Source organism: Desmodus rotundus, chromosome 11 (genome assembly GCF_022682495.2).
Source record: "Desmodus rotundus isolate HL8 chromosome 11, HLdesRot8A.1, whole genome shotgun sequence".
NCBI classification, from domain to species: Eukaryota; Metazoa; Chordata; class Mammalia; order Chiroptera; family Phyllostomidae; genus Desmodus; species Desmodus rotundus.
Window position 1 is genome coordinate 39,044,870 of NC_071397.1, and position 144,179 is coordinate 39,189,048.

Genomic DNA, 144,179 nt, shown 5'->3' on the forward strand with positions numbered 1-144,179 from the left:
AAAGGGTAGGAACTCCTTTTTTCTGCTGCATAGTATTCCATCTTAGAAATGTACCATAGTTTTTTGATCCACTTATTTACTGATGGGCACTTAGGTTACTTCTAGCACTTGGATATTGTAAATTGTGCTGCTATGAACATTGGGGTACATAGGTTCTTTTGAATTGGTGTTTCAGGGTTCTTAGGGTATAATCCCAGCAGTGGAACTGCCGGGTCAAAGGGCAATTCCATTTTTAGTTTTCTGAGGAAATTCCACATTGTCTTCTACAGTGGCTGCACCAGTCTGCATTCCCACCAACAGTGCACTAGTTGAGGATGGGTGGGGCATTGGGGTGGATGGGGGAAAATGGAGACAACTGTACTTGAAGAACAATAAAAAAAAAAAGAACTTGAAAAAAAGTAAAATGTATTTACCACTTATTATTAAAGAAAATTATTTTTCAAGTTTGATTCATTAAAAAGGAGGTAAATACAATGTTAAAAAAATAACTCTACCCAGATTATCATGACTAACATAGCTTCCCTTTTCTTTCACCTCAAAATAACCGTCCTCAGTACTCTGGTGTTTTTTAACTTAGGCATAGATCAGAATCACCTGGAGGGCTTGTTTAAAAAAACAGAGTGTGGGGCCCACTCTCCCATTTCCAGATTCAGTAGAACTGCAGCAGAGCCATTCATTTTCATTTCTCAAGTTCTGAGTGATATTGGTGTTGCTAGTTACCTAGAAGCCAAACAGAACCACTCACCTATGACATCTCCAATGTCTTTCCTGAAGTTTGGAAGAAAAGGAACTTCCCTCCTTACCAAGTTTTACTTTGTACTCTTGACTCCATCTTCAGCCCCCTTCTGCAATTATTCCCTCTATTCCCAGCATCTCTAGTCTCTATTGGCACTGACCTCTCATTATCTGCTTTCTTGATGTGTAGCCCTTCACTTTTTCAAACACAAAAGAAGTGCCCCATCTAACAATCCTTTTTCTGTCTCATGCCATCTCATCTCCGTGTTTAATACCAAATTTGTATGTAAAATATCCTTGCACCTCTACATTCCACTACCTTTTCTCCATTAGTCAGATCATCTCTGAATCAGGTCCCAGCAGAAGACAGTACTCTTAACTTGGGTAAATCATTAATGGACTCTTTCTAAAAGTGTGGGCAGGACTTAGGAAAACTGTAACGGATATTACAGCAACCTAGGCTAGAAACAATGGGAGTGTCTTTGCCATTCCTAGACGTGAGTGGGTGAGGTAAAACATTTACCAGAACCTGGAGAGAGTGCTGCATGGAGAGCAAGCTACCTCAGAGGAGCTGTAGCCTTCCTGTGAGTAGAGAGCAGCCCATAACACCACCATAGAGGGATAGGAATTGAAAAAGAAAAAAAAAGCTGCTTTCTTTTTCCTCCTGTCAATATGCCAGTGTGAGGCTAGTGCTCCAAACCAGGTAAAGTAACAAGAAGCCACAGAGAAAATAAGCTGGTTGATTTTACACCCTGAAGTTCAAACTCACAAGACATAGTAGTGGGGAGAACAGAGAATGGATCGGAGGTGCACAAAGAAGACAGCCAGCACAGTCCTACCTCTTTTGTTCTTCAGCATCTATTCTTGTCCTTTATTCAGGTAACAAATAGATGTCCTCAATATAGGAATCTGTATATAAAGTCCTATGAGCTGCTATTTCTTAAGAAGCTGATGTCAATACATTCATATTTTTCTAACACATGGAACATTCTGCAGGATAGACCATAGTTAGGTGATAAAACACATCTCAATAAACTTTAAAGGATTAAAGCAATATAAAATAAGTTCTCTAAATTTAACAAAATTAAATTAGAAATCAACATAAGAATTCGGGGCTAAATTCCCAAATATTTTGAAATTAAACAATATACTTTTAAGTAATCCATGTTTCAAAGAAGAAATCTAAAAGAAATTAGAAAATATTTTGAACTGAATGAAAATGAAAACAGAACAGGTAGAAACTTATGGAATACGGCCAAAGCAGTGCTTAATGGTAAACTTAAAGCTTTAAACACCTATAAGTGGATAAAAGAAAGATCTTAAATAAAAAACCTAAGCTAAAACATCTAGAAAAAGAACAGTAAATTAAAGCTAAAGAAGCAGGACAAAAAGGGAATAAAGATAAAGGTTGAAACCAATGAAAAAGAGAATAGGAAAAACAATAGGGAAAAATCAAAGGTAACACCAAAGTTGATTCTGTGAATAGCTCAGCAAAGTTGGTAAGAGCGAGGGGAGAGAAAACAAAGATCACCAAAATAAAGAATGAAAAGGGGACCTCACTACCAACCTTACAGAAATTAAAATGATTAGAAAATACTATGAACAACTTTATGCCAATAAATTAGACAACTTAAATGAAATGGAAAAATTCCTAGAGACAGAAATTATTAAAACTGACTCAAGAATATAAAAAAAATTGTATCAGAACACAGAAAACTCACTAGACCTGTAACATGTAAAGAAACAGAAATTGAGTAATTAAAAATCTTTCCATAAAGAAAAATCCATACAGGTGTCAGGTGGGTACTAGATCAGAGTGGTCACTTCATAAGTTATATAAATGTCTCTTCACTGTGTTGTACATTTGAAATTAATATAATATTGAATGTCAGCTGCAATTGAAAAATAAAAAAAAACCCATACCCAGATGACTTCTCTAGCAAATATTTAAATAACAAATAGTATCAATCACTTATAAACACTTCCAGAAAGCACAGATGGGACTATTTATCAACTCATTCTATGAGACCATTATTATGCTGATTTCAAAGTCAGAAAAAGAAAGCAGACCAATATCCCTCATGAATTATAGCAGAAATCCTCAATGAAATATTAGTAAATCAAATTGAGCACCTCTTTTTGCAATGCTATTAATGGTCCATTTATTGACCTACTGATAAATCACTGAGCTTAATTTTTTTTCTTGTGTTATGGTTCAAGATTTTAAGATTTAAATACACACATACAAGAATTAAAAGAAAGCTTAGTTCACACCTTCAAAATATAAGTAATTCAGTGACTAATAGAAAAATAAAAATAATGGCAGAACTTGACAAGGACTCTAAAAGGTATAGTGTTAAGAGGAAATAACAATCAATCTATGTATGCTGTTTTTATTTATTTATTTTTGAGGGGACATGAGAAAAACAAAAGAAAAACTTTACAAAGGAATTAGAATTTGGGTTGCCTTAATCATGAATAGGAAAAATTTCAATAAGTGATGAGAAAAAAAAAAGTAGGTATTTGCATGAGGAATGCTTGAAGCCTATTTGGGAGAAAGAGGTCATCAGGTCTAACTTGACCAGTACATGTACAGATGAAAAAAAAATCAGCTGAAGATATATGAACTTGAAAGTGTAGAGAAGTAATTTAGGTTTCAGAGCAGGGAAAAGCCAAGCCATATGCTTTGGGGCTATTAGTTTTGGGAAGTAATGAGCTTAATGGACTGGACCAGGGAGATGGGGAAAAGGGTAGCAGAAGTTCAGGGACTAACGCAATGGTTCTCAACCAAGTCAACCTTTCATGAGTTGGTGAGATCAAAGCTGTTTTCATAACATGTTATTTGCCTTTTTCCATCTGTTTTTCAAGTTTTCATATGCGTGTGATATCAAGAGAGTGAGTGCAGAGGCAGATACAAGAATCTGGGAGTCCTCTATTAAACCAGACAGTAAAGACCTAAACCTGAAGTAATTTTTACATATGAAAATATAAAATGGTCCCATTCTTCTTGCTGTTTTGTAAAATATATTTTCATTAAAATGTTATAATTTATGTTAGCATGCAATGGTTTATGATTTTTATGAGTTAAATATTTAAAGTTTTTCTGAGTACATTAAATATGGATAGATGTAATCCATATAAAGAAAAGTTCTTTGGGGTCCTCAATAACTTTAATCAGTATAAAGGGGTACTGAGACCAAAACATTTGAGAACTTCTGAAAATAATGAAGGACATAAAACACAGTAATAGTAATAAGAATGAAATGGAAAAGATTAAGTTAAAATATATTGCAGACAAAGAATATATACACACACACATACACAAAATGGGGAAAGAGACAAAGAATCCAAAAGTTCAGCCGGAATGATTTAGGAAATTAACAGAATAAGAGATAAGAAAATAAAAAAAGATCAGAGTTTGGGGATGGCAAGAATCAGTTTTGACACAAATGAAATGCTAGCCCAGTAGACACATATGTGAAAATGAAATACATAAGGGCTGTGACAGAGTTTGACGGTCATGTGGGCAGGAAAAGGACCAGGTTGTTTGGATATCCTGAATCACCTGTCCCCAGTTCCTGGTGGAAGATTGTTGTAGATTCTTCTGAAAACATCTCTATACTGCCAATTCTGGAAGCTTCTGGGTTACATTTATTTTATTAAGAGCTTTTAAAAATATATATTTTCTCAGTCTTAGCTCAATTTCTGTAAGTAATTCAATTTCTAAGAGGCATTCTGGTGTAGTTGTAGGGGAACCAGACAAAAGATAGAAGACCTCACCCTCATTAGTCACTTTCTCCAATTTATAAAACAAAATGGAATATGCAAAAATAATCTGCACAGCTTCTTCAGATCTAAAATTTTACAAAACAGCCATCAACCCCCTTATCATGAACAAACACACCCCAGCCTCCAAGAGTTACAGAACCAACCCGAATATTATCCAGCTACACCTTTCTCAACTAACTGTATCTGTTGTTGTAACAGATACAGCATTATCTGTTACAACAACAGATAATGTAAAGCAGAATTATCTTTACATTTATTTTAAAAGCCACCTCTTTAGAACTTTAAGAGAAGTCCTAAATCTTGAATTTTGTCAACAAATTTGAATTTACCTCACTGATAGACTTGGTTTTGCAAATTTTAAGCATATTCTGATCTGACACCAATTCCCTATGCCCAATTCCCCACCTATCATCCCAGGCTAAAGAATTCTATAATTGTTTTGCTTAATCTTAAAAACCTATCTCCTCCATCCTACGGACCCTCTAAGTTGCCCACTGCTAGGTTTTCTTCAATTCTATGAAGTCTCTGGTAGAGTCACAGGATTAAAGGTGAACTAATAACCACATGTCACAGAGGCAAACCACATGTCAGAGGAAACCACCACCACTTTCCTGGGCTCTTTAGTGGCAATGTATCAGGTTGCTATCTATCTTCATGGAATTGCTAATGAATTACAGTTTCTAGCAGTGCTTATCTTTCATTTTACTAGCAAAATAACTCTTTTGAAAGGAAATTTAATATAATACCTCACTATATAAAATAGGCCATAAAATGCAACTATGGATTAAGGCTTGTTAAGGCCTGAGGCCCCACAGATTCGGTCAGCCCTTGTCCCTCCTTCCTATCTCATCCAACAAAGGCCCTTTAGGGTGGCTCCCAAGCAGCATGAAGTATCCCATGAAAGTCATCATCAGTTCATTGCATCTCTAAGTATTCGATATGTCAATATACATGTAAGAATCAAGGCTTCAAATAAATTACTCAGAAGGCTCCCTTACTGCAACACCAATAAAACAAAATTCATTTCTTCTCAATTTACTCAAACAAATAATACAAAACTTCTCACAGGTGCATTTTAGGACAACTGCCCTCTTTTAAGTGGTCAAGGAATAGATACAGCATTCACTTAAACACTGACTACAGTATCTGATATCAGGAGGAATAATTAGTAATTCCTCCTATAATAGATGTCCATACAGTACAAGATATTAAACACACAGCAGTGATCAAAATTTTTTATTGCACATTTGCTTACAAGTTTGCTTCTTTCAGGTAGCGCTAAACCTCGAGCACTGAGTTAGTTTCAGCCATATTTCCATCATCTGAATTTCCTGTATGTTCCCCCAGGCTAATGTCCTAGAAACTCTAACATTGACCATCTCAATTTGTCTAGGTACTGGAGCACAGATGTGACATTTAAAAAAATTTAACTAGTCAAAAATAAACCAAACAGCATACTGTAAAGAAAACAAATAATGTTTATGTCTACTCATATAATCAATCCAGTCTCAGAGAATTTCTGATTACATAATATTGTTAAGGTAACTATAGACCAACCTTCTTCTAAATTATTTTGTTCTTGTAATGTATAATTAAGCATTTGTTTCAGAAAATTTCAACACTTTAGAAAATGGACTCTGTCACAATTAGGCTTTTATAAGGTCTCCTCTCCCCACCAAGGAACAACCCACATTGACTCCGAATCTTACAAAGGAACTGTCACCCTGGACTGAGATGTTCAGAAGTGTTCACGTTCCCTTTGCACTGTACTCCACAGTTTAATGCAAAGTAGATAACATACTAGCCAAGCTGAAATAATATAGCATTTGGGCAGTTCACGCTTTAAACAGACCAGAACATTCATAGCTTGATAAAAAAAAGACACAAAAATGAAACAGAACTACTGTAGTAAACACAAAACTTTGGCCATTAATGGATCAAAGATAATGGCTAATACTACTACTCTAAGCTCATCAATGTTACATCAAAAAGAAGTGACAACAGATATTTGGCAAAAATCTTCTAAATTATTTATCCCAAATTTTCAAATGGAAGGTTTTTTATGTACCACTCAAGTTTTATGCTTTGATCGCTACCATTTTCTTTTCAGACCTACTCAGAAGAAATGATTTCATTTAAACTTAATCTAGTTTTTCCTCTCACACACTTTTACATAAAATTACTAAAATCACAATTCTAAGTAATTTCTATTTAATCATACAAATATTATATGCTGAAACTGCAGTACAGAAATTAGATTTTTCTTCTATGTAGAATGGCGTTACTAAACTTTAAGAACTCTTTTCCACAGCTTTTCTTTGTACCAATCTTGACTTATGAAAAACGCATCTCAATTCCACAGCAAACTAGCATCCATGCTTATTCCACGTAGGTACTGCCAGTGGTCCCTGAGGTGTCCTTTCAACAATGACAAACTCATCAGGGTTGCCAAATGCCTCATAGAAAACCAGTAACTCTTGTATTGCATGCTCCTCAATCTGAAAAGAGGGAAGGAAAAAACGGGAAGACTTGCTTTACTCTTTTAATTATCAGCTAAGCAGGATTATAATACCTTTCCAATATCCTTCTGTGGCACTACTACTTTCTATGTATACAGCATAGTGGAATTAATTTAGGTATCCTACCCTTGGCAAGAAGGCTTGAGGCCTGAGCTAGGAATAATCAGATACCCACCTTTCCTTGAATTTTAATCTTGAGCAGAAGAAAAAGAAAACCTGAAAATAGTAGTTGGAATCCATTCTTTCCAATACCTTCATTCTGTGAGATTAACTTCTATCACTGTACAGGTCTTCAAACTCTTGCTTGTACGGTTTCTAGGGCAACAATGGGTCTTTGTTTCCAAGCCTGGCTTTCTGGTCTTTCAGCTTAAGTCTGTGGAATCGTTTCTTTTTTTTTTTAACTAACAACTTTTTTTTTTAGATTTGAAATTCATTCATTCATTCATTCATTCATTTCGAGATAGGGAAGGGAGGGAGGACGTGAGGGAAATGTGTAAGAGATACATCAATCAGCCGCAACCCAGGCATGTGCCGCGACCAGGAATCAAACCAGCAACCCTTTGGTTTGCAGGCCAACACTCAATCCATTGAGCCACACCTGCCAGGGCAGTCTGTAGAATCTTAATAAATAGATTCTACAAGCTGAATAGTTTCTACAAACTATCCTCAAATAATTTTTTTCCTTAAGTAAGCCAGAACTGGTGTGTGTTGTTTTAAGAACTCTTAATAATGCTCACTGAACTTCTGGGGAATGTGTAATATGCTAGATAATGCCAAGTTCTCTACAGGTCACTTTTAAAACAGTTCAGAGAATCACCAGTGCTAAAAATACTAGCTTTATCACAATTTATTAGTTCTAAATTAGTTATCCTGAATCCATCAATACTTAAATTGTTGAATTTCAGTTTACTTATATATTTTAATCTGATAAATATATGCACCTACACGAAGCAAACATAGTTTTCTTACGACGTAAGGATAAAAATAGTATAGGTCTTCCCAAAATTAAACCCGCATAGGCACGGTCTTTACCTGAATCAAAGCCAAGGGTTTTTCTCGACTCCTGATAAGTGCTGCTTCCTGCTGTAGTTCCTCTTCTACAATGGATGCGAAAGTGACTGGGGCTACCCCAGGGGGAGCACCCAATGAAGAAGATAACCAGGGACTGAGAGAATAATAACACAATCAGTTTTCATTCATCTTCCCAAATTTTTCACCCAATTATCTCCTCTTAAATGCTCTTTAACAGTGTTACATTTTTTCCGTGACCTACAACATAAGGGACTTGAAAGCTTTTGCATCCCATTTACAGAATAATAAAGTGAGAAACGGAAAAAAAGAACTAACATTGTACTTGTATCAGTGATGTAGAGAAAATTTTAGAAAACATCTAAAAAGTGAGATGGGGTAGATGCAATATTGATGTTATACTGCATCTATACAAAGGTCACAAACTTTGGAGCAGAGAGTATTCAGATAAAACATTCTATTCAGTATCATACTATTCCCGATTTCTTAATATTCTCTTTCAGTGCTAAGCAATAGCCTACCTCTGGAGGCCCCAAAGCTAATCAATTAACCTTACTTGTGGCTGTCTAGAAGCGGTACATCTGCAATGTGGTTGCTTTCAGGTCCTGGGGTACCATGAGTAGAGCATCTGCAAAACAATGCCAAACTGAAGATTAAAGCTCATAGAAACATTAGTAAAACTGCTTATTGTAGAAATACAGAGGAAGAATTGTAATTCCCTGACTCAGGGACAAATTTATGTATGCAGTCAGACTTACCTTTAAAATTATAAACAAAGAAAAAATCTATAGGTACTTAAACAATTTTGTGTATAAACTACCATAAGGGAAGACCTTGCAAGAAATGGCCTATTTTTAAAAGTAATATTCGTATAGCCATTTCTTGTAATCAGACATACATTAAGAAATACAAACAACTTTGTGAAGATGAAAAGAATGAGCTAGTGAGCTGTTGGGATAAACATGAGATGATGAGAATCTAGATTAAGATGGCTGTAAAATAAATGGAAAAATCTACATTCTGAGAGAATGGATAACTACATTAGACAGAGACTGAATGCAAACTCCCTTAAGTTCCTTGAAAGGACCTAAAATCAGTCTAAGGCTGAAGATTACAGGCTTAATTTAGAACAAACATATAATGACTTAAGTGGTGCTCAAAAATCATCCTGGTGTCCAGAGATCAGCTAATGTGTTTTTGAAACTTTCTAAGAAATGAAAAATAAATAAATAAATAAATGTAGAACCAATTATTATTTAATTGTTAAGTAGCAGCTACAAGCTCTGTCTTAGAAAATGGTATGTCACTGGCTAACAGAATTTGATATTAAGACTAAAGTATCTTATATAGGCCTTGTTAAATCAAAGTTAAGCAATCAGAGCTTAAGTATAACAACTTACTTATGAAATATTTTGTAATTTATAAAGTACTTTCATATATATTAAGCTTTATAATAAACCCATAGGATAGGCATTACTGTACTTATGAAATATTTTGTAATTTATAAAGTACTTTCATATATATTAAGCTTTATAATAAACCTATAGGATAGGCATTACTGTATTTCCTATATGAGGAAACTGAGGCTCACAAAGGTTCACAGAGGCCTTTTATAACCATTAGACTGAAACTCCAATCTGTTTCATAAAATTAGAATCGCAGCAGAAAAATATCATCTTTCTAATAATGATTTTTCCATGGATAATCTCATTAACTACAAATTTACCAAAACAACTTAAAGTTTGTCAAAATTTCATCTTAGAATGAAGTAAAATTATTAACTAAAAGAGTTATGATTAAGCAAATATAAAAAACATTCTAAGCTTTTAGATAATAAATATAGCCCTATTAAGCTTACAGTATGTACAACACAGAAACAGGTATCCCAATAGACAATTTGTATAAAATTCAGCCTTCTAAAAAATAAAACATAAATACTCCAGAAAAATCTTCTTTCAAATACTTCTGTTCAAACTGAAGAGCAATAATTTTGCTGAATTTAGACTTTAAGAAAACAACCAAATTACTTTTTGTTCATATAGCTGAGTTTTTTAAAAGAATTTTATACTGACTTAACTACAAAGATCTTTATATAAGATTAGAGCTGATATAACAATTTTTGTCTCCCAAGTAGTTTTTCTTACTAATTAGAAACACAAGATCACATTGTGTGCTCAAAATTACTTAAGGAGGTATTTAGTGAAAGGAAAATGAAAGAAAACATTTTAAAATGAAACACCCCCCACACACACAAGTAACAATAAATAAAGAGAAACTGCATAAATCCCTCTTTTCTACATTTTAACATTCCCAAATAACACTTCAATTCTTGGATTTCCCTAGCCTTGGGGAAAAAATTACCTTTTCTACAATGAAAACACAAATGTATGACTGACGGAATTTCCTGCGATGAGCTCCCTCATCTCTGCGCCACCCCTCCATTCCCTAAAGGACCTAAGTATTCCTTCCCCTCTTCTTGCTTTAATTTCCACTATTTCCTCTGTTTATACTGTCCTTTCTCCTCTCTTCTTTTAAAAATCCCATCCTATTTTCAAAAACTTGTGGCAATAAAATATATCAATAGTTTTTTCTAGTATTATTTATATTGCTATAAAGATAATGATCAGATATTTGGGACTGAATACAAAAAATGTTTATGAACTACACTCAAACCCTTCTTGTTCAATGAAGTTTCCCCTTACAATTCTAGCCCAGCCACTTTTTCCTTGTCTGAACCACTCATCTGGCACTTAATCAGATGTTGCTCTGTGACTTCTTTAACACTGTTAAATTGTACAGTAATTTCTTTATTTTCTTTTGACTGTTCAAGAAATTTTTACTTTAGAAGGTATCTATACTACATGTCTACAGCTAATTTTATTTTTTTTACATATACCTACCACATTCACATTGACAAAGAAATAGAAATGACTATTGTAACTAAAATGATAAAAATTGAGAGAATGAGCTGGAACCAGGGCATGAATTAGGTGAGACTGAACTGTAATTCCATTCTCATTCTGTCATATAACTTCCATGGGTGCATACCGAGACTTAGCAACTACATTTCAAACACATTTAAGGATGGGCCTGTGTATCACACTTTTGCATACACTCAAGAGGCCAGCAGAATGTTGTACATATACCAGCTGTCCCATAATTTAATTAATTAGTTAAGATTTTACTGCATCTGTTATGGTTTATTATTTCCTTTTAAAACTTAGTTATGATTACATATTTTCTATGGTGAAATTAAAAAAAAACTCAAGCTGTTTTCTTTCTCAGGGATCAGATGATAACACAGAGCTATTTAAAACATCAACTTCTACTTATCAAACACCCATCATATGGATGGCCTGATACTTTCATAAACTCCTTTAACTAAAATTTCCAAAGTAGTATAATAGCATATACCACTTTCCACAATTACGAGCCCTGATGTTACAGCACACTCTAGTGATCAACTATGAAACCACAGATTCTCAGTATTTTAAGTGTTCTATAGCAAAAATATTTATCCAAAGAAATTGTATACTTTTAATATTTAAAATACTAAAAAATTACAAAAATGAACTTAATACTTCATACTTTAAAATTTACACATCTAAGAAATACAATATAACTTACTACATTAGAAACAACTGTTACTTGAGACAGAGCTACAATTTTATTTCATTTACTTATTCCATCAGTCACCAAATGCTCACTGAGCACCTACCACATGCACAGAAACATGCTAAGCACTGGTGATGAGCAAAGGGAGCAATCTTCCTTGCTCCCACGGAACTATGTAGTTGAATATACAGACATGAAAATGCCTGTAGCAGAAAACATCAAAAAGAGAATCCCACTAATAAAAAGTATAACTATGAAAAGTGTGAAGAGTGAAAAGTGCATGGAGAACATATATAACAGGAAACTAGCCCCAAAAAGGAAGCCAGACATCTTCAAAGAATATGACTGAATAGAGGCTGAAAGAAGAGTCAGAGTCAATTAGTCAAAGGGTAGGTAGGTGGAAAGAAGTAAATGGCACTTGAGAAACCAAGAGAAGGCCAAGATGGCTATAGTACAGAGATCGTTAAAAGATGAAGCTGAAGAGGATGGCAGAGGCCTTGAAGACCATGTAAGAATGCTAGCTTTTATCCTAAGAGCAGTAAAATCGACATGTTAAAGAGAACACACTGGCTCAGTATTTTGAAGGAAAGGAAGGCTAGGGCAAGACCAGCCAGGAGTCTTACTCAAGTGACCAGGGGAACGATCACAATAGTCTGAACAAGGATGACAGCAGTGGAGGTAAAGTTCAGTGTATGGATTTGAGAAATATTGAAGAGATAAGAGCACCACATCTTGATGACAGACTGGACACTGGTGAGAAAGATGGATATTTAAAGACTTGAAAATGCCATTTAGTGAGGAAGAAAAATTGGGAAGAATGGGCTGTTTAATGTTTCATCTGTATAGTTGTTTGATTTTGGTTTTATGAGGGAGGTATGAGGAAAACATTAAGTCTAGATTTTGACATAAAGTGTAAGGTATTTCTGAACATCCAAATAGGATAGGATATCAAGAAGGTAGTTGGATAACGAAGTCTGAAGCCCAGATGATAGCTGTGGGCAGGCGATATAAATAAGGAGCCCGTAGTGTGTAGCTGGTAACTGAACAGAGAAGCTTATGAAATGGAGTAGGAAGAAAAAAAGTGAAATGAGATGACCTGTAATTGTACTTCAAGTACAATGAGTTCATATAAAAAGCGTCAGCAATATGGAGGACACTGAAAAACTTAGCCTGTTTCAGTGTAGCAATGGGACTGGAAGCCAGAATGTATTATGAAGTGAGCAGGAGCTGACAGCTCTTTGAGGAATCTGGCTGTGAAGGGAGAAGATTGGTAATGATATGACAACTGCCAGACCAGAGTGTGGGCGTTGAGTAAGGGACTGATGATCTTACCCAGACCACATGACTTGAGCATATTGAATACCAGATGGGAAGAATCTACTTAAAAGGAAAAGGTGAATATTTACAAGAAAAGAGAGGGATAATTCATAGTTTAAGGCTTCTGAAGTATAAAGGAGTTAAGACACAAGCAAAGGTAAAAATACTAGCCTTGGATTGGAAGGATAACTCTTCTGCAAAACAAAAAAGGATAAGATGAATACAGATAGAAGCAAATAGTGCCTCACGGTAGGAAAATAAAGAATTTACTTTTCTCTTTATATAAAAACATGGTCTGCAGGACATCACTTGTCATATAACTTACAAAACCAATGATATTCTTATGTTTTTCTTATTTCAAAAAAAGACTACATACCACATTGTTTTTAAAAATATAATAGATGTAGCCCTGGCTGGTGTGGCCCAGTGGGTTGAGTGTCAGCCTGCGAACCAAAAGGTCGCTGGTTTGATTCCCTGTCAGGGCACATGCCTGGGTTGCAGGCCAGGTCCCTAGCTGGGGGACACGCGAGAGGCAACCAATTGATGTTTCCCTCCCTGTCATTCTCCCTCCCTTCCCCTCTCTCTAGAAATAAATAAATAAAAATCTTTAAAAATAAAATAAAAATATAATAGATGTAGGGTTATTACAGAGGACAATAAAAAAATTTTAATTTTTGTCTAATTAAAAAGTTTGTCATAGACAAACTTAATGAGAGATGTGTACATGACTATTTTTTTTTCAATTACAGTTTACATTCTGTATTAGTATCAGATGTACAGCAAAGTGGTTAGAAAATCATGTTTACTGAGTAGCCCCCCCAAGTACTTCAAGTACACACCTGACCCAGTACATAATTATGATATTAACTATATTCCCTATGCTGTAATTTACATCTCTGTGACTATTCTGTGACTACCAATATGTACTTATTAAACCCTTCACCTTTCTCATCCAGCCCCCCAAACCCCTCCTCTCTGTTAACTGTCAGTCTGCTCTCTGTAATCTGAGTCTATTTTGTTTATTTTGTTCTTTAGGTTCCACATATAAGTGAAATAATATGGTATTTGTCTTTCTCTGACTTATTTCACTTAGCCTAATACCCTCTAGGTGAGATTATCACTCCTTTTATAACTAAGTAGTATTCCACTGTGCACATGTACCACTGTTTTTTATCCACTCATCTATTGATCGACACTTGGGTCACTTTCATAGCTTGACTACTATAAATAACGCTTCAATGAACATAGAGGTGCATAGGTTCTTTTCAGTTAATGTTTGGGGTTTCTTCAGACATGTACCCAGAAGTAGAACTGATGTATCATGAAGCAATTCCATTTATTTTTTGAAGAACCTCCACACTGTTTTCCACATTGGCTGCACCATCTGCTTCCCACCAACAGTGGACTAGGCTTCCCTTTACTCCACATACTTGCAAACATTTACTCTTGGTTGAATTATTGATGATGGCTATTCTGAGAGGTGTGAGGGTGTACCTCATTGTGCCTTTGATTTTCGTTTCTCTGATTAATGATGTTGAGCATCTTTTCATCTGTCTACTGACCATCTGTATGTCTTCTTTGCAGACGTGTCTATTCAGTCTTTGCCCACTTTTTAACTGGGTTATTTTTCTGGTGTTAAGTTAGCTGAGTTCTTTATACATTTTGGGTATTAACCTCTTATCAGATGTTTCATCGGTGAATATCTTCTCCCATTCATTATGCTCTTTTCATTTTGTTAATGGTTTCCCTTGCTGGGCAAAAATTTTTATTCTGATAGAGTCCCATTTATTTTTCCTTTTGTTTCCCTTGCCTAAGAAGATATGTCAGAAAAAAATATTGCTAAAAGAAATGTCAGATTTTTAATGCTTATATTTTCTTCTAGGAGCTTTATGGTTTCAGGTTTACATCTTTAATCCATTTTCAGTTTATTCTTGTATATGGTTTAAGAAGGTGATTTCGTTTCATTTTTGTGCATGTATCTGTCCTATTCTATGTTTATTGAATAGACTGTCTTTTACCCCATTGCATGTTCTTGCTCCCTTTATCATAAATTAATTGACTATATATGCAGGGGTTTATTTCTGGGCTCTCTTTTCAGTTCCACTGATCTATGTGTCTGTTTTTATGCCAGTGCCTTGCTTTTTTGATTACTACAGCATTGTATAGTTTGGTATCAGGTAGTGTGATACCTCCCACTTTGCTGTTCTTTTTCAAATTTCTTTCAGTGTCTTTTGTGTTTCCATACAAATTTTTTGGATTATTTGTTCTTGTTTTATGAGATGAGCCATTGGTATTTCAATAGGAATTGTGCCGACTCTATAGATTGCTTTGGATAGCATGGACACTTTAATGACATTAATTCTTCCTATCCATGAGCAAAATCTGTACTTCCATTCATTAGTATCTTCTTTGATTCCTTTCTTCAGTGTCTTATACTTTTCTGAGTACAGGTTTATTTTACAACATTTGTTTATAATTATGTATGTAATAGATACAAAACACATGCATGTGTATATGTACAAGTGGCACTCAAATGTAGCTAGACTTAAACATTTTTACTGCCAAAGCTTAACAACATTTAAGAGATTACATGTATAAATTTAAAATATAAAACCTCTTTTGAAAACATACTGGACTTTAAAAACCAGTCTCAAAAAACTGGAAACCCCCAAGGGTCCCCCATCAGTTGTGTATAAGCAGATTGTTTTATATCCATAAATAAAACACTACTCAGCAATAAAATGAAATGAACTAATGATACACATAATAACTTGAATAAATCTCAAAATATATGCTGAATAAAGAAGATTTGTTAAGAAGTACACAATGAAGGAATCCATCGATACAGAACTCTGGAACACACAGACAGTCTATGCTCACAGAAACAGGTTAGTAACTGCACGGGCAGCAGAATGGGAAAGGGAGGAAGGGATTACCGAGGGGGGACAGGGAAACTTCTGGAAATGAGTTATGTTCATTGTCTTGAATGTGGTTGATGATAATGGTTTAATGGGTATATGCACATGCCAAAAGTTCAAATTATATATTTTAAATATATAGTTTATTATAAGCCAATTATATCAAAATAAAGCTTCAAAAATACACATTAATTCTGAATGTAAAAGAATGTATAAAAATCTGCCTCACTGCCCTGGCTGCATGGCTCAGCTGGTTGGAGCGTCATCTTGTACTCCAAAAGGTTGTGGGTTTGATTCCCAGTCAGGGCATATACCTAGGTCGCAGGTTCCAATCCCATTTGGGGCACATATGGGAGGCAACTGATCAATGTTTCACATCACTCCTTCTCTCCCCCTATAATCCCCCCGCCGAAAAATCAATAAACACCTTCAGGAGAGGATTAATAAAAATCTGCCTCATAAGTATATAAAGATTATTTCAGAACATAACACCACCACAGAACATTTTAAGGTAGAAAATGCATGGGTTTATTTTATTACCTTATAACTTTTGGAGGCTGGGAAGTTTCAATTCCTTTAAAACAAACTTTTTTGACGTGATCTCCTGAACTATGCCCAGTAATAGATTTTTTTCCTTCTACTAAGAAATCCCAGAATGACTTGGATGAAAATGAATATAGAGAAGATGACCTGTAAAAGACAACAGAGATCACATTAAAAAATTCCTTTTTAAAAAAAGAAGTCATTACTGGAAGTCATAGGGTATACGGAAAAGAATGTAGATAAAAAATTTTACATTACGTAATTACAGCTTTCAGTACAATGTTGGATTTTTGCTGTTAACTGTGAAGAGCTAATTATGTGATAAAGCAATAAATGCAAGTTAACATAGATATTGAATGATAGCAATGACATTAGTAACAGCTACTACAACTATGTCTCAGGTAAAAAAAACTATGCTTAATAAATTAAATAATTAAGTTCAGCAGATGAACTATTACTTCTGAATAATGCTGGTAATTTTATTTCTTGATTTGAGTTCTGGTTGCCCAAGATTTTCAGCTTGTGAAACTTCATCAACCTACACACTTTTAACTACATTTCTAAGTGCATACATGTTTCAACAAAAAAAAACTCATTTAAAATTTAAATCTGATTTTACATGGATAGATTAGAGGAAATAAAACTTAAGTTAATCTAAATAATAGAAAACATAAAATCAATTACACACAACATAGATGTAATACATTGAATATTAGTTAAGATTGGAATTAATTTCAGAACAATATCCACCAAAAAACAGGAAAAACATTAAAAATTACCTATACAGATTATTTTAGCTTCCAAAGATTTCATGCTTAAATTTATATGGTATCACAATCTTTTTATTCGGCAATCAATGTTTTACTTTAAAATCAAGAATGTAAAAAGGGCCCTGACTGGAGTGGCTCAGTGAGTTGGGCATCGTCTCACAAAGTGAAAGGCTGCCGGTTCTATTCCTGGTCAGGGCACATGCCTGGGTTGGGGACTGGGTCCCTGGTTGGGAATGTGCAAAGGGTAACCAGTTGATCGCACATCGATGCTTCCCTCCCTCTCTTTCAATCTCCCTTCCCCTCTTTCTAAAAATAAATAAAATCTTAAAAGAAGAAGAATATAAAACAGATCTGTAGGGTAGTAGTCAGGATTAGGCACACATACTCTGTCGATAAACTGAATTCAAATCTTGGCTCTGTCATACATTAGCTTCAACCTTGGGAAGTTACCTAACCTCTGTGCTTCAGTTTCCTCACCAATAACATGGAGACAGTAATATCATCTCCTTCATCTTAACAGTTATGAGAATCAAATGTTAATTTATGCATTTAAAACAGTACCTGATTCAGAGAAATGCTATGTAAGTCTGTCAGTATCCACAATTTTCACATTTAACAAAACTAACTTATTTTGATTTATGAGAAAAAGAAAATAAGAACACAGAAGTTCTGACATGAAGCAATAAAATCAGTTAATAGGCTTAGCATGCCTTTCCTTCCTAAGGTGCGACTAATTTGGAAAAAATAATTCAAAAAGAAACTTTTATTATTTCATACACTGTACAAACTACACTGTACCCTTAGCATCATTTTCAGAATCTGTAACATTAGTCAAAATTACGAACAATAATAATGTAAACTATTTCCTAGTCTAATTTTAATTTTTTCCATTTTATTTACTTGGAAACAAAATGGCATGTTAATAAGTGAATACAAATGCTAACTGGATACTTCCCCCAAAAGTTAAAATTCATAGTTTGAAGATACCATAAAATCCACACCTAGATTAAGTTCATAAACTCTAGGGTAGGGCAAAAGGAGGCTTACAGTTGAACATATGGAAAATAATACAATAATTAATAAATAACAACATAAGAATAAACTTTGTCTTTGACACACTCACATCTGTAAACCTATTTTTGCCCCACCTATATTTAGGGTACCCCATAAAAAAGAAAGGTCTTCTAAATTTCCATATCCTGTTTAATAACATATTTGTACCTGCTTCTGGCCAAACCATACTTGCAAAAACATTTGTATATGTATCATATCATTTAATCCTTATAATAACAATCTTGACAGAGTATTTTCATCACCACAAAAAATGTACAACCAAAGTTCATGGATCTTAACAACATAAAATCACCAGCGATAAGGAAGAACTGGGATCCAAACCCAACTCTTAAGATCACAAAACTCATAATTTGCCTTCTATTCTACCACTGCCTTGCATAAGAAATCAGAACAACACTCCTTATAAAATGCCAAAGATAACAAAGATGGGAGGAAAATAATGATGATTCACACTTTGTTTTTTTAACATATGAGTCAAGCATACATCCATTCATAACAAGATTAGCTAAAAATTTTTACCAAATTTCTATTTACTCAGTAAAGATTAAATGAACACAAACTGCTTCACATAAAGATTTTTCTTAAAAACTGTCACCAAAAACTTAATATATATTAAGGAAATCAGTGATTTATTTTAAAAAATCATGTGACCCTATTATAAAATTATTATTTAAGTAAATAATAATAACATTTATATATTTGTTAATACAGTATTAGTGGTGCTAAATGTATTCCATGTATCAAATCCTATGATATATGTACTGTGAAATACTCACAATACCCTTGTGAAATAAGTACTATTTTTAGCACTATTTATGGACAAGAAAATACAGACAGAAAAAGGTTAAATAACTAATCTAAGTTCACAATGCTACCAAGTAAGATTTCCATGATTTAAATTCAGAACCCCAGCTTAATCACTATACTCTACTGCTGTGTCCACATTTAAGTCATTTACCCTAAGTAAAATCTTAGCTCATTATGAGAGAAATTTTCTTTGTAGATTTGTATCAGACACATGACCTACTAGTATTCACGTTAAAAATATTTCTCAAAAGAAACTTACCTGACTTTGAATTTATCACAAAATTGCCCCCAAACACATATATACAACAGAACATTAAAAAATTATATTCATATACAAAATAACCACTCCCCATTTCCTTACTAGTTCCTTTCTCCTCCAAAAAGCCCACATACCTGAAGATTTCTATGGCAAACAAGGGAACTATGGTGTAAAGTATAATGTGTCATTAGTCATTTGGGGAACAAGCTGACAAATACTCATGCCAGAAAAAATCCCCCAACTGTCTCCTCTTAAGTAATTCATGACTCTAAACACAGAAACTTCACAATGACATGTATAAAGAGCACAAGTTATCAGATTCACCCTACTAGTAATTTGGGAACTTCTAGATGTAGTGATCTATATCCTAAAAGTTATTTTTTTTTAAAGTTACTTATAACATCACCTTAAGTATATACAGCTAACAGTACTTACAGAAGATCAAACTCACATGTTCATTAATCATGCCCAATAGTTACCTATAAAATGTCTTACACAGATTTCTTTAAATGAGTTCTGTTATTCTTTCCACTGATCATGCCATAATTTGAAAGTGTGTCTGATTTCCTGTGATTTTACTTTTGTAACTCATAGGCTAAAGCTATTTTCCATCTTAGCAGCCAGACAGACTTCACAGAGAAGTACTTGTAGATATTTGTAGCACACAACAAATTAATCAAGATTTGTTTCTCAGCTAAAGCACCCGGAAAATTTTACTTTAATGAATAAAATTCCTAGCTCTAAAAAGTTAAATAATTGAAATTAGTCTATAACTTATAGGCTAGCTCTAAAATGGAATTTGGAAGAATTTACATTTATAAATCAAGCCAGACCACAAAGACTGTGCATTCTTCCACTGAGGTTTTATTTCTCCAAGTAAAACACTGGATAATGAAAAGTGGCCAACTCCTATATACACTTGGTATTTTCACATTAGATATAAAACTCAATTGGCTAGAACTTCATTCTAATGCAAGAACCAGTTGTCTTTAATACTTATTGTCACACCTAACTGCAAACAGCAGGATTTATGACTATAAATTGGGAGAGTCATATGGACTCGGTGAATGAATGTGTGAACAAACTAGTGAAAATCCTTATTACAACCAGCAGCAGACTTAAGAGAGCTAATTTGTATTGATAATTTGCTAATTAATTGCACATTAACCTTAATGTTAAAATAAACATAGTATAAAAACATCTAAGGAAATAAAATTGCATTAGATAATTCATCAGGATGATAATGTTCCTTTCAGAAGTATTTTTTAAAGCTTAACAGTAAATCACTACAGTAATGAATACATTCTGTAAATAGAATCTATAAACCAGATTATTTTTTCAAAGCAGAGTAGTTTAAAGTCTACCAACTTTGTTTAGATCAACATTTACAAGAAATGTGGTCAGAAAAACAAATCTGTTCCATTTTTTAACTTCTTCAAGCATATACTACATGTATTTATACCCTATGTATATCTGATTAAAAATCAAGTGATATACTAAACTTGTAGCACTCTAAGAGTTCAAGAAAATTAACCTAATAATGATTATTTACATTTATACTAAATATAAATCAAAATCCAAGAATACTAACCAACTATTTTATGTAAATGTTCTTAAAATTTCTAACCAATCTTTTCTAATCTGTGCTATTAACTTAGGATAAAATTTCCATAACCAAATAATAAATTATACATATATCATTTTATATATGCTTATTTTATTATGTTTATTAATACAAACATACTGACATATATCGTACATACATATTTTGTTACCTTAGCCCACTTTTTAATAAGTACAAATAAAAGCAGTACGTAAATTCAAAGAAAAAGCAGTACATAAATTCAAAGAAAAAGCAGTACATAAATACAAGAGCCCTAACTGGTGTAGCTCAGTGGATTGAGTGCCAGCCAGCCTGTGAACCGAAGGGTCATTGGTTCAAGTCAGGGCACATGCCTGGGTTGTGGCCAGGTCCCCAGTGGGGTTGAGTGAGAAGCAACCACACACTGATGTTCATCTCCCTCTCTTTCTCCCTCCCTTCAGTTATCTAAAAATAAAATCTTAAAAAAAAGAATTTATGAGAAATGAGCTTTAAAGGATCCTTCAGATATCAAAACTACAGTTGCAAGAAATCATAGAAAGGGCATAAATGATTAATTTTATAGCAATGCAGATACATCTTTGATAACTCAGAACAAAATTATAACTGGTCCATTAAGATCAATATTCTTGGCATCCCAAAACACATTTCCTTTGTTATAAAATCCATTATTCATTTGTTTGTATTTAACTTTTCCAATCACATTTCCATAAAATAAATGTATAATAAACATCTCTTACATTTCTTAGTCACCAAATTATTTTTCAGTGAAAAATACTGTTGATTACACTTGGACAAATTCTTTGGCATCTATTTCCCCATGTTTTTAGAATTCTCTTTAACAGAATTCTTTTGAAATTTAGATAGTCTCTTCAGTGTGGAAGTCTGACCTCATGTTATCAAATCACTGGGGAAAAATTGTTCCTAAATTTGAAAATCAAAGTCTGAAGTTTCAGATAAAGGCTGCATTAATCCTTTCCCCTGAAATCCCCTATTAGGTGAAAAAGGGGTCATCAGAAATACATAAACCCCCAAAGCAAAAAGAATAAAGCATTAAGCCAATGGCAGACTAAAACTAGTAATATACTTTGGGAAGATGGAAAAGAACTAGAGTGAAGTGAAACGGTGGTACAGTGTAAAGCCCAGAACCCTGAAAAGGCTCAACATTGGGCCTGTCCTATGTATAATATCCTAAAATGGGCATGAGGATATAAATATACAGAATAGTTTAAAGTTTACTTATGGAGTGATAGAGAATGTCATATATTCTCTCTAGCTCCACGTGGTCAGAAAACTGCACCTCTTTTATCTTGGTAGAAGGAAAATTTGATTGAAAATCACTAGTACTACAGGTAGGAAGGACTGCATCTAAACACTGGAGATAAAATGTATATTGAACGGTGAGAACCCAACCTCCTTACCCTGATCAGCTAACACAACGCAGGCAAACAAATATAAAAAAGTAAAAGGCTCTCCTGTAGAGAAACTGACTGACTCAAGAGAAAAGACATGGAGATACTGACATTTAGGGGTCCTCTAAGAAGACTGCCAAGTCATCCCACATTTTACAACTACCAGTCAACTTGTTTCACACAGGAACACAGAACTTCCAATCAGAACTTAAATCAATGAGTATTTTTAACTTGTATTAATCTAATCACAGAGGTTTTAAAATGATTATAGTCAGTTAATTTTATTTTTTAAATTTTTTCATCAAAGAATAATTGGTATACAATAGTTATATTAGTTTCAGGTATGCAATATAGTGACCTGACATTTTTATACCTTATATTGTTATCACCCCACTAATTCCAGTAATCATCTGTCACCACATGAACTTATCACAATACTAGTGACTACATTCCCCTTCACATTTTTCACCCAACTCCTCACCACTTCCCTTTTAGTGACCATTCCTTTGATTTGTTTGAGTCTGTTTTTATTTTTTTATACTCCATAAATGAAACTGCCTATCCTTCATTGCCTGGCTTACTTCACTTAGCATAATATCCTCTAGGTCTATCTGCATCACAAATAGCAAGACTTCATTATTTACTATTGTGTAATATTCTATTGTGCGTGTATACATACACACACACATCACATCTTCTTTATGCACTCATCTGTATCAGTGGACACCTAGGTTGCTTCCATATCTTGTTAATAAAATTATATAGGTTACAGGTGTGCAATTCTATTGAGTTGGCAAAAAAATCCATTACATTTTTTCTGTATGATGGCTATAATTATGCCTAGTTGTGTTTAACTTCATTCAGAACAATTTTGTTAGATTGTACTGTGACAGCTGTCATATCGGTGTGCATTTAAAAAAAAACTCATCAAAATTGGTGAATTTTTGTGCAGCCATTTTAATATTGAAGATGGAAGAAAACAAGCAACATTTGTGGTGTATTATGCTTTATTATTTCAAAAAAAGTAAAAACGCAATTAAAGTGCAAAAAAAAAAAAAAGATTTGTTCAGTGTGTGGAGAAGGTGCTATAACTGATCAAACGTGTCAAAAGTGGTCTGTCAAGTTTCTTGGTCTTATTGACATTTTGGCCAAATGATTCTTTGCTGTGAGGCTGGCTGTCTTATGCATTGGCAGATGTTTAGCAGCACTCCTGGCCTCTACCCATTAGAAGCCAATAGCAGAAGATAGCCAACATACCCCTAATACCAAATCAAAAGTTGTTGACGAAAATGAAAAAAATGTGTCTTTTATTTTACAGAAAAAATGTAACAGACTTTTTGGCCAACCCAATATAATACTTGGGGTGGTGAACACAATACAATATACAGATGTCCAGATCCTCACATTCTTCCTGATTCAGTTTTGGAAAATTCTATGTTTCTAGAAATTCATACATTTCATCCAGATTGTCCTATTTGTTGGCATATAGCTGTTCATATTTTCTTATAATGCTTTTTATTTCTTTGGCATCAGTTAGTTGTTTCATTATTGAGTTGTATGCATTTGTTATACATTTTGGAACTCAACCCCTTATTACATATATCATCTGAATATATTCCCCCATTAAGTAGGTTGTCCTTTTGTTTCCTTGATGGTTTCCTTCTCTGTGCAGCTTTTTAGTTTAATGAAGTTCCATTTGTTTTTGCTTTTGTTTTCCTTGCTTGAAAAGACATTATCAAAAATGATTTTACTTACATTGATGTCCACAGTTTATTGCCTGTGTTTTCTGGTCTTTAAGCCATTTTGAATTTATTTTTGTTAATAATGAGAATGGTCCATTTTCCCCAACACCACTTGTTGCAGATACTGTCATTACTCCATTATATATTTTTACCTCCTTTGTCATATATGTAGTTGGCCATACAAGAAAAGTTTTTTTCTGGGTTCTCAATTCAGTTCCACTGATCTGTGGCTGTTTCATGTCCATACCATACTGTTTTGATTATTATAGCTTTGTAGTGTGGTTTGAATTCACAGAGCATTATATTTTCAATCTTGTTCTTCTTTCTCAAGAATGCTTTGGCTTTTCATGGTCTTATATCCATATAAATATTCAATTTTATATTTAATTTATTTCTACTCTGATCTTCCTTTATTATTTCCTTCTCCTTGTTTTGGGTTTTATTGTTCTTCTCTTTCTAGATTCTTTAGGTGTAAATTTAGGTTATTTGAGAATTTTCCTGCATAGCTGTAAACTTTACTCTTATAACTGCTTTTGGTGCATCTCATAAATTTTATAAAGTATTTTTCATTTTAATTTGTCTCAAGGTAATTTCTGATTTCTACTTTGATCCACTGGTGGTTTAGAAGGCTGATATTTAACCTCCACATACTTGTGTTTTTCTTCTCAATTTTTTTCTTGTAGTTGATTTCTAGTTCAGGCTACTGCGGTCAGAAAATATGCTTGATATAATTTCAATCTTCTTGAAATCATTGAGGCTTGTTTTCTGGCCTTGTCTATACTCGTAAAAAGTGTTCCATGTGTACTTGAAAAAAACATGTAATCTACAGGGTTTTTTTTTTAAATGAAATGCTCTATTAATGTCTATCAAGTCAAACTTGTCTAATGTAGCATTTAAGTCCATTATTTTTTATTAATTTTCTGTCTGAATGATCCACTGGGCTAAATGGACTATTAAAGTCCCCAACTAATATACTATTACAGTTAATTTCTGTCTTAATGTCCATTAATATTTGCTTTATATACTTAGGTGCTCCTATGTTGGATGTGTACATATTTACAACTGTTACATCCTTGTCTTGGATTGACCCCTTGAAAATGACATGTCTATTTTGTCTAAGTGTTGCTACTCCAGCTTTCATTTCTACTTGCATGGACTATCACTTTCTGTCCCTTCACTTTCTGTGTGTGTGTCTCTTTCAATCTCAAGTAGATCTCACGTAAGCAGCTTATCACTGGGTCATGTCTTTTTATCCATCCTGCTACTGTATGTCCTTCAATTGGAGCAATTAGTCCCTTCACAGTTAGAGTAATTATTGATAGGTATGTGCTTATTGCTATTTTAGTTGTTCTTCACTGTTCCTCTCTTCTCTTGATTGCTTTCGATTTGTTGGCTTTTCTGATGTTCTGATTGGATTCCATTCTTTGTTTTGTATGCATATTTTCTGAACATTTTTGATTTATGGTTATCGTGACGTTCATATATATATATATATATATCCACCAATATCTACTTTAAGCTAATAGGCATTTAACTTTAATCACATTCTAAAAAGGGGATTGATATATTTTATGCCCTCTCTGCTTTTTTGTTTCTGATGCCATAGTTTTGTGTGTGTGTGTGTTTGTATCCCCTAATAATTTATTGTAGTTATAGTTAATTTTGCTAATTATCTTTAACACTCCTATTAGCTTTTTTAAGTGGTTGACTCACTATGATCACTGTACATTTACTAAGCCAGCTGTAGTCAGGACAGGCACATAATGTGCAGCAGTGCCCCCACTACCTCCACACTTTCTCTGTAGGGCAGTCCTGTGTGTGGGTCCTGCAGCATCTTACTAGCTCCATACTCTCTCCAGGAGCAGCAGCCCCACGTGGGCACAGAGCAGTGCCCCACTATCTCTGCACTTCCTCTACTCAGGGTAGTCCTGCAGGTGGGTACTACAGCATTTTGTTAGCTGGGCCCTCTCTTGAGGCTGGTGTCTTGTGTGCACAGCCCACTAGATACATGGAAAAGCAAGTGCTGTACCTGCTGGATCATTCTGTGGTTAAAGGGGACTCTTGTATTCAAGTTATAGAGCCCCCGTGTTTCTGCTAGATCTACCTCCAGGAAGGGTGGCTATGAATGCACCCCAGTGCCCTATAGGTCAGTTGGCCAGAGATCCTAGATGGAACTCCCAACTGCTATCCAATTCAGGGGAAATATAAACAGCACTCACTGATTCCTCTGATCTTGGGTTGATCCTTCACCTCCTGGAGACCTCCTGTGGTTCCCAGTCTTTTCTAGGCAGACTCTCTCTCTTGCTTGTTTGTGCAGAAGCTATTCAATTGGCTCGTAATTGTCTTTTAGGAGGAAATGCTCTAAATACAGGTGTACATTTGATGTGTTCTTGAGGAGGGGGTGAGCCCAGCCTCTATGAATGCTACTACCATCTTGGGCCCGCCTCTCTAACCATATACTTATTTTTTTTTTTGCTGAGTGGCCTTTTTTAAAAGTATATATTATCAATTATGCTATTACAGTTGTCCCGTTTTTTCTCCCCTTTACCTCCCTAGTCTGGTACCCCCATTCCCTCCAGTATCGCCCTGTACTTAGTTCATGTCCATGGGTCATACATGTAAGTTCTTTGGCTTCTTCATTTCCTATATTATTCTTAACCTCACCCTGTCTATTTTGTACCTACCAATTATGTTTCTTATTCCCTGTACCTTTCCTCCCATTCTCCCCCATCCCACTCCCCACTGATAACCCTCCATGTGATTTCCATTTCTGTTACTGTTCTAGTTTGCTTGTTTTTTTTTTGTTTGTTTGTTTGTTTTTAGGTTCAGTTGTTGATAGTTTGAGTTTGTTGTCATTTTACTGTTCATAGTTTTGAACTTTACCTCATCTGGGAAGCGCTTTAACTGCCCTTCCATTCTAAATGATAGTTTTGCTGGATAGAGTAATCTTGGATGTGAGTCCTTGCTTTTCATCACTTTGAATACCTGTTTCCAGCCCCTTCTTGCTTGCATGGTTTCTTTTCAGAAATCAGCTCATAGTCTTAAGGGAACCCCTAACCAGACACAAGAGGGAAGGTTTGGGGCAGGGAGCTGTTGTCTTTCATTATAAGCCTTGGAGCACTACCATACAATCAAATTTTAAACTATATTTGTGTTTTAATATGATTTAAAATTTTTAATTAGGGCTGAAATTCTGCCTCAAGAAATTCAACATTTCCATTAGTTGGATTCCCTACTTTGAGCGATCACTGTTTGTTCCTCTTTTAGTCACTTTTTGTTTTTAAATAAGAAAACTGATTGACGGCATGACTAAAACTATATCACTAAGCCCAAAGCTTTCTCATGTGCTTAGTTAATTCTCTCATATGACCATAAATTTAGTATCTTGAGAGCTCTTTTTTTTATCTTTTCCATACTTTTGATTAGGGAAAACACAACTCAATGTTTTAACAGCTACTCCATAAATCCTAAGAAGCAGTGACCAAATCAGTCTTATACACTGCCTTATCACCAAAAACAGGAACAGTGCCTTGCACGTAGAAGGTACAAAACTAATACAAATAAATTAAAACATTCTACTAAACCAATTCTCTAAAGTCTTACATACTCTTTTCTTTTTTACTTGGGCTTTCCCAAACTTGTTTCTGTTTCTGTGATCATGCTTTAGATCTACTAGTAGCTAAAGACACTGATTTAGTCTCATTGGTGGCACTCACAATAAAATGAATTGTCATTCTCTCAAAACAATTTACACTTTACTTGGGAAAAATATTTCCTCTGACAAATAGAAAAATGTGGCATTGGAAGCTGTGAAGGGATTCCCCCAATCCTACAGTAGTCTCCAAGACTCTATTCAATGCTTGTGAGAAATAAGGTTCTACTGATCTCCTTCTTGCCCTCTGCACCACCCAGGTAGTTTTGCTCTAGCACTGATTGCCAATTATTATATCAGTTACAAAGAAAAGGAAGAATTAGAGAGGAACAGAAAGTACAACATATTTTGCACATCTCAAAATTGCTACCTGACTTTTTGGAAGATTATTCCTATTAATGCTGCCATTATGGGTAAATTCTAATGGAGAAAATGTATATAATACACCATTATATAAATAGCTCTGCTTTAAGAAGAAACAATGACAATCTTCGATTATAAGAATGTAAAGATATCCATGATGCACACAGAAGGACAAAGAAATTAAGATAGTAAAAAAGTTTGCTTTTAACACATTTTTCCATAATATACAGGCGTTCATTGGCAAAAGTAGGCTTATAGTTAGTTATTCGTATGAAAAAAGGTATGCAGATTATGATTATTACAACAGTCCTTTATTAACTCAAAAGAATGTCACAGTGGCACAATGCACTTAGGTGCAATCCCATAAGGGCTCAAATAGTACAGTAATTAATAAATAAATAATAATGTATGAATAAACTGTGTTTCATGTACTTACAACTTTTAACCTACTTTTGCCCACCCCTGTATACTTATTATAGAAAATGAAAAAAGAATGCTCTTTAAAATGCTTTCTCAATAAACACTAATTAAAATACCAAAAAGAATATATCTATTTATGAAAAACTTGAAAACCATGATGTACTTGTCAAAACAAACAAAAAGAAACTTATGTTTATTTCCCAAGGAACAGTTTTTAACTAAAAACAAAGAGGAAAATGAAATATTTGAAAAGATGGGAAAATAAGATCCAAAAGCCAAGAACTACTTTAAAAGCTAATAAGGCACAGATCTATGCTTATTTTATTAAAATCAGACCATACCATGCATGTGCTGGTTTTGAGGATTTTGGAAGAACAGTTAAACCTGTTTCCATGTTGTTCATTCCTGAATTATTTTCCTTGGTAGTCATTGCAATCATTTTTCGTTGCTTCTGAGAAAGTTTAACTCCAGGAGAAATCATTTTGCTAGAAATTAAGTTAAATTAAACCAATTAGTTTCACTACCTCTGAGAAAGTTTAATTCCATAAGAAATCATTTTATTAGAAATTAAATTAAACCAATTAACATTAATTTCTGCTTAATGAAGGTTACAGGTAATTTTCTGTTTGATATGGTCTTACTATTGTTGAATCAAAATGGCCACAAAGTTTCAACAGTGATAATATCAGTTTATACTATCAGTGATCAAGTGAGTCTTCTACTTATTAATACACTTGCACCAGAACTAGTCCACAATGATCATTTTAAAGGCAAGTTTCTGGCATTAAATACTGTATTCCACAAGAGCTGGACTATCAACCTAACTAAGTCTTTAGCTCATTATTAGAAAATATGTTATGCAGGCTGAACTATCTAGGAAAGAACTTATAATTAACTTGAACATAAAATGCAGAAAAATAATAAGAAAGGTCCAGTAGGTATTTCCAATTCTTTAGGGCAGAACTACAACACAACATGGTCTCTCCTTTTTTATCATTTTTTAAACTAACCCCAAATTTGTCTTTGGTGTTGTTCCACATTTTTGTCTATTTTCTTCAATTTGCATGATGGTTCTGAGATCCATGACAGGAGGGCTGACAGGACTAAAAGACATAAAAGTTACTTTACAATGCATTCATTTATCCATAAAGCCCTACCTCGAAACTTCACTGAAACTGTAAATTACATTTAAGATTTATAATGAGAGGACAATTTAGGTCTGTTTCATCAGCTGTGGCCAACTTCAAAAAGGATATTTTGAATGAGAGCTAATTTTATATATATACATACGTAAATTACTACTAAAATGCATCCAAAGTCATAATGGTTAAGTAATATAATCGAAACTCTTGAAGAAAAATACAAGCCAAGAAACAGAAAGACTCATGACTTATCTAACTCAGGTAGATGGACTCAAAGTTCCATCTAAATTCTTATCCTTCAGGATCAATGGAACTTAAAAATTATATTCTTTCCTTTTATTTTTAACAAACAAAATTCTTACTGCTGTCTACTGTTAAGAAAAAAACATTTAATGGAAAACTTGGGGATGCTCAACAATATTTAGAGACCCACCATAATGAGAGAGTTACCCCATAATGAGAAAAAAATTCTACAATCTTTAGAAATAGCCAATCTGTTTTTCTGACTTTACCCCAAGGTATTATTAAAATATGTTTTTAAAATAGTCTAACAGTAGTGATTAGAAAATGCTACTAGGTGTTCTCACAAATATATTATTTAGGCAAAAAAATTTGAGACTAAATTTCAAACTACCTTTAGACCATGAAGGAACATACACTGGGACAAAATAAATCTTCATTCCAACTGTGCAAAATACAGTATGTTTCAAAACAATGACACAAATCATCCAAATAATATAACTGTAAGTCAATTAAAAGTTTTAGAATATTATAAAGCACAGTAGGTATATAAAGATGAAACACAAGCTCAATAAACACTGAAAAAAATACTTCATTTTAATTATATCTATCTATTCCTTCAGTTTTAAAAACTGACTTCTAAATAAAAGATAAAATACAGTTTAAGTTAAAAGCACAGCATAACATTAAATATCCTTTGAAAATTAACTGTGAATAACAATACATTTTATGCCATCTTAAATACCCCTTTAATGTGCTAAAAAAAAAAGATACAGTAAGCCTAAAAATGACAAAATGGTCTTCCTGGGTGATATTTTTAACTAATATATACTATCCCCCCCCCCCAAAAATAGCTGATATAAAGTCATTATATTTGTGTGACAGTATTTACTAGTATTCACTGATGGCAATACAAAGGCAATTAAATTTTGTCTGGCAGTAATAAAGAGCTTACTTTAGCCACTTAGTAATTTGTATGCTTCTAGGTAACTTTCTGTGTATCATCTTATAAATCTGTATTAAAATTTTTAAATGTGCTTCATTAAAAATATCGACTAAAAATGAATAATATTTTTTCAGACTAACAGGTATGGCACAAAATGAATATCCTACCTGAAAGAGCCAGCAACCCAACTACAGGAGTTTGAATTATCAATTCTGTTACTCGGAATGGGCTGTGCAGCAGAAATTTTAAGTATTGGTGATTTTTCCCATGGTTTTAAATCTTCTCTGAAATATGTAGGAGGTGTACCATTAACATATGGTTTTGTTTTCCCCTGAGGGTAAAAAAAATAACATTTAACAAGTGAACAAAAGAGGAAGCACCTAGAGCAGCTAACACAAGTTGGTACTGAAATGTTAAAGAGTAAAACCGTATGACAACAATCATCTAGCATTTCCAATTCAGTTCTATAGTTTAGTGCCTTAGCCAGTTCTCAAACTGGTTCAGCGACTGTAACTCAATTATTTTGAGCTTTGGAAATAATTTTTAGGGAAATAAGTGTGCATATTAAATCCCTATGTGCATGAGTACTAAACAAAAATGTAAATAAATACAAGTTGTTCCAGTAACATATGAAGCAGTAACTTCAAAATGAAAGACAAAGATTTTAATATCAGGCAAAATGAAAGTTTAGTAAAAATGTATAATTCCCTCTGAATGTAATTGAAATACTCTGATAAAATTAAACTCACATAATATTGGCACTTCAAAATAGACCCTAAAACTATTGCTACTATTCAAGGTGAAGGAAGTTGTTAAAATGGTTATTTCCCCTGCCATATAAGATTCTTCTATTCTTGCCAGATATTCACAGCTTCAACCTTCCTTTAAACCTCAACTGTATTCCAGACCAGTCCTAGTGTTAATATGAATTACCCCCACAATTTCTACCTTACATTAAAAAAAACATTTATTTATTTTATTATTATTTTTATCCTCACCCGAGGACATTTTTTGTTCCATAGGGAGAAAGGAAAGGAGAGAACATCAACGTCAGAGAGAAACATTAATTGGTTGCCTCCCACAGGCACCCAGATCTACGGGAGGGACTGAACCTGCACACTAGGTATGTGCCCTGACTGAAAAGTCAGCCCACAACCTTACAGTTACAGGAGGATGCTTCAACCAACTGAGCCACATGGGCCGGGGGGAAAAATAATAAATAAATAAATAAATAAATAAATAAATAAATAAATAAATAAATAAATCAAATCCTTGAGGCCTAAAGGATTCTAAGAAAGGGTAAATCTCTCACTGTCTTAGAAATTTCTGGTTCTGATGTTCTGAGTATGTATAGAGGTTAGAAAACAAATGACTTTGTATTTAGTAAGTTAAACATTTTCCTTTCCTGTAGATTCACAATTGTGGAATAAAACAAGAGATGTCTTTAAAAATGGCCTCCCACAGTTGAACAGACTAGAAATTCTGAATCTTAATGGGAACTGTGCTAGATTAGAACTCCATTCCAGATTATATTGCTTCAATTAACACCATGGAGAAAAAGAGACTGCAGAATTTGAAATTAAGCTTACATCCAAAATAATTTTCCTTTGACAATATTTAGCTGGTGTTAACTGATACTACAAAAAATAATTTAACTATAAATATATTCTTCAATGTATCTATACAGTGTTCCTATATTTTACATAAATATGAATTTTAGTTGTAGAAAGATTAGAAATAAAACACCATAGAGTGCTCTAAACTGCCATTAAAATCTTTAAAACTAACTTCCGGTCACGATGAAGGTATAGGTAGACATGCTTGGTCTCCTTGCACAACTACAGAATTACAACCAGATCTCAAACACAAGTAACACCCAGAACTGTCAGAAATTTGAGCTCTGTGGAAGTCTGACAACCAATGATTTAAAGAAGCGCATTCATTCAGAAGGGTAGAAGGAGCAGAGTCACAGAGAGGGGGTGGAGAGGTGGTGTGGCATGAAGAAGTGGTGGTGGTAGTGGCGGCAGAAAAGATGGACCCACATTCACATATGGTGGATAAAAATCAGGAGGGATACCTTGCTAGTGAGTGATCCAGCCCCAAACCAGACTGCATAGCACAGGGTTCCAGCACTGGGAAAATAAACCCCCATTACTTCTTGCTGTAAAAACCAGTAGGGGTTGGGGCAGTGGAAGAAACTGCTGAATTTTTGCCTCTTAAAGGGCCCACACAGGCTTAGAATGTATGCAAACCCTACTGCAGCAGCTGGAGGGGAGCCAATTGCATATGGTAGGTGGGTGAGGCAACTGGAAGCAGGGTGTGAGGCAGGCCTCCAGAGGCAAGGCAGCAGCACTGTCCCATCTCAGAGTCCCACCCCCGGACCCCAACAAAGAGCCACAAAATGGTGAAGCAGATTGTCCCGCCCTGGTAATTACCCCAAAATCAGCTCCACACAATTTAGAGGTACCTTTTCTACATAGGCCATGCTACCAAACTAGAGAGTCAAAGCAGCTCTACCTAACACAGAATCAAACACAGGGAGGCTGCCAAATTGAGAAGGCAAAGAAATATGGCCCAAATGAAAGAACAGAACAAAACTCCAGAAAAAGAACTAAGTAAAATGGAGATAGCCAGCCTATCGGATGTAGAGTTCAAAACACTGGTGATCAGGATGTTCAGAGAACTCACTGAGTATGGCCACAAAATAAAGGAAGAAATGAAAGATGCACTAAGTGAAATAAAAATATATAGGGAACCAACAGTGAATGGAAAGAAACCAGAACTCAAATCAACAATTTGGAACAAAATAAATAAATATTCAACCAGAACAGAATGAAGAAACAAGAATTCAAAAAAATGAGGAGAGGCTTAGGAACCTCTGGGACCACTTTAAATGTATCAACATCCAAATCATAGGGGTGCCAGAAGCAGAAGAGGAAGAGCAAGAAATTGAAAACTTATCTGAAAAAATAATGAAAGAAAATCCTTAATTATCCTTCCTTAATTTGGAGAAGGAAATAGACATACAAGTCCAGGAAGCACAGAGAGTCCCAAACAAGTTGGGTTCAAAGAGGTCCACACCAAGACACATCATAATTAAAATGCCAAAGATTAAAGACAGAGAATCTTAAAAGCAGCAAGAGTAAAGGAGACAGTTACCTACAAAGGAGTTCCCGAAAGACTATCAGCTGATTTCTCAAAAGGAATTTTGGAGGCAAGAAGGGACTGATAAGAAGTATTCAAAGTGATGAAAAGCAAGGACAAGATTATTGTATCACTTAGAATGGAAGGGCAGATAAAGTGCTTCCCAGACAAGGTAAAGCTAAAGGAATTCATCATCACCAAGCCATTATTACATGAAATGCTAAAGGGACTTATTTAAGAAAAAGATCAGAACTATGAACATTAAAATGACAACAAACTCACAGCTATCAACAACTGAACCTTAAAAACAAAAACAAACTAAGCAAACAACCAGAACAGGAACAGAATCACAGAAACGGAAATCACATGGAGGGTTATCAGCTGGGAAGGGGAAAATAGGGGAAAAGGTGCATGGATTAAGAAACATAATTAGTAAGTACAAAACAGGGGGATATTAAGAATAGTATAGGAAATGGAGAAACCAAAGAACTTATATGCATGACCCGTGGACATGAACTAAGGGTTGAGGGAGATTGCTGGAAGGAAGGGCATACTGGGCAGAGGGGGACAAATGGAGAAAAGTTGGGACAACTGTAATAGCATAACCAATAAAATATACTAAAAAATAAAAATCTTTAAAACTAGAACATACATATTTTTAAAAACTAACTACATATATTATGTCAATTATATTTTACTATAAACCAGCGAGGATAGTGTTTTAAAGTAAAAATAACAAAATGAAAGATAAACTGTCTATAACCCTAAATTCTGAAGTTAAGAACAGAGTACATTAAAAGATGAGTAGAAACAAACCTCAATCTTATCTGAATGAAACCCTGTTGTGAAATCAGGGGATGGTAAATCTCTAGGACTACCCACTCCTGCATAGCTTCCTTCAGAGTCTGATGTCAGCAGTTCCAGAAGAGATTCCACTGAATTGGTCTTACCAGACTTTAATAATCCTAAAACGTAAATTTAAAACATATATAGTTAAATATATGTACATTAAACATATATGTATCACATTCAATATACCAAATAAAGCCAAAGGCTTCCATTTATCCAGACTTAGTATTTAAATTATAGCCACTATACCAAAATTTTAATAATTCAACCTAAATGAAGAAATCAGTTGAAATGAAAACTGAAATGGAGATTTAAAATCTAGACTTAAAACAAGTTTCAATTATGTACCAATTATACAATGATCCCAAGAAGACAGTTCTTTGGGATCTGTTTTAAAAAGCAATTCGGAAATTCTTTTCCACATAAAAATAAAGAAGACAAAATAAACTGTAGACCCTTACCCTTTCCCTTTCACATCCGTCTCTCTGTACAGAGGTCTCTGCACCCACACAGAGGGGGATTGTGTGGTGCCCATTCTGTGTGGGAGGAGCACTGAAGCCTTTCTACCTCACATCTAGTGGATTGGCTCAGTAGCACAGGCTTTGCTGAAGCCAACTGTGTTCTACATATGGTTTCCTTCTCCCCCCAAAAAAAACTGTGGATTAAGAACTATTTTTATTAGCTCATCACCTAAAGCAACAGAGTAGTTATGAAATGAAAACACCATTTCTTCTCTTAAGAAGGCTAAACACTTGTCTCCCTGCCACACCTGGTATCCAGATTCATTAGCAGATCAGAATTATTTCAAATAAAAACAGAATAAAAAGTAAATGTGTTTATTTTCACATATTGCAAATTTAGTTCAAACTAAATGAAGTAGCAAAATAAACACATTATATAGACTGTAACTAAAAATTGCACAGTTGATTTAAAAACAAATAAGAGATACCATCTCTCATATATTCAAATAAGTGTTATTCTTTTTAAAGTAAATCACCTTGACAAGATATATGCCTCTTTTGTGGTAATCATCACTAAAATGGAGTTTGGAAATAACATTCAAACTTTTTCCACCATAATATTTTAAGTATTTTTAAGAAAGGCAAACTTTTATCTAAGAGAGCATATTTAACACTGAAATGCTACCAAAAGTCAATCAGAAATAAATCTAATAAAGAGGATGATTAAAGTAGCCAACCATTATTTGGGGTAAAAAAAGTATTTTTCACAGAATGTCTTTCGTCTAATTTTAAAGATAAACTCAAATAAGTGTTAAACCTTCACAAACTATCTTGATGAAATTTGCCTCATACTCAAATTTTCTTCCAGAATACATCTCTTTGGCCCCCAATTAAATTTGACCTTTCAATCATTACCTGATTTGGCCACATAGAGTGGTACAGCAGGAATAATATAAAAATGGGATCAGAATATAAATCTATTTCTGTTGGTCACTACCTCAAATCACGTAAGTTTTCTAAGGCCATTTCCTTAACTTTAAAAAAAGGGATATAAATTAGTTCATTACTAATGTCTCTTCCAGCTCTGAAAATGCTACCACTAACACATATGCTAACAATAACATTATTTAAAACAAACCAAGTATCTACTTTTCCATAAGTTTTTTAAGGTGACTGGAAAATCAAGTCCCAAAACTGTCTGTCTATACATTCTTTCATCCTTCCATCAATTCACCCATGCCTCCTAAGGATTAGAGGTAATTCATACAACACAGAGAGCACAAAATCACAAACTTAAAAAGTTTTTAAAGTCCTAAAACAGGAATCAGGAGAGGAATTTGGTAATTGGGAAACCATTCTTCAGTGCTTATCTTTTTTATATCTTCTGTTATCTAAAATAACTGTTCTTACATTATTTATTCCTTTGAGCTTTATCAAGCATGTCAAGTAGCTCATTTGTAGTGTTTTATTAAACATAAAAGATATTATTCCTTTGCCCTGAATTGCAGCTATTTATTCCCCACAGGAACACAAAACAATGTGCAGTTGTATTTTTCAAAGTTACTTGTACAAGGTTGACTGAAAATATGCTGATAGAAATTTTATCAGGTTATATCTTACTGCTATAGACACACCTATCGTTTCTGAAAGCCATACTGTAATGTCATTATTTAATAGTCAGTTCATATTTTTATCTAAAGAAATCAAATTTAGGCAGTTTAATCTGAATCTAATCAATGAGTCTAGAATGTGGGACACTGTAATTCCCCTGGCCTGATCTTTCCAAGACAAAATGACAGGAGGGGTGCTAATCTTAGTTAAAAGATACTAACATGAAAAAGGTGAAGGGATTAAGAAGTACAAATTAGCAGTCACAGAATACTCATGGGGATGTAAAGTACAGCATAGGGAATAGAGTAGCCAAAGAACATACGTGTATCACCCATGGCCATGGACAATGGTGTGGGGATATCCTGAGTGGGGTGAGACTGGGTGGAAGGGACAGGAGAATAAATTGGGACAACTGTAATAGTATAAACAATAAAATATAATTTTAAAAAGATAGTAAAGAGATTTTAATAAGAAACTGCAAAATCAACCTTGATAAGATACTAGATTTTTTAAAAAGCTAAAACAAAAAATGTTATAAAACATTTTTAGACAATTAGGGAAACCTGGATATAAACCGTATTATTAGATAATAATAATGAATTAATGTAATTGCATCAGATGTGATGATGGTATTGTGGTAGTGTAGCACATCCTTATTCTCAGGACATTCACATAAAAGTTTATGGGGAAATGTCACATCTACAATTTACTTCCAAGTGAATAAATCAGTTTTTTTAAAGTGTGCGTGCAGAGTGTTTGGAGGATGAGGGAGGAGAGCATGCAACAGAAAAGACAGCAAGAAAAAGCAAATGTGGTCAAGAGGTAACCAACAATGTGGATGAAGTCTAAGGGTATAAGGTGTTCATGGTATTTTTCTCCCATCTTTTCAGCAAGTTAAATATTTTCAAAATAAAAACAAGGAAAAAATTGTAGAAAAATTATAGAACCTGTACTTTGCAACAGGCTAACATAATGCCTACATAGAAAATATGTTGTTTCTACTGTGGATTCTATACTTCCTCATGCACATGAATAGCATCTCACTTGACATCTCCCTCAGAGCACTGATATATATGAACTGAATCCACATGATAACATTCTCTCTGTCATATTTTGCCTTCCTCCACTAGCTTCGCATGCCACTTGACAGAGTGGTCTCTCTAAAAACATCAATCTTATCCAGTCACATCTGTTTAAAAACCCATCCAAAGCTAACAACAGCCTTCAGAATAAAATCCAAATACCTCAGTTTGACATGCAATACCCTCCAAAATATGGCCCTCTTTAACCTATCTCCTATCTGCACACACCCTATACAGCCGGGCAATGTTGAACTATATGCAAAAGAAACGTGCAGTTCTTTTTATTGCCTGTAGGCTAGGGAACATATTATCCCCTTCTCTGAGCAGGTCTATCTGCCTCCCTTTTTTTTTGGCTAACTTCTCTTCATTCTTCAAGATCCAGCTCAGGTATCACTTTCCTCTAAGAGATACTTCCTATCAAGCTTCTCAGATTAGTCTGCATGTTCCACAGCAAACTTCAGAGTACTTATTACAAGGACTATCATTTTCTGTAGCCCCCAACACAATTTTCTATTTCACCAGCACCAGAGATAGCATATAATAGTATTTACTACATGTTAAATGAATTATATAATGAACAGAGACATGAAAGATTAGATCCAGAAATCTATCCTGAAACACTTTCCACTAACCTGTAGATGGTAGGCTCTGAATAATATCTGAAAGGTTATAACCTCCAGAACTATCTGAACGCTTTCGTGGCTTCTTTTTTGCTTTTGTTTTTGCCTTCTTGAACATACTTTCTCTAGGAAAAAGCACACATAAAAGTCATTTTAAAAAATAAAAGAACTATGCATGTTGAGAAAACACATGACATATGCTGTAGTCACATTTATCTATGTGGTCTGGAGCAAATGACTCAATTTCACAGTGTGATACTACTAACTGTCCTGACAGTAGCATTTCTGTGAAAGTTAGAAACAAGATGGTTACAAGAAAATCCTTTGAAAAGTAAAATACTGCACATGTTCACATAAAAGATATTATAAACTATAATCTAGAATGAGAAACATTTGCTGATAACTTTTAAAACATTTCAGGGAATGCTTAACTCCCTAAATTAAGTATTACTAATGAGGAAAGGAAAATAAAATTACCTGTGAGAACTACAACCACCCCCTTTTTTACTAAAAATTAATTATATAATTCATCAACACTTACACAGGTCAGCTGTGAATATAATTATTTTGTAAAGGACAACATTTGTCAATGCTAAACATTTTATTATAAATTTTTAACATAATAACATCATACATCTAAGTCAGATACCTATAAACTTCCAAGTATCCCAAATGCTACCAAACTCTAGAAAAGGGATTAAAAAAAGAATTTATCTGGAACTCGGGATGTTTTTCAGCAAGCTACACAGTACACTACTACACAAATGCACACATCACATATATATAGTAAATGACTTGAACAACCAAACCAAAGATTCTAACACGTCATTTACCAAGTAGAAGTAATTCTACTAGCAGCTGATAAGTGAGTCATGAACTGGAACAACTAAAACATGAACTGGAATCTAAGAGGGCCTGTCAAACGGTTGGCCCCACCATAAGAACACCTAGAACCCGGGATACTTCGTTGGAGGACTCCCAAACATTACTCACTATAGGCCACATCTCTTAAACCAGTCAAGTTTTCTATGGAAAAAAATCTAGAAGTGGTTCATCCTCTCCAGAGGGCAAATCTCTAATTTTCATACCAAGGTGGGGGAGGATCAATCACTTGGTTGAATAGGGTTCGGAAAAAATAAATGCTCTTTACCAAATCCAACCACCCACTTAGGTCTTCATAAACCTGATTCCTCTAATTCTTAAGACTTTCCAGAATTCTCTTTTAGTTTTTTCCTGTTCTAAGTCACTAAATGCTAGGAAACCTCTTTCCAGTTTCCATAATTAACAGCATTTCCTGACTGCTGTCTTCCCCTTTCCTCTTCTTTGGGCTTTAGCTCATTACGCTTTTTCTATTTCTTTAACCTCGGCAGGGTTTAGGAAGGTAGTTAAGACAAATGCGGACTCCCGGTCAAGATGGCAGCACAGACAGACATGGTTCCCCTCTACGTACACCCAAACAAAATTACAAATAAAAATAGAACAATTATTCAGAGCTGTCAGAGATCAAGTTGAAAGGAAGTGTGACAACTATAGAATTAAAGAAATCACATCCATCAGGACTGGTAGGAGGGACGCAGACACAGAATGGGCTGGTCCCATTCCCACATGTGGTAGATAAAAATTTGGGAGGGATATCTCAGGAGCAAGGAAACCAAGCCCCACACCAGGCCCCCCAGCCCAGGGTACCAATGCCAGGAAGGTAAGTCCCCATAACTTCTGGCTACAAACAAGAGCAGGGATTCAGTCAGTGGAAGAAACTTCTGGAGCCCCAAGAGGTTCTTTTCTTAGAGGTTCCTCTTAAACTCACCACACACAAACTCACCTACTCAGACTCACTCCCTCTGAGCTCTAGCACTGGGGTAGCAGCTTGAAAGGCATCAGTGGCATACAGGAAGAAACTGAAGTGTCTGGCATCAAGGTGAGCAGAGGCCATTGTCCTTTCTATAATGCCTCCTCCACAGAGCCACTAAGCCTGCAAGCAGATGCCATGTCTGAGACTCCATCAACCTGGCTAACACTGTTTGGCCAGCCTTGGAGATCCCCAGAGACTCTGCCCTACCCAACTTACGGGCCTACCCAAGCTGCTTGTCCATATGGAATGGTTGGTCTTGGCTCATGATGCACCACTTCCTAAATCCTTTCAAACAAGCAACAGCTGGCCTCAGTGAGGCCCAGCACTAGCAGCAGTCATCTCAGATTACTTTATAGCTCAGGCACAGTAGCCCAGGGAAAACACAGGTGGGGGCTGACTGTGGCCTGTACCACCCAGGAAACCCCTGAGCCTGTGCACCCAGTGGATAGTTACAGACCACGTCAGAGTACCTCCACCCTGCCCCTGAACAACTGACCCTCCACAAAGGACGGAGGTTGGTAGTCACTGGTCACAGTCAGCCCTTGGAGCTGACTGGCCTGGCTAAATCCCTCCCATTGATCTGCCAGCAGCAACCAAAGCCCATACAAAGGGTACACCTCAAATAGCCAGCTTGGGTGATAGGAGAGGCCATGTCACTGGACTCTACAGGACACCTACTACATTAGGCCACACTATCAAGACACAGAGTCAAAGCAGCTCTACGTAATACATGGGAACAAACACAGGGAGGCTGCCAAAACAAGGAGACAAAGAAACATGGCCCAAATGAAAGAATGGATCAAAACTAGAGAAAAAGAGCGAAACAAAATGGAGATAAGCAATCTATCAGATGCAGAGTTCAAAACACTGGTTATAAGGATGCTCAAGGAACTTAGTGAGGACCTCAGCAGCATAAAAAAGATCCAGTCAGAAATGAAGGACACACTAATTGAAATAAAGAACACTTTACAGGGAAATAACAGTGGAGTGGATGTAGCTGAGAATCAAATCAAGGATTTGGAACATAAGCAAAAATAGCCAATCAGAACAACAGGAAGAAAAAAAGAATACAATAATATGAGGGTAGTATAAACAGCCTCTGGGACAACTTCAAGACATCCAACATTCCCATCATAGAGGTTCCAGAAGGAGAAGAGAAAGATCAAGATATTGGAAATCTATTTGAAAAGGAAATGAAAGAAAACTTCCCTAATTTGGTGAAGAAAATAGATATACAAGTCCAGGAAGCACAGAGAATCCAAAACAAGATGCATGCAAAGAGGCTCACTCTAAGACACATCATAATTAAAAGGCAAAGATTAAAGCTAAAGAGAGAATCTTAAAAGCAGCAAGAGGAAAGAAGTTAGTCACTTACAGGGGAGTCCCCATAAGACTGTCAGCTGATTTCTCTAAAGAAATGTTGCAGGCTAGAAGGGATTGGCAGAAATATTCAAAGTCATGAAGAGCAGGGACCTATAGCCAAGATTGCTCTACCCAGCAAAGCTATCATTTTAGAACAGAAGGGCAGATAAAGAGTTTCCCATGAAGAAAAAACTAAAGGAGTTCATCATCACCAAACCATTAGTACATGAAATGTTAAAGGGACTTATTTAAGAAAAAGATCAAAACTCTGAACAATAAAATGGCAAAAAATACAAATCTATCAACAATTGAATCTAAAATACAAACTAAGCAAACAAGAACAGAGACAGAATCATGGATACAGAGAGTGTTTTTGCTGGCTGCGAGATGGAAGAGAGGTGTGGGGGAATGGGTGAGGATGTGAGTGGATTAAGAACTACAAATAGGTAGTTACAGAATAGCCACGGAGACGTAAAGTACAATATAGGAGATGGAGTAGCCAAAGAACTTATACACAGGACCCATGGACATGAACTTTGGTGGGGGATTGCCTGAGGGAGTGGGGGCTGCTGGGTGGAAGGGCACAAAGGGGGAAAAATCAGGACAATTGTAATAGCATAATTAATAAAATATAATTTAAAAAATAAATTACAAAAAAGATAAAGATAAATGCACTAATTCAACCCAACAAGCATAGCCTGAAGGCTACCTTCCTTTCATATTTATATTTAATTTTATTTTGTTTAGTATATTTTATTGATTATTCTATTACAGTTGTCCCATTTTTTTCCTCTCCTTTATCCCCCTCTACCCTGCACCCCGCCTCCCTCCAGTATTCCCCCTCTTAGTTCATATCCATGGGTTGTACATACAAGTTGTTTGGCTTCTCCATTTCCTATACTATTCTTAACCTCCCTGTCTATTTTGTGCCTACCAATTATGCTTCTTACTCCCTGTACCTTTTCCCCCATTTTGCAAATATAAATTATTCATTTACTTTGTACTATACCAAGTCGAAGAATGAACATAAATGCATACATTTTATGTCATGTTTCTCACTTCTTTTCTTTCAATATCATTATAAAAGTATCCAGGATCTGGGATGGGCAGGCAAGGTGGGGAGGAAGAAGAGAGGAAGGAAAGGAAAACAAAATAGGAAACAGAGCTTACGAGTAATTTTGTTCATTATTTATTTCTTCTTTCAAAAAAATATCTCCATCTTCTAGTAGTTCTAAATAGCTAATATCTGGTCCATCTTGATATGGTGTAATGACTCTTCTAGCCATTGCTGGAATCTACAGAAAACAAGTTGTCACCTTTTAAATACAAAATTTACAAAGACTTTTTAAAACTGGTATAATATCCCATTTGTTTAAATATGTGGTGACATTAACTAGAAAAGGTCTAGAATGCCTAATGATTTCTTAAATTTAAATCAAGGTGGGTTGATTAAAATTTATTTCATTAAGTTATACAAAAAAACAAAAACCTTGACTAAAAAGCTCCCGTTTATTAAAAATGCAAATTAACCTATTTGTTAGGGATCATGTGAATCCGTGCTTTTGCACTGTCCTGACCTTTGGTAAACAATAAATAATAAAAGACTCATGCTTTCATTTATAAGGGAATTATAAGATACTAATCTTATTTAGTATCTTCAATTTTGATTGTCATTCTTATCTATGGGATCTCAAAAGAAATACTAAGTCCTATTTTCTAAAAGTTCCTAATGTATTAGAATTCATTAGGAAATTATTCCATTAAGAAGTCTGGTCTAACATACTGTTTTATTTGGTAGTATCATTGAAATAACATAAACCTTACCATTTTTCGGTAAAATACAGAAAGATCCTTCAAAACACCAACACTTAAAACATCAAGAGACCTAACAAGTTAAACACAAAATTTTATCTTAATATTCAAGGAACTTAATACCTGTCAAGATTTTCAAATATGTAGAGGTATTTTATATTGCTAAATAAGTCACAGTTATATTTAAAGCATTAATATCTAGCTGTTACAAAATCTTTTAGCAAGTATGCATACTTATATATTTCAAATAAACAGCATGAACACTTAAATACTTATCATAAAACTCAAGTAACTCTTAAAAGTGATAGAAAAATCTTTACTATTGTAATGAAATAGCAAGTACATATTCTTTTTCCAACTTTCATTTTCCACAAATTATAATCTATAACTATGGAAGGAGTGTTTATATTGATAGAACAATAACCTAACTATCAGGATACCTAAATTTTATCTAAAATTATCACTGCTACCAATTACCTGCATGACTTTGAGCAACTCACTGTACACCTCTCCTGTACTGAACAATTCATGTGTAAAGTAATATTTGGGCTAGATCAACAGAACTCAGAGTAGATTTTAAGGAACTCTCTGGTTCCAAAGAAGTACTTTAAAGCATCAGGGAAAACTTAAATTAAAGTTTACATTCTGAAATATATTTTAACTGTATTTACAACTAACCCAAAACAACTTGCATATTCAACTCTGTACCACATCAGTTTTAACATTTTGAAATTAATTAATTGGGATGCTGTGTCGATATTGGTGTGCCCTCCGTTTTCTGTGCATATTTACTTGCACTTTTTCTAGCAAACACATACTTGATTAGGAATAGTTAAATTTGTACAAATCTTTCTTTTAATGCCACTATACTTGTCTACTCCTCCAAAATTATATCAATACAGACATAATCATGCATGTGTCATCCTTAATATTAATAGTTCAGCTGACACACTTTCCACAACATAATAATTAAACAATAGTAGTATGATACATCATTTTTTAATATCATACTTTCAATAGGTTGATTCCTATCTGACAAACTCAATGAGCTTAATTTGTTTAAAAAAGTTACTATGACTGAAATTACTAATGTAATGTCAGTAAAGAAATTAACTTTATTCTAAAACTCTAGCCAGGCTCTCAAACTAAAATACCAGGAGCATTTTCAAATGACATTGTCTAACATCCCATAACATTAATTTGAACTTGAAAAACATTCTTTACAAAATAACAAATGAGTCAACTGCCAAAATACTATATCCTTTAAATAGAACCCTAAAATGCAATTACTAAGAATCTGTTAGTAGAACAGTGTTATTTCAATCAGTTTTGGAATTAGTTCCATTAAAGATTATAACTTTGAAAGGTGAATTATTAAAAACTGTTTTTGTAATAAATTATATAAGTCAAGATTTTCTTGACTTTTTACATATAAAAATTTCCTTGGGTTTTTTAACCTTTAATATGAAGACATAAACAGAATCTACTTCATAAAGGGTTCATGAAAACTTTCAGAATGTTGCCTGGCACATCAGCATTAGTTATCATTCATATATTAGTTATCATTAGTTATCATTTTATTATCATTAATAATTACTATGACAGTTTTAATTATTACTATTATGACTAACACAAAATAACCAAAATACAGAAATAAATTGGATACTAAAGCTTTAAAAGTGCAAACTGACACCAAGATCTCTAATTTCAAATTTGTGTTCACCAAAACATTCATTTTGTTCACCACTGACTGGATATTGAGTAAATACAATAAAATGTTGACTTTACTTAAAAATCTGTAAATATATTTCATTAAAATTCCACTGCTAAAACTACTGAAAACAACAGAATGAAATTTCCAAGATCCCTCTAATTCTGAAATGTCTACGACTCCTAAATCATTAACATGTATCAATTTCATCCAGGTAATCCTCAAATCCTCATAATATGAAATATTAATTTACAAAATAGGGTATATATACTATCTTTTTATGTAAAATGTGTCATTTTTCATAAGGAACATTTCATTAGTCATTGATTTCTACATAAAGCCTTCAACGTACCTATCGGTTTCCTACAAACTAGAGGAAACAAATTTTTCACACCATTCCCTGAAGCCTAAGTTTGATAGGAAATGTCTTAAAGTGATTAAATACACAGATAAAACAGAAATCAACCATTAACAAATTTTATGCATGTTTACATGTAAAATAATTAAGTACTAGTATTACAGTAGTTTCCAAATGCCAAGGTCACAATTATATAGTTACAGATCAACCTAAACAAGCCAAGAGATATGCATACATGTAACAAATATACTTGTGATACTGTCCCACAACTTTCCAACCAGAATGTAAGCTCCACTGAGGGCAAGGATTTTGTCCATTTTGTTCATTTTTGTATCTTACTAACGGCTAGCATATAGTAGGCACTCAAATGTTCATGGAATGATTAAATCCTCTTACATTTAATATTTTTCTACAAAGATAGAATTGATCATTGTTCACTTTTAAATTACTAATGAACTGCTATTATTTATAAATAATCGCTTTTGCAATGTTCATATAATGTATACACCCAACTTACCTTGCTTCAAGTAAAGCTGCCATATTCAGTCCTATAAACTGTAAACAAGACAGTTTCAATTGCTCAGCATTATACATTGCTGCAAATTCTAATAGCATAGCAGCATTCTTAAGGGTAACTACAAAGGAAGAAAATACATGTAAATTTACGTGAAAGGCATGATACTACAGAAAATGAAATATACTTATTTCTAAAGTTGTCTAAATTTAGAACAAGGAAAATTGAAAGTAGTTTCTTGCCAAAATTAACTAATACAAGGACAAAAATAGAACCCATTTTTCATTCTAATGTACCAAACTAATTTAAAATGATTGGTTATGAGAAAAAAAATAAGCACATATAAATTTTAAGCCGAGAAAGTACAGGTGCATAGAATGTCATCTAAAAGCAAACACCTAAGAAACGGTAATCTTCCACTTAATATTTTGAGTATTTTTAACTTCCATTGGCAAACAGCTTCCCTTTTCATTTGTATAGAACAGAATAGTCATTCCCTCTATAAAACTAAAGCTATTCTTAAGACTAATAGAAACTTTAAAAATCATCCTATAAAATATATTTATGTTGCATAATCTATCAATTTATGTGGGTATATTTACATATATAAACATATCCACACACTATATATTTGGAAAATAAGTACATCTTTACCTTACCATATTATTCATGCCAGTGCAGAATCTCATATACTATATAAAAGATTCTGGATTTTATTACAATGCTAGTAACTTTTATATAAAGTATGTTTCACTAGAAAATTGTCACAAAATATCCTACCTACATAGCATGTAACTTTGGCTTCCCAAGTCTCTCCATTCTTTTTCTTATTTACTCAGTCCCAGTCAACAGAGGAATACAACTGTCTTCTATGCCAGGTTTCCTCCCTTCCTCTATTTTTTTCTTTCCCCTTAGTAACTCTGTCAAAAGTTGTAACTGTAGCCTTGAATGGTGTGGCTCAGTGGACTGAGCACTGGACTGCAAACCAAAGGGTCAATGCTTCAATTCCCAGTCAGGGCACATGCCTGGGTTGCAGGCCAGGTCCCCAGTTGGGGGCGCTCAAGAGGCAACCGCACAGTGATGTTTCTCTCCTTCTTTCTCCGTCCCTTCCCCTCTTTAAAAATAACTAAAATCTTAAAAAGAACAGTATTTTCAAAAAAAAAAAGTTGTAACTGCAACCAATAATTGTGTGTCTCACTACTGACAAACCTCAAATTTCAACTAATGAATGATGAACCCAAAGTCTTCCATTTCAAAGAAATTAAAATGGATCATATAAATTTTTGGAATTGTTCAGTTGGGAACAAGATTGCCCAATAACTAAAGACCAAGCAATTCTCTTGCTACATTCTAGGAAGATCAAGGATTTCATTAAAAGAGACAACTCTGTAGCAGGGTCCAATAAAATAATATTCAAGGAATGCCAGGAAAGTAAACTGAATGACAAAAAATGTCACCTGTATGGACACTTTGTAACTATTGCGTGTTGTGTCCTTTGTTTTATATATATGCATTTCCCTTTTCTTGCTTAAAAGGTCAAAACTATTACTCTTTTTTGAAAACTCAGAAGATACTCCACAGAGCTCTAAAAAATTGCATAAAGAGGACACTAGAGCTAAGACAAACTATTGAGTTGGCTAAAAAGTCCATTTTTTTCTGTAAAATAATAGCACATTTTTCATTTTCACCAATAACTTTATTAATTTAGACATTTGGAGTATGTTGGCTATCTCCTACTCTTGGCTTCTAGTGGGTAGAGGCTAGGGGTGCTGCTAGACATCTTCCAATGCACAAGACACCCCACAACAAAGAATTATGGTCAAAATGTCAACAGTACCAAGAAACTTTGCAAACCACTTTTGACATGTTCAGTCACAGCACCTTCTCTATACACTGCACAAATCTTGTTTTCCATTTCAATTGCATTTTTACCTTTCTTGAAATATTAAAGCATAATACGCCAAAAATGTTTTCTTCCATCTTTAATATTAATATGGCTGCACAAAAATTCACTGATTTTGATGAAATTTTTTAAACCCTCATCAATTTTGACAGCTATTACAATAAAATGTAACAAAATTGTTCCAAATGAAGTTAAAGACTTCACTCCAGTAGTTAAAGCACTAGTAGAGACAGTGTGTGGAAAAAACAGACTTTTTGGCCAACCCAGTATTAGCAAGTACGAATTAGAAAAATTTGACAGGAAATCCCTTCACACTTCCTCAATTGGGAATGTGGCAATGAATGAGAACAAGGACAAAATCAGAAACTCACGAAACTTCTGTATCAGGCTAAGGAAATGTTACTTTTATCATAGAATAAGCAATTAAAAATATTTGAACAGGGGAAGGCACAATTACTTCCATAGGAAGATAGAAGTTAGGAGAGAGAGAGAACTTAAAAGACTACTGTGACATTACACAGAGGACACAGATAACACTGAATTCAACTAGCTTGGTCACAATAAAAAGGTGGGAGAAATGTCATCAATGTAGTTAAGGTGAATTGGTTTTCATAACCAAAATAACCTGGGTATAAGAAACAAAATAACAACAACAACAACAGAAAACCCCAGCAAGGTTGTTTTCAGGAGAAAAGCCACGCAATTAACTGAAATGATGAACAGAGAAAGAAATAAAAGTTTAAGAGAAAAGAAGTGTATTTTGATCAATTATATTAATGAGATGGTTACATAAACATTCCTGTAAATAGTAAGAAATGAGGAGCTAAACAAATGAGGTCTGTCCAGAAGGTATCCAGCCATGTAGTATAAAAAATAGAGACATTTATTGAAGAAGATACAAGAGATAAGGAACACTGTACACATGATGCCTCAGTCCCTTCAAAGTAGGCACTTTGAGTCCTCACACAGTTCTCCCGATTGCCACGAGTTGTCCCATAGCATTTTCCTGAATCTCATCAATGGTCTGAAATCTCCCTTTTAAAGGTGATTTTAGTTTTGAGAAAAACCAGAAGTCACGGGGCACCAAATCTGGGCTGCAGGGGGGCTGAGTCACCTGGATGATTTGATGCTTCGCCAAAAAACTCTGCACAAGACATGGTGCATGAACAGGCACAGTGTCCTGATGAAGCTGCCAATCACCTCTTGCCCATAGCTGTGGCCTTCATCTGAATCATCTGAATCGTTTCCACAGAGGAATGTTCAAGCTTAACACAAAATCTGATGCAGATTTTTGGCTCTTCTTACTCACTCATTTTGAATGCAATGGCCTCACAGCACACATGTTCACTCTACAGCGTCTACGGTCCCCACTGACTAGTACAATGAAGTTGTCACTGTTCATGCATGCACATTCCAGTCCACTCTCCTTGGCTGCCAGGTTACATTAATATTGCACAAACTGTTCTCATTACATTAACAATAGCTAGGCTTTTTCTGGACAGACTTCGCTGACTTACAGTCAAGACCAGGCCACGTGTAAAAAATTCCTGCTTCCAGACTCATCTTTGAAATTTCAAAATAAATGTTATACCATCTTTATTATTTAAAGTTTTGTGACATTTTTTAAAAGGTAACATATTTCAATTATAAGATGTACATATTTTCACATATTAATATCTCTGAAAAAAGGATGTGCTTTCAACTGATGACATGAACTAATTAAAGTGTTCGGTTATTTTTCATGATACAAAAAAATACTGGTGCATTTACCGTAAGTGGCATCAAAAGTCAGTAATATGATAATCCTGGACCAACCTAAAAACATACTATATTCTACTTCAAAAATACTCACGGTTTTCAGTTAATGCTACCTCACAAATCTCTTTCAGTCGAGTTATGAGAAGCTGATCAGCCACCACAAGAACACTACAAATAAAATCCACATTTTGAGATTCTAAAAAAAAAAAAGAAAGAAAGAATAAGCATCACTCTTTATTACTTTATAAACATTACACCTAGGAAAACATATTCAAGTAATTAAGACAGCAAAAGAGAATTAGAGTGATCATTTTCTAAGTGTTAGAATGGCAAACATTATAAATAGTAATATCAAAACATGCGTTGGTTCACACTGGGACCATAACATGAGCAACCTGGGTCGGTATTTTCAGCTGAGAGGGCTACTACAATGCCTAACATATTTAAAATCCCCCATCTTGTTAAACAAACATTTCTCAAATTAATAAACAGAGGGAAAAGTCCTATCTCAACATCAAATTTAATTTAGGTGTACATTAGCATGTGTAAGTATATATGTGTATATATGGGGGGGAGGGAGAAGGGGCATTCCTTATTTAAAATAAAATTGGTGACCTAAAGAGATCTTTTTTAAAAAAAATTCCTTAATTTAAAATAACTTATTGGTCCCGCATACTAATGGCCTTAAGAAATGCCCCAGAGCCACACCAGAATAATGTATATAGAAAAAAACAAAAACACCAAAGGAAGAAAGGGGGGAGAAATGGTTAAGAAGAAAAAAATGAAGTAAAAGAAACATTTTAAAAAATAAAGCAGAGATGAAGTCATTGGGGATGGCAGAGTTAAGGACTACTTCAAAATTCTTCTCTAGAAAAGCAATGAGAAGACTGAAAAAAAATTATCAATATCAACTTTTTCAGAATTCAAAACAAGCTATACAATAATATTGGGCATGCTGACTCAAGACATTTAGATAAATCTTAGTTAAGAGTTTTGGAACACTGCAACTTTTCCTATTTAGACATATTCAGAGCATTCCACCTAACAGAAGCAAATATGTATTCTTCTCAAGTGTATACAAAACCTTCTCCAGAAATGATCATATGGTAGGCCACAAAACAAGCATTAATTTGAAAAGATCTGAAACAATACCTAGCATCTTCTGCTACTAAAAAGGCAAAAATCTAAATAACAAGAGAAAAATTGGAAAATTTACCTATGTGGAAATTAATCAACACAGTCTTAAACAACCAGTAAGTCAAAAAAAAGAATCACAGAGAAAGCAAAAAAATACCTTTTGAGACATATGAAAATGGAAACACAACATACCAAAACTGATAGTATAAAGTAAAGAAAGTTCTAACAAGGAAGTTTATACTGATAAATATCTTAACTAAAAAGAATTTGAAAGGAAACCCGTAGGGCTTTTTATATAACAAAGAACCAGAAAAGAATAAATGAAGCCCAAAGTTAGAAGAAGAAAAGAAAGAAACATTACAGCAGAAATCAGTACACTACATGCCAAAAACAAAGAAAAAAGAAAAACAATAGAAAAAATCAAAATTAAAAGTTATTTGGACTTCCGGTCAAGATGGACATATAGGTAAACAAAGCCTCCTTGCACAACCACACAAAAATCACAACTAAACTATAGGACAACCACCATCACTCAGAACCATCAGAAAACAAGTTGAATGGAAGTACAATAACTATTGAATTAAAGAAACCACATCCATCCAAACTGGTAGAAGGAGTGGAGACATGTAACAGAATGGTCCCACATCCATGTGTGGTCTATAAAAATTTGGGAGGGATATCTCAGGAGTAAGGAGTCCCAGCCCCACACCAGGCCCCCCAGCCCAGGGTACCAGTGCCAGGAAGGTAAGTCCCCATAACTTCTGGCTGCAAACAGCTGCAGGGATTCAGTCAGTGGAAGAAAATTCTGGAGCCCCAAGAGGTTCCTCTTAAAGAACCCACACACTGACTCACCTACTCAGACTCACTCCCTGTGAGCTCCAGCACCACAGTAGCAGCTTGAAAGGCATCAGTGGCATACAGGGAGGAAGTAAAGTATCTGGCATTAAGGCCAGAATGGGAGGACACCTTTCTCCCAGACAAAAAGGCGGGCACAGGCCATTGTTCCTTTGGACTATCCCCACACAAAGCCACAGAGCCAGCAGGCGGGTACCATATCTGAAACTCCATCAACCTGGGTAACAATGTTTGCCCTGCCCTGGAGATCTCCTGAGACTCTGTACCCCAAAACTTACAGGCCCACTGAGGCTGTTAAGAGTGGCTTTTCCATATGAATGGCCACTTGGCTCATGCTTCAGAACTTCCTAAATCCTCTCAAACTAGCAACAGCTAGCCTCGGTGAGCCCCCTGGCCCTGTACTTCTTGCTAAGTGGTCCCAGGCCTGGCACTAGCAGCAAGCAGCCTAGGTTAACATTTTGGCTTTGCCTGGGAATGTCCAAGCCCAGCAGCCATCTCAGATTATTTCATAGCTCAAGCAGGGTGGCCCCAGGCAAAACACAGGTGGGGGCTGACCTTGGCCTGCACCACCCAGAAAACCCCAGAGCCAGTGCACCCAGTAGACAGCTACACACATTACAGCACCACCACCCTGCCCTGCACAGCAGATCCTCTGTGGATGGTGAAGGTTGGTTGTAAGTGGTCACAGCCAGTCTTTGAACCTGAATGGCCTGGGTAAATCCCTCCCATTGATGTGCCAATAGTAATCAGGACTCAACTACAAGAGGAGAGTATACTCAGCCCATATGGAGGGCATACCTCAAGTACCCAGCTTGGGTGATAGGAGAGGCTGTGCCACTGAATCTTACAGCACAACTACTACACTAGGCCACACTACCAAGACATGGAGTCAAAGCAGCTCTACCTAATACATGGAAACAAACACAGGGAGGCTGCCAAAATGAGGAGACAAAAAAAACATGGCTCAAATAAAATAACAGATCAAAACTCCAGAAAAAGAGAGAAACAAAATGGAGATAAGCAATCTATCAGATGCAGAGTTCAAAACACTGGTTATAAGGATGCTCAAGGAACTCCAGTAGGACCTACAAAGCATAAAAAAAGATCCAGCTAGAAACAAAGGAAACACTAATTGAAATAAGAACAATTTACAGGGAAACAATGGTAGAGTGGATGAAACTGAGAATCAAATCAAGGAATTGGAACATAAGCAAAAAACAACCAATCAGAACAACAGGAAGAAAAAAAGAATACAAAAATATGAGGGTAGTATAAACAGCCTCTGGGACAACTTCAAGCATATCAATACTTACATCATGGGGGTACTGGAAGAAGAAGAGAAAGATTAAGATATTGGAAATTTATTTCAAAAAATAATGAAAGAAAACTTCCCTAATTTGGTGAAGAATATAGACATGCAAGTCCAGGAAGCACAGAGAATCCAAAACAAGACGCATGCAAAGAGGCTCACTCCAAGACACATCACAATTAAAATGCTGACGGTTAAAAATAAAGAGACAATCTTAAAAGCAGCAAGAGAAAAGAAGTTAAGTTACTTACAGGGGAGTTCCCATAAGACTATCAGCTGATTTCTCAAAAGAATCTTTGCAGGCTAGAAGGGACTGGCAGAAATATTCAAAGTCATGAAGAGCTGGGACCTATAGCCAAGATTGCTCTACCCAGCAAAACTATCATTTAGAACAGAAGGGGAGATAAAGAGTTTCCCATGAAGAAAAAACTAAAGGAGTTCATCATCACCAAACCATTAGTACATGAAATGTTAAAGGGACTTATTTAAGAAAAAGAAGATCAACTATGAACAATAAAATGGCAATAAATACACATCTATCAACAATGAATCTAAAATACAAACTAAGCAAACAAGAACAGAGACAGAATCATGGATACAGAGAGCGTTTTGCTGGTTGCCAGTTGGGAGGGGGGTGCAGATAAATGGATGAAGAGGTGAGGGGATTAAGAAGTACAAATAGGTAGTTACAGAATGACCATGGGAATGTAAAGAACGGTACAGGAAATGATGTAGAAGAAGAACTTGTATGCATGGCCCATGGACATGAACAATGGTGTGGGGATTGCCTGAGGGGGTGGAGGGAGTAAAAGGGGGAAAAATTGGGACTATTATAATAGCATAATGAATAAAATGTAATTTTAAAAATGTCAGTTGTTCGATAAGATAAACAAAATTAACAAACTCTTAGGTAGACCAAGAAAAGAGGACTCACATAAAATTATACATGAAAGAGGATAAATTACAACTAATATCACAGAAATGTACCAAGTCATAAGAGACCACTATGAACAATTATATGCTCATGAACTGGACAATCCAGAACAAATGAATAAATTCCTACAAATGCACAACATACCATGACTGAATCATAAAGAAATAGAAAATCTAAACAGACCAGTAATAGAGTAAAAAAAATTGAATCAGTAATCAAAAATCTCCCCAAAAGGACTAGATGGCTTTACAAGTGAATAACACCAAACATTTAAGGAAAATTAACACCAACCCTTCTCATCTAAAATCATCTAAAAAAAATGAAGAGGAAGGAACACTTTCAAACTCATTTTATGAGGCCAGCATTATCCTGACATCAAAGGCAGATGTGAACTCTACAAGAAAATTACAGAACAACATCCCTGATTAACATACAAAGAAAAAGTCCTCAGTAAAATACTAGTAATCCAAATTCAACAGCATATAAAAGAATTATACACCATGACCAAGTAGAATTTATGTCTGGGATGCAAAGATGGTTCAACATGTCCAAATAAATAAATATGATATACCATACTAACCAAATGAAGGACAAAAATTATATGATCTCAATAGATGCAGAAACTGCATACAACGAAATTCAACATCCATTCACGATCAAAACAAAATTAGGTATGATAAACTCCAGCCAAGATGGAGGTGTAGGCAGACACACTGTAGTTCATCACACAACCAAAAGAAGGATAACAACAAATTTAAAAACAAACAACAACCAGAACTGACAGAAAATCAAACTGTATGGAAGTCCAACAACCAAGGAGTTAAAGAAGAAACATTCATCCAGACCAGTAGAAGGGGCAGAGACAGGCAGCTGGGCTCGTGGCAAGGCATCAGGTGGAGGACCAGGGCAGGCAAGGTAGTGGCTGGCAGACAGGGCAGTCCCACATTCGCATGCAGATAAACCGGGAGGAACTGGGCAGCAATATAGACAATGTGACCCAGGGTTCCAGCACGGAAATAAAGCCTCAAAGTCTCTGATTGAAAACACCTGTGGGGGTTGAGGCAGTGGGAGAAACTCCCAGCCTCACAAGTGAATTTCTTGGAGAGACCCACAGGGTCCTAGAATGTACACAAACCCAGCCACCCGGGAATCAGCACCAGAAAGGCCCACTTTGACTGTGAGTAGCTGGGGAAGTGCTTGAAAACAGGCAGAGAGCAGAGCAAGCAGCACTGTTCCCTCTCAGACCCCTCCCCCATGTACAGAGTCACAACACAACCACGTGGGTTGCCCTGCCCTGGTGAACACCCTAGGCTCTGCTCCTTACTACTTAACAGGCGCCCAGAGACCAAAAAAAAAAAAAAAAAAAAAAAAAAAAGAGCCCAAATGAAAGAACAGACCAAATCTACAGAAAAAATACAACCAACAATGAAGAGACAGCCAACCTATCAGATGCACAGTTCAAAACACTGGTAATCAGGATGCTCACAGAAGTGACTGAGCTCAGTCACAAAATGAAGGAACAAATGAAGGATACCCAAAGTGAAATAAAGCAAAATATACAGGGAACCAACAGTGACAGGAAGGAAACAGGGACTCAAATCAACAGTTTGGAACAGAAGGAAGAAACATTCAACCAGAACAGAATGAAGAAACAAGAATTCAAAAAAATGAGGAGAAGCTTAGGAACCTCCAATACAGCTTTTAAACATTCCAACATCGGAATCATAGAAGGAGAAGAGGAAGAGCAAGAAACTGAAGACTTACTTGAAAAAACAATGAAGGAGAACTTCCCCAATCTTCCAAAGGAAATAGACTTTCAGGAAGTCTAGGAAGCTCAGAGAGTCCCAAGGAGGAACACACCAAAGCACATCATAATTACATTAGCCAAGACTGAAGATAAGGAGAGAATCTTAAACTCAGCAAGAGAAAAGGACAGTTACCTACGAAGGACTTCCCATAAGACTGTCAGCTGATTTCTCAAAAGAAATCTTGCAGACAAGAGGCTGGAAAGAAGTATTCAAAGTCATGAAAGACAAGGACCTATATCCAAGATTACTCTATCTGGCAAAGCTATCATTTAGAATGGAAGGGCAGATAAAAGTGCTTCTCAGATAAGGTCAAGTTAAAGGAGTTCATCATCATCCAGCCCTTATTATATGAAATGTAAAAAGGACTTATCTAAGAAAAAGAGGATCAAAACTATGAACAGTAAAATGACAACAGTTATTAACAACTGAACCTAAAAAAAAAAAAAGCAAAAACAAACAAACTAAGCAAGCAACTAGAATAGGAACAGAATCATAGAGATGGAGATCACATGGAAGGTTATCAACAGGGGAGTGGGAGGGGAAGAGAGGGGGAAAGAGCACAGAGAATAAGTAGCACAAATGGCAGGTAGAAAATAGACAGGGGGAGGTTAAGAATAGTATAGGAAATGTAGAAGCCAAAAAATGACCCACAGACATGAATTAAAAGGGGGGGAATGTGGGTGGAAGAGGGTGTGCAGGGCGGAGGGGAATAAAGGGGGGGAAATGGGACAACTGTAATAGCATAATCAATAAAATATATTTTTAAAAATTAGGTATGATAGAAGGAATATACCTCAACACAATAAAGGTCATATATGACAGTCCCACAGCTAACATAATACTCTACAGTAAAAATATGAAAGCTGATCACCCTAAAATCAAGGAGATTCATACACCACAGCACTGGAAGTCCTGGCCAGAGCAATTATGCAAGAAAAATAAATAAATGGCATCCAATTTGGAAAGCAAAAAGTTGAGCCATCCTGTTTGCAGGTGACAAGATGTTATATACAGAAACCCTAAAGATTCCAACAAAAAGCTATTAGAATAAATTCAGTCAGTCGAAGGACATGTATCAAAACCAACAAAAAAATCAGTTGCTTTTCTAAGCCCAAAGAACTGTCTCTAAAAGTAACTAAGAAAAAACTCCCATTTACAATTACATCAATATAAAACACAAGAATATATTTAACCAAGGAGATAAATGATCCATATGCTTGAAACTATAAAACATCAAGGAAAGATATAAAAAAAAGACACAAATAAACGGAAGGATAAACTATGTTCATGACTGAAGAACTTACTGCAATATATTGTTAAAAGGCCCATTCTACCCAAAGGAATATACAGATTCAATTAAATCCTATCAAAATTCCAATGGCATTTTTCACAAAAATGAAAAAAGTAATCCTAAAATTCATATGGAACCACAAAAAAACCCTGAATAGCAATCTTGAGAAAAAAGCACAAAACTGGAGGCGTGGCACTTCCCAATTTTAAACTCTGTTACAAAGCTACAGTAATGTATTAGTATAAACACAGACACACAGACCAGTGAAACAAAATAGAGCCGAGAAATAAACATTCATATATGCAGTCAACTAATTTTTTACTAAAGTGTCAAGATTACAAAATAGGGAAAGGACAGTCTCTTCAATAGAATATTAGGAAAACTGAATATCTACATGAAAGAGAATGAAAGTGCACCCACATCTTAAACCATACACAAAAATCAACTCAAAATGGATTAAAGACTTAAGTGTAAGACCGAAACCATAAAACTGCTGGAAGGAAAAACTCCTCAATATTGATCCTGGCAATAATTTTTCAGATATGACACCAAAAACCACAAATAAAAGCAAAAATAAACAGGTAGGATTACATGAAATTAAAAAGCTCTACACAGGAAAAAAAAAAACACAATTAGCAACATGAACAGATAACCCCTTTCAAATAGGAGAAAATATCTGATAAGGGGTTAATATCCAAAATAATAAGAACTCCTACAACTCAATAGCAAAAAAACAATAACTCAATTTAAAAATGGGCAGAAGACCTCAATAGATATTTCTTCAAAGAAGACATACAAATGGCCAACAAGGTATATGAAAATATGCTCAATGTATACAGTATATATATATCAGGGAAATGCAAATCAAAACCACAATGAGATATCACCTGACACCTGTTAGAATAGCTAGTATCAAAAAACAAAAATATTGAGGAAGATGTGGAGGGATCACTGGTGCATCACTGGGCATTAAACTGGTGCAGCCACTATGAAAACCATATGATGGTTCCTCCAAAAATTAAAAATAGAAATACCATATGATAGAGCAATTCTACTTTCAGGTATTTAGGCCAAGGAATTGAAATCAGGATCTTGAAGGCAAACCTGCACTTTAGACACATCACAAGGGGGAGAAAAGGTTAAAAAAAAACACAAACCCTTATATAGACTATTGGTCAAAACTATACCCCCTATTGTCAATACCCCCTATTCCTCACCTTAATCATAAAAGTGGTTGTGTATGAAACTTTAAATCTAATCTCAACCATTAAATATAATTCTTATACGGTTCATTTTCACATAGATAATGAAAACTTTCTTTTTCCAGTTCTTTACTGTTAGTAATCATCTCCATTGCTAATTCTAGATTAAGCTTCTGTTGATGACTTATTTCAATTAAGAGTAGAAGATTCATCTTGATTTTACCATTACTGAATTATAGCTTAAAGACCTGAAATATCCTCTCTTATTAATACCTTTTATTACCACGGCTTCATCAGTATAGAGGTAGTCCAAAATAACTTCCAGTATGTCAGAATGTATTGGCATTTCCAGAGCTGCACAACTGGAAGCCTAAATAAAGTAAAATTTAAAAAGGTAAGTAAAACATATAATTATATATTTTAAAGATTTTATTTATTTATTCTTTGAGAGAGGGGAAAGGAGGGAGGAAGAGAGGGAGAGAAACATCAATGTGAGAGAGAAACATAGACTGGCTGCCTCATGTACACGCCCTGATTGTGACCTAACCTGCAACCCAACCCAGGCAGGTACCCTGACTGGAATCGAACTGGTAACTTTTCACTTTGTAGGACATCGCCCAACCAACTAAGCCATACTGGTCAGGGTTAAAACATTTAATTTTAAACTACAAAATACCACTACATTCTGACTGAGAGTGGTACAAAAAACTCTGAAGAGGAATCACATCAAATGCAAAAGAATGTAACATTTATAAAATACAAAGCTAAAATGAGATACATTTAATTTTAAATTGCCTTATAACATGATAAAGGATCAATAAAAATTGAGAAAAAAGAAAATATACTGTATTCCAAATTTCTAAATAGTGAAGAAATATTGATTTAAGTGGCTTTTTTGGAATATTTTCATTTCTAAGTGTTGTTATTTTCCAATAGACTTAAGCACAAATAAAGTTCAATACAAAAGAAAAACTGAGTTAAAATACAGGTTCCCATTTTGACTTTCTTTAGTATATAATCTCCCCCAAATCTACATAAGTAGTACTACCAACCTAGGTGGCCTCTACTTAAATCTTACCTCGATCCATGAGCTACTCAGCATACTATGAAAATATTCTGAAAGGAAAAAAAATTCAGTTCAGTAAGAATAGTGAAATACTAAACAAATAAATCAGCAACTAAGAAAAAGTATACCTACCAAGTCTAGCACAAAGAACACATTTATGACAAGGGAATTCCTTTCCATCCACTGATTTCATGGTCACGTCACACAAAAATGAGCTGCCAGAAAAATGTTTAATTAAAGCAAGAGCAATTTTTTTACATGTTGAACAAATAAGAAAATTCATTATAGGATTTGGCTTAAGTTTTTGACTTGCTCTTCCTGAAAGGTAGATGAGAATAACTTGAGGGTATATACACAAATAAAGTAGTTCATATCCTTCCAGTTTAAGGAAGATAAAGGCCTTTGAAAAGGAAACGGAATTCAGATAAATATCCCAACCATTCTTCTGATTTTTTTATTACAAGCCAAAGGTTAATGATATAATGGTAAGTGACATCATAGTCAAAGATCTTTAGTTCACTTATTAGTACAACCCATCTGTGCTAAGCTTAATCCTGGTATCTCCAGTTTCTCCTTCTCTAAAGTTTTCACTAAAAACAAATAACTTAATAACAAATGTATTTAGTATAGTGTATTTATTACCGAAGAGATTTACAAAGGAATCATCATAATGATGAGAGGCATAATCAGTTTGGTTTTTCATTTCCTACTGATCAAAAAAATATAAAATTCAGGCAAGAAAAAATAAAAATTAAAAATTCCTCTCTTAATTAGAAAGTAATCAGAAAGATGAATTATACAGTTAATATTTTACCCATTTACCTCAACAGCTATCCAACATTTCTAAAAGTAAAGAACACTAGTGAAGGCGAAAGTGTACCTACATAAACATTTTGTTTCATATGTGAGAAGAGCTCTATTTCCACACTTAGGTCCCAAAATCTAGAGATAAAAATTACCTTCATTTTCTAACTTACCATTTTTCCCGATTTAACTGCGGTTTATTACCAGTTTTCTTGGCAATAACATTAATTGTTTCATTTTCAAATCTGACTCCATCTAACCTATCAACAAGAATACATAAAAGTTAACAATTGGTGTATATATTTCCCTACCAAAACAAACAAAAATCCAACAATTAGCTTACATCTGAACATGATTTTATATCACCTAGAAAAATATCTCAAAAACCTCCCACTCTGTGATAAAGAATCATACATTCTCCTTCAATTTTACTTAGAATTCAAAGTATGTTAAATATAATTACTGATAAAAAATCAAAGCTATAGCATAAGACCTTTTATTGTTCTTAATAGAGAGCATACACTGCTCACCAGCTTCCACCCCACAACTAAGGTTACACTGCCATAGGCAACATAAATACCTTAAAATAGAGAATTCCAAAGTCTGGTTTGTAACATGACAAATGCTGTCTTAGTCACCCAACCCTGGCAACATGACAAAACTACACCAACAATACGAAGTTAATGTTATCCCTCCCATTTTGTATATTGAGAAACTGAAGTTCAAAGAAACTAAGATATTTGCCCCAACTAGTTAGAGTAAAGCTAAGAGACATATACAGGTCTTTCTAACTCCAAAGACAGTGCCTGCCAGTCCGGATGTTCAAACCCAGTAATAGCCTTCCCACACTTTCATGTTTTAATTCAGAGTCCCACAGAGATAGCTTTAACAGAAAATGGAGGAGGGAAAAATGTTACCTCCCCACAAAAAGGGGGTGGGAAGGGAGAAAGAGAGAAAGAGAAGAGCAGCAAAGCAAAGGAAAAGATAATTTTTAAAAGAGGACACAAGATACAAGAATAGATATTAAGCAGGAGCCATCCATACCTACTAGTCAAAGTACTGAAACCGAATTTCTTTGCAACATTTTGCAACATTCCGACAGGATCTTCCCCAACACATTTTACTTTTTTGGAAGATTTGGGTTTGCTTTTCTGCTTTTCACTAATTGTATGAGCGTGATTACTTTTATAAACTTCAAATGCCGACTTCTGATTATCTTCATGAGAATTCATTTTATTCAAATGAGAATTTGGAGTGCCCCGATTTTCTTCTGGTTTTTTGTTTAAGTTTATTCTCGGCTTGAAGCCATGAGTTAAAAAGTCACAGGTATCTGTGTATATAAATTGTAAAAGGTATTCAAACAAGTCAGGATGAACCTTCTCTACCACAAAGAGAGGGCATCCTACAGCATCTTCATCTTTCCGGTAAACATCTGTAAAGTCTAAAGAAGTACCATCTGAAAGGAATAATTTCTGAAAAAAGTCAGAATGCAATGCCAAAATATATTTATGAGCAGGGAAGATTCTGTTGCCAACTTGAAATGTCACATCATGAATGCTGTCCATTTCATCTGTTTCCTTCAACAGTTTGCCAAACTCTTCAAAAAAGGATGATGGAGACACAGCTGGAATTTCATAAAGGCTACAAATGAAACAAAAATCACTTTTACTTTCAAAAAAAATTTTTTTAAAGCATCCCTAGCCAATTCTTATTTTAAAGTGCAATTTCTTTTTTATTTACTACTCGGAAAACTTTAAATTTGGCATTTCCTAAAATATAATACTGCAGTCTTAGATGCTGTATCACCCTTTGCATTTTTTCTATTCCTTTTCCTGTTATTTTCTTCTAAACTAAAATGATTAGAATTAAGTTCTCCTCTAAAAGTAGTGTTTTCTTTTTCTACAAAAAAACACTAGAATATGTTAAGTGACTATTTCATAGAAATTTTTAAATGATAAAAATTATTAAAAAACATTCAACAAAGAGCACAGTTCTCAAACTTTTCCTTTTATGTCTGTTTATTTTACAAGTGAAGAAAAATAAATGCACAAAGAACTGAGTAAATACTTCAGGTCCCAGTCCCAGAATAGGTCAGAAACTCAAGGAAGTAAAGATAAATATACACAGACACACAATTGGTCTGTAACCCTGACTTTTTCAGTACCATAAGAATGTGATCACACCTGCCCAATCTACTTTTTACCATTCCAGGTATGGGGGACCAACCCTCCTAGTGTACCTGGGACAGAGGGGTTTCCTGGGAAATGAGACTTTCAGTGCTAAATACAGGAAAGACCTGGACAAAACAGGACAAATGGTCACGCTATTTCTGGGACTTCTTTACTTTTCAGTAGTACCCTTTATATTTATCTTAACATGCCATCTCTCTACTAATATGACTTAGAAGATTTATATAGAGATTCATACTGCCCTACAGATCATTCTACTTCTTTTATCAAGTCTCATCATATTCAAGGGTCAAAAATTATTGCAAACTACGTAACAAGTATTATATATCTCAGAATCTGAGAACTCAGTACATCATAAAGTACTAAAGATAGAAATCATGTGTGTCTATATATAGTAAACATGTATATATGTACATCTTCAATATGTTCAATAAATATCAGTTTACGAACTACAAGGAACACTCATCATTTCTGGTACGATAAATTCCACCTTTGAGTTATCCTGGTAACATGATCATGTGTCTCAAGTCTCTATAAGACATGACAACAGCTCTTCAATTAAGTTTGGCCCAGGAGCTATGGAAAACAAAAGAAAAACCGGTCACTGTTCCCTCTAAAAAAGGAATGTAACACATACAAGTATACCTTGTTTTAGGGTCTGACTGCAGGATTGCAAAGTTGCATCCACTTGGATCTGTGCTGACGCTAACAGCTCTATGGGCAAAAGTAAGTTTCTCAAGTCGAATTCTTTCATACATACTATTTATATCAGAGACACAAGACACATCTGATGAGGAATTATGAAGGTTTGACAAAATTTCTGCTAAAAAGAAAAAAAATACATTCCTATTAGTCAAGACTTTATTAAAACTTAAAATGATTTAGCAGTAAACAGAACAGAAAAACAATTAAAGGAATATGAGAACATCTTTTGTATGCATTAAGTCTTTTTGAAAAACTATATCTTCTTTCTCCTTAACACAATTTGCACCCTATATGTTGGATGTACTGCACATGAAATTTTGGCAAGTCAATTCTCAACTGTCCATGAATTTATCTCTTTTCAACAAAAATCCTCTACATTGCAACCAAAGTTATCTTTCCAAAAAGCAAATCTAATGTTAAACTGCCTTTTAAAATTCCTCAGCATGCATTAAAAATATATACACTTAGCATCTTCATAACTGATTCCTTGTTTCCTCCCTTCCTCCTCTCCCTTTTCTCATTTATTCAGCAAATATCTGAGTGACTACACTATGCTACTGTAATACAGGGATCATCAGTTTATCTCTAGTGATATAGGAGTGAACAAGATAGGCATGTCCCTACAGTTCTAGCAAAACAGACAGACTTAAACAATGACAATATCAATACAAGTCATATCAAGGCTATGAAAGCATGAAATTTGCATGCAAAAAAACTATTCTGCTTACAGTATGAAAATGTTTAAAGTAAATAAAACTGAAGAGATTATTTAGAAAACTCCGAGTGCAGAAAAAAAATAAATGATGCAGATTGAAGTTATAGTAATAAAGCTATAGAAAGTGGAAACATTTCAGAAATATTTGAGACAAAAGTGACAGACAAAAGTGACAAAATTTGGTGACTAATTGGATATAGAGGGTAAGGGAATATGGTGTGTCAAAGACAATCATTTATTTCAATTGAAACACTGAAAAGCTGATGTGGATGTACGAGTTCAGTGTTAGACCACTAGATACAACTAAGACACAATTCTAAGGACTTCCGACATTTATAAGTCGAACCTGCATTCTCATTACTCTCAAGTTTACTCTATTTCAGTCTCAGGGAGTTTAATAATCTTCCCCCGACACTCAGTTATTCCAACTTTGATAGTCTTAAAAAAACTTAGGCGTGTCCATGAACTGCAAATGGTTATATACATGTCTATGCCCCTACAAATTTATGAGTGTCTCAGAACAGGGACTCATCCTATTTATTTTTGTATTTTTAAAACCTAACCCTATACCTGGCATATAGTAAATATACCTTAAATGTTTACAAAATTGACTAATTTATAAAGAAATAAAAGAAATTAAACTAATTACATAAAAACATTCCTTTGTAGCTTTATGATTTTAATACTTATAATTATCTGAATAATTTAAATATTCTTTAGGTATACTATAACTGATTTGTTCATTCAACAGATGACTATGTGCCAGGAATGCTAAGGATATATAGCACAATAGACAAGGTCCTTGCCATTTTGTAGTTTGACAGGAGACAAACATTTAAAAAATTAATCACAGCCCTGGCCAGCGTGGTCCAGTTACTTGGGCGTCATCCGGCAAACCAAAAGGTTTTGGGTTCAGTCCCCAGAGGGGGTGCATAGAAAGGGTAGCCAACTGATGTGTGTCTCTCTCATAGATGTTTCTCTCCCTCTCTTTCTCCCTCCCATCCCCCACTATAAAATCAATAAGCACGTCCTCAAGTGAGGATAGATAAAATAAAAAATTAATCACAAAGAGAAATACATAAAAACAAGTAAAAATAAGTCTCATGATGAAAATACAAAGGGAATATTAAAAGTGAAAAGGTTTGCTGAGTTTAGATGAAGGAAAAACATCTAAATCAGTGAAAAACATCACTGATTAAGTATAAATTAAGATAAGACGTGAAAAATTAGAAAAGGTCCTGGGACTAATCACCACTGGACAAGACTGACCCTGAAGGTCAATGTGACTTGAGAGTATAGTAAGGGAAAGAGAGAAAACTCCAGATGAGTTCAGAGACATAAACAAGAGTCAGAGCAGGGACCTTATAGGCCATGTGTTAGTAATGAAAAAACCATTAAAAAGTTTTTAAACATAGTAATATCAGGATCAGATCTTAAAAGTTCACTCTGGTAATCGCTTGAGAATAGATAAAAAGAAACAAGAATGGAAATAAAAGCAATTATTTTTTCAGTAGTTTATCTGACTTAGACTAGGGGAGGAGCAATTAGATGTAAAGAAGTAAATAAAGAAAAATAGTTTTCTGGGAGAAAAAAAATCAACTAATTATTAATGATGGATGAAAGAAAAGTCACTAACCTAAGTTAAAAAACAAACCTAAGTAATCCACAAGTGTATAAATTTGTAATAAGATAATTAAGAATGAACTACATAATGAATAATTTCTATTTTCACTGGTGGCATCTTAAAAGTATCCTTTATATTCATCAAGGAATGAATAAAACTTGCCTTCTATGAGTCAGCAATTGTTCAAAAAACTTGCACTTTTTAAAATTCTCAATGAACATAAAAGCTTTATTTTTCCTGTGATTTTCATGTAAGTCACAAGATATACCGTTAAAATTTTTTTATTTTATATATACAGATATATAAAAAACAAAAAAATATAGCTACTAAATTCTTGATTTGGGACAAAAGATAAAAAAGGGGGCTTAGAAGATGGTTCATAAATATCTGGGGAATTTTTTTGTTTGTTTGATTTTTAACTTTACACTTCCCTACCCCTAAAGTAAAGGCTAGCAACTAGCAAGACTAAGCCACTATTACTGAGAAGAATATACCAGGAGCCCTGGCTGGTGTGGCTCACCAGATTGAGTGTGGGCCTGAGAATCAGAGGGTCATTGGTTCCATTCCCAGTCAGCGCATGGGCCTGGGTTGCAGGCCAGGTCCCCTATCCCCAGTAGGGGGCATAAGAGACACAACCACACACTGATGTTTCTCTCCCTGTCTACAATTAAATAAATAAAATCTTAAAAAAAAAAAAAAAAAAAAAAAAAAGAATGTACCATGACTTCAGGGTATGCTGAGACAGACAGACAGACAAAAAAATCAAAAACTCCAGGTTTAAATAGATCAAATTCCCTGTTTAACTGTACAAAAGCAAACCAAAATCAAAAGAGAGAAGAGATAAAAGGGTAAAATCTACTAACACTTGTTAATTAAGCCTAACAATAAATACTTGTAAAGTTAAAGGTTAACTGAAAGGAATTTTCATGTGCCATTCACACACGAACTGACCTTTCTTTTCAGAACTCTTTCTTTTTTCTTCGAACCATTTCCCTCTAAATCCTTCTCCATCCTGTGTGACAAGCAGAATTTCATTCCTATTTAAAGCAATATCAGAAACGAAGACTTGGCGTGGATAAGCCCATCGACACTGCTTCAGAGAACTGCTGACTGATCTCCAGCAAAACACCTAAAATAAACCAAATTACATTGGAATATAAAGCAAAATAGCATCTGACCAACCAAAAACTGAAATCAAGAGGTAACAGTTCTAAAATAAAAGCTTTGATTTATGTTTCAACGTTCATTCTTCTGCAGAAGAACATAGATACTATAAAAGTTCGTAACTTTTAGAAAAAAGTTACAGAAAACGTACATTAAGCAAACAGGAAGCACTAAATATGCTTCAAAGACACTCTTAAAAAGTAATTTTCAGTATTGCTTGTTTTGGATATATAAATCTGCTACAATGGTGAAGAGAAATAAAAATCTTAAAGGTAAAACTTGGATATCAAGTTTGCTATATAGTACCATCTATTTTCAAGAAGAATGAAAATCATCCTATGAAAATCCAAATTTGACTCTCCAGAAAAAAAAAAGATGTATATATAACTAAACTATATAACTAAAACAAAATTTTAGAAACAGAAAACAACACCATAGAGTTCAATGGTTTCCTAGTGGTTCTGCAGACCAGTGTTCTTGAGAAATGGCTTAGGGGCTGCTGCTCAAGGACACTGGAAAAAGATGCCATGGAGTGCTGGGCTTCCCAACCCAGTTTTATCCACAGCAGCAATCCTTTTATCTGCTCCAGAGATCGGCATTCCGAATAATATTTCATTTGAAAAACTAACGCTGATTTTAAAAGTTCAACCCTCTCATAACTAAGAAAAGTAAAGCACAAAATGATACCTGCCACAATCAAAAGTTACACACAAAAACAAACAAACAAAAAAACCACAACCCTATATTGACTGAATGATTCCTTCACAGATTGGTTTTTATAGGAAGATTAATTTTACAGAAAGTAAATATCCAAAGAAATAAGCTAGATCTGTATCAATATAAATGAAACACACTCCAAAGTCAAATATAGGTTTTTAATACTCAAGTTTTTATGTAATCCCATGCCTCTGCTTCCATTAGTACAAATTAGAGCTTTAATTCTTAAATATACTTCCTTCTATTAAAATGACCAACTACAGTAGATTTATACCTGTAGTGTACTGATAGGTGAAGCTTTATGATTCTAATTCTTCAATTTCTAAAATGTCAAAATTTGCAGTACTTTATAAACCCCAGAAAAATCATTCTTACTGTATATTTTATAAGCAAAAACCAGAAAACAATCCATTTTATTCTAGTCAAAGTATAAATTTTTTTCAATGTATATTAATGCATAATATATATTTTTTAATTAACAACTGTATTAAGAAATATACTGGTATGTTTGTACATGCAACTAAAATGAAAACTCTACAGTATTTACTTAAATAAAAGAGGTAAAATTCTTTATATAGTGATCTGGAACAATAGTTATAATCTCTGCTTATATATATTTTATGTACACTTGTTTAAAACTAAATCTGGGGAAAATTTTCCAATTGTAAATCAAATTTTTAATATTGCCAGTAGTTTTTGTAAAGAGTAGTTATATAACATAGCTCATGTCTATGCAATTCAGTATCATTTATCAATACTGTATACATATAAAACAAACCATCACTTACTTCCATTTTAAACACAGTAAATGATATTTTAAAGTACAGTTTAACAAAGTAGTACTATGGAACATTAGTTAAATGTCATCATAATTCCTTTGAAATACCAGCTGCACATAAATTAGTACTGGAGGTCAGAATAAGCTGAGAAACAAAGTCAATAGGAGTCATCACTATCATAGAAATACATTTACACATTATCACGTCCTCTATACCTATCAACTGACAATTAGTCCGCTATACTTTTGCATAAATATACTCACCCTTCCAGCTTCATCCAATGCAAGAATACAAATTTTTTCACCCTCATTTTCTTTGAAATGTTCAGGATCAACCTTGTATTCCATACGCCCCCCAGATATAAGAACCTTTTTCAGGTTTAGCTGTCTAGGTTAAAAAAAAAAATTCTAGATTAATATGTTCTCTAAAATACACATGCTCAATTTGAAAGAAATTACTCTTCAAGCAATAACCTAGGGTGATTACTGTGAAAGGTGAAGTAAGATGATTTAGCCTTTGGTATCCTTGGTCCTTCCCTTTCTAACGCATGCATTCACTCCAGTTTAAATAACTGATAAGGCTAAAAGATCCTAAAGCTATTTGCATTTTAACAGAAAACAAAAATTTTTAACCTCAAAACAAAATAGAGAAATCCTTGGTTTTGTTTGGCACTTCAGAACATAGCATAAAGCTGATACTGATATTCGCTGGAAGAGTTAAACTATTACTAAAGTTAAGCTTCTTTCACAGAAATACACATACTTGGAAGCCATCTTCTTGCACTGATAGTCTGTAAGTAAGTAAATATCTCCACTTGTGGTAACACAGACTGTGGCCCCATCACTTGCAGCAACCAAAGATAGAGTGATGATGTCCTTATGATGAAGGGCAGAGACTTGACGAGGAGCAGTTACACATTTTTCTCCATTGGGATCTAGTAAATAACCTAAAAAGTTACACAAATAAATCACAAAATATCCATTTTAAGAATCCAATTTATTTTTCAGATAGTGTCGTCAAAGATTTCTTACCCAGCTGCCCACCATTTAGTCCCATAGTGTAAACAGCTTCTCTAGTCCACAGCACTGTATGAAACCTGCCTGCTGCTACTCCAATGATCGTTCTTCCTTTCAGGTATTTTGCCTGCATCTATTCCAAAAGACAAATAAGACTGCAGTTTAGCATTCTCAGTCTTATTAGAAAATATGGTGCTTTTACATGTAACATATCCAGGGTCTCTCAAGAGTGGCACTAATCGCATTTTGGGCCAGATGATTCTTTTTTGTGGGGGACTGCCTTGAGCGTCGTAGGTGGTTTACAACATCCCTAAACTCCACCCGCGGGATGCCGGTAGCACCACTCCCACCCCTGCCCCCAGTAGTGACAACTGAAATTATATCTAGACATGGCCAAACGGCTCCTGGTGAGCAAAACTGCTCCCAGTTGAGAATACTCGATGTGTCCCTATCGACCCAGAGCTCTGAGGCAGCCACACAATGGGAGTAATAATCTGCCATTCCAAAAGGAATCTACAACATGATTAAATATCCACGAATTCCACAGCTGAAGAAAAGAAGTGCAACAGATTAGAGACTACCTCCAATTATTTTGGGGTAATTTCTATTGATTCATTAGTCATCCCAAATGGAAAATCATTGGATGTAAAAGCTTATTAATATAAAAATATGAATCTAATAATAATTTTAAATCCAGAGGGTTAAATCCAGTGAAGAAATTTAACATCTAAAATATAAATTTTATGAGCAAAAACACATTTATTATGGGTGATGATTCTAGAAACATTAATTTAGAGCACCAGTCCCAGCTTGGTGTACAGGTTCCTGAAGCTGAGGAACGTGTACCTTCTGGTGGTGGTTGTACAAATGTTGGGGGGAAGTAGAACAAAGAGCAGTGGCATTTGGACCTATAATCCTTCACACCAAGTTACCAGGTGTGATTTCTACATACAGGCTGCTTTACTATGAAGCCAACAAGCTTAGGCTTCGAGGTGCCTCACTTGCATTGCCCATTTTGTATTTACAAACTTGGTGTTTTTTTATTAATGAGGACTTAAACCCAAAAAATCTGGGTCCCCCTCAGCTTATGAATACTTAGGAGTTAATCTAAGGTAATTTGGTGTCTAATATCCCAAATGCTTTCCTTCTTACTCCAAACAAGTGCTAACTTGTACTGCGCTTGATTTCTCCTGTGAAATATATATAAGCAATGAATATAAAATACGTTGCTCTGTCAATACCTTCCATCTTTTTGTCCACACAGGTTTTATAGCAAATAATCACCTTATTGTTTAAAAAAGAGAAGTTTACCTGTCTAGGTACATTACAACTGGAAGGTGGAGGAATAATTCCTAACTGATGAAAAGTATTGACACCGAATGTATATACACATCCATCTTCAGTTAATACAATAGTATGATCCTCAGCAGCTGCCACTTGGGAACAATTATGCCCACTCAGTCCTTCCACAAGCCTAGGGACCTACAAAATAAAATTAACCTTAGTATATTAACCACTTATATATAAATATAAACAGAATCTGATGATACTATGTCTCAAACGACATGACTGGTATGGTCTATCATGGTAAGTTCTACAAATCAGGAAGGAACAGATGAGTTTAACAAGACACTGGTTTATTTGTAAAACACAAAACTCCAGTAAGACATTTCGATAAAATAATTTGATTCAACAAATGATTTTTGAATCCTTATTATACACCAAGTACAAATTTGTTTGGTATGAATAGAGGGAGCTCTTCAGCCAAAGATTCATTGTTGTATTAAGAAATAAATAATAAAGGACACATGGACAAAATCAAGGGGGAGACTGGAGGTGGGGGAGGGAGGTGGGTTCAGCTGGGGTGGGGTGGAGGGATGGGGAGAAAAGACATACAACTGTAATTGAATAACAATAAAAATTTTTAAAAAAGAGTCTAGAATAAAATACTGCTTAAGGAGGAAAAAAAAAAGAAATAAATAAAAATACAGGAAATGATGCATCCCTTCAAAGAGACATTTACTAGGTATTTGATCTCAATCAGGTCTTTAACCTCTCAGTAGTTCAACTTCTTCACCTGAACACAAAATGATATTATTTTAGATGATAATTGGATTGGTGTTAGGAGTAATGAGTTGGTAAGTATAAAACACAACAGTCTCTGGCACAGAGTAAGCAATCCGTAAATGACTGTTGTTATTGTCACTGTGTATAAAAAGAGGATAATAATGCCTATAACCTCACGAGGCTGTTACGGCTTTATGAACAACGCCTGGAATATAATAAACCCTCAAAAAATGGAAGCTATGACAAAAGCTCTCTCTCCTTTTTAAAGAACCCTTAATCCACAGTAAATACACCAGTACTCCCTTCTCAATATTTGCTATAAGAAAATTTTTCCTTGATGCTCTAGAATATAGCATCATATCTAAATCTTTAATTTGAACATAATATACCAGAAAAATCACTGATTTTTAAAAAACCATGATCAATTGGTATATTATTTTCTTCCTCTAGTTGGTCAAAAAAAAATTTTAGTGAACTGAAGCTTCCAGTTTATCAAAATTTTACTAAAGTTACCTAAACATTTCAATTACCAAGCATGTCTGTTCATCTGCATGGCCTAAACGTCCTCCAGGACCATGACCACAGGTGTAGACCTGCCCTTTCTGAGACAGAAACACTGAGTGAAATTTACAAAGCACCACCTGTAGGGAAAAAAGAGAATATTATTCAAGTTCTCTGAATAAAATATCCTTTGTTTTATAAAAGAGAAGTAATAAATTATTACTAATTGTTTAAGCTGGGTATTAGGTACAAGGGGACTCACTATTCTCTCTACTGTGCACACATTTAAAGTTTTCTATAATAAAAATTAAAAATATACATATTTTTAAACTATGTCTAAAAACAGACATATAGAAAATAGAACAAAGAAGGAATTAAGCATGTGTTACCCACAGAAGAGACTTAACAAAGGAAAATGCAAATCTTAAGTCTTCGACTACAAAAAGTAGCAGCCAGTTGTTTTCCAATTTCATAAAATTTCCAACAGCAAGAGCTGAGACAACTGCAATATGAGATGTAAAGATTACCAAATAGTGATAATATTAAAGGAAATAATGGAAATGTATTAAGGTTAAAAGTATTTTTTAAAAACATTACCTATACATGGGGAATGTGGGTTAGACAGTATGTCCTTTTTATACTTCTAATTTTTTCTAATATATCTTTAACATCACACATATTCACATATTCTTACCAGAAGACATGGTACTAAAATGGTTGAACCGCATTAGCAGAAGGCAATAACGGGAAACCAAGAGAAGTTTCAAATATTCACATACTTAACCTCCAGGCCACACTGTGCTGGTTTTCAATGCGTCTAATGTGCAATGTATACACTTTATGTTAATGCCACTTAACAATGTTTTTTTATTTTTAAAAATTATTTGCATTTATATTTCTTATGCCATCTATAAATATTTCTAATTTAGGATATAAAAAGATGTTAAGAAATAATGAAATCCTAGAATTTTTTTTCAAAAAGTTAAGTTCCTTCAGAAAAAAGAAAATTATGAACTGAATTACAAGCTCTATTTATACATACCCTTAAACCAGTTGGCAAGTTCTAGAAAGACAAGTGCCTATTATATATAACACAAAAAGTCATTATCTCATTGAGCTTTACCACCATACCTGAAAAGTCTAAAAATAAAACTCAAAATTGTATTCAATTTTATAAAACAAAGTTAAAATCTGAAAGAAAATGATCATTTTCTAAAATCAGAAATAATACATTGTTAATTTTATATTCAATATTAGAATGACATTCTACCATTTCTGACTTTTACTGTTATCAACCACAACCAGAATTTAAGACCTTCAACTTTTTAAGGAGATAACTGGTAACAGCTTTTCATCCGAATTCTCAGGAATATATTATGCTAATATTAACGATCTCTGCCCCATGGTAGTTAATTCATTTGGTGCTATACTCCAGAATCAGCCCTTTTCAGTAACTAGTAGGGCTCTCTATACACAGCAGTGGAAAAAAAGTAGGGTTACAGTTGTAATACAAATAAATAACACTACAAGAATAAACTGTATCTCGTACTCACAACTGTAAACCTACTTTCTTGCCCGTGCCTGTAACTGATGCTCAGTAAATATTCCCATAGACTTGCTTCCTCTTTTCTGACTGAAATTTAGAGTGTTTTCCTTCCTTTCAAATTTGTCCATAGTGTCTGCTTCAACCCTCATTCAGTGATAAATAAAACACCTTACATCCTCAATCTCTTCACAAAATACTCTCATTTCCTAGCCCAACTGAAATGTGGCATTCTCTCTGGGTGTACTGTTTCATCTATAACCCTTCCAAGTGGAATATGCTCAATTTTTATATACCACATATATCTTAGGATGTGAAGGTACAATCAGCCTCTACTTTCTTAATGTCACCATTATTCCTTCACTCTTGTGTAAAAATCCCTGCTCCTAAAAAAAAAATCTCAGTTCATGACAACTGAAAAGGAAAACAGGTTATCTTTCTAAAGTGCCCCAACTCTGTTCAATCACTAGTGGCTACTGATGGGTGGAATACCATTTTAAGGGTTCTGCAGACCTGTTCAAGCTCAGTTTAATATGCACATGCACACACACAGAGTGGTACAGAGGAAGACGACTTATGCCAACACACTCATCCACAGAAGTGGAAGATAACCTACATCATAATATTAGAAGACCAAAGACAAAATTTTACAATTATGTCAATTAATTTTACAATTGCTTATATTTAAGAACTCAGGTTCGCTTACCTAAAACTGGTAACACTGAGTTTCAACAATGAATTCACTTGAGAAACAACTTGAAAAACTCTTTCTTAAACAGAAATAAAAGCTAGAAAATCAACAGCAGCTCTACTTTTTGAAATTAAACTAATGTCTGTACAATGCCTTCTAATTTCTAACAGTGCTTGATAAACATCTCATAGTTTTGTGGTATTGTACACAGTGTAAATATGATTAAGGCTAACAAAATCTAAAATAAATTAGTAAAGTTCTTTTATTGATTTCTTCTTTCAAATATGTTATCATACCTTCAACAAAGTTAACATAACCTAAATTAAAAGATGAGCTACCAAATACTAAAGTTCTTTTTAATCTCTAAAAGTATTTTGATTTTACTTCAAAATACCTGCTTAATATAAACCCCACTCCGGGAGAACAGATCCACCAACTCTGGATGATATTTGCTATTCTGGCTTCCATGACCCAAGGTGAAATTTGTATTATCTCCCCAAGTGTAGACATCTGTAGGATCTACAATGAAAATTAGTTTTTTATATTTTAAAACAAGTATTAGTATAGTTCAGTTATAGATATATTCCACTAATCATTTTACCTTACATATGACTCTTTATAAGAACTAATTTAACTACCAAATTTTGGAAGCTATTGTCAACACTCTCTTTTCAATAATTAATCTACTAATATATTATATAATTCTAGGAGTAGAAATCAGAAAATCCAAGTCAGCACAGACCAGTCTCAATGTAAGCAATCTAATATTTGTTCTTTGTTTCTTTAGCAGCTAAAGTTTAACTTCCGAATGTGTAAAAAATACCCACCATATCCACTTAGTGTCCATGAAGAATATAGTTATTTAAACATAAAATGTTATTAAAACATATGTATAAAGGTTATAAATCAAGAAAATGTGATATTAATTACTGTTCTTACAGAAACACTAACTTTCAATAGTTTGCTCTTGACAGATGCAAAATAACACTACTGATTAGGGTACCCATTAAACTGGGATAAAACTTAATCACAGCTAAGTTTATGATATACATCCTCATTTTTATTTTGGAAGGCTGTGTAATTCCTTTATAGCTGTAACCTGCAATATTGTATCCAAGGTAGAAATTTAAAAAAAAAAGAATGAGTCCTTATTTAGCTTGATCATTAGTTAAATTTAAATTATAGAATATCCCATTTAAATCTTTTTTCTTCTAAAGACAATTTCCATTTCCAGAGCTCAAGGGGCAAACTGGAGGGATAAGAATTAGAAGAATGTGTAGGTAGAAAATCACTTCCTTTTCCCTGTACCCTAAATGTTGATGTTACTTTCTGGATGGACATTAATGACTTTACAGTAGTTACAATTCTAAATGCCTCCCCTCTTTAGGCTGTGTCTTTACTCTTATAGACAAAATATACATTGAAATGGAAAAAGGCAAAATAAATAGGAATGTTCTGAATAGAATCAAAAGTATCAACCAACACATACCAAAGTAAAAGTTCTTTGCAGATATACATATACAAATTTCCTCAGATATTTTAACAAGAATTAAATTTCATTAAAAGTGTCTAAGCTGTAACTTAATGGAATATACACACACACATACATACATACATACATATACATATGTATGTATATCCCATTCCATACATATATGCATATATTATATATATATATTTAAAATTTTCTTACCAGTATTTTTGAATACTACATGAGTTGGTCTATCCTTCATTACAAGATCCAAAGCTGACAAGCCTTCCTTATCTTGAATATACAGACTAACACCATGCTAAAAAGAAAAAAAAAGAAAAAAATATATGTATTTGTATGCATTATAACCATTTACCTATAATCAGTAATGTCTAATTCTTAATTAAAAATCCAGATGATTAAGCTCATAAATACACTTTTAAAATAAACATTTAATAACCATTATCTCCTATGACTATACACATTTTTTTTCCACACATAGAAGACAACTAAGAATTATCAAATATCCTATTTTTGGTGGACTAAGGAAGGACTTGAAAACATGAATAAATAACTTTTAAAATCAAAATGAACTAGATGTGAAAGTTTTCCATGGTGAGGTAGTGCGGGTTGCGTAGCAGGCCCTAGCTCAGGGTCTAGGTCAGCGTGCACACACACGTACGCACACTCTTCGGTATATAAAGAACAATATTCTGTGTCCAGGTAATGGCTATAAAGACTTCAAGGCAATGGCAGAAAAATACTTACAATTAGGATTTACTGTTCCTAAACAATGTGGTCAACTCTGCTCTATATCTTTTTGCCTTGGATTCTACCGCATCAATTATTGATATTAAGACAATTCTATTCTTTTAATTCCTATTTGTGTGATACATGTTTTCATGTGTTTCCTTAAAATTTTTATAGAATTGCTTAATTTTGGTGTCATGTGTGTGTTTTAAGGATAACTTTAAAGTAATCTATAGTTTTATATCTCTACCATTAAAATTCCAACATGAAACAGAACATTCTGTCCCACCTATTTAAGGCAGTTAGCACACCCTTGCCATATCACATTTTCTGTCTTTTAAATTATAATATGGGAAAGGAGAATTATGTTCAATTCATATCATTGTTATTTCATTAGAGCTTTTTAAATATAAAATGTACTCCTTCTCAAGAATAACTTCTAACATTTCCTGGTAGTTTAATAAGACACTCCCCAATTACTAAGACTCATCTCCATTTTAGCTGGTGAGAGTCATCACTATCTGTCCCCACACACAGATAGCCTGGATAGTTATAGGGTGAGATGAATCTGAACCACAGAGTTTTTAAACTCTTGACTGTGACATGATGGCATACCCTGGTTACTCAGGAAAGAGAAATGCCCTCTTACCTTGTAACAATGGATTCTAATAAACTAAAACCAATTTTAAATTTTCTTTGTTCCAGATGGTTACAATACCTGATTTCACAAGGACTGCCAATGAACATTAAATAATCAAGTTAGTGAACAAATAAGTAAAACAAAAATCAGAAGTGATCTAAGATTTTAATAAATTTAAAATTGTATGTTGACTACTGATTTTAAAAAGGCATAATAAATCCATGTGGATTGCTACAAAAAGAATAAAATACCTAGGAATTAACCTAGCCAAGGATATAAAAGACCTGTACTTGAAAAACTGTAAGACACTGAAGAAAGAACTGAAGAAGATACAAATAAATGGAAGCACATACCGATAGAAAGAATTAACATTAAAATGTCCATACTACTCAAAGCAATCTATAGATTCAACACAATTCCTATTAAGATTCCAATGACGTATTTCACAGAACTAGAACAAATATTTCAAAAATTTATATGGAACCACAAAAGGGCCCATATAGCAACTGTGATCCTGAGAAAGAACAACAAAGTTGGAGGAATCATGCTATCTAATATCAAACTATACTATAAGGCCATAGTAATCAAAACAGTCTGGTACTGGCATAAAAACAGACACACAGATCAATGGTACAGAACAGAGAGCACAGAAATAAACCCATACCTTTATCATCAATATTTGACAGACGAAGCAAGCACATACAATAGGCTAAAGATAGTGTATTCAATAAATGGTGATGAGAAAATTGGACAGATATGTGCATAAAAATGAAACTAGACCACCTACTTACAACACAAACAAGAATAAATGCAAAATGGATTGAAGACTTCAACTTTAGACCCGAAATCATAAAAATCGTACAATAAAACATAAGCAGCGGTTAAGATGGTTTTCAAGGATACATAACTCACTGTCTTCTTAGTTCCCCAGCCATATGAATAAAGTTCCCATAAAGATTCAATCCTTGACTCTACTTATAGATTCTGGTAGTGACGGGCAGCATTAACACCAACCTTTCCAGTTTCAAAAACACATATGTACAATGTCACTACAAGTACATTTTGGAAGTACATGGACATGGATACTATTTACAAAAGCAGCCACAAACATACCTCAGGAAATTAAAAAAAAAAAAAAGAAAGAAAACATAGGCAGCAAAATCTCAGACATTGCTCATAGAAGTATTTAATCAGATATATCTCCCTAGAAAGGGAAACAAAAGAAAAAAGTAAATAAATGAGACTACATCAAACTAAAAAGCTTTTGCACACCAAAGGAAATCATCAACAAAATAAAAAGACAACACACAGAATGGAAGAACACATTCGCCAATACACCTAAGGGGTTAATATCCAAAATGATAAAGAACTCACAAAACTCTACCACAAAGAAACAAACAACCCAATTAAAAAATGGGCAAAAAACTTGAATACACACTTCTCCAAAGAGGACATACGGATGGCCAAAAGACATATGAACAGATAATCAATGCCACTAATCAGAAAAAAATGCATATTAAAACCACAATAAGACATTCTCTCACACCTGCCAGAATGGCTATCATCAGTAAATCAACAAACAACAAGTGCTGGTGAGGATGTGGAGAAAGAGGAAACCTTTTGCACTGTTGGTGGGAAGGCAGATTGGTGTAGCCACTGTGGAAAGCAGTACGGAGATACCTCAAAAAATTAAAAATGGATATGCTTTTTGAATCAGCTATCCCACTTCTGGGAATATAGCCGAAGGAACCCAAAACACTAATTTGAGAGAACATAAGCACCCCTATGTTCATTGCAGTGTTATTTACAATCACCAAGACATGAAAGAAGCCCAAGGGCCCATCAGTTGTTTTATCAGTGGATAAAACAACTATGGGACATTTACATAGTGGAATACTATTCGGCCATAAAAAAGAAGAAAATTTTACCCTTTGTGACAGTATGGATGGACCCGGAGAACATTATGCTAAGTGAAATAAATCATTCAGAGAAAGACAAATACCGTATGATTTCACTCATATGTGGAATCTAATGAACAAACTGAACTAACAAGGAACATGGGGACAGACTCATACAGGGAGAGCAGGACATAGCTATTGGGGGAGGGGGAAGTTGAGGGTGTGGAGGGATTGAGTAAAAAGGGAAAAGAACTCATGGACACGGACAACAGTGTGGTGATGGCTGGGGAGAAGAGGGTATAAGGGGACTAAGTGTTAAAGGGAAAAAAAATAACAACAAAGATGAAATCATAACAAACAAATGAACAAATCCATGTGGGAAGACCTGAGCTTGGCCTTTTTCAGGATATGAAATTTAGGTTTCAGGGCAGTGTTCCAAGCTATGAATGACAAATGGACCCCAGAAACTTAGATCCCTGGAGAGTTTATTTTCTAAGTCCTGTCAATATGTCCTCAACTTTATTTATACCAATTGGACACCACACTTACTAAGCTATGTACATTTGCATTACCCTAAGTAGCTACAACCTGAATAAAGAACTAGGGATTTTTTTTACTTTAGAGCTCCTTAGAAATGGTGGGCTCTGACACTTTAATGTGCACATCTTAAACTCTAAAGGTAATAGGGGAACCAGTTTGTAGCCTACCTCATTTCTTTAAAAATCAACTCTCTATATAGCCCCAGAACAGTAGATAAATTCATTAGCTTATTAAAAAACATCTACCAGGTTCATAAGCCTGAGAATTTCATGTCAGTGCCCTACAACAAGGAGCACATGGACTTCAGACACATCTATTCCACTGTTAATACTACTGCAGATGTCTGACTGCAAATACAGAAAACCGGTTTTGTTTGTTTTGACTGTCTTCTGCAAAAGCAAAGCATAAGACAGACTAGCATGCAGGTCATTTCCATGGGAAGACAACCTAGAATGCAGTGGTAAGGACCAAAAGAGTAAATCAAGGAAGGAGGAAAAACCAGTATAAGGATGTGTTATCAACTAGGCCACTATTAAAGAGGCCAGTGCATGATCTGACCAGGATATTCTGGGGATCTTATAAAATGTATCAGAGAATAACTGTCCAATCAAGGGACAAAAGATGGAAGTATTTACCACCAGTTCTCATTCTTCATTAATGGAGAGTTGCTCTACAGGGGCTTTAACGCTCCTGTACTTTTGACTGGTCATTCATTTGCCAAGCTCTAGGGAATACAATAAGAAGCATGCAGTACACACTAGGGACAAAATGCAGGTGAAACCTACAGAAACTGCTAGAAGCCTGTGTACAACTGGTCACCACAACTGTGGCTGGAATAAGAAATGAGGAGTCCAAGATGACATGAAGTGGTTCAGCAGAAGCATCTGATGCACTAATCTTTCCAAACTGGTTATGCAGCTAAGTCAATTAGTTTAATATGACTCTCTGGCTACTGCCACCCATATATTACCAAAAACGTCAGGATCAAAAGAACATCTTGAGACAACATAATTTCTGGGGGGTAAAATAGGGATATAGTTTATACTTACCTTCAGTAGAGACCAAACACAATCAATATGTCCATAAAATATGCTTCTGTGCAAAGCTGTCCAACCTGACTCCTTGTCTTTCACCAACGGATCCACTCCTTTCTCAAGAAGCCATTCTAACACTCCTTTCTTCCCACAGGAGGAAACAAGGTGGAGGGCATTTCTGCCAAAGGCATCTGTGATAGTTGCAGCATTATAACAGTGACTGGAGAGAAAGGCCTTAATCTGGCTTTCACTCCCCTTGGTTACCACAGAAAGGACATCCAAAGCATGCTTCAGGGATCGACACTTTGATGTACAGTCAGGGATGGAAGAATTCATCCTAATTGTTTTTATACTGCTTACTTCTTCAGAATAGTCAGATGAGACTAATTTTAAAAAATGAAAAAATCAAGACACAAAGGTGCTATTCAGAAAAATTTATAGAGAATAAGTGGCCTGCTTAGGATTATAATTTAAACCCTCATAGCAAGAGTATAAAACTATAATTCTTTGTATAATTGATTTTGGCACTTAAATAAAAAAAATTATAAATAGCACTATAAAGTTCATATCAAATACAAGTTCTTTTTTTAAAAAAAGCTTTCCACAGTTTATAAATTATTCCTGGAGTCAAGCACCAAGGGGGAGTGAGGAGGGGAACTCCCCCTCCACACTGTCTGATCCTTTTAAATATCCATAATTGCAAGGGTGACCTGTAGGAGAAGGGGAAAGAAAGAGAAATTAAAATACAAAATGTCTCACTCTCATCAAGTACTTCACAATACAATTACCTCTGTATTTAATTGCCTTTAATTCCTATTTCAAAAAAAAAAAGTCTAACAACTTTTGCCTTCACATCTAGTGTATTCTACTGATATATGTATGTATGAGTCATCCTCACCTGCTTTTCTCCAGTCTCATATTTAAAGCCAACCTCTAGTCTATACTCTGGAGTCCAACTCTTTTCTTCCAAAACTTTCACTCCTCTCTCCTGTATTTTTACACTCTTCTGGCTATGCCCCCACAAGTTATAAACACACTTGACTCTATCATCTTTATAGGACTCTTATCTCAAAACTTTACCCCTTAAAAATAAAACATAATAAAACTAAAACCACCACAATAACCAACACTCTCATCATTTAGTTTTTATTAAGTCCCAGATACTGTGCTAATTGATCTTCTCTCTACCTAGAAAGCCCTTCGTCATAGGAGATGATAATTAAAGAACACATATCAAAACAACTAGAGAGCTACCATGGAAAAAAATAACTTTAAATACTTACTTTATACCTTCAACCAATATAAATTCTAGATGGCTCAGACAAACACACAAAAAAAACAACAATAAAAGCACTAGATGAAAATGCAGATTTTTTTTTTACAATCTCAAAGCAAAAAAAGGACTTCCTTAGTATGACCTGAAATCCAAAAGTTATAAGCAAAAAATTAACAAATAAAATCACTTTAAAACCTACATGAAAAAAATTTAAAGACAAAAAAAGAAGAAAAATCTTCCTTTATAGTCTCTACTAACCATTAGGAGGCCAACACATTAAAAATCAAAGAACATGACCACATTTCTCCAAAAAAAAAAAAAAAGGAAATTTAAATGGATTTTTAAAAAGAAAAGAGGATTAAAAAAAAAGAGGCTTACTTCACACATAAGAAATGCAAATTACAACTTTGACAGGTGTACTTTCAACCTATCAGAATGGCAAAAATTAAAAAGGTTGGTATTACTATGTATTGATAAAGTTGTGGAGAAATGTGAACTCTACACCATGGTTGGTGAGAGTATAAATTAGAAACACCTCTATGGAGAGCAATTTAGTAGTAGTAGGTTGACCAAAAGTCCATTTAGTTGTTTCTATAAAATAAAAGACACATTTTTCATTTTCCACCAATAAATTTATTGATTTGGATATTTTGAGTATGTTGGCCATCTCCCGCTATTGGCTTCTAGTGGGTAGAGGCCAGGGGTGCTGCTAAAATACCTTCCAATGCATAAAACAGTCCCCAAAGAATTATTTGACCAAATGTCAACAGTACCAAGAAAGTTCGCAAACCACTTTGACATGTTCAATTTGTCACAACACCTTCTCCATACACTGCACAAATCTTTTTTTGCATTTCAGTTGCATCTTTACCTTTCTTGAAATAATAAAGCATAATATGCTGCTAATGTGTATTGTCTTCCATCTTCAATATTAAAATGGCTGCACAAAATTTCACTGATTTTGATGTTTTAAATGCACACTGATACGGCAGCTGTCACAGTACAATCTAACAAAATTGTTTCAAATGAAGTTAAAGACGACTAGCCACTACTAGAGCCATTGTACATACAAAAACGAACTTTTTGGCCAACCCATTATTTATCAAGAAGTAAAATATACATTCCTTCTGACCCAGACAATTTTACTCCTAGGAATTTATCCCATAAAAATATACCTGTGTGTGAAATGGTGTAAGTACAAGGACATTCACTGTATCATGTTTAGAACAGTAAAGCATGGAAAAAACCTAAATAGTTAAAAGAAATTATGGTATGCCCATGCAATAGAATATTATTCATGTATCACAAAGAATGAACCAATTATATAATTTCTATCAAATAATCTAAAGGATATATTGTAAAATGTCCTTTAAAATGAGATGCATTTATAATATCATTTGTACATACCTATCAAAGATGTCTAGAAGGATACACAAGAAAATGGTTAATAGTGGTTGCTCTGAGGAAGTGCACCAATGGTTGATGTCAGAAATGGAAGGCAGACTTACTCTTTACTATGAACCCCTTTTTAATGCTTTACCACGTGCATTTATATCTATTCAAAAATAAATGTCTAAAAAATAGAAATATATGCTAATATATTGATTGGAGAGGTCACAGGAAAGTATAGAAAACTCAATTATCATATATGAGCCTCTAGCTTCCTTTTTTCCAATATGCTCCCCTATCTGCTTTGCTTTATTCAGATATGAAGAAATACGATATCACTTGTCAACTATTTGATAACCTACTGTTCTTCAGTTTCTTCACCTCCTGTTAGAAAACTAACCACCAATATATTAGATATTTTATATGTCTAGAGTGTACTACTTTATCCTAAGCATCTCCCATCATCTTTTTATTTAATATATTCTAATTATTTGTCTTCTTCTTTCAGTATTTTTGTCCTCTGGATTTTAAATGAGTAGTCAATTCATTCATACTGCCTAGATATTTTAAGTTTTTATAGTAGAAATTGTACATTAATTCTCTTCTTCAAGGTATCAAACTATTATAAATACTTACATTCTTCAAAATGCTTTTTTAATTTTGCTTTTAAAATATATACTTTGGCCCTGGCTGGTGTGGCTCAGTGAATTGAGTACCAGCCTGTGAACCAAAAAGGTCACTGGTTTGATTCCCAGTCAGTGTACACGCCTGGATTGCAGGCCAGGTGCCTAGTTGAGAAGTGTGAAAGGCCACTGATCATCGATGTATCTCTTGCACACTGATGTTCCTCTCCCTCTTTTTCTCCTTCCCTTCATCCCTCTTTATAAGTAAATAAAATCTTAAGAGATATACACACACACACACACACACACACTTTGAATGACAAGGAAAAAGTTATTAAAAGACTATGTGGAGGGATATACATGAGTTTTCTATATGTATAGGGGAAATTTCTGTGTGCCAGACAGATATGAAACATTCCAAATCTGCAATGTCCACTCCTATTTCAAACTATACTAAGAGTCAGAACCCCTAAATCTAACTAGTTTTTAACTATTCTGATACTCTATTGGGAAATGATAGCATAGAACTAGAAGATTCCTCATCTTTGTAACTCCAGTTCTCTTTCAAGTCTGTAAGTTTTACGACTTAATATAGTACTTATAAAAAACATTCCCTCTTAAAATACTAATTAAACCACAAGCAAAGTGACGTAAAGAAAATGGTACCAAAGTCTCAAGTAGTTTAAAAATGTTAAAAATGGAACACATGGTATATGGCAAAATTCAATTTAGTTAATTTCATTCTGTTGAGACTCTAAAATTTTGCCATCACTGTGTTTTCAGTGTCTTCAAAATACCTGAAACAAATAATATTGGTGAACCACTCAAACCCTACATAAAAGAATTTAAGATACAGCAAAGAATTTAGAAAAGAATTCCCTAATTTAAGATACAGAAAAAGAATCTTAAGAATTCTTAAGAATCTAAGAATTTAGATACAGAAAAGAATTTAGAAAAGAATTCCCTAATTTATTACTATATGCAATTTAAACATTTAAAGGGAAAATAAAATATATTAAATATAAAAGTAGTATCATCGAAAGTATGTATCTACATATAGAGAGAAGCACACAGAGAATACTATGAACATTAATACATTAATATAGAAGTGACTAAGACCTAGCATTTATTAGAGTCCTACATATTTCTATTCAAATATAGCAATGCCAGCTGTTACCAATTATGTAACTCTAAAAATTATATAATCTCTCCAAGCCCTCATTTCTTCATCTGAAAATAGAGACAATACCACCAACCTCAGAGTCATTGTACTGATAAATAAAACTGCTAAGCATGGTGCCTGGCACCAAATATGTATTCAAGAAAACAGTAGTTTTTATTACTATTATTTCTTCAGCAGTGAAAAGGGAACACATTTTTAATACCAAAGTTCACAGCTGAAATTCACTGCCTCCAATACCTAGTTTCCTTGTACACTTCTCCAATGAAATCATGAAAACAATGACCTCAAAACTGCCAAGTACTTTTGGGTATTTTCAGTTCTTACCTTACTTAACTGTCCTGTTGATTCATCAACAGCACACTCTCCTAAGGAAATCTAAAGGGATGCTGAAAGCACAGGGAGCCAACGAAGCATTTAAGCAAGAGATCTTTCTCTCCTAGCACTTCTTCCAAAGGCACTATTACCCCTTCCCCTGACCTTTAAATGCTGGGCTTCTCTCAGTGTTCCATCTTCAGTCTTCTTTTCTTCTCTACTTGATAGTCGCCCTGAATAATTTCAATCTCTCATGTTAACTTTAACCTACATGCTCATAATCCCCAAATCTGTTTCTTGCCCTTATGTCTCTCCCAAATTCCAGGCCCGTATTTCCAATACCTAGTGTAAATCTTATTTATGCGTTCAACAAATGGTTATTGAAGACAAAGAAAAGAAAGGAAATACATATTAAGCATCTAATACATACTGAATATTTTACATCACAGAGAAGTTAAGTAAACCACCCAAATCATACCACCAGTAAAAGAGGAGTTAGAATTCAAACACAGATCTGTTAACAGTAAAGTCCAAGCTATTTCTACAACACTACACTGTTTCACAGTGCATCCACATAAGTACGGCACAAAGTACTGGGAATACAAAAGTAAATAGACAAGACGATAAATACAGGTTCATGAATAACACTTAGGTGAAAGTACAGCTCATTTATTTTTATTTTTAAATATGACAACTAGTCTTTTTTTCATTTTATTTATTTTTAGAGAGGGGAAGGGAGGGAGAAAGAAAGGAAGAGGAACATTGATCAGTTGCCTCTTGTAAACGCCCCAACCATGGACAAAACCTTCAGCCCAGGTATGTGCCCTGACCAGGAATCAAACTGGTAACCTTTCATTTTGTGGGATAACACCCGACCAACTGAGCCACACCGGTCAGGGCAGAGGTTTAGCTCATTTAACAACTACATTGATTCATTACAATTTATTATCTATTACCCATTCTCTACCATCAAAGGGTAGTTTGGTGGAGGAGACTGATTTTATTTAAGCAAGTAATTAAAATATATCATGATTATAAACATATTACAGTTGAGATAAACAAGTGACTCGTAGGACTAAGGCGTGGACAAAAGGGGCCTGGGAAGGATTTGCCACAGGAGATGTTTAAACTAAGACTTAAAATGAGTACGCTTGCCTGGTAAATTCAGGGTGGGTGGGCATTTCAGGCAGAGAAAACAGTAAATACAAAAAGCTCTAGGATCACCCTGATCCATTCTGAAAATTACAAGTAATTCAGAAGACAGAAATGAGTGAGGCCTAGTATACACACAAAGATGGATGAGACTATGGACAGCCTTATCTGCCCTTTATAGGGATAAAGAAAATAAGCAATTCTGAGACAAATTTAGGATCTTGAAAGATGTGATAATTCCCAGGTTTCTGGCTGATTACAGATTAAGCAACCAGGAAGAAAAGCAAGGAATATATACCTTGGAAATTAGAAAAACAAACTTAAACAAAGGAACAAATAAAAATTAAAGTTAAAAATGTGCTTTAGCCTTGGCTGGTGTGGCTCAGTGGACTGAGTGTTAGCCTGCCAACTGAAAGGTCACCGGTTCAATTTCTAGTCAGGGCACATGCCTGAGTTTCCAGCCAGGTCCCTGGCTGTGGGCATGCGAGAGGCAATGGATTTGAAGTATCCCTCACACATCATTGTTTCTCTCCCTCTCTTTCTTACTCCTTTCTCTCTCTAAAACTAAATAAATAAAATCTTTTTTAAAATTTGCTTTATATGTGATGAAGATGAAGTGTTTCTGAGAAACTGAGTTGGAGGAATATAGCTAACTACGGGCACTTGTTCAACCTTGAAGACCAGTCCACCACAAAGATATTAGCCAGTGGAGGTTGAGCCCTCAACAATGGCTCACAATCCTACTAATGCTTGGTTAAGAGTTCAGTTCTTCTTAAAGCACGAATCTGATCATGCTATTCTCCGAGACCACAATAAAGTGAGTCGTAATCTTTCTGTTAGTAAAAGTCACATCATCTGTAAAGTGCAATAAAACAAAGTATGCCTGTATTTCATGTACTAAAAATAGTCTTGTGACTTCAGGAAGAGGATGTCAATTTGGTCTGGTGACCAATGTGGCATACAAAGTTCAGACTCTGAATACAGAACACCTAAACTAGTAACCCAGGTACACCACTAACTAGCTAAATGACCCTGGGCAGGTCACAATTTCCTAAGCTTCAATCTCTCACTTGTGAAAAGCAGGTAACAACTATTTATCTCCTGAGTTGTTCTGAAAAAACTAATGAGGCAATTCATTCATACATAAGCACCTAACAAATATTAAGAAAAAGGGGGAAAAGGAGACACTGGTATGCACGTTAGAAAATGGCAAAACTATAGGGCAAACTATATGGAAAACTGTAAGCATTCTGCTTGGAATGTTTTTCACCCAACCTTTACAGGGCTGCACACCTGACCATGGTGTACAAACATAGTACCTACCACCTTTTAAACTTTATATGTACAAGCATACTGTTTTACATAAATTAACTAACTCAGTGCTCTTTTCAGCCTCGTTATTGCTCCTGTATATATGACTGGCTCCATTCTACAATGAGGAAATTGGTGTAGAAGTTTAAGTAATCCATCCAAATTCACTGATAGAAAGGAAGACTGTAGATTACCTATTCTACTCTACCCAAAATACTCCCTTAAAATGCAGACAGAAAACCTTCAATAAGAATATTGTTGAAAAAAATCACCGTTATTTATAGTCACAGAATTGGGTTCCTACTGATTAAAACTTCTTTAGAACCTGACAACAAGATACAACAGTCCTCTATCCCCTGTTCCCTATCCTTCCCAAAAACAGCCAGTCCCTTTCCACACAGTCAACTCACACTTAAGAGTAGGATCCACAGAGTGGACTAAAATTGTGTGACCCACGCAGGGGAAAACGTCTCGAGGTAGGGCTTCACATTTAAGGCTCAGGGTTCTAAGGGAAGTGATTCAGGAAAACTATCTGAAACTAGAAAAGCCACAGTGTTGGCAGCCTGTCTCCTAAACACCATTCATTAGCCGAGGGAGGTGGTGGGACTATGGCTACAGATTCTGGACACTGCGCCCGCCCCGCGTCGTCTGGCGCGAGGCCAGGTATCGGCGACGCTAGATCCCCTCCTCTAGGTCCACCCGCACCCTCTGGAAAGGGAATACAGTCCCGCTGCCCCCCTCCGCAACCCCCCCCCCCAAGAGGCACCTTCGCCTCAGCCCTTCCCACACCGTCGGGCAGTGCCGAGCCCTCCCTACCAGTCGCTAGATGAAAGTGCGCCGGCGGTCTCCGCGGGTTGGGCACACAGCCACGTAGGGACTCATTCTCAGTGAAGCCAACGGGAGGAACCAAAGGGCGCCAGCAGGAAACTGGACCCCAGACCTGCAGGAGCTCTGTTGGAAGCTGCAGCTACAGCCGAGACTGCAAACACCGGGAAGGGGCCTCGGGGAAAGGGCTGGGGAGGGCTGTACTCAGTAATAAGACGGGCGTTGATTGGCTGGGGCTCGTATATGCCTCATGAGGATTGGTTGCTGTCTGCCCAGAAGGCATCGCGTGGCAGCTCCTAAGCTGTAGCTCTTCCCTGGAGCCGGGAGGGAGGATGACCCCAAGTGCCCTGGGGCCGCAGGGGCCGCCAGGGGGCGGGGAAAGGCAGTGGCTAGGGGCTTACGGCCAGCAGCTGTGGTGGAAATGCCTTTTTGTGATCTGCTGTCGCGGAAGTAGGAACGTGGCTCTCTGGACAGCTGGAGACTCAGAATTCAGAATAAACTTGGATGGAGAGACAGAGTTCTGGAGACATGCCAGATGCATTCGGCAGCCGGTCACCACACACAGCAGAAGCCAAAAGCTAGAGATCTGGCACAGAATTGTTTCTTCCTGTTGCCCTATTAGTGGGGTCAACGGAATGCCAAAGGCGCTGGCCAGAAGGGACACAGCCTCGCCCCTCCATGGCTTGCGCATACACCTAGATTATCTGGGAGATACTCCCTTGGTCAGAATGCGTCACTGCCTCCTTAGGTCTACTCTGTGACCAGCAGCAGACCTGGGTCAAGCCACTCACCAGGTCATGCCACTCCGTGCTGACGCTAAGGTTTGCATTCCTCTTTAACTCTGCATCCAATGGAGCATTTTAAAAGTGGTCTAATTAAAAAAAAAAAAAAGGAGGAAAGATAGTAGCCCCTAATCGATACTGCCGAATGGAAAACGTAACTGCTGCAGAATTCCTCATACAGTAGGCACTCAGTGTTTGTTCAAAGAGGGCAGTGTGACCAAGAACAAAGAACACTACGGGTTAGGGGTTGGGCATACAGCTCTACCATGCTGTCAATTACGCAAACCTGCAGTTTCTCATCTGTAAAACGAAGGAGTTGCCCTTCAATCTCTATTTGTATCCTTCCTCGTGGAATCCCAAAGCCTTAGGGTTGGTTAGGGAGAATAACTAGCTCTCCTGTTACCCTTTTCAATACAATATTCTGTCTCTTTGCCCCTTATTCTAGGCTCCTTACTTCCTACTTTAACGAGTGATTTTGAAAATAAGCTATATATATGACGACTAATATATTCATGAACAAAGAAGCCAGTAATGTCAAGTAAAGATAATAATGTAAATAAATGTATTGACCTAAGTTTACATTTTTTATCTGTCTCCTATTTGGATCCGGCCAAGGTAACTTGCATTTGTGAAGCCTCAGTTTCCTCATTTGTAAAATAGGGGCAATAATGAATTTTAGGGTCGTGAAAATGCATTTATATGGATAGAGATGTATAGCATGCAGTAGAATGCCTACCACAGAATAGAACATCATAAATATTAAATGTTACTTTTTATAAGTAAAGAAGTATTTCCCTAGCAGTGGAATTATTCTAAACAGTCATTCATTCATTTTAACAATTGCCAAGTGCCAGGCACCTGTGGTAAGCACCAGGGATCCAACAGTGAACAAAAATATATACAGACCCAGATAATCTCAAGTGTAAAAATTGATTGTAACTTTTACAAGTACTGCACAGAATATTATGATAAATTTAATCTGACTTCCCAAAGAAGTGACACTTGAACTAAGATCTAAAGAATGAATAGGAGACATCTAGATGAAGTAAAAAAGAAAAGAACTTCATGGACCAAAGGATGTATAATTACTCTCCATTTCCCTAGAAAGTTAGGTGCCTTCAAAGATACTGGTTACTTTCAGGACAGAATATCGAAATGATTGGGAAATAGTTCAAACAAAATACAGTTAAATGAAAAATGCATTGTAGATGTGGTTAGGGAAGGAAGAGATCAAAATTAGTCATTTTTGTTTGTCTTTTAAAACTTTTTTGTGTTTACACATAGAAGAAAGAGAAATATACCAATTATAATGATTATCTCTGAAATTATCAATGATTCTTATTTTCTATCATTTTGAATTTTGCAATTTATTTTTGTTTGCAATAATTAAATGTTACTTGATTGATTTAAAAAATCAGAATTTAGAAAAGAGTTGACTGGAATTTCTTTTTTAATTTTTTTTTAGATTGTAATATTTTTTTAAAGGTTATTTATTTTTAGACAGAGGGGAAGGGAGAGAGAGGGAGAGAAACATCAATGTGTGGTTGCCTCTGGTGTGCCCCCCACTGGGGTCCTGGCCCACAACCCAGGCATGTGCCCTGACTGGGAATCGAACCGGCAAGCCTTTGGTTTGTAGGCCCATGCTCAATCCACTGAGCCACACCAGCCAGGGAGTAATATTTATTTTTAGAGAGAGGAGAAGGGAGCAAGAGAGGGAGATAAACATCAATGTATGAGAGAAACATCCATCAGTTGCCTCTCACATATCCCCTACTGGGGAGCTGGCCTGCAACCCAGGCAAATGCCCTAACTGAGAATAAAACCAGCAACTGTCTGGTTCACAAACTGGTACTCAATCCACTTAGCCACACCAGCCAGGGCAGAAATTTCTTTTTTTAAAAAAAATGTTTAATTATTGACACTATCACAGATGTCCCCCATTTTTTCACCCTTTGCCCACCTCCACCCAGCTCCCACCTTCCCTCTTCCCCTGGCCTTCAGCACACTAAAGTAGACTTAAAGGAAGAGATAAATCTAGAGATGGCTTTAAAAGATTGCAGTGATTTAGATAGGCAGAAGCAGAAAAAGAATAGTCCAGGTAGCAGGAATGTAATTTGAGATGAGGCCAGAGTAGAGCACCGCAGAAATGTTTTTAAGCCACATGGCATTTGTAATATACTCCCTAAATGCATTTTTTCCAAAACAAATGAATAGGGCTATCTGTAATCAAAATGTATTTTGCTGTTGTTCAAGGTCTATAGAGGTAAGAAATGCCAGGGTAGCACCTACTTTAGCTGGTGACAGAAGAGAGAATATTAGAACTTGTATGGTTTCAATAGATCAAAACCCAAACCTGATTAGGTTCTTCAAGAATAGTTATTACTACAGGAAGGTCAGCAAAACAGCTGGCCTAGAGATGACTGAAACCTTATTGTTTGGCTGTATTCTCTTCTATTCCAGGCTGTTTTCCATATGAAAATCCTTGGTGGGTTGGAGCTTTTGGACACACACCTCAACTTTTCCTTTAGGGAAGAGAGCACTGAACCCTCTACCTCAAGCACAATTCCAGGGTCTCCTGATGAGCTCATACTGGCTCAGATTAGGTGAGGAGTCAAGGACGTCCTGATTGACAACCTCTATTAGAGTCATAGGGTTGAAGCAGAGTGAAGAGTAGTTCCTCCACAGAAGGCAGGGTTTGGGCAGATGAAACAACAGACAACAATTGGGTTTATTATTAGATCTAAGAGATATGGCCCCAGCTGCATTCTTCCTATGTAATGATTATCCTCAAATCCTCATCTGTAGGAGACCACCTCCTCACCAACTGCGAAGCTTTCCCTGATGCCCTTTCCTAAGTTGGCCCTTTCTCTCTACTACTTCTATAACTTACTCATATTATAACACACTATATTGTTCTTAGATTTATTAGTTTTTACATGTGGATGCAGTAAAAGCAAGGGCTCTGGAGGCAGACTGCCTAGATGTAAAACTTACTTCTATTCTTACTAGCTGCAAAACCTCATGTAACCAGGCAAGTTACATAACCCCTCTATGCCTTGGTTTCTTCATCTCTAAGATGGGATTAATTGTATTTCCTTCATAAAGTTCTTATGAGGTTTAAGTGAGATATTATTTGTAAAGCTCTCTTAATAGAACACTTTATACTTAATAAAAGCTGACACACCTCAACTCCTTTGGATGCATGTATTTGCCTGAGAGCAGTTGAGGAGTGGGATGCTTCCACAAGAAGTGGCCCACAAGATGGCAGCATTTGAACGTAGCTTTAGGACTGTATCAACTTAAAAGCTGAGTCCGTATCAACAAATCTAAAAACTCAAGGCAAGAACTGGAGAAATTCAAGGCAAATTCAAAGCCTACAAAGCCTACAAGAAACAAGCAAAACTTGTGAGGAATCAAACCAGTGAGTTCAGTAAACTTAGCATTCTTTTATAATCAGAACAATATGAACACACCAAACTCTCCCCCTTCACTATGACTAGGAATTTATAACATTCCTTTTCATCCCATCTTACCCAGAATTGCTTGTGTTCGTTCTTTATCTGTGTGGGGAGAAAGAAACTTTCCTCTCTACTCAAGGTTCTTTTGGCTGTCTAATAATCAAATAGACATGAAACAAAGTAGCAAAAGAAAATAACCATAAACATTTAATGTAGATATGTGTATGGGAACCCCAGATACATGACAGTCAGAGACCCCACATGCAGGGGAGAGTAAAAGGTTAAAAGAGAGAAAGGGAAAATGGGTATATAAGACATTCTGAGCTAGGGAATGAGGTTGGGTACCTTAGGGGCTTCAAAGGGTCATTGCAGGACCATAGCAAGAGCAGATGTTTAGTAAATAGAGGATTGTCCTGCCCTACAGATATGTCAAAGCATATTACAGCTGATAATCTCTTATTATGGGCAAGGCCCGTAATTCAAGTTCTTCTAGGTAGTTAAGGGAGGAGCAGATGTTTCTCTTGAGCCTGCAACTAAAGTTGCCTTTAGCTCAAAACAATCCATATACCACAGACACACATCTTGGGGTGACTAGGTCTGAACCCCTATACCTAACTGCATAGTTAAACAGGCTTTAACAAAAATAATGCCACTGCTTCCTTAAAAAACAAAAAAGAAAAACAAGTTTGATTTAAAAATGGCAGACCGAACACATACTGTAGCTTTTTCTTTATGCCACAAATCCCTGGACCTAGCAGAAAGTACATATTAAAAATAAATTCATGACTTCCAGCCAAGATGGAGGCATAGGTAGACACACTGTGCCTCCTCACACAACCAAAACAAGGACAACAAATTTAAAAACAAAAAACAACCAGAACTGACAGAAAATCAAACTGTATGGAAGTCCAACGATTAAGGAGTTGAAGAAACATCCATCCAGACCCGTAGAAGGGGCGGAGAGGACTCACAGCCAAGGTGGCTGGAGGACTGAGGGATCCCACATTTGTGTGCAGATAAACCAGGAGGAATAACTAGGGAGTGGGGTTGACTGCAAAACCCAGGGTTCCAGCATGAGGAAATAAAGCCTCAAAGCCTCTGATTGAAATCACCTGTGGGGGTTGAGGTGGCAGTGGAAGAAACTCCCAGCCTCAGAGGAGAGTTCATTGGAGAGACTCACAGGGACCTAGAATGTACACAAACCCACCCACTGGAAATCAGCACCAGAAGGGCCCAATTTGATTGTGGGTAGCAGAGGAAGTGACTGAAAACCAGCAGAGCAGAGCCAGCGACACTATTCCCTCTTGAACCCCTCCCCCACATACAGTGTCACAACACAGCGGGTGGGTTGCCCCGCCCTGGTGAACACCTATGGCTCCACCCCTTGCTACACAACAGGTGCCCCACCAAGACAAAAAAAAAAAATGGCCCAAATGAAAAAACAGTTTATAGCTCCAGAAAAAATACAACTACACGATGAAGAGATAGCCAACCTATCAGATACACAGTTCAAAACACTGGTTATCAGGATGCTCCAGGAACTTACTGGGTAGTTAATAGCATAAAAAAGACCCAGGCAGCAATGAAGGTCACATTATGTGAAATAAAGAAAAATCTACAGGGAACCAACAGTAACAGGAAAGAGACCAGGACTCAGATCAATGGTTTGGAGCAGAATGAAGAAAGAAACATTCAACTAGAACAGAATGAAGAAATAAGAATTTTAAAAAATGAGGAGAGGCTTACGAACTTCCAGGATGTCTTTAAATATTCCAACATCTGAATCATAGGGGTGCCAGAAGGGGAAGAGGGAGACCAAGAAATTGAAAACTTATTTGAAAACGTAATGGAGAACTTCCCCAATCCAGCAAAGAAAATACACTTTTAGGAAGTCCAGGAAGCTCAGAGAGTCCCAAAGAAGTTGGACCCAAGGAGTGCACACCAAGGCACATCATGATTACATTACCCAACATTAAAGAGGAGAGAATCTTAAAAGCAGCAAGAGAAAAGGATCCAGTTATCTACAAAGGAGTTCCCATAAGACTGTCAGCTGATTTCTCAAAAGAAACCTTACAGGCAAGAAGGGGCTGGAAAAAAGTATTCGAGGTCATGAAAGACAAGGACCTACATCCAAGATTACTGTATCCAGCAAAGCTATCATTTTGAATGGAAGGGCAGATAAAGTGCTTCTCAGATAAGGTCAAGTTAAAGAAGTTCATCATCATCCAGCCCTTATTATATGAAATGTTAAAGGGACTTATCTAAGAAAATGAAGATCAAAAATATGAACACTAAAATGACAACAAACTCACAGATATTAACAACTGAACCTAAAAAAAATGAACTAAGCAAACAACTAGAACAGGAACAGAATCACATGGAGATCACATAAAAATGGAGATCACATGGAGGATTATCAGTGGGAGAGTGGCATGGGGAGAGAGAGGGAAAAGGTACAGAGAATAAGTAGCCTAAATAGTAGGTAGAAAATAGACAGGGGAAGGTTAAGAATAGTATAGGAAATGTAGAAGCCAAAGAACTTATATGTATGACCCATGGACATGAACTAAAGGTGGGGAATGCGGGTAGAAGGGGGCATGCAGGGTGGAAGGGAATAAAGGGTGGAAAAAGGGACAACTGTAATAGCATAATCAATAAAATATATTAAATAAATAAATAAATTCACAAGTACATTGGAAAACAAAAAAAGTTAGCCACTGATGGTCCAAAACTTATGAGGATTCCCTGAAAGATGGCTAGAAGGCTTGATTGGACAGAAGAAAAGATTGATAGCTCTGAATAAAAAGAAAACAAGACTACTATGAAATGTAGTAGCAGCACCAAAAGAGTTTCACATCTACAGGTGGCCATCAGAAGCAAGGAGTTTAGACTAAACCACAAAGAAATTTAGTGAAGTATCACAGCAGGAGCAGTGAGCCAGCTGAAGCTTCCTCATCCCCCATTCCATAATAGCAACAGAAATACCTGTAATCTATCTCTAGGTAGCATATAGGACAGTGCTCATGTGGCTGGTGATATCTGGAATAATCAGGAAACAGAGGATACTTAGAATCCTAGCCACTAGCTTTTCCTGTTCAGTAGCACAGCCCACCCTTCCCCATACCTCTATTAATGACAGCTATTCAGGTGGTGGCCACAGATCTTATTCCTCCCCTCAGGGAGAATATACAACAAACACAGCCTCCTCTATAAGCACTTTTTAAAAGTGAACCTCTAAAACACAAATAGATGATCACAAAACCGAGAACTACCAAATATTTTAGAAAAGCCAACATCCTGAGTGACATAAAATTACAGATCCAAGAAGCTCAACAAAACTTATGCATGATAAAGATAACTATGCCTAGAAACATTATAACAAAGATAACTATGCCTAGAAACATTATAGTCAAATTGTTGATCTAATCTTTCTACATTTAGAAGCCAGAAAAAGAAAAGTAAATCCAAAGTAGGTAGAAGAAAATAATATTCAGAAGATAAGAGCAGAAGTCAATTAAATTGAATATAGAAAACCAATAGAGAACTATAGCAAAGCTAAAGTTTGTTCTTTGAAAATACCAACATTGATAAACCCCTTGCTATAATTAGTTATCAAGAAAAAAAATTGAGAACTGTGAGTAATTTCCAGGGTTTGAGATTATACCATACTTGCAAAGCTAACAAATTAGCCTGCTATTGTTTCACGGGTGCTAGCATAGTATAAAATGCATCAAGAAATATAATTTGAATAAAGAGACCAATAGATGATAAATATGTGATAAAGCATGTATATTAAAATTGTAATGGTATAATCGTAGTGGATATATAGTTGTTCACAGTAAAATTCTTCCATGTTTGTTTTATGTTTAAAATTTTCAAAATAAAAAGTTGAAGGAAACAAGATTTAAAAAGCATATAAATCAATTAAAATGCATGAATTTCATTTGGGCCCTGATTAGGACATGTAAACTATAAAAAAAATTATGATATACTAGGGGAAATTGGATCACTGACTAGCTAATTGTTCATTGTTTTTAGGCTTGTGTGGGAAATGCTGTCAGTTCCCAGGGCCTATAGCCACTGCCCTTCCCACTTCAGTGCATGTTACCCAGAACTCAGTTGGCAGCACCTGCACTTCTTGCCTGAGGGTTTTCTCTGCCTGCCAAAATCCTCTGCCTACTCATGTGGCTGCCTGTAAGGGCTGAGGAGTTAATGCCTGCAGCAGTCTTCTGCCACTGTCTAACTTACAACCTTTCTTTTCCTGTCTCAATTCCCCCACTCCTCCTCTCAAATAGACTATTTGCACTCAAGTCTTTGTTTTCAGGGTAGGATTCTAGAGGAACCCGAAGTGTGATGTTGGGATACTGGCATTTTAGTTATTTTTTAAAGAGTTCTTAATTTTCAGAGATACACATTGAAATATTCACAGATAAAACTGTACTGTCTGGGATCTGCTTCAAAATAATTGAGTGTTAGTGGGAGAGTAGGTGCAGGTATAAATGAAAAAAAATGACAGAATGATAATTGTTAAAGTTGAGTGATGGACACAGGTGTTCATTATACAATTCTGTCTACTTTGTAGATGTTCAGAATTATACTGAAAATGATTTGTAGGAGCCAATGAAGACAAAAGATCTGTAGGCTTAAGCATAAACCCTGGCCTGGGCTCTGTTCTTCAGTCAAGCAGACTTGCCTGAGGAAGACGTTGGTTGAAAAGCTGACCAGAGAACCTGCACATGAATATTCATAGTAACCTTATTTGTAATAGCCAAAAACTAAAAACAACCAGAATGTCCTTCAATGGGTGAACAGTTAAACAAGCCATGGTATATTCTTACCCTGGAATACTATTACACAGTAAAAAAAGAACTAACTGTTGATATACACAATTACCTATATTGATCTGAAGGTCAATATGCTGCATGAAAAAAAAAGCCTCAAAAGATCATACATTATTCTATTTATATAACATTCTTGAAATGACAAAAGTAGAGAGGTGGAGATAGAGTAACTGTTGTGAGGGTTTAGGGACAGGAGGAAGTAGGTGCAACTCTAAAAGGGTAGCAAAACAAAGATCTTTGTGGTGATGGGCCATTTTTGTATCTGAATTAGAATGGTGGTTACGTGAACCTACACATTTGCATAAACCTGTACACAAATACACACACATACACAAATGATTGCATATAGAAGTTGTAAAAATCTGAATCTGCAGTAGGGTCCATGGATTGTACCAATGTCAATTTGTTTTGAATCTGAGTTATTGTGATGTGAAATGTTAACTACAAGGGGAAACTGGTGGTGGGCACAAGGGACCTCTCTAAGTTATTTTCCCTGGGACTCTATAATTATTGCAAAATAAAAAGCTTTTCTAAAAAGTAAAGAAATGGAAATACATTTTATTGAAAAAGCATCCAGATTTTAATGGCAGCTAGGATAGATGTCCTAGCAGTTGAATCCCATTTCCACTGTTCATAATGCAAAATTGCAAGCTTGAGCTTCTGGCCAAGATGGAGGTGTAGGTAGACACACTGTGCCTCCTCGCACAACAAAAAGAAGGAAAACAACAATTTAAAAACAAAAAACAACCAAAACTCACAGAAAATAGAACTGTATGGAAGTCCAACAACCAAGGAGATAAAGAAGACACATTCATCCAGACCAGTAGGAGGGGTGGAGATGGGCAGCCCGGGTGGAGAGGAATCGCAGCAAGGCGGTGGCTGTCAGGCCCAGCGAGGTTGTGGGTTGTGGAATGGGGCAGGCCAGGCTACAGCTGGCAGACCCCACGGCCTCACATTCGCACATAGATAAACCGAGAGGAACGGAGGAGGAGGGAAGCAAACCACGCAACCCAGGGCTCCAGCACGGGGAAATAAAGTCTCAAACCTCTGATTGAAAGCGCCCGTGGGGGTTTGGGCGGCAGCAGGAGAGACTCCCAGCCTCACAGGAGAGGTCGTTGGAGAGACCCACAGGGGCCTAGAGTGTGCACAGGCCCACCCACTTGGGAATCAGCACCAGAGGGGCCCAGTTTGATTGTGGGTAGTGGAGGGAGTGACTGAAATCCAGTAGAGGGTAGAGCAGGCACCAGTGCTCCCTCTCAGCCCCTCCCCCACGTACAGCATCACAGTGCAGCGACCAGCAATACCTGTCCCTGGTGAACACCTAAGGCTCTGCCCCTTTACATAACAGGCGCACCAAGACAAAAAATGGCCCAAATGAAAGAACAGATCAAAGCTCCAGAAATAATTCAACTAAGCAACAGAGACAGCCAACCTGTCAGATGCACCGTTCAAAATACTGGTAATCAGGAAGCTCACAGAATTGGTTGAATTTGGTCACAAATTAGATGAAAAAATGAAGGCTATGCTAAGGGAAACAAAGGAAAATGTACAGGGAACCAATAGTGAGGCGAAGGAAACTGGGACTCAAATCAATGGTGTGGACCAGAAGGAAGAAAGAAACATCCAACCAGAAAAGAATGAAGAAACAAGAATTCAGAAAAATGAGGAGAGGCTTAGGAACCTCCAGGACATCTTGAAACGTTCCAACATCCGAATTATAGGGGTACCAGAAGGAGAAGAGGAAGAACAAAAAATTGAAAACTTATTTCAACAAATAATGAAGGAGAAATTCCCCAGTCTGGCAAAGGAAGTAGACTTCCAGGTAGTCCAGGAAGCTCAGAGAGTCCCAAAGAAGCTGGACTCGAGGAGGAACACACCAAGGCACATCATCATTACATTACCCAAGATGAAACAGAAGGAGAGAATCTTAGAAGCAGCAACAGAAAAGGACACAGTTACCTACAAAGGAGTTCCCATAAGACTGTCAGCTGATTTCTCCAAAGAGACCTTACAGGCAAGAAGAGGCTGGCAAGAAGTATTCCAAGTCATGAAAGGCAAGGACCTACATCCAAGATTACTGTATCCAGCAAAGCTTCCATTTAGAATGGAAGCGCAGATAAAGTGCTTCCAAGATAAGGTCAAGTTAAAGGAGTTCATCATCACCAAGCCCTTATTACATGAAATGTTGAAAGGACTTATCTAAGAAAAAGAAGATCAAAAATAGGAACAGTAAAAATGACAGCAAACTCACAGTTATTAATAACCACACCTAAAACAAAGACAAAACCAAACAACTCGAACAGGAACAGAACCACAGAAATGGAGATCACATGGAGGGTTATCAACAGGGGAGTGGGAGGAGGAGAGAGGGGGGAAAGGTACAGAGAATAAGTAGCATAAATGGTAGGTGGAAAATAGACAGGGGGAGGGTAAGAATAGTATAGGAAATGTACTTAAAAGAACTTATAAGGATGACCCATGGACATGAACTAAAGGGGGGGAATGCGGGTAGAAGGGGGCATGCAGGGTGGAAGGGAATAAAGGGTGGAAAAAGGGACAACTGTAATAGCATAGTCAATAAATATATATTTTTTAAAAAGTGCAAGCTTCCATTCCTCAGTCCAGAGGAGGAAAGGGTAGACAGAGTCTTCAGTGGAAAGCCCAGTAGCCTAATATTCACAGGCATGTAGCCTGTAAACCTGATTATAATGCCCTCCTGGAGACTTGGTAAGGAGCCCAATATTTTAATAGCATTCCTTTTCTGCATAAACTAGACAATGTGGGCTCTGTTGTTTGCAGCTTTGAATGCTGGCTGATTTTTATTCTGATAGTTTCAATTGCATATCTTTAATTTCTGAGGCATTTTGAGAAGTTATAAATAAAGCTAAAACATATCCTGACACAATGAAGCCACTAAGAAATTTATATCAGGCTAAAAAGTAATAAATGGATATGCAACACCACTCAAGAATTTTTTTGTGATGAGCCTGATCATAGCTGCTTTGTTACCTCTAGAAGCAGGGGGAACGGAAGCCCGGGCTACCTTGCAATTATTGATGGCCCTCACCTTATGACTTTTTTGTTTCCCCAAAATACCTAAGAAACCAGAACTCTTATGTATATATTTGTGCCAGGACATGGATTTTTCTCCTCTACCTCACTAATGACACACAGTACTGCTCTCCCTCCCACCCTCTACGAGTGGACATACTGGTTCTTACATGGTAGGAAGACTGCTTGGGAACCCCTGCTGCTGTTCAATATGCCTCTACTAAGGGCTCTGAAAGGGGGAGGTTGAAAAGAGCTTTAAAATTACCCTCTAGAGTTAGAAAATCAGGAATGGGCCAGAGGACAAAGCGAAGGACCAGAGAAGAAAGCAAGAGAAAAACATGAAACATCTGGTTCAGGAAAGAAAAAAAAGAAGAAAAAGAAGAAGACTTATAGAAATTATCTTAACCTAAGTAAGAGAATAATGAGGAAGAGAACCAAGGCAGGATCTTTAAGGACCCCATAGTCAATATTTCCCATATTACATTTATCACTACTTTGCATTAAATGTATATAGAGTTTGGAATCTTTGTTGGTATTGGGACATGTACCCAATTCAGTCAGGTTATAATATGAAGAAATTAATTCACAAGGTTTGCAAAAGCAGACCTACACAAGCAACTTGATTTAAATAGAATTTTTCTTTGCTCCAAACAGAAATGGCCAGTTGTTTTATACATCTGTCTCTTGATGCTAGTTTAAGTTTATAAATAAAATATAACTGAATAAGCACTTTCTAAATTTTTACATAATTGTACAATGAGGCTTCCCAAAATGAACATGATAGAGAGAATCACAGAGGCACCCATGTTATATTCTTTCTTTGTCATTGTTCCTTCTATACCTTCTAAAATTTCCACCATTACATATTTAGAGTTTTTGACAACAATAACAAAAAAATGCAAAATAAAACAAAATAAAAAACAGGGAAGGTGGAGTAGCTCTGGGTGTGCCAAGGGCCACCATCAATTATCATCATCATTGCCTACTTTTCTTTGGTGCTTTCCAGTTTAGAAGTTACTTTAATATCCTTTGTTTTCCCATTAATATTTTGATTTGTTATAATAACCCCGAGAAAGAAATAGGGACACAAATTGTTATCAAAAAATTTGAAATGAACCCTGGCTGGTGTGGCTCAGTAGGTTGAATGCCAGCCTGGAACTGAAAGGTTGCTGGTGTAATTCCTGGTCAGGGTATTACAGAATGGACCTGGGGGGTGAACAATATACTATTACCAAATGGACCCACCCTTATGCTCAGGGCGTCCTCCACCATGTAATCAGTTCGCCTTGCCCACCACAAGGGAAAGACGTCTCTCAATGCCAGAGATTGGTGAAAAGGAAAGGGATTATTTATTTAAAGAGTTATACAAACGTAAGAGTAATAACTTAATGTCTTCATTGAGAACCCAAAGTCCTTTAGAATACCCACAAATGCACAGTCCTTCCTTCTCCCTATGCTCAGTCCAGGGTACCACCGTATCTCAGAAAAAGAAATAGAAGTCCATGCTTCTTCTCTGCCCAAGCCGCATGGTCCCCAAAAGACCCCACATGGCAGCCATGCCTGGGTTTAAATCCCAGGGCCAATCTTCCTCTGTTGCACCATTTCCGACTCCTCTCACAATTCACCACAGCTGCCAGCATTCCTCTATTTTTCCAGCTTTACTGGGCTGCGATAGTAAGTCCCGGCAGGTGTGGCCCTGTGGTGTGGAGCCAATCATCTCCAAACTCTTACGCAGGCTCTGTAACCAGGGGTAGTTGCCTCCCAGATACATCATGGGTTGAAGTCACTCCCATCTCCTCCATCTCCCCCTCAAAGCATGGCCACAGCTGTTTAACATATCTATGAAACCAGTTAAAAGTTATAGATATGTTAAATGACCATTCTAGAGGTTATCTGCAAAACTGTTGCTATTCAAAACAACTTCAATGGCCCTGCTCCATGTGTCCCAACCCCCAGCTCAGACTTGTGGGGGTGAGGACATGCTATATATATATTTTTTCCTAATATTTCCTGGACACCAAGTTCTGGACCCCATTACAAATCCCTATTTGGGGCCCTCCCCTTGGCTGCACCCTGTTACAAAGGCACATGCCTGGGTCGCGGGCCAGGTCCCTAGTTGGGGATTGTGGAAGAGACAACTGATCCATGTTTCTCACGCACATCCATGTTTCTCTCCCTCTCTTACTCCCTCCCTTCCCCCTCTCTAAAAAAATAAATACATAAAATCTTTTTTAAAAAAGTTTGAAATGAAAAAGATGATGACCAAAGCAGTGGGTTGATTTGCTCAAGCTCACAGAGCAAGTAGAAAAGATCCCTCACCTCTCACATCAGAAGCACATCAAAAGTAAACCTGCTGCCCTCTCTAATGCTAACATATTAAATTAAAAAAGAGAGCCCTGGGGAATTTCCTCGAATCACCCCACATTAGCTGAATAGCACAGATTGCCTCCTAGTTCTTTTCAAACCCCATTGCACTTGCCATCTGTAAAATTCACTTGAGCTCTTCCTCATATTTTGTCTTGTCTTGCTTTTAAGAGTTTAATGAATGAGTGTGGTAAACATACAATACAATATACAGATGATATGTTATAGATTGTATACCTGAAACCAACGTAATTTTATTAACCAATGTCATCCCAATAAATTCCATGAAAGAGAGGAAGGAAGGGAGGAAGGAAGGAAGGAAGGAAAGAAGGAAGGAAGGAAAGAAGGAAAGAAGGGATTTAATAAATGAATGATTGAATGGTGTGTGTGTGAAATCCCTAATGATATAGTATTATTAGAAACAGAAACCTGGACTTTTATATCTCACAAAATTTAGCACAGTACAATGCTTATAAATAATCCTTTATTTGATTTAATTAGATTAGATAATAGCACGGAAAATACTTGTGTGGCCCTAAGATGATAAGATAGAGAAAAGGAGAATTTTACCAGGTACTTAAATGCCTATTGAGTCCAATACCATCATTTAATCATTCTTTTGCCAAGTCATTTAGTTCCCTCGACCCTCTTGTTGCACATGCTCAACTCAATCATAACCCAGATCAACCTATAGTAAACTCTCCCGGCTAATATGAGCTACAACTACTTCTTTTATTTTAATTTTTTGAAGATTTTATTTATTTATTTTTTTAGAGAGGTGAAGGGAGGGAGAAAGAGGGAGAGAAACATCAGTTTGTGGTCCCACTACTGGGGACCTGGCCTGCAACTCAGGCCCTAGACTAGGAATCGAACTGGCGACCTTTTGATTCGCAGGCTGGCAGTCAACCACTGAGCCACACCAGCCAGGTCTGACAACTACTTCTTTACCCATCCGCCCTCTAATCTGCCCTCCCTATAGATCAGATTTATTGAGATAGCCAATCATAGACTTAACGTTTCTTTTTGACAGTGAGTAAACACCCATTTCCTTAGACTCTCCTCCAATTACCCAACTAAAGCTCAAATCTGATTAATAGGTTCTTTCCAACACTCTTTTACTGAAACACCCCTCAGTTCCTCCTGGTGTTTTCTCCCTTGCCACAAGTAATAAAACCAACTTGTTCACCTAAAGGTGTGTCTTAGTGGGCTTTGGCTGAAGGGTGTTAGCAGTCCTTACTGTATCATTTAAGTATTCACTGAAAGTCATTAAAGTAGACTTCATTGCTCTCCTGAATTACTGTAACTCGGATATGATCCTACTACTTTCATGCCCCATAATCCTAAGAATAAAGTTTAAATATTTTAGCCTGGCCTGTAACACCCTCCTTATAATCACATATTCTGTCTTCTTAATCACCACTACTCCAACTCCAATTCCATGCACCCCGCCTGCATGAAATTCCTTGCAGCTCTTCTAAACCATTTTTCTGAACTCTAACATGGCCTTTGGACCTCTTCTAATGCCTAGAAATCTTCATGTAGCTAATTTTTACATTGTCTTAAAGATGTGGCTTAAGCATTTCTTCCTCTGAGAAGGCTTGTTGAGTATCTCCGGGAGTCATTAGTTTGTATTTATTTCTTCATAGCATGTATCCCTGTACTGTATTTACTTATCTGTTTTTTCTACAAGACTACTAACTTCTTGAGGTCCACAACCTTGTGTTATTCAGCTAATATCTTTCTGGAAGTGGATCATACCCAGGGTTCTTCCCCTGTGATGTTTGGAAATGGAAGTGGGGTGTGGGGTTAGGTTGCTCTGGGATTGGGAACTGCTTTGTGGATTTATTAAATATAATAGATGTTTTACAATATACTGGACAGCCCTGCACGAAGAATGACTTACCCCAAATAACAATAGTATCTCCATTAAGAAGCACCACCGGTTCTCAATAGGTGTTGTTTATTGAAGAAATGAATAAATGAACATGAATGAATAAATAAAAATGATGTAAAAATGAAAGAATAAGTTAATGAATAAATGACCAAAAAAGCAGCATTAACAGTGTATCTGGAGAGGAAAATGTTCACAGAGGGGAAGCCTCAGTTGGGAAATCCATGCTCTGACAGGTTAAAATTTTCTCCTGGTCATGTTCACTGTCCCTTTCCCCTGGGTGCTGCTGTGAGTGCAGGGTGCAACCTGAGTTGAAAAAATTAATTAAAATGAAACGATTCAAATGAATCTTTTAATTCAAATGGAGATATCTAGGGTAGGAGATAAAACCACCCTATCTACATGTGAAAAGAGAGGCATTTGAAAGGCTTCTCAGACCATTTGGCCTGTGACATGTACCTCACCTCTTTCAACTCAAGTCCTCTTAAGTCTGATTTGAACTTTATATTCAACCGTTTAACCTAAGGCCTATTACTTGCAGTTTATTGCGGCTGCAAATTAAAATCCACAGGGAGTAGACATGCACTGTGGTTTTATTTGTCAATGTAAATTCTGTGTGACTCACTTCCTCCCTTCAGGGGAAACTTAGCTAGGTAAAACTTTTCCAAAGCTCAACTTTTCCTGGAATAACTTTGTCATTAAAGACATAGGCACTGAATCAAAAGCTAATTGAATCAAAACCGTGGTAATTTAACCTGGAATTCTACACCCATTTAGTGCATAAATAATTGGTACAAGTGACTTTTATGCCAGGATGCCAACTGTTTCTGGGTCCCAGTCCAGTCATTTCTAGTTTCGAAAGCAGTGTTTTAGACTTAATTTGTTCACATACCAGGTGACATGAAGAAAATTTCAATGTAATACCAACCCATAAATATTAGCTGGTGATCATGATCTAACCTGTGCTTCGAAAATCAAGAGTCACTCTTAAAAATATATTTAAAATAAAAAAAGTTTTTATTCACACTTTTCATGGACATATTTTTCTAAGCTGCTAATTTTACTGGAGGAAAAAGTAGTAAATTCTTCCCATAAGGATGGCTATGAAGGACATCCGTTCATCTTTAATAATTATAGACCCAGCATAGCCACAACTCTTTTAAGTGTTTTATTTCTTTATGTACTGTTTAAAAGAAGGGGAGAAGCCCTTCCTTTTCTTTTTTTTTTAAGATTTTATTTGTTTATTTTTAGAGAGAGGGGAAGAGAGGGAGAAAGACAGGGAGAGAAACATCAGTGTGAGAAAGAAACAACAATCTGTGGCCTCTCCTACATATCCCATGTGCGCCTCAACCTGGACCGAGCCTGCAACCCAGGCATGTGCCCTGACTGGGAATTGAACCGGCAACCTTTTGCTTTGCAGGACGTCATCCAACCAATCGAGCCACACCAGTCAGAGCCCCTTCCTTTTCTTTATTATCCTTTTGAGACCTATTACATTTGTAAACTACTCCATGCTGATCTATTAATGGGAGCTAATGGCTCACAGAGTACTAAAACAGCCTTTTAGAGATGATGTCTTAATTCACTAAATTCACTAGTAAATTCCATGGTGGAAATGATTTTAGGCACTCATAGTTGTTTGAAAGAGAAATTTGGGAATAGACTGGATCTAAGCAAGCAAGGCCTGGAGTTATTCAATTTAGGTTAATGCAATAGAAAACGATTCTATACAAACATCAGCTCCTCAAATCTTCGCAGGAAGCTGCCATCTTGACTTATAAACAAAGCTAATTAGGTCTAGCTGAATGGATGTAAGAACTACACTAAATCCGTGAAGCATATCTATTAAGCACATTACATATCCAGGAACTCTGATAGCTACTGCAGGGGACTTTAAAAATGAGACATAAAACCCAGTAAGGGAATGATACATAACTATTACTGATGGGCAAATGAAATACTGCCATAAAAGAGACAATGGAATTGTGGAGCCACAAAAGAGAGATATCACAATTAGCTAAAGGGATCATAAAAAACTTTTAAATAGAGTTATTTGTGAAGAAATTTAGGGATGAATAGGATTTTGTGCAGCATCTGAAAGCAATCTCTTATTTCCATTATTGTCAATGTAGGGAAAAATTGTGAGACTGTTACTAGACCAAAAAGATTACTGGATGACTTCAGTAGAAAACTAGGTGAATTAGCTGATTCTACAGGGTCACTGGGCCTTTCATTGTCTTTGAATTGTTTTATAACTCTATAATTTGTAGATTAACTGATAGCAATGCAGGGTATGTATTCCTGTTCATAGACATACAAGTCTGTCATCTAGCACTCTAGTCCCACCCCACCTATGCTCAGTCCACACACCTCAGGTAGACTCCCAGTGCCATAGCCCTAGCACCCAAGTTATCAACTTCACTTCCACTGACTTTTCCACTCCTTGAGGCCTCTCCTTGTAGAGCACAATGTCCAAGCGGGTCCTGATTTCTTTCCCACTGGAGCCATAATGTCAGTCCCTCCCAGTTCCTGCCCATGCATCTTCCTCTCACTCCTACCCTTAACACACAAGAATCACCGTCCCATTTTCTAAATACATATTTACATTGCCTCTTTAAACAACATAACTATAGACTGTGAACTCCAGACCATGAAGATGCAAATATCTGTTTCTGTTCATCCCATTTAGTCAACTTCTCCTTAGTACCTGAAGCATAAAAATCCTTCTGAGGATCCTTAGAGTTCTGAGTTTGAGCTTATCCAAAAGGTGAAATGTCCTTTTCCCTCTTACTAATGTCCATAAAACCCATTAAGTTTTAATAAAAATCAATATATTCTAGAAATATTTTTGGACATCACAGACATGCTTTTCTTATTATTGAGAAGTGGTATGAGGTCATGCAGTCCACCACCCAGCATTGATGCCTATTCTATTTGCATGTCATTGGCAAGAGTGGAGCAGAGATGAGCAGACAGGTTCTGAGATGAGGGTCCTCTCATGTACAATTGCTGTTCTGTCTTACTACTGGGTATCATTATTACACTTTAAGAGCATCACAAAATAGTGTCTTACAGGTTTTTAGAAAGCCCAAGAACTAAGAGAAACCAGAAAAACATATAAGGAAATCTTTTCTAACAATATCTACAGGAATACTCTGAATTAAGGCCCACCTGGAAATGAGAGAAAATGATGCAAACATAGATTATGTACTACTTTAAAGGTTTTGTTTATTTACTTTTTAGAGAGAAGGGGAAGGAGGGAGAAAGAGAGGTAGAGAAACATTGATGCACAAGAAATGCATAGATCAGTTGCCTCTTGCACATGCACCACTAGGGACCTGGCCCACCGCCTAGGCATATGCCCTGACTAGCAATAGAACCGGCAGCCTTTTAGTTCCCAGCCTGGCACTCAATCCACTGAGCCACACCAGCCAGGGCAGGTTATGTATCACTTTAATTAAATCTCTGTATATGATCTGATTACAATTTTTCCATATTTAACGTTTCAAGATAGTACATTCCTAATGATATTGCATCATACAATTTCAGGTTATATAATTACAAAATAATTAAACTGAATTCATAAAATTATATGAAAATTAAATGATTACATTTTAGAAATGGGCTACTTGATCATGTTCAGTTTCTAACCCATAATAAACTTGGCACCACTAGAGAGGATTGGAAACAAGACACCAAGTGAGCATTGCTTGGCATTCTTCCACTAAAATTCCTGCTGCAGAAGACTGGCCCTTTCAAATAACACCATGTCCTAAACTGGTATTTAACTCACAAATCTTCAATCAACAAACATCGCAACAACCGCTTAAATTTTACTACATGTCAATTCTAACTACCAATTATGAAATAGCTGCTAATGCCTTCAATACAACGGGAATGTTTGAATTGAGGGGGCAGAGGATACACGCAGTGATCAAGTGATCACTATCCTGTGGCTGGAAGGAAAATGTAAAGGTGTATCTTGGAGACACCGTGGCTTCAGTTCCAGACTGCCTCAATAAAGCAAATATCGTAATAAAGTGGGTCGTAATCTTTTTTGCTAGTGGTATGTCTTGCCTTTAGTTTGTAAAAAATGCAATGTCCATGACACACAACAAAGCAAAGCACAATAGAGTGAGGTATGCCTGAAGTAGATTAGCTGAAATTAAAAATAGGCATTTAGGGTTCTTTTTAATTGAAATTCCTTACACAGGTATGTCTCATTCAGTCACTCTCATTCTAATTAACATGGTAAAGGTATAGCATTCTAAAACCCATCATCCTGAAAAGTTATGTTCACTTTCATAGTTACAGTATATTTATTTATTTATTCTTTTTAAAATTTAAAAACAATTTTTTAAATTTTTATGAAGGAAGAGGCCCATGAAGGCAAAAGTGCCCAGGTCCCATGAAAGTCATAATGTGGCCCTGACATTCTCTAGGTCCAGGCCTTTAATTTTTATTGATTGATTGATTGATTTTAGAGAGAGAGAAGAAGGGAGAAACATTAGTTTATTGTTCCACTTATTTATGCATTAATTTGGTTGATTCTTGTCTGTGCTCTGACCAGGGATCAAAACCTCAATCTTGGTGTATCAGGTGATGCTCTAATCAACTTAGCTACTACCCAGGCCATTTATGAGTATCTTAATGAAGAAAATATTAAGACCAAAGGAGCCCTTTGGTAAGTGTCATGGAACCATGGAGGAAGATCATATTTATTTAAGGAAAAATTTCCATATAAGATGAGGTCTGTGTAGAAAGTATCCAGCCGTGAGGTATGAAAAATAGAATCATTTATTGAAGATACAAGATACAACAAATATTGTACAGAGGACAGTGATGCTTCAGTGCCCTTCAAGGTAGTCACCTTAGGTCCTCACACAGTTCTCCCAATTGCCATCAACTGCCCTATTGTATTTTCCTGGATCTCATCAATGATCTGAAATCTCTTCCCTTTCAAAGGTGATTTTAGGGGTTTTTTTTAGTCACCTGGGTGATTTGATGTTTTGCGAAATAACTCTGCATGAGACATGATGAACGAGCAGGTGCATTGTCCTGATGAAGCCATCAATCACAAGTTGCCCATAGCTGTGGCTTTCAGAATCATCTGAATAGTTTCCTTAAGGAATGTACAAGCTTAATGCAGATTCGTTGCTCTACTGGCTCAGTCATCTTGAATGTGATGACCACAGAGTACACATGCTCACTCAACTACATCTACAGTCCCCACTGACTAGTACAATGAAGTTGTCATTGTTCACACATGTGCATCCCAGTCCACTCTTAGAGTTAGAAGACGAAAGCATTGTTACATTTTAATTGGTATGATCACTGCAATTTTCTTAGGTTATTAACATTTTCCTACAGCAGAATCAGTGTTTTGTTTAGTGAGATAGACAGAAGTGGAGTGGCAAGGAAAATTCTAAAAATTAAAATACCAAGATAGTGCTCTGGCAGGTGTGGCAAAGTTGGTTGGTGTGTCATCCAGGGCCCCAAAAGGTTGGGAGTTTAATTCCTGGTCAGGGCACCTCCCTGGGTTGAGGGTTTAATTCCTGCTTGAGGCACAGATGGGAGACTGCTGATAGATGTTTCTCTCTCCCTCTCTCTTTCTCTCTCTCTCTCTCTCTCTCTCTCTCTCTCTCTCTCTCTCTGTCTCTGTCTCTGTCTATCTCTAAGTCTATCTCTTTCTCTTCCCCTTCCTCTCTCTGTAAAATCTATAAGCATATAAAAAATTAAAATAAAATAAAATAATAAAATACCAAGGTAGTAATTCCTCTGATTTTCTTTTTTTCATTTTTTTGGCTCTCTGCAAAGCAGATTAATGTTTAAAACTCTCAGTGACACAAAGTGAGCCCCTGGGATTGGATTATCCCCATAGGAGGTTAAAAAAAGGAAGGAAGGAAGGAAAGAAGGAAGGAAGGGAGGGAAGGAGGGAGGGAGGGAAAACCTGGAATTTGCAAACCTCTCCCTAAGAGCAGCAATTGTTTTCCCGCTCTTTGAAAAGACCCCATGTGCAAAAAAGTGAAACTCGATCACCAACTTACACCATACACAAAAATAAATTCAAGGTGGATAAAAGACTTAAATATAAGTCGTAACACCATAAAAGTCCTAGAGGAAAACATTGGCAGGGAAATCTCAAACATTCCACGCAGCAACATCCTCACAGACACATCCCCTAAAGCAAGGGACATAAAGGAAAGAATAAACAAATGGGACCTCATCCAAATAAAAAGCTTCTGCATGGCTAAAGAAAACCACTAAAAGAGAACCAACAGTATGGGAAAACATATTTGCTAATGAAACCTCAGACAAGGGCCTGATCTCCAAAATATATAAAGAACTCACATGACTCCACTCCAGGAAGACAAACAACCCAGTTAAAAAATGGGCAAAGGACTTGAACAGACACTTCTCCAAGGAAGACATATGAGGGCCCAAAGACATATGAAAAGATGCTCAGTATCACTAGCCATTAGAGAGATGCAAATTAAAACCACAATGGGGTACCATCTCACACCAGTCAGAGTGGCCAACATAAACAAATCAACAAACAAATGTTGGAGAGGATTCGGAGAAAAGGGAACCCACCCTAGTGCATTGTTGGTGGGAATGCAGACTGGTGAAGCCACTGTGGAAGAGTATGGAATTTCCTCAGAAAACTAAAAATGGAACTGCCTTTTGACCAGCAATTCTGCTGCTGAGATTATACCCTAAGAATCCTGAAACACCAATCCAAAAGAACCTATGCACCCCAATGTTTATAGCAGCACAATTTACAATAGCCAAGTCCTGGAAGCAACCTAAGTACCCATCAGCAAATGAATGGATCCAAAAACTATGCTACATTTACACAATGGAATTCTATGCAGCAGAGAGAAAGAAGGAGCTCATACCCTTTGCAACAGCATGGATGGAACTAGAGAGCATTATGCTAAGTGAAATAAACCAGATGATGAGGGACAAATACCATATGATCTCACCTTTAACTGGAACATAATCAACAAAAGAAAAAAGCAAACAAAATATAACCAGAGACATTGAAGTTAAGAACAATTTAACAATAGCCAGAGGGGAGTGGGGAGGGGATAGTGGGGAGAGAGGTTTACAGGAACTACTATAAAGGACACATGGACAAAATCAAGGGGGAGGGTGGAGGTGAGTTCAGATGGGGTGGGATGGAGGGATGGGGAGAAAATGCAGACAACTGTAATTGAATAACAATAAAACTTAAAAACAAAAGAAAACAAAACAAAAAAAAACTACAAAAAAAGAAAAAAGACCCCTAGATGAAACAGACCTTTTAATATATCTGCCACTAGATGGCACTGTATAAACACCTTTACTTCCACTTTTCCCTTCTTCCCAAAGACTAGTCAGGAAGACAAAATACTAGATTAGGTAACTCATTTAATCTTTTTGAAATTACTGCAGTTTACTAATTTAACTATATCTTTCAATTATAACCCTGAATATTATGTAAGGATTTACCAGTACCTTAATTTTCTATCAGCAAGTACAGTTCCACTGGGGAGAGATTGGCTCAAAGGCAGCTTCAGGTTTATTATTTGGCAGATAGAAAACTGAATAATAAGGTGAGAAAATTCATAACATATGAGACAGCAGACAGAAAAAAGAAATACATTTACAATAAAATGTACAATCTTGAATTTTCTTTGGTTTTCATTAAAACTGCTGGCGCCTCGGAAGGCTGTTGGTATAATGTTCTATCAGTAATACTGTAATTTATTCTTTTGCTACATCAAAGGATTAAAGACAAAAAAGTTCATGTTAGCAAAAGGCACAGGGAGAGATTATATATGCAAATAATTCTGTAGCTCTGACACCAGGGAGGGATTGTCTTGTAATATTTCTTTTAAGTTGCACACAAAGATCTTTGGTTGGTTGCCAAAAAAGCAAAATTGTGAGGTTAAAGAGAGAAAAAGGAAGAGAATATTTGAAAGGGGTATGCAAAGCTATGATGAAAAGTCAGAAGATGTGTGATAACTGCAGTGTCTGTGATATTTTTTTAAGTTAAGAATGGAGGGGCTGAGGGTGTGGGTAAGGAATATAAAACAGTTTGGAGAGAAGCAAGGTTAAGTGCATTCAGGCCTGGGGAATTGAGGATGTCTGGACATATTCAGATAAAATGTAATTTCTGTGGCTGGTGGTAGGTAGGAGTAACCCAGGTCACCGAACTTCATAAGGCAGGTTGGCTGCTTCTTGATTTCTCTTCCTAGGAGCTGGGATGCCAGATGCTGCTTCCTCCCTACAAGAGACAAAAGGACACAGAAGGAGATTTTAAAGACATTAAAGAGCCTGAGTGGACGACCACATCCCTGTAGCCGGCAGTTCTACCAGTCCAGGAAGGCCAGGGAGGAATGGATTTGGAAAATTTGGGTTGGGGTGGGGTGTGGGTGGAAGAGGGCTGATTTGAATGAGCCTTCTCCTTCCAGCACACATTCAATAACACTTTTTTTCTTCCTTTGTGTTTTAGCTTACAAACATTGGCTCCTCTCAAAAGGTCAGGGAGCTATTCACACAGAACTTGTGACTCTCAGCAGCTGGGAATACCTTGTAACCAAAGAAAACAATTAGGAGAAAAAAAAAATCAGAGTCATTGCTAAGCCAAAATATGGGGGGAAAGATTAAACTCTGAATTGTTTTTTAATGACAACAAAAACGCAACATTTCTCTTTAATTCATAACCTTAATAAATTCTACTTATCATTTACAATAATTGTAAGGTGTTCTAAAGACACTTGTATACTAGAAAAGAGTTTCGTATTAGTTTGAATTGCCTTAGGAAACAAATGCCCTATTCCATCACTAAAAGTTATGGAAAAAACCACAGGGGAACATTTTTTACTTCCACTAATGAAGAAAGAATCTAAAAAGGATTGCTGAATTTTGGGGATCACAGAGTTGTGTTTATACCCACAATAATATGTTAGGCTACTACATCAGAAAAGCCTTGGTTCATTTATTTTGTCACAAGTATTTGAAATAATTTAGTGTCCTTGGTAAATGGTCTATAGACACTTTAAAGTGTTGTGAAGTAAAATATTATTAATGTGAATTCACTCAATGCATCTCATAATTTTGCTGAGAAATGAGATGTAAACACTGCATTTTATGGTAGAAAAGTTGGAGGAGGGCAGCAAAGAGGAATAAGGATGAACAGTGAGGGTGAATTTGTGGGAGTTGGGAGTGAGAAAGTGGGAGGCACCAGCAACTGGGCAAAAGAAGTCATGCAACTTGGATGTTGCTATGAATTATCATTCTGATCAGCTTCAAAAGTAAACTATGTGGTTAATAAACACAGGGAATAGTTTCTAAAGAGTCCACAGCTTGCTCAGTTAAACAACTCTTAGCCGTATGAAGAAGGCTTCCAGGTGTAAAACATTGGTATATTGACTCTAATTACAAAAAAAGTATAACCATCATCCAACTGACTTCAAATGAGCACATTTTCAGAGTCCCTGGGAAATCTTTATGGTAGAGAAATTTTGAGGAAGAGAAAGTCAAGCTTGGAGGAGGCTATGGAATGAGTATCTGTCCCACAACTTCCATTGCTGTGCCAGGGCCAAGGTGTCCTGGGTTTCTTGCTTTCATCTAGGGGTAGAGGTTTTTGATGTGGACAGTTATAGTACCTACCACATATGAAGAAAGCACGAGTGTGGAAAACTGGGTCTGAGTATACATTAGAGATGGAGAGGGGGAGTGAATAAGACGGGCGGAGAGGCATTATTTTATAATTAAAAGAGTTTGTGGAACCAACCACCTCCAGAGTTCCCTTTGTAATGTGATCTGTAGACATGACTTCCTCAAAGCTCTCACTTCCTCAAATACTGTAGATTTTGAGATTCCTAGGGAGGATAACCTATAATATACAGGCCTGAGGCTAATTTTATTTTTATATTTTTTAGTGAGATATGAGTAAATGTGATTATGTGATCTCTTGGGACTCAGAAGAAAAGAAATCCAGTCCCAGATCACATCCAAAACCCCAAAACCTGAGGAATTCCACCTACGAAAAGGAGAACCCTTAAAATAAAGAAAAGTTTGGCCCTGGCTGGTGTGGTTCAGTGGACTGAGCACTGTGGACTGAGAGGTTGAAAGTTCGATTCCCAGTCAGGGCACAAGCCTGGGTTGCAGTCCAGATCTTGGGTTGCGGGCATGTGAGAGGCAACCAAACCATGTTTCTCTTGCACATGGATGTTTCTGTCCCTCTCTTTCCTCTCTCTAAAAATAAAAATAAATAAATAAAAGTTTGAAAAGGGTCCTAGGACTGAAAACCTTATGAATTTTAATAGAAAGTATATGTGTAAGTGTGCATATGTGGGAGGTGTTTAGGGTCACATTTTGTTAATAGCTGTATTATAATCAAATAAGAAAATGAAATACAGTTTCTTTACTTCCTATAAATGGGGTGGGAAGTAAATTTAATTTTTAATGCTTTAAAATTGTAAAATATGCCCTGGCTGGTGTGGCTCAGTTGGTTGGAGCATCGTATTGTAGACCAAAGGGTTGTAAGCTCAATTCCTGGTCAGGGCACATACCCAGGTTGAGGGTTGGATCCCTGGTCGGGGCACATATGAAAAGGCAACCAGTAGATGTTTCTCTCACTCTCTCACTGCTTCTCTCTCTCTCATCCTCTCTGTCTCTCTAAAATCAATGAGGAAAAAAATGTCCTCAGATGAGGATAAAAAAAAATTTTAATAAAGTTAGTAAAGTTTTTTAAATTGTAAAATATACAAAATTATTAACCATTTTAAGTGTCCAGTTTATTGGCAGAACTAGAGATACTTTAACTTGCCAATTAAAGTATCTTCTGGATTACACAGTTGTGTTCATGCTAAATATTCTGTTAATTCAAAGGTCAGTTCCCTCTTGGAGATGTTCTTCCCTCTGTTATTCCAAAGATAGCATCATTGGAGAAAATACTCTTGGAAATTCAGTCACTTGGCATTTACTACTTATTTTCCATTGGTCTTTGCCATTTGGTAGGTAGTCTGAAGTAGTCTTTGGACTAGTGTCCACTAAATTATAACTGGAAAGTCTACTTTGCCTCTTTAGCTATTTCCACCTGCATCTTCCCTTAAAGCTCTACCCCAAGAATTGCATATCCAACTTGTGACCATCTTCCTCTGGGAGGGGAGAAACTTTTTTTTTCTCCCTGGAAAGGGATTTCCTCTACATCAGCGGTGTCAAACTCATTTTCACTGGGGGTCAAATCAGCCTCTCAGTTGCCTTCAAAGGGCCAAAAAGGAGTAGTTACATTTATGCAATCTTAAAATTATTTCAGCCCTTTGAAGGCAACTGCGAGGCTGATGTGGCCCCCAGTGAAAATGAGTTTGACACCCCTGCTCTGCATCATATCCTTCTTTTTCCTCATAGCACTCAACAAAGTGGCTCAGCCTTAATTTTGTTTTGTTTTGTTTTTTAATATATTTATTGATTATGCTATTACAGTTGTCCCATTTCCCAACCCCCTCACTCCACTCCATCCTGCCCACACCCTCCCTCCCACATTCCCCCCCTATAGTTCATGTCCATGGGTCATACTTATAAGTTCTTTGGCTTCTACATTTCCTACACTATTCTTACCCTCCCCCTGTCTATTTTCCACCTATCATCTATGCTACTTATTCTCTGTACCTTTCTCCCCCTCTCCCCCTCCCACTCCCCTATTGACAACCCTCCATGTGATCTCCATCTCTATGGTTCTGTTCCTGTTCGAGTTGTTTGCCTAGTTTGCTCTTGTTTTTGTTTTAGGTGTGGTTGTTTAAAACTGTGAGTTTGCTGTCATTTTTACTGTTCCTATTTTTGATCTTCTTTTTCTTAGGTAACTCCCTTTAACACTTCATATAATAAGGGTTTGGTGATGATGAACTTCTTTAACTTGACCTTATCTGGGAAGCACTTTATCTTCCCTTCCATTCTAAATGAAAGCTTTGCTGGATACAGTAATCTTGGATGTAGGTCCTTGCCTTTCATGACTTGGAATACTTCTTGCCAGCCCCTTCTTGCCTGTAAGGTCTCTTTTGAGAAATCAGCTGACAGTCTTATGGGAACTCCTTTGTAGGTAACTATCTCCTTTTCTCTTGCTGCTTCTAAGATTCTCTCCTTCTGTTTCATCTTGGGTAATGTAATGATGATGTGCCTTGGTGTGTTCCTCCTTGGGTCCAGCTTCTTTGGGACTCTCTGAGCTTCCTGGACTTCCTGGAAGTCTATTTCCTTTGCCAGACTAGAGAAGTTCTCCTTCATTATTTGTTCAAATAAGTTTTCAATTTTTTGTTCTTCCTCTTCTCCTTCTGGCACCCCTATAATTTGGATGTTGGAACGTTTCAAGATGTCCTGGAGGTTCCTAAGCCTCTCCTCATTTTTCCGAATTCTTGTTGCTTCATTCTTTTCTGGTTGGATGTTTCTTTCTTCCTTCTGGTCCACCCCGTTGATTTGAGTCCCAGTTTCCTTCACATCACAATTGGTTCCCTGTACATTTTCCTTTGTTTCTCTTAGCATAGGCTTCATTTTTTCATCTGGTTTTTGAACAGATTCAACCAATTCTGTGAGCATCTTGATAACCAGTGTTTTGAACTGTGCATCCGATAGGTTGGCTATCTCTTCCTCGCTTAGTTGTATTTTTTCTGGAGCTTTGAAGTGTCCTGTCATTTGAGCCTTTTTTTTTTTTTTTCTCTTGGTGCGTCTGTTACTTTAAGGGGCTGAGCCTTAGGTGTTCCCCGGGGCAGGGTAACGCTGGTTGCTGTGCTGTGATGCTGTACGTGGGGGAGGGGCCAAGAGGGAGCAATGGCACCCACTCCAGTGTCCACCGGACCCCAATCCTTCACTCTGCCACCCACAATCAAACTGGGCCCCTCTGGTGCTGGTTCCCGAGTGGGTGGGCTTGTGCACGCCTTAGGCCCCTGTGGGTCTCTCCAAGGACCTCTCCTGTGAGGCTGGGAGTCTCTCCTGCTGCCGCCCCAACCCCCGTGGGCATTTTCAATGGGAGGTTTGAGGCTTTATTTCCCCGAGCTGGAGCCCTGGGTTGCGAGGTCTGCTTCGCTCCCTGCTGTTTGTCCAGTTTATCTGTTCACGAATGTGGGGCTGCGGGGTGTTACCCGCCGCTCTGCCTGCCCAGTTCTCCGCAGCTCTGAGTCCGGCCCTCTTGGTTTACCTGCGCAAATGTGGGGCCACAGGGTCTGCCAGTGGTCAGACTGCCTGCCCCGTTTGTCCCACACTCCGCCAGTCTCGGTCCCGCCACGGCCACGTGAGTCCTCTCCAGCCCAGTGCCCGTCTCCGCCCCTCCTACTGGTCTGGATGAATGTTTATTTTTTATTTCCTTGGTGTCGGACTTCTTTGCCTTTGGATTTTCTGTCAGTTCTGGTTGTGCGAGGAGGCGCAGTGTGTCTGCCTACGCTGCCATCTTGGTTCTCTCCTCAGCCTTAATTTTGAATGAGTTGTTTTCTCCACACCTTGAAAGAAACTTTGATTTGAGTCTGCCAAGTCTAGCTTTTAATATGGGAGCCCTGTCATAACTTGGGAACAAGAATTACTGAGGACCTTTTTCTGACTGGCTTATTTCACTTAAAATAAAGTTCTCCAAGTCCATTCATACTGTCACAAAGGGTAAAATTTTCTTTCTTTCTTTTTCTTTTTTACAGCTGAGTAGTATTCCATTGTGTAAATGTCCCATAGTTGTTTTATCTACTCATCTACTGTTGGACACTTGGGCTGCTTCCATATTTTGTCAATTGTAAATAACACCACAGTGAAATAGGTGTGCTTATGTTCTTTTGAATTAGTGTTTTGGGTTCCTTCAGCTATATTCCCAGAAGTGGGATTGCTGGGTCAAAAAGCAGATCCATTTTTAATTTTGGGGGGTCTCTCCATACTGCTTTCCCCAGTGGCTGCATCAGTCTGCATTCCTACCAATAGTGCAAAAGGGTTCCCCTTTCTCTACATCCTCACCAGCATTTGTTGTTTGTTGATCTATTGATGATAGCCATTCTGACAGGTGTGAGAGGATATTTCATTGTGGTTTTAATTTGCATTTCTCTGATGATTAGTGAGAGAAAGACAAATACCATATGATTTCACTCATATGTGGAATCTAATGAACAAACTGAACTAACAAGCAAAACAGACAGACTCATAGGTAGATAGCAGGATGACAATTAAGAGGGTGGTTAGGGTGTGGAGGGATTGAGAAAAAAGGAAGAAGACTCATGGACATGGACAACAGTATGGTGATTGGAAAGGAAGAAGGTATAAGGGGACTAAATGGTAATGGAAAAAATACAATAAAAATTTAAAAAATAGAAAAGAATCACTCAGTACCAAACAGCACCAAAATATTATCCTTATTACATATTTACATACAACTTTATAATCAACAACCTTTGGATCAATGACTGTATGACATCTTTAATGGATCCATCTAAGCCCAATCTTTAAAAAAAAAGTTGAAAACAATTTTTTTTCAGAAAAAAACTGAAAGAAAGCAGGTCACTTATTTAAATATTTATGAGTCTCTTCTATGTGCTTGCCATGTATCTTGCTAGCTATGTACCCAAGAATTAGATTTAACAAGTAGGGGGAAAACTTTCAAAGTGAGTTATGATTTCACACACACACACATGCATACACACACACACAAAATTTGATTTGAATAACATGTGAATAACAAGTAATCCTACTTTTGATTTTGCTTTAATCAGAGAAATAAGAGAAGCCTATAATTAAGTCTATAGGTCTTGATTCAATACTATAGAATACATGTTCTTTATTTCATTAAGAAAAGCTTTTCAAAGGTGAAGGAAACATCTTACCTTGCTAGTAATTAGAGTATTTTGGAAGTATTGCCCATTTCAGAATAATATTCAATTGTATTTAGAGTCTTTGACTTTAAAAATTTCTATGGAAGTTTTCTCTGACAATGCAATTATTCTGTTCCAATGTTTTTAAAAAAGTATTAAACTTTTATATTTGATAATTACATACTGATGTATACTTTATTAAGAATAAAAGTTGTCTTAATGTTTATTATCCACTTTTGACATTTTGTCTTTTCTGGGTTGAAATAATGTGAACTAAAGATAGCTATCAATTTAATTAAAACAGCAATATGGCTGTGTTTTTTAATATTAAGATCAGTTGAACATTGACATCTCAAGCATAGCTGGATAATTTACATTAACATTAGGACAAGTGTTGGGAACCGCCCTGCCTGGTTTCAGAGGCTGTAACCCCTCATGGTTAAGGCTGAGTCAGAGTTGGGACCATAAGCCACTAAGGAGACAAAGCTTGTCTCCCTGGCAGAAGTGCCACTTCTGCCCACTTCACCCTGCTTGGCCCTGAGCTTGGCCAGTTCACGTGCCTCGGAGAGTTAGGCCTAGCCTCTGAAACTAATCATATATATTGGAGCCAAGTTATAGACCCACCTATGTTTAAGCTCCATACTTGGTGGAATCCTGAGCCTCCTTTGTCTAGTAACGATACTGAGTGGACTGGAAGCACCTGGCTCCCTCCAGATAGACCGCAAGAGGAAAAACATCATTGGCTGTTTGCTCCAGAAGGCACTGTATATGTCTCTAACCATTTACCTGCTTGCTTTTCAGTGTTAACCAATACCCTCTGTTTACCTATTATGTCTAAGTGGTATGCTTATGCAATGACTAATTATACTGTTCAACAGTCTTTGCCTGCAGTAAATCTTTCCTTAGTTGGAGCAATAGGATTTAAAGGAGAAAGGCCAGGGAAAAGTACCAAACCACCCAATTTTCCTTTATGTCAAATAGATGGTGGATCAACCAAACCACTCACTTGGAAGCTGTGTCGTGATCAAGCACCATCATTAATCAATATCACTAATACCCCTTTAGTAGCAGAAAACTGGGGAGCTAAATAGAAAGTATATGCCATAACAGGTTCGATAATAGAGAACCCAACGCCCTTCCAAATATATAATAAACTTAGTTGGCATGGTGGAGGAGCAGGAGCCCCTATTCTCAGAATAAAAAATCTCAATCATACCAGCCCATGGCATACTTCTACTTGGAAGATGGGGCTCCCCTTTATTGACCGTCAGACAGGACAATTTCAGCTCATCCAAAGGGGAGATGATGCCTTTGGTTACTTTAACATTTGGAATATTAATCGTACTTGGGTTACTGTATGTACTTCTCACCCTTATCTGTTTATAGCCATCCCTGGAACAACTCAACTTATGTATAACGAGACTGCTACTGTATATACTCTTATTACTACCCCTGGCACTATATATACTAGCTGCTTAACCCGTGCAAATGTCACTCAGTTAAATTTTACCACCATATTTGTCATTTGTCAACAGGCTCAGGCCTGGGTTCCTGTTAATCTTACTCGGGAGTGTGCCGATCCAGGAGGAATAAGTGCTCTCAACAAGGCCCTTGCCCGTGTCAGGACCCGCCGTTTTATAGGCATGCTTATTGCCTCCATAGTTTCTGCTATTGTAATAATTGGAGCTGCGACTACTGCGTCTGTAGCCCTTACTGAATCCATTCAGACCGCGCATGCGGTTGATGTTCTTCTCACTAATGTTACTCAGCAAATGATCCAACAGAGCCAGATTGATCAGGAAATTCTTACTCGGCTCTCTGCCACAGAATCTGCTATTGTCTGGCTTGGAGAGCGGCAAGATGCTCTTGCACTACGGCAACAACTTACTTGTGATCCTGGTTTTTCTAAACTCTGTGTTACTCCGTTAAGGTGGAATTCCAGTCAGCACTCCTGGGCAGATATTCGTCATCGCCTGCAGGGCGCGTTCTCTACCAATCTCAAAGGACAAATTGATCAGCTCCAGCTTGAGCTCCACCAGCAACTCGGTGACATCAAACACTTAACTGAACAGAAAGTGTTCCAGACCCTCCATGACAATCTACAATGGCTGAACCCTAAGAACTGGTTTGATGGACTGAATTTACAAGTTTGGGTCATGGCAGCCCTTGTGTGCGTCTTTGTCTTAATCCTTATTTGTGCCTTACGATGTATTTGGAGGTTGTTTTCTCGAGATCGTGTTCGGAAACAGCAAATGGTAGCTTTCACAGGAATGTATGTATTTTTGTTAGGCCTGATTCCCCAGGGAATCCACCCCTCCCAGCACAGTACTGCACTGCCCTCTGTTATTGCTTCGGGCTTAAGTCAGGCAAGGGAAGTAAGGCAGCCAAGAGATTAGGAGACTTCTTGCAGACAGAATGAGGACTCAGGCTATTTCAAAGCCAAGGGGCGAGGGTCCATCACCCCCTTTTTCCACAGCCCTCCGAGTCCTTCCCTGCAGGCCTCTTTCGTGACCAGAACCTGTCTTAGGTTGATCCTCCCTTGAGGATTCTTACCCGTCATTGGCTAACTGGCCAAGCTCAGGGCCAAGCAGGGTGAAGTGGGCAGAAGTGGCACTTCTGCCAGGGAGACAAGCTTTGTCTCCTTAGTGGCTTATGGTCCCAACTCTGACTCAGCCTTAACCATGAGGGGTTACAGCCTCTGAAACCAGGCAGGGCGGTTCCCAACAGACAAGAATAATTTTAATAAACAACATTTACACTTCAGGTGTTTCAGAGGTCTTTTAATATGGAAAGGGAAGGAGATCAAAAGACAATGGGAAAAAACACTGGTTCTAACAGAAAGAATTCATCTGAAAAGGACTGAATGTACAGAGACACAGTTAACCCCAGCTGCACCAGACCACACTGGATGGAACAGATGTTAACACTCACCTTTGCTTAGATGTATGAAATCTTCCTGGTTGTTCTGATTTATTCTGCTGCTAGTATGGTTAGTACATTTCTTTTCATTTACCCTGAGTTTCTTCTAGCTTTACGCAAGCAGCATTATGGGTCAGATTAGGAAATGGGCAGTGCCACTACCTCAGAATCAGGTAGATTTTTGTGATAGCTGCCTGTCAAACTGAGCTGTACTGAAAGCTTCGGTTTTCCCTCACATGCTCCAACTAACCTCAGTCCTTCACAACAGACCACACAGAAAGCAGGGGAAAGTCTCTGATCCTTTACAAATCTATTTTAGGCAAATGGATCAATACATGCTGAACACCAATTTTGAGAAACTACAGAGACATTTACCTTCTTTTATATTTTCCAAATATTGATCATCCTTCATTGCCTACATTCAGGGACAGTGCTTGATGGGTAGAAGGCAGCAAGCCAAATGGCCTTATGGGGCTAAGATAAAATGAAAAATAATGCCCCAGTGCTGAAACATCAATAAAGAGGACACAATAGGTGTGATTAGCATTGGTGGCATCTAGAATTGAGGATGTCGCTGTGATCTGAAGATCCTTAGTGAACTATTATTGTGTTGGATATGTCCTAGTAAAATTGTGAAAGGGGCCAATTTAGGCAATACCAAAAGCAAAGATTTACTGAGTACTTCTTATGTATGAGGCATTTTCTTTCTTTCTTTCTTTTTTATTGTTTTTCAAGTACAGTTGTCTCCATTTTCCCGCCACCACTTTCCCAGGCCCCAACCACCGCCACCTCCCAACCTCAGTCTTTCCCCCCTTGGGCTTTGTCCATGGGTCCTTTACACATGTTCCTTGATTACCCTTTCCTTTCTTTCCCGTTATTCCCCTCCCCCATCCCCTCTGGTTACTCTCAGTTTGTTCTTTATTTCAATGTCTCTGGTTATATTATGCTTGCTTGTTTTGTTGACTAGGTGCCACTTATAGGTGAGATTATATAGTATTTTCACTGACTGGCTTATTTCACTAGCATAATGCTCTCCAGTTCCATCCATGCTGTCATGAAGGGTAGGAGCTCCTTCTTTCTTTCTACTGTGTAGTATTCCATTGTGTAAATGTTCAACAGTTTTTGAATGTACTCATTTACTGATGGACACTTAGGTTGTTCTAGCACTTGGCTATTATACATTGGGCTGCTGTGAACACTGAGGTGCATAGGTTCTTTTGGATTGGTGTTTCAGGATTCTTAGGGTATAATCCCAGCAGTGGAATTGCTGGGTCAAAAGGCAGTTCCATTTTTAGTTTTCTGAGAAATTCCATACTGTTTTCCACAGTGGCCTCACCAGTCTGCATTCCCACCAACAGTGCACTAGAGTTCCCTTTTCTCCACAACCTCTCCAGCACTTGCTGTTTGTTGATTTGTTTATGATGGCCATTCTGACCAGTGTGAAGTAGTATCTCATTGTGGTTTTAATTTGTATCTCTCTGATGGCTAGTGATGCTGAGCATCCTTTCATATGTCTCTGGGCCCTCTGTATGTCCTCCTGGGAGAAGTGACTGTTCAGGTCCTTTGTCCATTTTTTAATTGGGTTGTTTGTCTTCCTGGAGTGGAGTCAAGTGAATTCTTTATATATTTTGGAGATCAAACCTTTGTCTGATGTATCATTGGCAAATATATTTTCCCATACAGTTGGTTCCCTTTTCATTTTGATGATGTTTTCTTTAGCTGTGCATAAGCTTTTTTTTTTTTTTTTGAGGAAGTCCCATTTGTTTGTTCTTTCCTTTATGTTCCTTGCTCTAGGGGACATATCAGTGAAAATATTGCTTCATGGAATATCTGAGATTCTCCTGCCTATGTTCTCCTCTAAGACTTTTATGGTATCATGACTTATATTTAAGTCTTTTATTCATCTTGAGTTTATTTTTGTGTATGGCGTAAATTGGTGGTTGAGTTTCATTTTACAAGGCCACTGTAACCAAAACAGTGTGGTACTGGCATAAGAACAGACACATAGATGAATGGAACAGAATAGAGAGCCCAGAAATAAACCCATGTCTCTATGGTCAGTTAATATTCGACATAGGGGACAGAAGCATAAAATGGAGTAAAAATAGTCTCTTCAACAAATGGTGTTGGGAGATCTGGACAGCTACATGCATCAGGCATTTTCTAACACGGTTTAGTTTATTTAATTTTCACAATTCCATTGTGAGGGATATACTATCATTATTTTTGTTTTACAGATAAGGAAAATGAGGCACAGAAAGGTAAGTTGTCAAATATCACACAATTAGAAAATGATGGAGTAATTACATTCATGCAGACTGATACAAGAGGCCACAGATTTAATCTTTATACAGTGTCATTTAATCACAGTAGACTTGCGTTCATTAAAAAATATAGCCCTCATCCTGGTTGGTGTGGCTCAGTGGATTAAGTGCTGGCCTGCCAATTGAAAGGTCACCAGTTTGATTCCCATTCAGAGCACAGGCCTGGGTTGTGTGGGCCAGGTCCCCAGTTGGGGGTATGCGAGAGGCAAACTATTGATGTTCCTATTGTACATCAATGTTTCTCTCCTTCTCTGTCTCCCTCCCTTCCTCTCTTTAAAAAAGAAATAAAATAAAGCCCTGTTAAGGTAGCTCAGTTGATTAGAGCATCATCCCATATGCCAAAAGGTTGTGGGTTTGATTCCCACACATAACTAGGTTGCAGATTTGAGCCCCAGTCAGCATACATTGAGGAGGCAGCTGATCAGTGTTTCTCTCTCACATTGATGTTTCTCTATCTCTTTCTCTCTCTCTTTCTTTCTCTCTGTCTCACTAAAATCAATAAACACATGTCCTCAGATGAGGATTGAAAAAAAATTACATTGGAATACAGGCGTAAAAGACAGCCTCTACAACAAACAGTACTAAGAAAACTGAATATCCTCATGCAAAAGAATGAAGCTGGACCCTTATTTTATACCATATACAAAAATTAAGTCAAAATGAATTAAAGACCTAAATGTAACACCTCAAACTACACAACTCTTAGAAGATAATATGTAGGGAAAACTTCATGACACTGACTTTGGTAACAATTTCTTGGATGTTATAACAAAAGCACAGGCAACATACACAAATATAGGCAAATGAGATTACATTAAACTTTAAAATTTCTGTGCATCAAAAGACACAATCAACAGAATGAAAAGCAATAGGCATAATGGGAGAAAATATTTGCAAATCATACATCTGATAGGGGTTAATATTCAGAATATGTAAAGAACTCCTGCAACTCAATAACAACAAAGAAACAACGAATAACCCTAACTGAAATATACACAAAGGACTTGTACAGACATTTCTATAAATATGATATACAGATGGCCAATAGCATATGAATAGATGCTCATCATCTCTAATCACTAGAGAAATGCAAATCAAAGCCACAATGAAATATCACCTCAGACATGTTAGAATGGCTATCATAAAAATGACAAGAAATAAGTGTTGGTGAGAATGTGGGGGAAAAGAAACCTTTTTGTACTATTTGTAGGATTGTAAAATGGTGCAGTTGTTACAGAAAACAAAATGGCAATTCCTCAAAACAATAAAAATGCAACTACCATATGACCCAGCAATCCCATTTCTGTATATACATCTGATAGAGTTGAAAGCAGGGTCTCAAAAAGTATTTGCAAGCCCATGTTTATAGTAGCACCGTTCACAATAGCCAAGGGGTGAAAGCAACTGAAATGTCCATCAGCAGATGAATGGATAAACAAAATGTGATCTATACATAGAATGGATTATTATTTAGCCTAAAAAAGTAAAGAAATCTTCACATGTTACAGCATGGATGAATCTTGAGGCCATCATGCTAAGTAAAATAAGCCAGTTTAACTAAAGGACAAATATTCTATGATTCTACTTATATGAAGTATGAACAGTAGTCAAATTCATAGAAACAGAAGGTGGAATCGTGATGCCAGGGACTTAGGAGGTGGAGGAGACAGGAGTTGTTCAATAGATACACAGTTTCAGTTTTGCAGGATGAAAAAGTTCTGGAGCTCTGTGGCACAAAAATGTGGGTAGAGTGAACACTACTGAACTTTAGAGTTAAAAATAATTAAGATAATAAATGTAATGTTTTATACTTTTTACCACAATTAAAAATAATGAACTGAGTAAATAAAATGGAGATATTGGTTAGCTGAAAGGCACATATTAACACTTTTCTTCTATAATTTCTAAGATCTATTCCTGCTTTGATATTCTTTTGCAATATCCTAAATTGGGTACTACCGTTCCTTATGGCTTTGCATAACCTTCCTCTAAACTCACTGGTAGCCACGATCTGGAGAACAGTGTAGGACCTACCAGTCATATCCCGTAGTGTTCAGTGTCTCAGTTCTTCTGATTCCACTATCTAACAACCTTGCAAATAGTAGGTAGTTTTGGTTTTATCGAGAGACCAATTATCAATGTACTGTTTTACTGAAATAGTACCAATTCTTTAATCCAGAGATATATCTTTTCAAGGTAATATAAGTACTGGATATCATTTACTTGGCTTTAAGAATTTTACCGGAGAACCGAGATGGCGGTGTAGGTAGACACACTGCGCCTCCTCGCACAACCAGAACTGACAGAAAATCCAAAGGCAAAGAAGTCTGACACCAAGGAAATAAAAAATAAACATTCATCCAGACCGGTAGGAGGGATGGAGATGGGCACCAGGGTGGAGAGGACTCACGTGGCCGTGGCGGGACCAAGACTGGCGGAGTGTGGGACAAACGGGGCAGGCAGTCTGACCACTGGCAGACCCTGTGGCCCCACATTTGCGCAGGTAAACCAAGAGGGCCGGACTCAGAGCTGCGGAGAACTGGGCAGGCAGAGCGGCGGGTAGCACCCCGCAGCCCCACATTCGTGAACAGATAAACTGGACAAACAGCAGGGAGCGAAGCAGACCTTGCAACCCAGGGCTCCAGCTCGGGGAAATAAAGCCTCAAACCTCCCATTGAAAATGCCCACGGGGGTTGGGGCGGCAGCAGGAGAGACTCCCAGCCTCACAGGAGAGGTCCTTGGAGAGACCCACAGGGGCCTAAGGCGTGCACAAGCCCACCCACTCGGGAACCAGCACCAGAGGGGCCCAGTTTGATTGTGGGTGGCAGAGTGAAGGATTGGGGTCCGGTGGACACTGGAGTGGGTGCCATTGCTCCCTCTTGGCCCCTCCCCCACGTACAGCATCACAGCACAGCAACCAGCGTTACCCTGCCCCGGGGAACACCTAAGGCTCAGCCCCTTAAAGTAACAGACGCACCAAGAGAAAAAAAAAAAAAAGGCCCAAATGACAGGACACTTCAAAGCTCCAGAAAAAATACAACTAAGCGAGGAAGAGATAGCCAACCTATCGGATGCACAGTTCAAAACACTGGTTATCAAGATGCTCACAGAATTGGTTGAATCTGTTCAAAAACCAGATGAAAAAATGAAGCCTATGCTAAGAGAAACAAAGGAAAATGTACAGGGAACCAATTGTGATGTGAAGGAAACTGGGACTCAAATCAACGGGGTGGACCAGAAGGAAGAAAGAAACATCCAACCAGAAAAGAATGAAGCAACAAGAATTCGGAAAAATGAGGAGAGGCTTAGGAACCTCCAGGACATCTTGAAACGTTCCAACATCCAAATTATAGGGGTGCCAGAAGGAGAAGAGGAAGAACAAAAAATTGAAAACTTATTTGAACAAATAATGAAGGAGAACTTCTCTAGTCTGGCAAAGGAAATAGACTTCCAGGAAGTCCAGGAAGCTCAGAGAGTCCCAAAGAAGCTGGACCCAAGGAGGAACACACCAAGGCACATCATCATTACATTACCCAAGATGAAACAGAAGGAGAGAATCTTAGAAGCAGCAAGAGAAAAGGAGATAGTTACCTACAAAGGAGTTCCCATAAGACTGTCAGCTGATTTCTCAAAAGAGACCTTACAGGCAAGAAGGGGCTGGCAAGAAGTATTCCAAGTCATGAAAGGCAAGGACCTACATCCAAGATTACTGTATCCAGCAAAGCTTTCATTTAGAATGGAAGGGAAGATAAAGTGCTTCCCAGATAAGGTCAAGTTAAAGAAGTTCATCATCACCAAACCCTTATTATATGAAGTGTTAAAGGGAGTTACCTAAGAAAAAGAAGATCAAAAATAGGAACAGTAAAAATGACAGCAAACTCACAGTTTTAAACAACCACACCTAAAACAAAAACAAGAGCAAACTAGGCAAACAACTCGAACAGGAACAGAACCATAGAGATGGAGATCACATGGAGGGTTGTCAATAGGGGAGTGGGAGGGGGAGAGGGGGAGAAAGGTACAGAGAATAAGTAGCATAGATGATAGGTGGAAAATAGACAAGGGGAGGGTAAGAATAGTGTAGGAAATGTAGAAGCCAAAGAACTTATAAGTATGACCCATGGACATGAACTATAGGGGGGGAATGTGGGAGGGAGGGGGTGGGCAGGATGGAGTGGAGTGGGGGGGAATAGGACAACTGTAATAGCATAATCAATAAACATATTTTTTTAAAAAAAGAATTTTGCCTATATGCTGTCTCTCAATTATAAAAGAACATTTCAGAGCTTACTCTGAGCTAAGTGTTTTGCATACATTATCTTATTTAATCCTCACTAGGATCCTATTTTATAGATAGAAAGGCTCAAATGACTAATTTTCCCTAGAATATTCAAACACTAGTGGTAGAGCTAGTCCACAAATTCTTTTACATTTCTCCCATTGTGAATCTATGTCCCTTTCCTTTGACTGGCCTTAGTAATTCACTGGAACACACAGAATCCAGTGGAAATGACACTGTATGACTCCTGATGCTAGGTCAGAAAAGGTGATGTCACTTCCACCTGGCTCTTTTGTGATACTCATTTTGGTAGAAGCTAACCGGCATGTAAGAAATCCGACCATCCAGAGACCTCCATGCCAGACAGGCCATATATAGGTACTCTGGTCATTGGCCTACCATCAACTGTCAGCCATGTTTCCAGAGCAGACAAGCCTTTAGGTGTCTGCAGCCCCATGTCTGTCTGCAAATGCATGACAGACTCCGAGGGAGAAATGCCTTGTTCTGTTACTGTTGGGGCAATTCATTATGCAGTAATAACAACCAGAATAGCCAGTAAGTAATAGGTCCCAGGTCTGTTGGACTCTAATGTTCATTTAAAGCTATACATATTACTGTTATCCTTAACTCTTTAATACTGTTACTACTTTTCGATAATAAAATCTAGCATGGGACTCAACTTATTATATAATTATAATTATAAATTTAGCTATTTAATTAAGTTGAGAATATCCATAGTTCTTTGAGTTCTACAAAAATTTCTCTGGGTTCTCTTCTACTTTCTAACAAAACAGAGACTCTCAATTTTAGAGATAATGGCCAAGTTCTCATTCACTCAATGAAAATGTATTGAGTACCTACTATATGTCAGGCAGTGTAAAAACTGCTATAAATACAAAACTGATTAACATGAGTTTTATCATCATGCCAATGATGGAGGACTGAGAGAAAATGGGGAAAGATTCACACAGACAAATAGGACAACAAAGTAAGAGTTCTGTAACACAGGGAAGCACAAAAGAAATGCTGGTTGAGCAGGATCTAAAAGTTTAGTTTTTCAGGTGGTTGGAGGAAGAAGAGGAGACTGGAGAAAGGAAAAGACTCTCTGGGTTAGTTAATCTACAACACTACCCTCAAGTTCTTAGTTGAGACCCCTGAGCACTGACCAGTCAGAGGGAGGCTGTAGAGAAGAATTCAAAGGTCAAAAGCTGAGATGGTTTCCTGGAAAAGCAGCCCTGGAGGGATGTTGAAATTGAGAGGATCCAGAGTAATCATCAGATGCTATTCTGTCAGGAGAGTTTCAAAATTAAAGATTGCTTATATTCAGTCTACCAGGCATTAACTTGGATAAAGGCATTCTCATTCCTTCATTCATATTCGTATTCTCTCTTTCTTCCAGTTTTTTGTTTTTGTTTTTTGAGGAGATTAATGCAAAGCACTCAGCTCAACCCATACTGGATTTTAGGATCTAATTAAGTAATTATTTGGTCAGTTATTTAATTACTTCTACAGGATATCCTAGACACCAAAAATGTGAAGGAGGAGCTTGAGCAACACGTATGTCCAAGGATACTTCTCTCTTTTACTCCTTAAGTCACATCAGAATTAACTTTATAGAAGATAGTATTATCCACTTAGAAATTTCATGACACTCTCTGACATCATACTATACTCCAGGTACATGCAGGTCAGAAGCCATATCTTCATGCTAGGATTACTCCCTGCAGTTGAGCTAGTCACTGACACATGTAAGGAGTTGGGTTGAACGGGAATTCTCATCCAGACATCTTTCCTTTACTCCCTTTGCAATTTCAGACACAATCAGATGAAGGGCCAGGCAGCAGGCCAAGTTGGCTGGAAGTATCTAGGGGCTTATATTGCAGCATCCATCCTATGAAAAGAACAAAGACATTCCCTCAAATTAGTATTCAGCCCTGAGGAAAGAATCAACCCTGTATCCTCTCTCCAGCTTTTGGTAATCTGTGTTTGCCTCACTGATTTCAAAGAGTAATGTAAACTCTTCTCATGGTTGGTTGAGAGCTTGAGCTTAGATGTAATAAAAAAAGAATTTTAAGTTCAAAAGGGTACAGCCTCAATTGTGTTTGACTTCTGAAGCTTAACTTGACTTCTGGATTAGTTGTTGCAGGTTAGTTTTATGCTTCAAAAGTTGCTTTTCTATTTTTTATAATACCAAGTGTTTTGAGTTAACCTGTGGTACAAAGGAGGTGGGGGTCTTGGTGATAAGACTGAGGTGAATACTGCTTGAAAACTTTCCTTGTACTTTGCTCTGCCCATAACTCAGGCCTTTTCCCAAAAATAAGAAAGGAGGTGAGGCCTAACCTCTGTTTCCCCAATAGCCTTACAGTGTATTAAAGGGAAAATTTCTGTGTGAAGTAAAGTTTGACAGTAGTTGCTTCTGCCTACTAGGAAGTGGCCAACAGTGGTTGAGCTCTCCTCGATCTTCCTCAGTTTCTGCTTTCAAAGTTACCCCAAATAAAATACAGTCCCTCTCACTTATTCCCCATCACCCAGTCCCCACCTCCATCTGTTCTGGCCATTGGTAGGAAACCCCTACCTACATTTTACTTCACCAGGGTTCCCTCTGGCTTCTAGTTAGGTTTGGCCCATAGGGAGCACCTGCAGAAGCTTGGAGGGCAAGAGGAATGAGAGATCAGGGTATTTCTTCCTGCTTTGGTGCCTATAACCCCAAAGATAACCTCTCTTACTGGTCATTTCACATCCAGCTGTCACCAGGCTCAGAGTCACTATTTCTTTCCCCTACTCTTCCAGGCCTAGGGCTGTAATGACTTTCCACTGTCTCTGCGTGCCTCCGTGTTCCTTGGGGGTTTCTCTAACCTGTCCGTACTCCCCCAAACCGTCCCTTTATTAAATTCTATTCAGTTAAACCCCTTTGAATGGAATACTGATTTCTGCCAGGATTTTGGCTGATGTACAGTTAAGTTAAACATTGTTTGTTTGCTATGCAAACACAACCTCAAGACAAGTTGTCTCAATTCCCTTTCAATTAAACTAAACTTACAAAGCCCCTTCTACAAAGAATTTTTGGAACTGTCATGAGGAATGTCATGATTCAATCCTGGGGTACATAACGTTTTTTAGGAAAGCATCCAAATGAGATGATTATCTTGGTTAAGAAAGGCCACCCTATCATTGCCTGAGAAAGAAGTGGGGAAGAGCGAGAAAAAAAGTAAGAACATATGAGGTCTGTCCAGAAGGTATCCAGCCATGTTCTATGAAACATAGAGACATTTATTGAAGAAGATAGAAGATAGGCTTCTGGTCAAGAGGGAGGCATAGGTAACATGGCTTGCCTCCTTGCACAACCACAGCAAAATTTACATCTAAACCATAAAATAACTATCACCCCAAATCATCAGAAAATCAAGGTGTATGGAAGTTCAACAACCAAGGAATTAAAGAAGACATATTCATTCAGACATGTAGGAGGGGCAGAGACTCAGAGATGTGAAATGGAACAGGTGGTCCCACACCCACGTGTGGTAGATAAAAATCAGGAGGGATATCTCAGGAGCGAGAGATCCCAGCCCCACATCAGACCACGCAGTCCAGGATTCCAGTGCCAGGAAGATAAATCCCCACAACTTCTGGCTTTAAAAATCAGTGGGGGTTGGGGTAGTGGAAGAAACTGCAATTCTCAGCTGTCTCCTCTTAAAGGGCCCACAATGGACTTCGGACATACACAGACTCACTCCCTCTGGGCTCCAGCACTCAGGCAGCAGCTTCAAGGGCACCACTGGCATGCAGAAAGAAACTGAAGTGTCTGGCATCAGCGTGAGTGATGGGGGACAACTTCCTCCCATACTAAACTAAAGAGGCCAGGCAGTGGTCATTGTCCTTTTTATGAGCCATCCCCACACAGAGCCACACAGTGGGTGCACCATGTTTGAGACCCCATAAACCTAGTTTACAAGGGTTGCCCCACCCTTGAGATTACCTAAGGCTCCACCCCATCCAACTTATATGTGTACTTTTCTACATTAGGCCATATAGTAAGACAAAGAGTCATAGCAGCTCTACCCAATACACAGAAACAAACACAGGGAGGCTGCCAAAATGAGGAGACAAAGAAATATGACCCAAATGAAGAATAGAACAAAACTCAAGAAAAAAACCTAAACAAAGTGGATAAACAATCTATCAGATGCAGAGTTCAAAACACTGGGTATTAGGATGCTCAAGGGACTCACTGGATACTTCAACAACATAAAAAGAACCAGGCAGAAATAAAGCTTACCCTGTGTGAAATAAAGAAAAATTTACAGGGACTCAACAGTGGAGTGGATGAAGCTGAGAATCAAATCAATGATTTGGAACACAAAGAAGAAAAAATTTCAATTCAAACTGCAAGTGTCAGGAACATGTATAAGGGACACATGGACAAAACCAAAGGTGGGTAAGATCAAGGGTGGGAAGTGGGGATGGCTGGGGGGGGTGGTGGTGGAGGGAAGAAGGAGATAACTGTACTTGAACTACAATTAAAAATGTGAAAAAAGAATAAAATAAAACAAGGATAGAGTAAGGAGCCTCTGGGACAACTTTAAATGTACCAACATCCAAATCATAGGGGTACCAGAAGTAGAGGAGAAACAGCAAGAAATTGAAAACTTATTTGAAAAATGATGAAAGAAAACTTCCCTAATTTGGTGAAGGAAATAGACGTGCAAGTCCAGGAAGCACAGAAAGTCCCAAACAGGATGGATGCAAAGAGGGCCATACCAAAACACATCATAATTAAAATGCCAAAGGTTAAAGACAGAGAATCCTAAAAGAAGCAAGAGAAAAGCAGGGAGTAACCTACAATGGAGTTCCCATAAGACTGTCAGCTGATTTCTCAAAAGAAAATTTTCAGGCTGGAAGGGACTGGCAAGAAGTATTCAAATTGATGAAAAGCAAGAACCTACAACCTAGATTACTTTATTTTGCAAAGCTATCATTTAGAATCGAAGGGCAGATAAAGTGCTTCCAGACAAGATAAGGCTAAAGGAGTTCATCATCACCAAACCATTATTATATGAAATGTTAAAGGGACTTATTTAAGAAAAAGAAGATCAAAACTATAAACACTAAAATTCCAATAAATTTGCAACTATCAACAATTGAATCTAAAAAACAAACAAAGCAAACTAGCAGAACAGAAACAGAATCATAGGCATGAACCTCATTTGGATGGTTACCATTTGGGGAGGAAAGGGGGATAATGGGGGAAATGGTGCAGGGATTAAGAAGTACAAATTGGTAGGTACAGAATAGCCAAGGGGATGTTAAGTACAGTATAGGAAAATGGAGCATGCAAGAAGAACTTGCATGCAAGACCCATGGACATGAACTAAGGAGGGGGTGGAATTGCCAGAGGGAATGGAGGTTACTCGGTGGAGGAGGCAAAAGGGGAAAAATTGGGACAACTGTAATATAGCATAATGAATAAAATATATTTTTAAATAAACAACATACAAGAAACATTGTACATAGGACAATGATGACTTAGTCCCCTTCAAAGTAGGTGCCTTAGGACCTTACACAGTTCTCCCAATTGTCATCAGTTGCCCCGTCATATTTTCCTGGATCTCATCGATGGTCTGAAATCTCTTCCCTAACAAAGGTGATTTTAGTTTGGGGGACAGTCAGAAGTCACAGGGTGCCAAATGTGGGCTGTAGAGGGGCTGAATTACCTGGGTGATTTGATGTTTCACCAAATAACTCTTCAGGAGATGTGGTGCATGAGCAGGTGCATTTCTGTGATGAAGTTGCCCATCATCAGTTGCCCATAGATGCAGCCTTCTGAATCATCTGAACAGTTTCTGTGGAGGAATGTTCAACCTTAAAGCAAAATTTGATACAGATGTTTTGCTCTACTTGCTCAGTCATTTTGAATATGATGGCCACACAGTACACATGCTCACTCAATGGTGTCTACTGCCCCCACTGACTAGTACAGTGAAGTTGTCATTGTTCGCACATGTGCATCCAGTCCATTCTCCTTGGCTGTCAGGTTATATAGATGTCATGCAAACTGTTCTCACTATATTAACTATGGCTGGACTTTTTCTGAACTTTTTTTTCCTCCTATTTGTGTTTCTGAGAAAAACTTTAAAGAGAGGAATAACTGAATGAAGGGACTGAGAAACAGGGAGGAAGGAAATCATGGAGGGTCATGGAAGAGAGGAACCTTAAAATAAGGCAGAAGACAAACAGTGAGAAATTCTCAATGGTGGGGAATTCCCATAAATGCCCGGGATAGTGATGTCTGAAAATGTTTCAGGGTATTTTGTGTTTTCTGATGAAATTACTGTTACTGTGTTCCTTTCACCACATCTTCTCCCAATACACCATCCCACCTAGAAAACGTCAAAATGAGCTACAAGAAACAGCTTTGTGAAAACAGTACTCTGGGGGCATGAAAGAAGAGAGTTAGAGGTCCCAGGTGGAGCCCTTGAAAAAGAATAGCAAGCTCTGCTCACTCTAAGAGGAATATTAGGAAGAAGAAAAAGAAGCAACCAGCTAGAACTCTGAGAGCTGTGAGTCACTGACAAATCCTCAAAGGTGTTTGGAGCAGAGACAGGACTTTTTCGTTTTGAGGGATATAAAATGGCATATCCCCAAAAGTTTGGAGAGCTTACGGATATCTTGGCTGGAGCAGTCGGGTTGCATTTGAATACTATTATTTAATTAATACTGAAACCCATTGTGATGAACTTTCACTGTTAACTCTAGAAGGCAGGAATATGATTATGTGAAACTTACATGAATCGGAACAAAGAAGAACAAAAACACTAAGATTAACTCTCCATGAAAGTGTGTTTCTGATTTTGAAATTAAAAAAAAAGAATTTCTACAGTAGCAAGTGAACATATGAGTGTTTACACTGACAAATAGCAAATTTTCTCTAATGCTTAGAATGGTACCTGACATCATGTTATTGCTATATGTGTTTCAAATTGGAAACATCCATAAATAAATAACTTCTTAATAGATAAGGCCATATAATTATAATAGGATGGATAGATGGGTACATAGAGCAATAACCAGGGAGACTGGTAGGTAGATGGATGGGTAGTTAGAAGAGTGGATAGATAGTTTTAAATAAAATATTAAACAAATCAAAGTTATAATCTCACTGTTGTTGTTGTGATCTGGGCATAATTGTCCAGAAGTGGCCCTCCTTTATTTTCCTGTACTCAAATTGTACATTCTGATTCTCAAAAAGCTCATGTAGCTACACAGTCCAAGAAATTCAAATTTAGGTCAGGAACACAAATGTAACTGTGTGTTCATGATCTGCTGAAAGCACCACTGATGGAATAAAGAAGTCATAATATTCACAGGAAAACTACAATAAATGTTGTTTCTGTATATTATATGCAAGACCACATTTCAAATACTTTAGATATATTTCATATTCAAAGCTACCTTCCTACTACTATCCCATTTCACAGAGGAGAAAATTGAGGAACAGAGAAATTAATTAACTTGCTGAAGATTTTGCAGTTAGTAAGTAGCAGGACCAGAATTCAGACCAAGATAGTTCAATTCCAGAGCAGAAGCTCTCAATGACTGCAGAAGCTCTCAGTAACTAAGTTGCCTAATCTTAAAGCCAGAAATAACTAGCAGGTCAATATTCAATCTTGGTCCATCTCCCTAAATATTTTGTTGTCATATTTGGGGACATAATTCTAAAATTACATGAAATATTTTTATTTATCAATAAATGTGGAAAGGCAACAATCTAAAAGGGATTTATTCATTCTTTCAACAAGTATTTAGTGAGCACCTACTAAATGCCAGAAATTCTTCTAGGTACTGGGGCTATAGCTATGAATGATGTGGAAGAAATTTATGCCTTCAGGGAGCATAGATTCTGGTAAAATGAATATAAGCAATAAACAAAATAACTATAAATATTATACAAAACAAAGTGGAAAAGAAGGATGACTAGACAGGCAAGTCTTCAACAAGAAAATTGTTCATTTGTTTAGAAATCCATGAAGAAAGAAAATGAAACCTTGTGCCCACCTTTCCCTCTTTATTTCTATTCTCTTCTCTACTAAGACTATGTTTGAGTGGGAGCTAGATCACCACAGGAATCTGCTCACCATAATTTTAGAAATTCCTCTTTACCCTCACTGGTGTAGCTCAGTTGGCTGAGCATCCTTCTGTGAAGTGAAAGGTCGCTGGTTCATTCGGATCAGGGCACATGCCTAGTTGGTCCTCAGTCAGGACGTGTACAAGAGGCAGTCCACTGATGTTGCTCTCTCACATGGGTGTTTCTCTCACTTTCTTTCTCCCACCCTTCCCCTCTCTCTAAATATAAAAGAATAAAATCTTTAAAATAACTATAAGTAAAAAAAAGAAATTCACTCTTAAACCAATGCAAAGCCGAAATTGTTGCTATTATGTTGTTGCTGCTTCTCATCAAAACCCTTAGGTTGCAAGGACCTCCTATTCATTGCTACCCTGTGCTGGGGTGCACTCACATGTCTGTAGCTCCTGAAAAATTGTTCTAAGCCAGAGTGGCTCCTTTACCTGATTAGCTCTCCATTAACACAGTGGAGATGTGGACTTCACTAAATGCTCTGGGCCCTTCAGTGTCCTTGCACACAGCACATTTTACTTTTCAAGAGATGAGGTGGGTTTCTTGAGGTTTGATTACAAATTTGTCTGAAGTTGAGCCACCGAATAGTGAGATTTCCCCCTTTTCTTTCTATTTCATATATGTGTGTTTGTGCTAAAAAGGCAACATGGTTGTACAACCTACAGAGACAATTATAAAGGAATAAAATCATAGCATGGAATATATAGATTCTAATGAATGATTTAGCAAAATCAGAATAACAGAGAGTCCACAAAACAGGATAAATAAACATTAAGCAAAATCCCCAATGTGTATGAATATATTTTAATTCACCAGACTTTATATCCACTCATTAAAAAATCTTCAGAAATACTAAGTGGTCATCATTTATCTCAGTTCTCTCTCTGCTTCTTGAGGCAGGCCATTTCCTTATCCATAAAACATAACCATGACCTACTTGTCTAGTTTTGAATACCACAGAAAACCTAAGCTAGAGACCCAGTGTATTGTTGATGCTATAACAATTTTACACAACCAGTTCTCATAGTCAATGTCTGGTTTCAGTCCATTCAAACACAAAAACAGTGTGAGCAATGTTAGCAAAGAAATGCATTCTCTAGGAGCGCCCTCTCCATCCAGACTGCTCCTTCTTTCCTCTGCACCTGTTTCTTCCTCATCAAAGTAAGGTAGCAATTATCACTATCCTACTGTCAAACTTTCTTCTTCTCTTCTACGGCTTATTTCTGTATTCTCAGATGTTCTCAGATTTTAGAGGAAACAAGGATCAGCACAGAGCTCATTAGATGCAAATATTTTTTAGTATGTTTTATTGATTATGCTATTACAGTTGTCCCATTTTCTCTCTCCTTTGTCCCCCTTCACCTGGTACCTCCATTCCCTCCAGCAATCCCCCTCTTAGTTCATGTCCACGGGTCATACATATAAATTCTTTGGCTTCTCCATTTCCTACACTGTTCTTAACCTCCCCCCGTCTATTTTGTGCCTACCAATTATGCTTCTTATACCCTGTACCTTTTCCCCTATTCTCCCCCTCCCCCCTCCCTGCTGATAGCCCTCCATGTGATCTCCATTTCTGTGATTCTGTTCCTGTTCTCGTTGTTTGCTTAGTTTTTTTTTTTTTTGTTTGTTTTTAGGTTGATAGTTGTAAGTTTGTTGTCATTTTACTGTTCATAGTCTTGATCTTCTTTTTCTTAGATAAGTCCCTTTAACATTTCATATAATAAGAGTTTCGTGATGATGAACTCCTTTAACTTGACCTTGTCTGCCCTACCATTCTAAATGATAGCTTTATGGGACAGAATAAGCTTGAATCTAGATCCTTGCTTTTTATAACCTTGAACAATTCTTACCAGCCCTTTCTTGCCTGCAAGGTTTCTTTTCAGAAATCAGCTGATAGTCTTATGGGAACTCCTTTGTAGGTAACACTTTCCTTTTCTCTTGCTGCTTCTAAGATTCTCTCCTTATCTTTAACCTTTTAATTATGATGAGACATAAACATTTTTGAATCTCTCATCTCATTCTAAAGATTTTCATTTATTTTTAATTAAACTTTATTGTACTTTTTCCATTACTATTTAATCCCCTTATACGCCCTCCCCCTCAACAATCACCATACTTGTCCATGTCCATGAGTCCTTTTTCCTTTTTGTTCAATCCATCTACCTCCTAACCACAACCGCCCCCCACTAGCTGTCATCTGCTCTCCATCTATGAGTCTGTCTCTGTCTTGCTTGTTAGCTCAGTTTGTTCATTACATTCCACATATGAGTGAAATAATATGGTATTTGTCTTTCTCTGACTGGCTTATTTCATTTAGCATAGTGTTCTCCAGGTCCATCCATACTGTTGCAAAGGGTAAAATTTTCTTCGTTTTTACAGTCAAGTAGAATTCTAATGTGTAGCTGTCCCATAGTTGTTTTTTTAGGAACATTTTTATTCTTTTTCCCCAGTTTTATTGAGATAATTTACATATAACATTATATAAGATTAGGTCATACAATGTGATGATTTGATATATGTACATATTGTGAACTGATTATTGCAAAGAGGTAGTTAACATATCCATTACCTCACAGAATTATAATGGTTTGTGATGAGAACTTATAAGATCGCCTCTCATAGCAACTTTCAAGTACGCTATACAGTACTGTTAGCTAGAGTCATCCCGCTGTTCAGTAGATTCTGTCCTAAAGATTTCAATTCAGTAGGCTTTGGTCAGAGCCCAAGAATCTGCATTTTAAATAAACATTCCAAATGATTGTTATAAGGAAGTTGAAGGACCACAGTTTGAAAAACAGTATTAGTGGCAGCAAAATAATTTTTCAAGAGAATGTCTACGTAAAATTTTAGATTGTAGATATGTTCAGTGTTGACTAAAGATTAAACTTAAGAATTGTAGAAATATAGTATTATGGAATGTTCAGACTAGGAAGGAAGAGCATTCTGATCTAATCCTTTCACTTCACAGATAAGGAAATACAGGCTCTGGGGAGTGAAGTGACATGCCCAAGGTTTTATAGCAAGTTTGTGGCAGAATTAGGGCTCAAAATAAGGTCTCAACGCCCTGTTCAGGTTTTCTTCCCCCCACTTTACATTCTAAAATGAAGTAAAGTTAAGAGGATTAATTACCTAAGTTCTTTTTCTGATTTTTTTTTAACCTTCGGTAAGGCTCTAGAGTTTCTAATTGTCTCTCAAAATATAGCTCCCACCTATTTAAATATTTTGGAAGGCTAACAAAGGAGTTCATTTCCATAAAAGCCAAAAAGAGCACAGAAAAATGCAGCTGGTAGAGGACAAGCTTTTCTCTGTGAAGAGATTCTAAACAATGAGTTTATTTTTTTAAATACCTGTAATTAGACCCCAGTATAAGCACTCCAGTCTCCTTTTGGCTTTTTCACATAAAATCTTTCTTTTTTTCTGCACAGCAAGGTCAAATAGGGTCTTGTTGATGCAATGATGAGCAAGATGCACGTATCATGAATGTTAACACAAGTGGTTGTTATTGTGCTCAAGCATCAGGTATCAAGTACCTACCAGGCCCATACAGTAAAATATTCATCTGACACTCACATAACAAACTGTTCCTCATTTTTATAGGATGAAATTCAATTTCAAAGTTGCGCTGCTAGCAGTTTTGCAGGAAATGTATAGCTTTTAAACATAGTCAGTGATTTTCGTGTTGAAAAAAGATAAATACAAGTAACAAAATTAATATACAAATTGTATTGGACTGATGGAATGGAATATCCACACCCCAGACATTTTCTTTTTCAAAGAGAATCAGAAAGTAAGTTGCACATTCAGAACTTGAAATCTGACATTCTTAAAAAAAAGTTTCCCCTTTTTGCCACAAAAGAGACAGTTAGAAAGAGCATTGGTGTTGGAACCAGGTGACAGAAGGCCTGTTTTGGCTGCTATAACAAATTTTAACTTCAGTTTACTCCTGTGCAAAATGAGTATATCTCAACCTGACATTTGTCATGAGGCTTCTATGAGCTTAAAATTGTGAAATGATTATATAAATATAATTATTTAGTGACTGATAAATTTATTTGTAGTGAAAAATACAGGGTCCAGCAGAAGTAACGCCTGCTTGAGTGTGGTTGGTAGGATAATAATATGGGTGTAATAATTTACAGTTTTAATTTGAACATTTCACCTAAAATGTCATATGGTGTGCTTGAGTGTGATATTGTTATGTTACAGAATTACATGCTTATGATTTTGTAATAAAAAGGGGGTGTTGTTTGTGCCAAGCCCTGTAATATTAAGAATGTTTTAGCATGTGGTTTAAGAGGAAATGGTGACAATATTTACCATTAAATAATACTTATTTCTGGTGAAAGAGCAATACTCTTTCTCAAACATTGCATTACATAAACAATTTTACTAATATTTTTAAATTTGCTTCCCCAGGGTCTTGGAACCAGTTTGTAGATGTTGATTGGCTCCAAACCTCAAATCTCCATTTCAGGCAGGAATTAAGCCACGTAGGAGGAGAGAGAGAAGCTGCAGGGAATGTGAACATGAGTTGAGAAAAATGATAGTTACGCTCTTCCTGTTAGTTCATCAATTCCTGGTACCCAAGTCCAAACTTAAGACTGTCCCTAAGTAGACCACTTACTTGCTTGTGTAACTTGTCAAATTGGAATCACTGCATGAGCAAAAGCAATGGCAATAGTCTGAGTGCCACTTAGCTGCAATCACAGAGCTGGAGGCTGGAAGGGATACACTTTTAGGAAGCTTCTTAGGTGATTCTGATATCTACCCAAGTTTGAGAATCAAAGATAAAGATCACGTAATTCAGTAGTTTTCAGTCTCTGTTACAATCAACAAAGGATTTAAAAAATAATTACGCAGATATTGTATTGACTTGGCTATCAGAATTTTTGTAACCTCCCCTGGATATTTCTAATGTGCCACTGGGGTTAAGAACAATTGGTCTAGTTTTAATTTCTTATTCAGAGAGGAAACTGACCTCTCACCCTGAAGGGAGTAAATAATCAAATTTCCATAAGTATGTGAAAATATGAATGCTCAATTTAACTCAAAAACTCTTTATTGAGTGCCTTCATGTGTCTGGCATAAATCCTGGTCCAGATGGCCTTATCAGCTCATAACAGGATGAAAACAATTCAAAATCACACAAGGAAAAATAAGGTAAAGTCTACTGTGCAGCAAAAAAACAGTTGTTTTGCTAATTCAAACAGCTGATAAATAACTTGAGGTCTTTATCAGCAACATGGAAGGTGATTTCTTAAAATCAATGAATGTGGACTTCTGAAGGCTAGTGAGTTCTGAACCTGTGGGACTGTAGGTAACAATGTGATAGGAACACTGCAATTCCATCTCATGCTTTGAAGATCACCTGGCTCGTCATGGACACTAGAACCACAAAAATGTCTTGGAAGGAATATTGCTATAAATAAGGGTAACCTTTCATTTATTTTAAGTGTTTATTTTAAGTTATGAATTGCACCGACTATTCCAACATCCTGAAAAATTAGTTGAGAATGACTACAAATGATGACTGTGAAATATATGGTTGTTCCTGGGTATCTTTTTAAACTTTTTTTAAACTTTCAAAATATATTTTAACTACTCCAGTTTCAGGAATATAAACTTAGTTCAGGGTCTCATCACCTATCAACTCAATTATCTCAAAATATTTCTGATTTTCTTTCCTCTAATCTTTTACCCCATTTGATTCTTTCTACATGTATTTGTGCAGTTAGTAATTCTAAAACACTACTGGAAAATGAATGTTCTAAATGTAATACGAAGCTTCATTTTGCTATACAGAATTTAATAGTACCCACTTATATTTTTCTCCTTTCAAAGTTTAATTGTTTTTATTTGTCAAAGTAATATATGCAAATAATTTAAAAGTCAGTAATTACAAGGCTTATAATGGAACAAAGCTCTCTCCTGCTTTATCCCTTCACTTTCCCAATTTCTACTCCCAGAGGAAATCACTTTCAACTACTTTAGTGTTTTCTACAGATATAATTTGAAATGATATGCTTGTATTGTTATTTCTAGATTTTTCACTATTGGACATTGTTGATTATCTACCATAAAGCACAGGAATTTCACCCAGTTACTCACTGATTGCTCTCTTCCTTCCTGCAAACATCTGGGGATGTACCAGTGGGCATGACAAAGTCCCCGTACTTGAAAATTTGCATTCTGATGTGAAAAGGTGGCAAATAGACAAGTAACTAACTTAAATAATTTTAGAAAGCGACGATGAGAGCAAAATATAAAGAAAGAAAGAAGAACAAGAGAAAAGAATACATGTCCTTCTCCTCCATTCACCCAATTTTTTAAACATTTTTGATGATTTCATTGGTGTAATTGGATAATTATTACTTGACACTGATATATAACTTGTATTGTAATTATCTTTCATTTATTGTACTTTATTTTCTCTGAGTCTGAAATTGTCTCATTTTTACGTTTGTTTAGTTTTCATGTACTGAGAACTAATTCATTCCTAAACGTGCTGCCAGAAGTACAAAACTTCTCTTAATCTAGTCAAATACCACATCTAATCTCTCATGTTTTCTTCCTCCTCCTCCTGTTCTTCCTCTCTTGTCATCCCTTCCAGACTTCTGTCTTCTTGCTCCAGTCTGGTCTGATGGCTTTCCAGGTCTGCAGCACAACTGTCACCTGGGGTCTCCCTTTGTCATATTCCCAGGATTTCCCACTGACTTTACTTGGGGAACGCCTTTCCTTGATGAACTACATCTTCCTCTCTCTTTAGTCCTCCAGTAGCTTCTTGAGAAAGGGTGCATAGGGAGTAAAATTTTGCAACCTTGCATGCAGGATTAAAAATTATTTAATTCTACTCTCACCCTTGATGGA

General features: G+C 36.6%; 1 protein-coding gene across 2 annotated transcripts; it reads right to left on the reverse strand.

Annotated features, from left to right (window-relative positions):
- Positions 1-5,745: 5,745 nt before the first annotated feature.
- IBTK (inhibitor of Bruton tyrosine kinase) lies at positions 5,746-88,631 on the reverse strand. 2 transcript variants are annotated; one of them, XM_045184814.2, is made up of 29 exons: positions 88,442-88,631; positions 80,395-81,089; positions 75,740-75,836; positions 74,441-74,565; positions 71,842-71,952; positions 70,556-70,726; positions 69,260-69,377; positions 68,991-69,174; positions 68,492-68,615; positions 66,520-66,697; positions 63,170-63,344; positions 61,380-61,976; positions 60,509-60,595; positions 59,664-59,746; positions 59,544-59,581; positions 58,739-58,835; positions 50,024-50,125; positions 46,272-46,389; positions 43,698-43,758; positions 43,044-43,168; positions 38,672-38,784; positions 34,853-35,001; positions 31,060-31,223; positions 29,575-29,667; positions 28,906-29,049; positions 16,463-16,612; positions 8,629-8,700; positions 8,076-8,208; positions 5,746-7,022 (listed from the first exon to the last, which is right to left on the reverse strand). In XM_045184814.2, exons 2-29 carry the CDS (start codon positions 80,713-80,715, stop codon positions 6,891-6,893), a joined length of 4,062 nt encoding a protein of 1,353 aa, XP_045040749.2. In that variant the 5' UTR covers positions 80,716-81,089; positions 88,442-88,631; the 3' UTR covers positions 5,746-6,890. The 2 variants fall into 2 exon arrangements, with proteins under 2 accessions (XP_045040749.2, XP_024432452.2); XM_024576684.3 differs by having other exon boundaries at positions 63,170-63,347.
- Positions 88,632-144,179: the final 55,548 nt, after the last annotated feature.

Bases quoted from the DNA above. Each gene is read 5' to 3' on its own strand.
- IBTK (XM_024576684.3), bottom strand. From the start codon at position 80,715: ATGAATTCTTCCATCCCTGACTGTACATCAAAGTGTCGATCCCTGAAG. The intron at 31,224-34,852 runs GTTTGTTTCTAC...TTTTACCCTCAG, and splicing joins TTCATTCAGATAAGATTGAG to GGGAAAACAAAACCATATGT. The intron at 8,701-16,462 runs GTAATAAAATAA...ATTGTTTTGCAG, and splicing joins CAGCCTCCAAAAGTTATAAG to ATGCTCTACTCATGGTACCC.